The sequence below is a fragment of the Oncorhynchus masou genome, unplaced genomic scaffold, assembly GCF_036934945.1.
Source record: "Oncorhynchus masou masou isolate Uvic2021 unplaced genomic scaffold, UVic_Omas_1.1 unplaced_scaffold_739, whole genome shotgun sequence".
Classification (NCBI taxonomy): Eukaryota; Metazoa; Chordata; class Actinopteri; order Salmoniformes; family Salmonidae; genus Oncorhynchus; species Oncorhynchus masou.
The window spans coordinates 247464-385985 of record NW_027013845.1 but is presented as its reverse complement, the minus strand read 5'-3'; the positions used below and the strand labels follow the sequence as shown (position 1 = coordinate 385985).

The 138522-nt window shown below is 46.9% G+C and overlaps 1 protein-coding gene and 3 pseudogenes across 3 annotated transcripts; all 4 read left to right on the top strand.

Annotated features, from left to right (window-relative positions):
• The first annotated feature begins 626 nt into the window (after window positions 1-626).
• On the top strand, window positions 627-14195 carry LOC135537272 (E3 ubiquitin-protein ligase TRIM39-like). 3 transcript variants are annotated; one of them, XM_064963465.1, is made up of 10 exons: window positions 627-692; window positions 5207-5340; window positions 5543-5693; window positions 6111-6194; window positions 7102-7221; window positions 7438-7581; window positions 8214-8361; window positions 10175-10201; window positions 10762-10921; window positions 13438-14195. In XM_064963465.1, the coding sequence occupies exons 2-10, from the start codon at window positions 5210-5212 to the stop codon at window positions 13820-13822; spliced, it is 1350 nt and encodes a 449-aa protein (XP_064819537.1). In that variant the 5' UTR covers window positions 627-692; window positions 5207-5209; the 3' UTR covers window positions 13823-14195. The 3 variants fall into 3 exon arrangements, with proteins under 3 accessions (XP_064819537.1, XP_064819536.1, XP_064819538.1); XM_064963464.1 differs by having other exon boundaries at window positions 10759-10921; XM_064963466.1 differs by lacking the exon at window positions 10175-10201 and having other exon boundaries at window positions 10759-10921.
• Window positions 14196-16873: 2678 nt separating this feature from the next.
• Window positions 16874-20529, top strand: LOC135537273 (claudin-4-like; annotated as a pseudogene).
• Window positions 20530-25382: 4853 nt separating this feature from the next.
• Window positions 25383-77791, top strand: LOC135537275 (hepatocyte growth factor-regulated tyrosine kinase substrate-like; annotated as a pseudogene).
• A 9306-nt stretch (window positions 77792-87097) lies between these two features.
• Window positions 87098-99530, top strand: LOC135537274 (large ribosomal subunit protein bL12m-like; annotated as a pseudogene).
• The last annotated feature ends 38992 nt before the right edge of the window (window positions 99531-138522 follow it).

Here is a 138522-nt window from a genome sequence, read left to right as displayed (position 1 = left end):
CTAACACCCTGGACCAGAGCTACTGCAGGGCCCAGTGCTGCTGTTTGTCAGCTCAACACCCTGACCAGAGCTACTGCAGGGCCCAGTGCTGTTGTTTGTCAGAGCTCTAGGGCCCACACCACCCTGGACCAGAGCTACTGCAGGGCCCAGTGCTGCTGTTTGTCAGCTCTAACACCCTGGACCAGAGCTACTGCAGGGCCCAGTGCTGCTGTTTGTCAGCGCTAACACCCTGGACCAGAGCAACTGTAGGGCCCAGTGCTGCTGTTTGTCAGCTCTAACAGGGTGGAGCCTTACCTAACATTGCCCTTCTCCCCAAGTGTGCAACTTGTTTACTTCACTTTTACTTATTTTAAATGAATATAGGAAATATAGAAATACGTCCTCCAATCAGATTGGAGCCTACAGTCCGTGGCTCCACCAATCAAATGCTTTTAAGTTCGTGGGGAGTGGTGAAGTGCACACTTCAGGAGGAAGGAGAGATAATTGGGACGTAGCCAATGTCTAAGGTTACAGGCTCCTCCCAAAACAAACGCCTGATTGACTGACAACAGCTGAACACACCTGGATTAAACCCCACCCACACGCACCTTCTAGGAACTCTCACCTGTCACCTGGACTCTGGAATACAGGAAGAGACACAGACTGACTAGCGACCGAAGCTCTGAGCACCTGGCCAGGAATAAGTGGGACAGGTAGGTTTAACTTGTTAACATCGTACTGAACACAGGTTGTAAATATTGAACACAGCTTGGGAACAATACGTCTTATTCTAATCAATCCTCCTTGTCAGGACGTTGGCTCTCTGTTCAGAACAGTAGGTGGAACATCCATTTTCTTTTACAACATGGTTACGACTGAACAGGTCAGGGCGACACTCTTCTCAGTTCAGGAAGTCACAACTTTATAGGTACTACACTGTTTGTTTTTTACTGGTAAAAGAGAGGACATACAACAGCGCTTTGAGGTAAAAACAAAACAGTTGTGATTCTCGTGAGAATAACAGCTGGAAGAGGTCATGCAGGTGTTGAGTGTTGTGTTGATTCCTTCATTATGTAACAGAATACTCGGTGTTACCTGTTCTACTGCATACCAGGGAATGTTACGCTCTCTGTCTCTCAAACACACAGACAGACAGAAAGACAGAGACAGACACAGACAGAGCCAGAGAGACAGACACAGACAGACAGAGGCAGAGAGACAGAGAGACAGAGACAGACAGACAGACAGACAGACAGACAGACAGACAGACAGACAGACAGACAGACAGACAGAGAGACAGACAGAGAGACAGAAAGACAGAAAGACAGAGACAGAGACAGAGACAGAGACAGAGACAGACAGAGCCAGAGAGACAGAGACAGACAGACAGAGCCAGAGAGATAGAGACGGACAGACAGACAGACAGACAGACAGACAGACAGACAGACAGACAGACACAGACAGAGCCAGAGAGACAGACACAGACAGACAGAGGCAGAGAGACAGAGAGACAGAGACAGACAGAAAGACAGACAGACAGACAGACAGACAGACAGACAGAGCCAGACAGAGACAGAGACGGACAGACAGACAGAAAGACAGAGACAGACACACTTTTCTTTGAATGACACCTTCACTGCTTGATAAAGAAACATGTTTGACCATGGAGTTGATAACAATTCACTTCCTTTGATAATCTCCACGTCCTGTCTTTCATCCAATCAGATTGGATTAGCTGGAATGTGACTTTGCTCGCTGTGGTGATGTCAAGGACATGAGGTCATAGCTTTTATGTTGGGAGTCTGTTGGCTGCACCAAGTCTAAATGACTTCCTCTCCAATACTGCAAATGGCACCCTATTTCCTTGATAGTGCACTACTTTTGACCCAGGGCCCCATAGGGAATAGGGTGCCATTTAGGATGCAGACTATATTTTCTTTCAAATATTGTTTATTGAACACACACAAGAATGGTGTTTCGGTATAAAAGACAAGTGTACAATTCTTATCTAAACATAAGAGAGCAGACAGGAACAACAAGACCCAGAGTTCTGGGTACAAAACAAATATAACACGACATACAGAATAGGGTAAGAAAGAAAGATGGTAGATGCCCCCCCACTTACTCCCCCCTTTTATCCACTCCTTTATTCCCCCCACTTATTCCCCCCCACTTATTCCCCCCACTTATTCCCCCACGGACTCTCCCCTTTTATCCACCCACTTATTCCCCCCACTTATTCCCCCCACGTACTCCCCCTTTATCCCCCCTTTATTCCCCCCACTTATTCCCCCCCCACTTAAAACCCCCCACTTATTCCCACCCCACTTACTCCCCCTTTATCCACCCCTTTATCCCCCCCACTTATTCCCCCCCACTTATTCCCACCCACTTATTCCCCCCCACTTATTCCCCCATTTATTCCCCCCCCACTTATTCCCACCCACTTATTCCCCCCACTTATTCCCCCCATTTATTAGATTATATTAGGTAGATTAGGTAGATTCAAATATTACAATTGAGAGTGCGTTAATAAGTACAAATTCACAGCACCGACTGGTCCAAGTAGGAGAGGAAAGGCTGCCAGATTTGATCAAATGTTGATAATTTATTGTTCAGAATATATCTAATTCTTTCTAAGTGTACAGTGTTTGCCAATTGCTGAGCCATAATTTGGTAGAGGGCGCTTTCCTCCTTTTCCAAAAACAACAAGATTAGTTTTTTTGCAGAAATTAGAGATGAGTTGTTTTTGTGGGTTAATCCGTTTAGGGAATCACACTCCCAGGATTATCAGAATCGGGTCTGGATCTATTGAAGTCTCCAGAACTTCAGAGAGGATCCTAGATGCACACTATATTTAAGACAAAATACTATATGTTCCCTCTAGTCAGTGTTAACATCTTAACTTCAGTAGCCCTCCACTGTCCTTGGGTTTCAGAACCGATGAGTTTTATAAACCTCTGTCCTTCTTCAGCTTGTTATTTATCAGCAAAATGGGAAAGAGGTTATTGAATGAATCAGTCTTTGTTATTGTTATTGTTATTGTTATTGTTATTGTTATTATATTCCTTGCTGAGAGAAAACAGCCTTAGGAAAGTATTTTTCACTACAGCCTTATTCTAAAATGAATTAAATAAATAAAAATCCTCAGCAAGCTACACACAATACCCCATGGTGACAAAGCAAAAACAGTTTTTTAGATTTCTTGGGGGGGCAAATTTATAAAAATCTATGAACAGAAATACCTCATTTACTCAGACCCTGTTGCTATGAGACTCAAAATTGAGCTCAGGTGCATCCTGTTTCCATTGACCATCCTTGAGACGTTTCTACAACTTGATTGGAGTCCACCTGTGGTAAATTCAATTGATTGGTCATCATTAGGAAAGACACACACCTGTCTATATAAGGTCCCACAGTTGACAGTGCTTGTCAGAGCAAAAACCAAGCCATGAGGTCGAAGGAATTGTCTGTAGAGCCCCGAGACAGGATTGCGTTGAGGCACAGATCTGGTGAAGGGTACCAAAACATTCTTAGATGGAAGAAGTTTGGAACCACCAAGACTCTTCCTAGAGCTGACCGCCCGGCCAAACTGAGCAGTCGGGGAGAAGGGCATTGGTCAGGAGGTGACCAAGAACCCAATGGTCACTGACAGAGCTCTAGAATTAATCTGTGGAGATGGGAGAACCTTCCAGAAGGACAACCATCTCTGCAGCACTCCACAAATCAGGCCTTTTAAGTCCAGGTGGAAACCACTCCTCTGTAAAAGACACATGACAGCCTGCTTGGAGTTTGCAAAAAGGCACCTAAAGACTCTCAGACCATGAGAAACAAGATGCTCTGGTCTGATGAAACCAAGATTGATGTCTTTGGACTGAATACCTGGCACCATCCCTACGGTGAAGCATGGTGGTGACAGAATCCTGTTGTGGGGATGTTTTTCATCGGCAGGGACTGGGAGACTAGTCAGCATCGAGGCAAAGATGAACATAGCAAAGTACAGAGAGATCCTTGATGAAAACCTGCTTAATAGCTCTCAGGTCCTCAGACTGGGCGACGGTTCACCTTCCAACAAGACAATGACCCAAAGCACACAGCCAAGGGAATGCATGAATGGCTTCATGACAAATCTCTGAATGTCCTTGAGTGGCCCCGCCAGAGCCCGGACTTGAACCCGATCGAACATCTCCGGAGAGACCTGCAAATAGCTGTGCAGCAACGCTCCCCATCCGACCTGACAGAGCTTGGGAGGATCTGCAGAGCAGAATGGGAGAAACCCCCCAAAAAGCAGGTGTGCCAAGCTTGTAGTGTCATTACTAAGACTCAATGCTGTAATCACTGGGGTACCAATATAATACCAATATTTCCATTTTAAAAATTGTAATAAATTTGCAAAAATGTCTAAACCTGTTTTTGCTTTGCTTTTCATCATGGGGTATTTTGTGTGTGTGTGTGTAGATTGAGGGAGGGGGAGGGGGGGGGACAATTTAATACATTTTAGAATAAGGCTGTAATCTAACAAAATGTGGAAAAAGTCAAGGGGTCTGAATACTTTCTGAAGGCAGTGTAACCCAACTGACTAGTTGATTCAGTTTAACCTTGAAGCGAGTGAATACTGTGGCTTTTAACGCACGCTCTCCTTCCGTGGGGAGAAAATGAATGGGGGAAACCTTCAATAACTTGTTTTAAAAATAAAACTGTACCAGTGAACTCTGTCTGGCCAATCAAATGGAAGTATAACGTGACAAGAACATGAAGGTGTTCAAAGAGACCTGACATTTCATCTCTATATTGATATGTAATGGGGTGTAACTTTGGTTTTTAGAAGTGAGGGGACGGCAATGATAAAACTGTGGGGGGTGGGGCATGTTTATATTTTCCAAACAGTCTACGCGACCGCTCGGAGACGTCCTCATGGTCCTAAAGCCTTCCAGTGCCTTGTTTTTGTATCACATTACAATAGCAATGGGCGGAGATAAAGATGCAATTTCAGAATGTGGGGGGGGGGAACATGCCCCCAGTGAAAGTTGATTCCCTGTTAATGAGAGGCAGTACACTACAGGTATCTGTTACTACAAAGTGTTTCATGCTTAATCTCGTGATATATTGAACTTGGACCTTTTAGAAAAAGGGGAATTGGAAAGGGTGGAGAGATGGATTAGCGGGGCAGAGGGAAAAGAGGGGTACGGAAAGGATGAGTTGATTGACTTCTATGGTGTTCTTCCAGGGCATGGCATCTACCATCTCTACCATCAGCCTCGTCTCCGAGAGGCACTTCCTGTGCCCGCTGTGTAAGGACATCTTCAGCAGTCCCGTGACTACTCCGTGTGGCCACAGTTTCTGTCAGGCCTGCCTGTGTGGGTACGTCCCCTCTTTATCTTACGATTATAAAAAATGGAGGTCGGGGGTGTCTATCGTTTGTTGAACTTTATTGAAAGCATTGCAGAGGATCCATACATTGTTGTTCACTAGCTCTGAAGCTCAAATAGTGCATGAGTAAAACATGGACTGGAGTACTGAGCGTATCATCAGCATAATAAAACATGGACTGGGCTCATTACAGGTACTGGACCCGGCACCGTTCAGACTACTGTCCCCTCTGCAAGAGGTTGTTCCATTCCAGGCCAGACCTTAGTGTCAACCGCATCCTGGCTGACGTCTGTGACAACTACAGGAAGACACGGACTGAGAGCCCTGAGGAGAGCCACGACACGGTACTCTACTGACCTTAGTGCAACATATTGTGACATTAAGAGGTTCAAGAGGCTACGGTGTACCTGTAATAGATACCTTGGTGTCATGATACCTTGGTGTAATACTCTTGGTGTCATGATACCTTGGTGTAATCCTCTTGATGCTATGATACCTTGGTGTAATCCTCTCAATGTTATGATACCTTGGTGTAATCCTCTAGATGTTATGATACCTTGGTGTAATCCTCTTGATGCTATGATACCTTGATGTAATCATCTTGATGTCATGATACCTTGGTGTCATGATACCTTGATGTAATCATCTTGATGTTATGATACCTTGGTGTCATGATACCTTGGTGTAATCATCTTGATGTCATGATACCTTGGTGTAATCCTCTTGATGTTATGATACCTTGCTGTAATCCTCTTCTGCAGCCGCAGGTTGTAGACATTGACCAGATGATCCAGGAGCGACTGAAGAAAGTTGACAGACTCAGACACTCCCTGCAGCTCCTCAAAGTGAGTCCCGATCCCAAATGGGCCCCTAGCTCCTACACCAGGGCTCTCCAAGCCTGTTCCTGGAGAGCTACCTAACTCCAACTCCAGTTATAACTAACCTGATTCAGTTTATCAACCAGCTAATTATTAGAATCAGGTGCACTAGATTAGGGTTGTAGTGAAAACCTACAGGATGGTATCTCTCCAGGTACAGGGTTAGAGAGGTCCTACAGGATGGTATCTCTCCAGGTACAGGGTTAGAGAGGTCCTACAGGATGGTATCTCTCCTGGTACAGGGTTAGAGAGGTCCTACAGGATGGTATCTCTCCAGGCACAGGGTTAGAGAGGTCCTACAGGATGGTATCTCTCCAGGTACAGGGTTAGAGAGAACTACAGGATGGTATCTCTCCAGGTACAGGGTTAGAGAGAACTACAGGATGGTATCTCTCCAGGTACAGGGTTAGAGAGGTCCTACAGGATGGTATCTCTCCAGGCACAGGGTTAGAGAGGTCCTACAGGATGGTATCTCTCCAGGTACAGCGTTAGAGAGGTCCTACAGGATGGTAGATCTCCAGGTACAGGGTTAGAGAGGTCCTACAGGATGGTATCTCTCCAGGTACAGGGTTAGAGAGGCCCTACAGGATGCTATCTCCCCAGGTACAGGGTTAGAGGCCCTAATGGATGGTAGATCTCCAGGTACAGGGTTAGAGAGGCCCTACACCCTACGCCCTTATGTAGATCTAGATGGGTTAGACAAATCCACCACCCTTACCACAGACATGTTTTGTCCAATCACACCTTATCATCTTAAAGTGATGTGAGATACAGACATATATTTTATCCAATCAGAGCTGATGTCTGAGATATTGACCGTCTCTTGTCCAATTAGAACTCGTCTGAGATACAGACATGTCTTTTGTCCAATCAGAACTCGTGTGTGAGGGAAGTGCGTGAGAGCCAGAAGGTGTTCTCTGCCCTTGTCAGTTCCATGGAGAAGAGCCACAAGGCCGTGGTGGCAGCCATTGAGGAGAGACAGGGGGAGGAGGAGGTCTGTAATGTACAGTAATACTCTGATTTATTTATCAATTTATAAACTTAGATTAAAAATAATAACGGATTGGATTTATTTAGCTCCTTTCTCGTGAATGAGTTACACAAAGCGCTTTACATAGTAAGGGGAAAACTGACCTCATCCACCACCTATTGACAGAATACAATGTGATTGTCAATATACCAAATGTAACAATGTTTGTGTTTTTTTTAGAGGATTGTTGAGAAGCTGGTGAAGGAGCTGGAACAGGAGATTCTACAGCTGAGGAATGGAGACACTGACCTGGGGCCTTGTCATTCTCAGCAGAGCCATGATGAGCTCTGTGGTGGTGGTGGTGGTCAGAAGAGTGTTGCAGTGGTAAGCATGGGGTAGGGTGAAGTCGCCCCTAGACGCCAGTTTGGGACCAGTTTAGCATTTTATCCACTAATGGTTAAGGTTCAGATTGAGGGAAAGGTAGCTGATCCTAGATCTGTACTTTGGGGAAACTTCACCCCAGAGCGGTAATCATATACTTAAGCAATAAGGCCCGAGGGGGTGTGGCATATAATCAATATACCAGAGCCAAGGGCTGTTCTTATGCACGACGCAAAGCAGAGTACGGACTGGATACACACCTTAAAACTGGTTGCCAACGTCATTAGAACAGTAAAAATACATGTTCTTTCATACCCGTGGTATACCACGACATCCAGCCAATCAGCATTCAGGGCTCGAACCACCCAGTTTATAATGTCTGATATACCTCGGATGTCAGCCAATCAGAATTCAGGACCCAAACTACCTGGTTTATAATGTAGATTAGGACACAGTAGGTCTACATGTTGATCTTTGTTTCATCATGTTTTCATTTCCATTAACAAAAACAGAGTTTATTAATTATCATGGCTACAGAAGAAAAGGCTTGAACCCTTAAATTAGTCTCCCAACCACTTATATTTAATCTTAAAATATAACCGTGTTTGTTTGTTTGTCCTCTATGAACGTTGCAGAGCACCACTTCCACCACGGGCTACTTTGAGAGGAGGGACTGGTCCAAGGTTTCCATGGAGACAGACCCCTGTATGGGCGTGACCAGGAGAGCAGTGTCAGACCTGATGGACATGGTTAAAGGAGAGCTCTGTAGACTCTCTAAAGCTGGTTAGTATTTACACTACAGATACGATCATATCATACTGGATCCATCTCTTACAGTTCTACATCCACCCTCAACAATTTAGTAGACCACATGTTTTGTGTTGATTAGACATCTGTCAGCATCTGATAAATGATTGGATTATTCTACTGTATATCTTTAGGGTGAGTGAAATGTCAGATCTGTTAGTCTGAAGAAGGATTCTTATGGAGCTGTTATCTTTAGGGTGAGTGAAATGTCAGGTCTGTTAGTCTGGGAAGGATTCTTATGGAGCTGTTATCTTTAGGGTGAGTGAAATGTCAGGTCTGTTAGTCTGGGAAGGATTCTTATGGAGTTGTTATCTTTAGGGTGAGTGAAATGTCAGGTCTGTTAGTCTGGGAAGGATTCTTATGGAGCTGTTATCTTTAGGGTGAGTGAAATGTCAGGTCTGTTAGTCTGGGAAGGATTCTTATGGAGCTGTTATCTTTAGGGTGAGTGAAATGTCAGGTCTGTTAGTCTGGGAAGGATTCTTACTGGAACTGTTATCTTTAGGGTGAGTGAAATGTCAGATCTTTTAGTCTGGGAAGGATTCTTATGGAGCTGTTATCTTTAGGGTGAGTGAAATGTCAGGTCTGTTAGTCTGGGAAGGATTCTTACTGGAACTGTTATCTTTAGGGTGAGTGAAATGTCAGATCTGTTAGTCTGGGAAGGATTCTTATGGAGCTGTTATCTTTAGGGTGAGTGAAATGTCAGATCTTTTAGTCTGGGAAGGATTCTTATGGAGCTGTTATCTTTAGGGTGAGTGAAATGTCAGATCTGTTAGTCTGGGAAGGATTCTTATGGAGCTGTTATCTTTAGGGTGAGTGAAATGTCAGGTCTGTTAGTCTGGGAAGGATTCTTATGGAGCTGTTATCTTTAGGGTGAGTGAAATGTCAGATCTTTTAGTCTGGGAAGGATTCTTATGGAGCTGTTATCTTTAGGGTGAGTGAAATGTCAGATCTGTTAGTCTGGGAAGGATTCTTATGGAGCTGTTATCTTTAGGGTGAGTGAAATGTCAGATCTGTTAGTCTGGGAAGGATTCTTATGGAGCTGTTATCTTTAGGGTGAGTGAAATGTCAGATCTGTTAGTCTGGGAAGGATTCTTATGGAGCTGTTATCTTTAGGGTGAGTGAAATGTCAGATCTGTTAGTCTGGGAAGGATTCTTATGGAGCTGTTATCTTTAGGGTGAGTGAAATGTCAGATCTGTTAGTCTGGGAAGGATTCTTATGGAGCTGTTATCTTTAGGGTGAGTGAAATGTCAGATCTGTTAGTCTGGGAAGGATTCTTATGGAGCTGTTATCTTTAGGGTGAGTGAAATGTCAGATCTGTTAGTCTGGGAAGGATTCTTATGGAGCTGTTATCTTTAGGGTGAGTGAAATGTCAGGTCTGTTAGTCTGGGAAGGATTCTTATGGAGCTGTTATCTTTAGGGTGAGTGAAATGTCAGATCTGTTAGTCTGGGAAGGATTCTTATGGAGCTGTTATCTTTAGGGTGAGTGAAATGTCAGATCTGTTAGTCTGGGAAGGATTCTTATGGAGCTGTTATCTTTAGGGTGAGTGAAATGTCAGATCTGTTAGTCTGGGAAGGATTCTTATGGAGCTGTTATCTTTAGGGTGAGTGAAATGTCAGATCTGTTAGTCTGGGAAGGATTCTTATGGAGCTGTTATCTTTAGGGTGAGTGAAATGTCAGATCTGTTAGTCTGGGAAGGATTCTTATCGAACAGTTATCTTTAGGGTGAGTGAAATGTCAGATCTGTTAGTCTGAAGAAGGATTCTTACTGGAACTGTTATCTTTTGCAGAGCTGAAGAAAATACAGAAATACACAGGTATGTCTCCACCTGCCCAAAGAGTTAGATGCTCCATAATATCTATTTTTTTGTTGTTCTTAAAGGACCAGTGCAGTCAAAATTCAGTTTTTCTGTGTTTTATATCATATTGTACAACAGCTGATGAAACTAACACTGTAAAAGTGTGGAAAAGTGTTACTTCCTGATCGTTTTTGGTTGAAAATACAATCTTAATCAGCAGGTGTGCGTGGGCTGAAGTTTAGGCTTTCCATTGTGACATCACAATGTGGTAAATTGGTTAATAGACTAATAACAAAGAGAGTTCCAAACCTCTCTGCCAATAACGGCTCGTCTTCAGTTTTCCCCTCCCCCTCAGACCACTCCCAGACAATCCGAGCCAAAATCTTGCTTGAGAAATACTTTTCAAATTTTTGCCCATTTTAATGGAAATCTATTAGAGTAAGATACATAATTATTACTCAGAAAATAATTTGATATTGAATTAAGAATCGCGGCATTCAAAGTACTTGTTTTACCAAGGTGAGTTTTCTGTTGCCATGGCACTTATATGTTTCTCTCTCCTTCCTCTACCCTAGTAGACATCTCCCTGAGTCCCAAGACGGCCCACGCCTTCCTCTCGGTCTCAGACGACCGGAAACAGGTGCGACACACAGACAAACACCAGGAGGTCCCAGACAACCCCAAGAGGTTTGACCGCGTGGCCAACGTCCTGGGAAGAGAGTCCTTCAGCAGCGGCAGGTACTGTAATGTCCCTCTTTATACTGTTTGCCTGTATAATAGAATTCTATATCTACATATCTATATTATCATAAAGATCTATGATCATATATCTATGGTTCTTAGAACGGCTGATATGGTTTGTTTGTTGAACTTTACTGAAACTATTGTGGGGATTCAAACTTAAGTAGAAGTTAGGATTCACTCATGGCTCTTTACCTTAAATCAAATCAAATCAAATGTATTTATAAAGCCCTTCGTACATCAGCTGATATCTCAAAGTGCTGTACAGAAACCCAGCCTAAAACCCCAAACAGCAAGCAATGCAGGTGTAGAAGCACAGTGGCTAGGAAAAACTCCCTAGAAAGGCCAAAACCTAGGAAGAAACCTAGAGAGGAACCAGGCTATGTGGGGTGGCCAGTCCTCTTCTGGCTGTGCCGGGTGGAGATTATAACAGAACATGGCCAAGATGTTCAAATGTTCATAAATGACCAGCATGGTCGAATAATAATAAGGCAGAACAGTTGAAACTGGAGCAGCAGCACGGTCAGGTGGACTGGGGACAGCAAGTAGTCATCATGTCAGGTAGTCCTGGGGCATGGTCCTAGGGCTCAGGTCCTCCGAGATAGAGAAAGAAAGAGAGAAGGAGAGAATTAGAGAAGGCACACTTAGATTCACACAGGACACCGAATAGGACAGGAGAAGTACTCCAGATATAACAAACTGACCCCAGCCGCCCGACACATAAACTACTGCAGCATAAATACTGGAGGCTGAGACAGGAGGGGTCAGGAGACACTGTGGCCCCATCCGAGGACACCCCCGGACAGGGCCAAACAGGAAGAATATAACCCCACCCACTTTGCCAAAGCACAGCCCCCACACCACTAGAGGGATATCTTCAACCACCAACTTACCATCCTGAGACGAGGCTGAGTATAGCCCACAAAGATCTCCCCCATGGCACAACCCAAGGGGGGGCGCCAACCCAGACAGGATGACCACATCAGTGAATCAATCCACTCAGGTGACGCACCCCTTCCAGTAAGCCAGTGACTCAGCCCCTGTAATAGGGTTAGAGGCAGAGAATCCCAGTGGAAAGAGGGGAACCGGCCAGGCAGAGACAGCAAGGGCGGTTCGTTGCTCCAGAGCCTTTCCGTTCACCTTCCCACTCCTGGGCCAGACTACACTCAATCATATGACCCACTGAAGAGATGAGTCTTCAGTAAAGACTTAAAGGTTGAGACCGAGTTTGCGTCTCTGGCATGGGTAGGCAGACCGTTCCATGAAAATGGAGCTCTTTAGGAGAAAGCCCTGCCTCCAGCTGTTTGCTTAGAAATTCTAGGGACAATTAGGAGGCCTGCGTCTTGTGACCGTAGCGTACTTGTAGGTATGTACGGCAGGACCAAATCAGAGAGATAGGTAGGAGCAAGCCCATGTAATGCTTTGTAGGTTAGCAGTAAAACCTTGAAATCAGCCCTTGCTTTGACAGGAAGCCAGTGTAGGGAGGCTAGCACTGGAGTAATATGATGAAATTTTTTGGTTCTAGTCAGGATTCTAGCAGCCGTATTTAGCACTAACTGAAGTTTATTTAGTGCTTTATCCGGGTAGCCGGAAAGTAGAGCATTGCAGTAAACTAACCTAGAAGTGACAAAAGCATGGATTAATTTTTCTGCATCATTTTTGGACAGAAAGTTTCTGATTTTTGCAATGTTACGTAGATGGAAAAAAGCTGTCCTTGAAATGGTCTTGATATGTTCTTCAAAAGAGAGATCAGGGTCCAGCGTAATGCCGAGGTCCTTCGCAGTTTTATTTGAGACGGCTGTACAACCATTAAGATTAATTGTCAGATTCAACTACCTTAACTAGTGCTGTAGTAAAACATGGACTGGATTTCGATACTAAGTTCATCAGTTATAATGATGAAAACATGGACTGGACTAAAATACAAGGTTCATCAGTTAGAATGATGAAAATTTGGACTGGACTTCAATGCAAAGTTCATCAGTTGTAATGACGAAAAACATTGATTCCATTCCAGGTACTACTGGACTAATGTTGACTCCATTCCAGATACTAATGTTGACTCCATTCCAGGTACTAATGTTGACTCCATTCTAGGTACTAATGTTGACTCCATTCTAGGTACTAATGTTGACTCCATTCCAGGTACTAATGTTGACTCCATTCCAGGTACTAATGTTGACTCCATTCCAGGTACTAATGTTGACTCCATTCCAGGTACTAATGTTGACTCCATTCTAGGTACTAATGTTGACTCCATTCCAGGTACTAATGTTGACTCCATTCTAGGTACTAATGTTGACTCCATTCCAGGTACTAATGTTGACTCCATTCCAGGTACTAATGTTGACCCCATTCCAGGTACTAATGTTGACTCCATTCCAGGTACTAATGTTGACTCCATTCTAGGTACTAATGTTGACTCCATTCCAGGTACTAATGTTGACTCCATTCCAGGTACTAATGTTGACTCCATTCCAGGTACTAATGGACTAATGTTGACTCCATTCCAGGTACTACTGGGAGGTGGAGGTGGGAGAGAAGATAGAGTGGAACCTGGGCGTGGCCAGACAGTCCATCAACAGGAAAGGGAAGTTTACAGTCAGCCCAGCCAATGGCTTCTGGACACTGAGCCTAAAGAGCGGGGGTCAATACGTAGCTAACACCTCCCCCACTGTCACCCCCGTGGGCCTGGAGCAGAAGCCCAGGAAGGTGGGGGTGTTTCTGGACTACGTGGAGGGCCGAGTGTCCTTCTACTGCGCGGAGACCGGGGTTCACATCCACACGTTTACAGATGTCTTCACTGATAGACTACACCCACTCTTTAGTCCTGGGAGGCAACACGGGGGCAGGAATATCGCTCCTCTGACTATTAGTACTAGCTTCTGTAGCATCTGAGCCCCCTGACTTAACCCCCACGCCTGGAATAGTCATTTAATCATGTCATTATGTAGCCTAATGTAGAGGAAGGCTCACTCGGTCCTCTCTCACGTTTGTATTTTCAGTTGGAAAACCGTCTACTTTCCTAATATTGAGTTAATGCAGTGTTTGTGTTGTCAGGCAATGAGCTGGGTAATCAATAGTAATGCTATAATTTATTTTAATTGTAATTTATGCAGTATATATGAACCCTCAAATGTATATTTTTTTTACAAAGTGTTGACTTTTTTTTATTCTGTGCATCATTAAAACATCTGTAAATTATTCAGATACATTCTAGTTCTAGAATGACTGAGTCATTTCATAAACCGTGCCGCAGGCCCTAACTGTTTGTTTGATTACAAGGAACCTTGACCATTCATGTATCAACCTTGTCCAGTCATGCTACCTAGCTAACAGCTAGCTAACAGCTAGCTAACAGCTAGCTAACAGCGGGCTAATAGCGGGCTAACAGCTGGCTAACAGCTGGCTAACAGCTGGCTAACAGCTGGATAGATACTCCAGGTGATGTGCTTGAAAGGTAGGATCGATCATCTCTTTTTCTGGTTCTCCTGTGACTGTCTGGTGCCCCTAACTTCTTAAAGGTCCAATGCAGACATTTTTATTTAAATGTCAAATCATTTCTGGGTAACAATGAAGTGCCGAACTGTGATTGTTTTCAATTGAAATGGTCAAAGAGAAACAAAAAATTAGCTTCTAAATTTTTTTTCTCAAAAATAATTTTGCTAGGACTGTCTGGGAGTGGTCTGAGTAAGGGAGGGGGAAACTGAAAACTAGCTGTTATTGGCAGAGAGGTTTGGAACTCTCTTTCTTATTGGTCTACTACCAATTTATGAGCTGGTGATGTCACCAGGCAGGCCAAAACTCCATCCCACCAGAACAGGCTGTCATTTCAGGCGGTCTTTTTAAACAGCTCGTACACTACAAGGGCATTATCAGAAATTTCAGAAATTACACAGATTTATTCCAACCTCATAGTGTGGAAATATATATAAACACAGAAAGGTCTAGTTTTTAATTGAACTGGGCCTTTAAAGTTGTCAGCACGACACGTGCTCCCACCCACTGCAAGACTATCCACTACAAGACCATCTATCCACTACAAGACCATCTATCCACTACAAGACCATCTACGCACTACAAGACCATCTACGCACTACAAGACCATCTATCCACTACAAGACCATCTATCCACTACAAGACCATCTATCCACTACAAGACCATCTATCCACTACAAGACTATCTATCCACTACAAGACCAACTATCCACTACAAGACCATCTATCCACTACAAGACCAACTATCCACTACAAGACCATCTATCCACTACAAGACCATCTATCCACTACAAGACCATCTATCCACTACAAGACCAACTATCCACTACAAGACCATCTATCCACTACAAGACCAACTATCCACTACAAGACCATCTATCCACTACAATACCATCTATCCACTACAAGACCATCTATCCACTACAAGACCATCTACGCACTACAAGACCATCTATCCACTACAAGACCATCTATCCACTACAAGACCATCTATCCACTACAGGACTATCTATCCACTACAAGACCATCTATCCACGACAAGACTATCCACTCACTAAAAGACTATCCACTACAAGACCATCTATCCACTACAAGACCATCTATCCACTACAAGACCATCTATCCTCTACAAGACCATCTATCCTCTACAAGACCATCTATCCACTACAAGACCAACTATCCACTACAAGACCAACTATCCACTACAAGACCATCTATCCACTACAAGACCATCTATCCACTACAAGACCATCTATCCACTACAAGACCATCTATCCACTACAAGACCATCTACGCACTACAAGACCAACTATCCACTACAAGACCAGGGTGTTTACCTACGGAGCAGCAAGGTGAACTGCCTCTCCTTGCCTTCAGGCTCAAACCCTACACCCCAACCTCCCGAGTGGTGCAGCGGTCTAAGGCACTGCATCTCAGTGCTAGAGGCATCACTACAGACCCTGGTTTGATTCCAGGCTGTATCACAACCGGCCGCGATTGGGAGTCCCATAGGGTGGCGCACAATTGGCTCACCGTCGTCCGGGTTAGGGTTTGGTTAAATAAAAAAATAAAAAACCCTGAGTACTCCGTTCTAGTGTCTTGGTCCTCCCACCCCTGGGGGGGGGTCTTGTGGTGGAACGAGCTTCCTCATGAAGCTAGGACAGCAGAGTCCCTGTCCATCTTCTGAAAACGTGTGTACCTCTTCAAAGAGTATCTTAAATAAGACATGGTCTTGTGGTGGAACGAGCTTCATCATGAAGCTAGGACAGCAGAGTCCCTGTCCATCTTCTGAAAACGTGTGTACCTCTTCAAAGAGTATCTTAAATAAGACATCCCACTCTTATTTCCCCTCCAACTGAAATTATACTTGTCTGTTCCTACCAGCACTGACCTTGCTGATAACTACTTCAGTGAGTTAAAAAGGGACTTACTGTTACATGTGGTTGTCCCACCTTGCTATTTGAAGATGAATGCACTGACTGTAAGTCACTCTGGATAAGAGCGTCTGGTAAATTACTTAACTGTAAATCGTAAAAAAAAAAGAAGTTTTATTTCGATCCCTGTCTGTTCTCCCAGTACTTCCTGTTTCTTTCGTTGGTTAGTTGAATTCTCGTCGTTGGTTAACGGGTTGATGGTTGGTTACCACAGCTACAACGGTCCTTTCGTAGCTCCCAAAGGTCAAGTTAAAGGCGGGTCTTTAGGAGACAGGAGACATGTGAACAGGAGGTAGAATAAAGGGAGAGAACTGGACTAGAGCCCTCTGTGACCCGCCTCAGTCACCAACTTCAGTTGAACACATAACACATTAGAAACAGGGAGATGAAAAGAATGGAGCACATCAAAGAACAAGCGAGGCGAAAAGATGAAAAAGAAGACAGAATGGGTTGTTGGCTTGGATGGATGGAGGAATGAATGGATGATGGTGTGGGGGTGTCGGAGAGAGAGAACAGCAGTGGAGAACAGCATGCCATTGTACTTGAACACCAGGCACTGGGAGACACACACACACACAAACACAGCTACACATACTGTCACACACGCTTACACAGACACACTGACAGACACACAAGCGTATGCTTCTACCCACTGCCACACAGACTTGCGCTAGCTGGCATCTCAGAGGGCAGCCCTCTCTCCAGTCCTGTCCTGTCCTGGGTGTTGAAGCTATCTGGATGTTGAAGCTCTTCGCCCCTCTGCAGAAGCCAGCCTGACCTCTCAGGTCCTCGTTCGTACCTGTGGACTGAGCTGAACCTTCAAAGCCTCTGTCTCTGCCTCCCCCTGAACCAGCCAACCGGTTACCTACATCCACCTCTGACCTGTACAACCACAGCTCCACAGGACTGCTGAAGAACACGCTGCCTCTCCCACGACTGCTTGGAGGAGGAGAGGAGATCCATCACACTCCATCTGAGGTGACTAATGGACTCTAATGTATTGTTTGTGTATTGTAAATACTACGGTGTTAGTACAGTCAACAAAAACATTGTGGTATTGAAACATTCCACCTCATGGTTAAGAATGTGTATTCCGTAGCTTGTTGGACCTGTCTGTGTCCGGATCTCACTGTCTATAATACTAATGTGTTTATTCTCTTTTAGGATCTCACTGTCTATTACACTAATGTGTTTATTCTCTTTTAGGATCTCACTGTCTATTACACTAATGTGTTTATTCTCTTTTAGGATCTCACTGTCTATTACACTAATGTGTTTATTCTCTTTTAGGATCTCACTGTCTATTATACTAATGTGTTTATTCTCTTTTAGGATCTCACTGTCTATTATACTAATGTGTTAATTCTCTTTTAGGATCTCACTGTCTATTACACTAATGTGTTTATTCTCTTTTAGGATCTCACTGTCTATTACACTAATGTGTTTATTCTCTTTTAGGATCTCACTGTCTATTATACTAATGTGTTTCTTGTCTTTTATCATTAGTATGATACTGTAATTTATAAACTGAGTGGTTCAAGCCCTGAATGTTGATTGGCTGAGAGCCGTGGTATATCAGACCGTATACCACGGGCACGACAAATCATTTATTTTTACTGCTCTATTTACGTGGGTAACCAGTTTATAATAGCAATAATGCACCTCGGGGGTGTTTTGCATATGGTCAACATACCACGAGTAAGGGCTGTAATCCAGGCACTCTGCGTTGCGTCGTGCTTAAGAACAGCCCTTAGCTGTGGTATATTGGCCATATACCACACCCCCCCCCCCAGGCCTTATTGCTTAAGTATCCAATGCCTATTATTTTTAAAAACAATGTGGCATGAAACTAGTTAAAGTTAAAGGTCCATCCCTCTCAATATTTTAATCATCGTCTTATTTCATCACCCCGCTGGGCACAGACGTCAGTTCAATGTCAAGTTTGGATTTACATGTGGTTGAGTTGTCAACTAACCGTCAATTCAACTTGAAATGAACAACAAATGTCACCAAGTCATTGGATTTAGGTTCAAAGTTAGGTGGGAAAAAAATAGGACTTTTTGATCCGATAAGTTTTCCACGTTGATTCAACGTCATCACGTAGATTTGTTGTTGTTGTTGAAATGACGTGGAAACAACGGTGATTCAACCCATTTTTGCCCAGTGGGTTAACCGCTATCAATTTTGCCGATACAAGTAGTGATTGATCCATCTATTGTATCAGTCCAGCTGTCATTTCTCCCAGTGTAATTAAGACAGTCCAGAACAGAGCTAAACCGAGCTGGGTCCTCAGTCAACAGAGCCTGGGCCCACTGTACCAGTCCTGTATGAAAGCCCCGCTGTGTTCCGATCCTCCTCATGTTTTTCTGAGATGACCCAGTGTTCCGGCCAGGCAGGCGTAGCAGCTCGTAGCTCCAACACCCACAGCAGCACAGTCAATGGAAACCGTTCTCTCTCTGCTCCTTCGGGTCCACACTGGAATCCAGTCACTCTCAGCCCCCCCCCCCCCCCCTGCCTGTTTACAAATAGTTATGATAAACATTAGTTACAGTAGCTAAACACTGGGATTATTTGGACTTTTAAATGTTTATGAATGCTATGCTAATCTGTGTAGGATTCAATAGACTGGGTGAATGGTACTTATGACTGACAACACAGCTCTTAGCTCTCTCAGTAGATGCCTACTGGAGAACTTTTATTTGTAATTCTGTGAATCTTTTTAAGGAATTTATCTTATTTACACTTTGTTCTAGATATTTGTGTCAGTAGCTATCAAGAAAACACAATGATTCATGATATGATTTACTATTATTCTGGTGGTTTAGAAGTTCATTTGCATAAGTGCAGTTCAGAAATGTCCTCAACTGGATCATTATACCAACCACTGCTTTTGATTTCATCTGGTTGTTAGGACGTTTGGCCTCGTCTGTCCCCAGTTGGCCTCCACATCAACCAGAGAGAAGGAGAGGGGCAAGAAGAAGAAGAAGAAGAAGAGGAGGAAGACATCTGTTTTTCAAGATTTCGGGGGTGCATAGACTTTCCACAGCTTGGGACTATTTTAGTGACACAAAGAGAAAGGACTTTAACATCCCAGTAACAACCAACGTGGTACAAATACTTACGAAAATCCAGCCAAATACCGGTAGACATCGTCAACCGTCACCACAACCATTACTACTGCCACAACAACAACATCAGCCTGACACCTTTACCATGGCGACCACCGGCATGCAGCTCCTGGGCCTGATCTTGTCTCTGGTTGGCTGGGTGGGCGGCTTCCTGGTATGCTCTGTTCCGCTGTGGCGCGTCACCGCCTTCATCGGCAACAACATCGTGACGGCTCAGATCATCTGGGAGGGGCTGTGGATGACCTGCATCGTCCAATCAACGGGCCAGATCCAGTGCAAGGTGTACGACAGTCTCTTGGCCCTGCCCAGCGACATGCAGGCGGCCCGGGGCCTCACCGTGCTCTCCGTCCTCCTCTGTGGCCTGGCCCTGGCTCTAGGTGTGGTGGGGGTAAAGTGCACCAAGTGTATTGGTCAGAATAGTCTGAAGGCTCGTATTGCAAGGATCTCCGGCTTTCTGTTCGGCATCGCTGGGTTTCTCTACCTGGTTCCTATCTGCTGGACGGCCCACTCCATTATCAGGGACTTCTATGATCCCCACGTGGCCGCGCCGCACAAGAGAGAGCTAGGCCCCGCCCTATACCTGGGCTGGGGGCGTCGGCCTTGCTCCTGATTGGTGGGTCGCTGCTGTATGCGGGGTCGAGTCCTCCCGGCATCCCGGGTCTCCGACCTTCAGCAGCGACAGCAGCCCCGTAGAGGACCTGCTGCTCAGGTCAAAGGTTACGTCTGATCGGAATGCCACAAAACCCCATGATTCTGTGATTCCATGATTCCGAGATTCTATGATTCCATGATTCCGCCCTGACAACATGAAAACCCTCCTCTCTTAGTATTTATACTTTTTAATACTTTGGAATGTTAATGTTATTATTATTCGGTGGTGCTTTTTCTCATTCTTTCAAAAGAGGCAGTAGGAGGTTATGAAGGGAATTGTGAAATCATTTTGCTATTTCATGTGTCCCTGTTGTCCTCCGATAACCCTATTGTCTGTCAGTCTGTCTGTCTGTCAGTGTAAAACCCAATAAAATCAGCAGTCTTTCAATTCCTCTCTGGGAAACTCCTCTGTGTGAATTCATCTATTCTAGGATACAGTAGAGCCTATATTTGCTTCAAACCAAAGGATTAGGATGGTCACCAAGAGTAAATGTCTTGGCATTGTAGTGGGCCAACGGAACACGTTGTCATGTCGTCACCATTGTGACCTGTGAGTGGTGGTGCAGATTGGAACAGAACAATGGAACAATGGGGAACTGTGTATGTGTGTACGTCTGTGAGTGTGTGGTGTAGCGCGGATGGAGAGAGCACCAGCCAAGGGCCTTTTATTCCCAACCAGCTAGCACTCATCCTCCATCTCCCATCAGGTCATCACTGCAGACTGTACAGTTATCTCCATGTTTCAATGTCTCCAGTCCAGTCTCGATGTCAAAACCGGGCTCCTGTCCTCAGTTCTTAGGGGACACTGCCTGCGTCCCAAATACCACCCTATTCCCTATACAATTCCATGCTTTTGATGGAAGCATAGAGCTCTGGTTTAAAACTAGTGCACTACAATGAGCTCTGATCAAACAAAGTGCACTATATAGGGTTCAATTGAATTTAAGACTCAGACTCCAGTCCAGCAGAACCAGGCTCCTCACAAATGATTGGCTGACAATGACATCATCAGGTGATGATGTCATTGCATCGTTCCCATACACCGTAAGACAGGGTTCGTCAGCTAGGTTTTTGCCTCGGGGCCCAAAAGGTTTTCAGAGATAATAGTCGGCGGGCCGGAACACAATTAGCATATAATAGGAGCAAAGTTAATAGATCCATACAGTACAAATGGAACAACATTGTTTTTGAACACATGATTACTATGTAATACAATAACATAATCATTTTGAATTGATTAAACTCATAAAATCCCCAATGTCTTCTTATTGAGTTATTATTGTTGTGAATGTCTCTGTGTGTTGATTAGCAGGGGAAAAACATCTCTAGAATAGTCTACTGGAGGCTACGCTAGTTATATTTACATCAACATTCCTTATTCAGTTATTATTGTTGTGAATGTCTCTGTGTGTTGATTAGCAGGGGAAAAACAGCTCTAGAATAGTCTACTGGAGGCTACGCTAGTTATATTTACATCAACATTCCTTATTCAGTTATTATTGTTGTGAATGTCTCTGTGTGTTGATTAGCAGGGGAAAAACAGCTCTAGAATAGTCTACTGGAGGCTACGCTAGTTATATTTACATCAACATTCCTTATTCAGTTATTATTGTTGTGAATGTCTCTGTGTGTTGATTAGCAGGGGAAAAACAGCTCTAGAATAGTCTACTGGAGGCTACGCTAGTTATATTTACATCAACATTCCTTATTCAGTTATTATTGTTGTGAATGTCTCTGTGTGTTAATTAGCAGGGGAAAAACAGCTCTAGAATAGTCTACTGGAGGCTACGCTAGTTATATTTACATCAACATTCCTTATTCAGTTATTATTGTTGTGTGTCTCTGTGTGTTGATTAGCGGAGGAAAAACAGCTCTAGAATAGTCTACTGGAGGCTACGCTAGTTATATTTACATCAACATTCCTTATTCAGTTATTATTGTTGTGAATGTCTCTGTGTGTTGATTAGCAGGGGAAAAACAGCTCTAGAATAGTCTACTGGAGGCTACGCTAGTTATATTTACATCAACATTCCTTATTCAGTTATTATTGTTGTGAATGTCTCTGTGTGTTGATTAGCAGGGGAAAAACAGCTCTAGAATAGTCTACTGGAGGCTACGCTAGTTATATTTACATCAACATTCCTTATTCAGTTATTATTGTTGTGAATGTCTCTGTGTGTTGATTAGCAGGGGAAAACAGCTCTAGAATAGTCTACTGGAGGCTACGCTAGTTATATTTACATCAACATTCCTTATTCAGTTATTATTGTTGTGTGTCTCTGTGTGTTGATTAGCGGAGGAAAAACAGCTCTAGAATAGTCTACTGGAGGCTACGCTAGTTATATTTACATCAACATTCCTTATTCAGTTATTATTGTTGTGAATGTCTCTGTGTGTTGATTAGCAGGGGAAAAACAGCTCTAGAATAGTCTACTGGAGGCTACGCTAGTTATATTTACATCAACATTCCTTATTCAGTTATTATTGTTGTGAATGTCTCTGTGTGTTAATTAGCAGGGGAAAAACAGCTCTAGAATAGTCTACTGGAGGCTACGCTAGTTATATTTACATCAACATTCCTTATTCAGTTATTATTGTTGTGTGTCTCTGTGTGTTGATTAGTGGAGGAAAAACAGCTCTAGAATAGTCTACTGGAGGCTACGCTAGTTATATTTACATCAACATTCCTTATTCAGTTATTATTGTTGTGTGTCTCTGTGTGTTGATTAGCAGGGGAAAAACAGCTCTAGAATAGTCTACTGGAGGCTACGCTAGTTATATTTACATCAACATTCCTTATTCAGTTATTATTGTTGTGAATGTCTCTGTGTGTTGATTAGCAGGGGAAAAACAGCTCTAGAATAGTCTACTGGAGGCTACGCTAGTTATATTTACATCAACATTCCTTATTCAGTTATTATTGTTGTGAATGTCTCTGTGTGTTGATTAGCAGGGGAAAAACAGCTCTAGAATAGTCTACTGGAGGCTACGCTAGTTATATTTACATCAACATTCCTTATTCAGTTATTATTGTTGGGAATGTCTCTGTGTGTTGATTAGCAGGGGAAAAACAGCTCTAGAATAGTCTACTGGAGGCTACGCTAGTTATATTTACGTCAACATTCCTTCAGAACAATGACCTTCCATATACTGGAAGATCTGATGTCAAATCTCCACTGTTGATTGAGTACATCAGAAGAAATGACAAACATCTCTCCATTCCAACGGTAAGTGTGTGTGTGTTTTGTCAAAGCATGTTATGTGGGATGTGTTCAGCGCCAGTAATAACTATTGTATTCATGAGACATAGTTGACATCCTTCAGATTCTACAGTTGCAGCGCTGTTATAGCTACTTTAATTTGATAAGCCATTTCATAAGGTCTATCCATCTTATAAATATGACAACCCACATCACTAATAATGACTACCAATGTATCATATATAAATGCAGTTTTCATTAACTGTACAGTAGCAGATAAGGATCACAGAGCATGGCATGTAGCCTCTTAGTGTAGGTATATAAATAAATCAAGTCACATATTTTAAACACACACATTCTACTTTTAATTCAAGTAGATTTTCTGCACACAAAATGGTATCCATCTCATTAAATTAAACACGTTGTCATCTGCTATAAGCAGTTGTTTATACATCGTCTTGTTTCTTTGACTGGTGGGTGGTGAGGAAGCTCTTGGCAGCTTGTCTCTGTGTCCAGCTCTACCAGCTAACAGTAGAGACTAGTAGACAGTCTTCCTCTCTCTGTGTTCAGCCCTACCAGCTAACAGTAGAGACTAGTAGACAGTCTTCCTCTCTCTGTGTCCAGCCCTACCAGCTAACAGTAGAGACTAGTAGACAGTCTTCCTCTCTGTGTGTCCAGCCCTACCAGCTAACCTTAGAGACTAGTAGACAGTCTTCCTCTCTGTGTCCAGCCCTACCAGCTAACAGTAGAGACTAGTAGACAGTCTTCCTCTCTGTGTTCAGCCCTACCAGCTAACAGTAGAGACTAGTAGACAGTCTTCCTCTCTCTGTGTCCAGCCCTACCAGCTAACAGTAGAGACTAGTAGACAGTCTTCCTCTCTCTGTGTCCAGCCCTACCAGCTAACAGTAGAGACTAGTAGACAGTCTTCCTCTCTGTGTCCAGCCCTACCAGCTAACAGTAGAGACTAGTAGACAGTCTTCCTCTCTCTGTGTCCAGCCCTACCAGCTAACCTTAGAGACTAGTAGACAGTCTTCCTCTCTGTGTTCAGCCCTACCAGCTAACAGTAGAGACTAGTAGAGACAGAGACACAATGTCATTGTATGGAGCATCAGCAGCACAGCCAAAACAATGGCCTCCAGTGTTGTGAGTGCCAGGTAGTGACTCATACATAGAAATATAATCCACAGAAAAGGGCTTGGAACCTCTAACCCTGGAAATTTGACTTGTATATGGATGGGTACACTCACATTGGCTGTCAGTCCAACCATAATGCCATCATTGACTTGATTGGGGTGGGTCGTTCTATGCATTCTGCTTCTATGTACTCATCTATGACCTAAGTAGACCTATGTATACCAGTGTAGGGAGGAGGAGAGTGTGATGAAATACAGCAAGGCAGTTCCTCTTATTCCTCATATCAATGTGATGGAATGGATAGATGGCTGGATAGGGCCTGATCAACACTTGATGACGTAGGCCAATACCACAGGAGGCTGCTGACGGAAGGATGGCTCAGAACAATGGCCGTGACTGCACAGATGGAATGGCACCAACCACATGGAGACCATGTGTTCTATGTATGTGCTACCAGTCCACCCCAACTAAAGTGCCACCAACCTCCTGTGGCCTAGACACATAGAAGGTTGCAGCTCCACCACCCACCAACACTTAACCATCCCTCTCTTCTCTTGAACAATTTCATGTCGATTAAATTGGCTCACACATGTAGACTGTGAATTGGGCCTCCGATTTGTTCTCTCATTTAAATGTCTCCCTGTATTTCACTTTATCAAACTGAGTAGAATTGAGGCGAACCAACTGATCAGAAAAGCGCCATTTGTGAGGATTTATTGAGTACCCAGTAAGGCTTTCTTGTTGCACCGTCATAAAAATATTCCTCTGTTATGGAACCCATGTCCACTTGAATGAACTGTACACAACCAAGTCCCCCTGTACAATCCCCTCTTCAGACTGTAGGGGGCAACGTCACAATACCTTTTGGAATAGACGGACTTCACCACCGAACCACAGAGTTTCTAAACCCGAAACAGGAAGTAGGAAGTAGCAAATAACTTTACAGCTGGCTAGCGATCTATACAGTGGATGTGTTAAAATAATTTTGGGATTGACCAAAAAAAAAATAACGTTCTCGTCAGCTAGCCTGCGTCATTGGATCAGCCATGGGAAAGGGTGGTGGTACATTTGAGAGGCTTCTTGGTAAGATATGAGTATCTAAACATTTTACACCGGTGATTGTTTTTTTGCGTATTGTTTTGGCAGGCGTCTGGGGCTGTGACACAGCCCTGCTAACAAGCTAACATTAGCTAACGTTACCTAGCTAAACTTGGCATTGTCTGTGTTCAGTTCGACGATAGGCCGAGGCCTCTAATCGAGTATCGTCTTTTCTATCGAGTATTGCAGTGTAACTGCTTATCAATAACATGTCATTTAATCTACCAAACACTATGCTTACATGCCAGGCATTTTGTCTAGCCTAGGTTAGCTTGGCTAGCTAGCATGCTAGCAACGCGATCAGAGGATGTTGTGTGGGTGCGCTGCGCCCCGCTTTTCCCGACATAAAAAATACAAACATATTTGTTTAGTTGGATATCCCCGATCGTCAGACATAAATAATTGTTTTTATAATTTGCATAACTTTCATTATTTGCCATCCAGCTAGCTAGTTGTTCTAGATATATTAGCTCTATCCAGCTCACCCCACTGCGCCAGACAACGTCACCAGACATATGTTCTTATCAGTCTCATCGTAGACTAACTTCAACCCCAAAACAGTTTAGACAACTCGCTGACAACTGTATCATCAGTAGATTGCTTCAAGTGTTCTGATGTTATTGAGGTGTCTATTGTTGCATAATAAATTAAGGTCAACACATCATAAACTGGCCAACAGAAAAGGCCGAAGGATTGTGTCAATCATAATAACATACAGGCTCATTCCCGGTTACCGACGTTTCCTCTTAGTTTTGCAACAGCCGCAAGCTAGTTAGTTACTGTGTAGAAATGCATTCCATAACAACATACCTTGATCCACTCACTATTAATCACTAACTAGGCCTACCCCACCCCCATCAGTTACTGAATGGAGAAATCCTCTGTTTCATACTACAGTGATGGAACAATATGATCAGTTCCATTTGTATTGTCCCACACGCCTGGACTTGTTCATGTTGTAGTCTAAATTGTGATGTGGGAAAGGCTGCTTTCTGAGTCATTAATGATTTTGAATAGGTGCTAGTCACAATCAATTTCACCTGCTCACAAGCAAACACACAACTCCACCGTTTAGAGAAATAACCTTACACCTGAAAGCTTAGGCTTTGTCTTATCCACCCTGGTTAAAAGACCCTCACACTTCTCTTTTCTTACTAACACTGACTTAGCTGATTAGCTACTTTATTGAGGAAAAGTCTACTTGCTACGACTGTGATATGTGGTTGTCTCACCAAGCTATTTTAAGATTAATGCAGTGACTGTAAGTTGCTCTGGATAACGTTGTCTGCTGAATGACTAAAATGTTTATGATGATCTTGAATGAAAGACATGTGAGACACTGAACCCTATCCTCTGTCTGCAGATAAAGCAACCAGTCAGCTGCTGCTGGAGACAGACTGGGAGTCCATCCTGCAGATCTGTGATCTCATTCGTCAAGGAGACACACAGTGAGTAGTAGCGTGCCGAGTACACCACGGCCCTGATCAAATACTTAGAATCCTTCCTTCCTTCTGGTAATCACTAGCCTAATCTCTGTGATTGGATCATTGCAGTGGAGAGGTCCTTAAGTGTTTCTGTGACGAGGCCTAGGAAGGAAGGAAGGAAGGAAGGAACCATTTGAAAATAATTGGAACTAGCCCCATGTGTCTCCACATGATAGAAGTGTGTCTGGTCTGATCAGTGTTTCTGTGACGAGGCCTAGGAAGGAAGGAACCATTTGAAAATAATTGGAACTAGCCCCATGTCTCCACACAATAGAAGTGTGTCTGGTCTGATCAGTGTTTCTGTGACGAGGCCTAGGAAGGAAGGATGGAACCATTTGAAAATAATTGGAACTAGCCCCATGTCTCCACACGATAGAAGTGTGTCTGGTCTGATCAGTGTTTCTGTGACGAGGCCTAGGAAGGAAGGAACCATTTGAAAATAATTGGAACTAGCCCCATGTGTCTCCACACAATAGAAGTGTGTCTGGTCTGATCAGTGTTTCTGTGACGAGGCCTAGGAAGGAAGGAAGGAACCATTTGAAAATAATTGGAACTAGCCCCATGTCTCCACACAATAGAAGTGTTTCTGGTCTGATCAGTGTTTCTCTTCCTGCAGGGCGAAGTATGCCATCGGAGCCATTAAGAAGAAGCTGATGGATAAGAACCCGCATGTGGTCCTTTATGGTCTTGAGGTGGGTTAGGAGACCGACCAATGCTGCGTGGATCTACGCTGAACCACTCCCCACTTGTAATGAACCACTCCCCACTTGTAATGAACCACTCCCCACTTGTAATGACACAATCACAACCTTCTAGTGCTGCGTTACAGGATGGCTGATCAGTCATTCACATTGGGCCACATTCAGATGTTTTGAATAAGAAATGCATTCAGGGAATGATATCCAGATATATATATATATACACACGCCTGGATCACACCGACAGCGTTATTCCATGTTGATACACCAGAGGTACATTTACATCTAAGTCATTTAGCAGACGCTCTTATCCAGAGCGACTTACAAATTGGTGAATTCACCTTCTGACATCCAGTGGAACAGCCACTTTACAATAGTGCATCTAAATCATTTAAGGGGGGGGGGGGGTGGTGAGAAGGATTACTTATCCTATCCTAGGTATTCCTTGAAGAGGTGGGGTTTCAGGTGTCTCCGGAACGCTGCGTTTGCCTTGCAGCATTGCAGAGGCAGTGTGTTCTGTGTGGTGCACATGTTGGATTTATGGAAGGTAAGCATTAAACTGTATGTGTAGACGGCTTGACAGAAATGGTAGCAGAAGGTGAATGTTGAACTTTTGTTGCCCGCATATCCAGATGATGCTGCGTAACATTTTGCGTAATGACGCTGTCGGTGTAACCAAGGTGACAGGCTAGTTACATTGTGAAAGGTCTGACGTGAGGCGTAATCAGAAGAATTAGGCCTCTGTGTTGTGAAGTGTGATTGAGTGTTTCTTCCCCCTGTCAGGTGTTGGAGTCAGTAGTGAAGAACTGTGGTCAGACGGTCCATGATGAGGTGGCCTGTAAAACCACCATGGAGGAGCTGAAGGATCTACTGAAGGTGACCCTGTCTAGATTCACCCCTGTACCCCTCCTTCAGCCCCTGTACCCTCCTTCAGCCCCTCTACCCCTCCTTCAGCCCCTGTACCCCTCCTTCAGCCCCTCTACCCCTCCTTCAGCCCCTGTACCCCTCCTTCAGCCCCTCTACCCCTCCTTCACCCCCTGTACCCCTCCTTCAGCCCCTGTACCCCTCCTTCAGCCCCTGTACCCCTCCTTCAGCCCCCTCTACTCCTCCTTCAGCCCCTCTACCCCTCCTTCAGCCCCTCTACCCCTCCTTCAGCCCCTCTACCCCTCCTTCAGCCCCTGTACCCTCCTTCAGCCCCTGTACCCCTCCTTCAGCCCCTCTACCCCTCCCTTCACCCCCTGTACCCCTCCTTCAGCCCCTGTACCCCTCCTTCAGCCCCTGTACCCCTCCTTCAGCCCCTGTACCCCTCCTTCAGCCCCTGTACCCCTCCTTCAGCCCCTCTACCCCTCCTTCAGCCCCTCTACACCACCCCTTCAGCCCCTCTACCCCTCCTTCAGCCCCTCTACCCCCCTCCTTCAGCCCCTCTACCCCTCCTTCAGCCCCTCTACCCCTCCTTCAGCCCCTCTACCCCCTCCTTCAGCCCCTCTACCCCTCCTTCAGCCCCTCTACCCCTCCTTCAGCCCCTCTACCCCTCCTTCAGCCCCTGTACCCCTCCTTCAGCCCCTGTACCCCTCCTTCAGCCCCTCTACACCACCCCTTCAGCCCCTCTACACCCCTCCTTCAGCCCCTCTACCCCTCCTTCAGCCCCTCTACCCCTCCTTCAGCCCCTCTACACCTTCTTCAGCCCCTCTACACCACCCCTTCAGCCCCTGTACCCCTCCTTCAGCCCCTGTACCACTCCTTCAGCCCCTGTACCAATCCTTCAGCCCCTGTACCCCCTCCTTCAGCCCCTGTACCCCTCCTTCAGCCCCTGTACCCTCCTTCAGCCCCTGTACCCCCTCCTTCAGCCCCTGTACCCCCTCCTTCAGCCCCTGTACCCCCTCCTTCAGCCCCTGTACCCCCTCCTTCAGCCCCTGTACCCCTCCTTCAGCCCCTCTACCCCCTCCTTCAGCCCCTCTACCCCCTCCTTCAGCCCCTCTACCCCTCCTTCAGCCCCTCTACCCCTCCTTCAGCCCCTCTACCCCTCCTTCAGCCCCTCTACCCCCTCCTTCAGCCCCTCTACCCCCTCCTTCAGCCCCTCTACCCCCTCCTTCAGCCCCTCTACCCTCCTTCAGCCCCTCTACCCCTCCTTCAGCCCCTGTACCCCTCCTTCAGCCCCTGTACCCCTCCTTCAGCCCCTGTACCCCTCCTTCAGCCCCCTGTACCCCTCCTTCTGCCCCTCTACCCCTCCTTCAGCCTCTGTACCCCTCCTTCAGCCCCTGTACCCCTCCTTCAGCCCCTGTACCCCTCCTTCAGCCCCTCTACCCCTCCTTCAGCCCCTCTACCCCTCCTTCAGCCTCTCTACACCACCCCTTCAGCCCCTGTACCCCTCCTTCAGCCCCTGTACCCCTCCTTCAGCCCCTGTACCCCTCCTTCAGCCCCTGTACCCCTCCTTCTGCCCCTCTACCCTCCTTCAGCCTCTGTACCCCTCCTTCAGCCCCTGTACCCCTCCTTCAGCCCCTCTACCCCTCCTTCAGCCCCTCTACCCCTCCTTCAGCCCCTGTACCCCTCCTTCAGCCCCTCTACCCCTCCTTCAGCCTCTGTACCCCTCCTTCAGCCCCTCTACCCCCTCCTTCAGCCCCTCTACCCCTCCTTCAGCCTCTCTACACCACCCCTTCAGCCCCTCTACCCCTCCTTCAGCCCCTGTACCCCTCCTTCAGCCTCTGTACCCCTCCTTCAGCCCCTCTACCCCCTCCTTCAGCCCCTGTACCCCTCCTTCAGCCCCTGTACCCCTCCTTCAGCCCCTGTACCCCTCCTTCAGCCTCTGTACCCCTCCTTCAGCCTCTGTACCCCTCCTTCAGCCCCTGTACCCCTCCTTCAGCCCCTGTACCCTTCCTTCAGCCCCTGTACCCCCTTCTTCAGCCCCTCTACCCCTCCTTCAGCCCCTCTACCCCTCCTTCAGCCCCTCTACCCCTCCTTCTGCCCCTCTACCCCTCCTTCAGCCTCTCTACACCACCCCTTCAGCCCCTCTACCCCTCCTTCTGCCCCTCTACCCCTCCTTCAGCCCCTCTACCCCTCCTTCAGCCTCTCTACACCACCCCTTCAGCCCCTCTACCCCCTCCTTCAGCCCCTGTACCCCTCCTTCAGCCCCTGTACCCCTCCTTCTGCCCCTCTACCCCTCCTTCAGCCTCTGTACCCCTCCTTCAGCCCCTGTACCCCTCCTTCAGCCCCTCTACCCCTCCTTCTGCCCCTCTACCCCTCCTTCAGCCTCTCTACACCACCCCTTCAGCCCCTCTACCCCTCCTTCAGCCCCTCTACCCCTCCTTCAGCCCCTCTACCCCTCCTTCAGCCTCTCTACACCACCCCTTCAGCCCCTGTACCCCTCCTTCAGCCCCTGTACCCCTCCTTCAGCCCCTGTACCCCTCCTTCAGCCCCTGTACCCCTCCTTCAGCCTCTGTACCCCTCCTTCAGCCTCTGTACCCCTTCTTCAGCCCCTGTACCCCTCCTTCAGCCCCTGTACCCCTCCTTCAGCCCCTGTACCCCTCCTTCAGCCCCTCTACACCTTCCTTTCATCCCTGCCATGCGTCATCTTTCTTAGCATCATAGCAGAGAGATACTCTGAATGATCGGCTATGAAAAGCCAACTGACATTTCCTCCTGAGGTGCTGACTTGCTGCACCCTCGACAACTACTGTGATTATTATTATTTGACCATGCTGGTCATCTATGAACATTTGAACATCTTGGCCATGTTCTGTTATAATCTCTACCCAGCACAGCCAGAAGAGGACTGGCCACCCCTCATAGCCTGGTTCCTCTCTAGGTTTCTTCCTAGGTTTAGGCTTTTCTAGGGAGTTTTTCCTAGCCACCGTGCTTCTACGCCTGCATTGTTTGCTGTTTGGGGTTTTAGGCTGGGTTTCTGTACAGCACTTTGAGATATCAGCTGATGTACGAAGGGCTATATAAATAAATTTGATTTGATTTCACTTACATTATTTCCCAGGTGGGGCACAAAGGCTCACAGGTCAACATCAAGAGTCTCTTAAACCAAAAGTTTTAATTGAAACCAACTGAAGCCAAATAATTTAAAGCAGGTTACTCAGATGTTTCTCTCTCTCCCCCTCCCACTCTCCACTTGTCAGTTCTACTCCAGGGACGCTCCATTGAGACCTGGAGGACTCCATTCTGATGGGTCATTCCTTAAAACAAGTGATGGAGTCACGTCCTCACCCTTACCTCCACTCCTTGTTGTATAGGAGTGTTACTCTAGAGTGGACTGGTCTGCTGTGGTCTTCTACAGGTCTACATCCCATCAATCTCCTCCTTGTTGTATAGGAGTGTTACTCTAGAGTGGACTGGTCTGCTGTGGTCTTCTACAGGTCTACATCCCATCAATCTCCTCCTTGTTGTATAGGAGTGTTACTCTAGAGTGGACTGGTCTGCTGTGGTCTTCTACAGGTCTACATCCCATCAATCTCCTCCTTGTTGTATAGGAGTGTTACTCTAGAGTGGACTGGTCTGCTGTGGTCTTCTACAGGCCTACATCCCACCAATCTCCTCCTTGTTGTATAGGAGTGTTACTCTAGAGTGGACTGGTCTGCTGTGGTCTTCTACAGGTCTACATCCCATCAATCTCCTCCTTGTTGTATAGGAGTGTTACTCTAGAGTGGACTGGTCTGCTGTGGTCTTCTACAGGCCTACATCCCATCAATCTCCTCCTTGTTGTATAGGAGTGTTACTCTAGAGTGGACTGGTCTGCTGGTCTTCTACAGGCCTACATCCCATCAATCTCCTCCTTGTTGTATAGGAGTGTTACTCTAGAGTGGACTGGTCTGCTGGTCTTCTACAGGCCTACATCCCATCAATCTCCTCCTTGTTGTATAGGAGTGTTACTCTAGAGTGGACTGGTCTGTTCTGGTCTTCTACAGGCCTACATCCCATCAATCTCCTCCTTGTTGTATAGGAGTGTTACTCTAGAGTGGACTGGTCTGCTGGTCTTCTACAGGCCTACATCCCATCAATCTCCTCCTTGTTGTATAGGAGTGTTACTCTAGAGTGGACTGGTCTGCTGTGGTCTTCTACAGGCCTACATCCCATCAATCTCCTCCTTGTTGTATAGGAGTGTTACTCTAGAGTGGACTGGTCTGCTGGTCTTCTACAGGCCTACATCCCATCAATCTCCTCCTTGTTGTATAGGAGTGTTACTCTAGAGTGGACTGGTCTGCTGGTCTTCTACAGGTCTACATCCCATCAATCTCCTCCTTGTTGTATAGGAGTGTTACTCTAGAGTGGACTGGTCTGCTGTGGTCTTCTACAGGTCTACATCCCATCAATCTCCTCCTTGTTGTATAGGAGTGTTACTCTAGAGTGGACTGGTCTGCTGTGGTCTTCTACAGGTCTACATCCCATCAATCTCCTCCTTGTTGTATAGGAGTGTTACTCTAGAGTGGACTGGTCTGCTGGTCTTCTACAGGTCTACATCCCATCAATCTCCTCCTTGTTGTATAGGAGTGTTACTCTAGAGTGGACTGGTCTGCTGGTCTTCTACAGGTCTACATCCCATCAATCTCCTCCTTGTTGTATAGGAGTGTTACTCTAGAGTGGACTGGTCTGCTGGTCTTCTCCAGGCCTACATCCCATCAATCTCCTCCTTGTTGTATAGGAGTGTTACTCTAGAGTGGACTGGTCTGCTCTGGTCTTCTACAGGCCTACATCCCATCAATCTCCTCCTTGTTGTATAGGAGTGTTACTCTAGAGTGGACTGGTCTGCTGTGGTCTTCTACAGGCCTACATCCCATCAATCTCCTCCTTGTTGTATAGGAGTGTTACTATAGAGTGGACTGGTCTGCTGGTCTTCTACAGGCCTACATCCCATCAATCTCCTCCTTGTTGTATAGGAGTGTTACTCTAGAGTGGACTGGTCTGCTGTGGTCTTCTACAGGCCTACATCCCATCAATCTCCTCCTTGTTGTATAGGAGTGTTACTCTAGAGTGGACTGGTCTGCTCTGGTCTTCTACAGGCCTACATCCCATCAATCTCCTCCTTGTTGTATAGGAGTGTTACTCTAGAGTGGACTGGTCTGCTGGTCTTCTACAGGCCTACATCCCATCAATCTCCTCCTTGTTGTATAGGAGTGTTACTCTAGAGTGGACTGGTCTGCTCTGGTCTTCTACAGGCCTACATCCCATCAATCTCCTCCTTGTTGTATAGGAGTGTTACTCTAGAGTGGACTGGTCTGCTGGTCTTCTACAGGCCTACATCCCATCAATCTCCTCCTTGTTGTATAGGAGTGCTACTCTAGAGTGGACTGGTCTGCTGGTCTTCTACAGGCCTACATCCCATCAATCTCCTCCTTGTTGTATAGGAGTGTTACTCTAGAGTGGACTGGTCTGCTGGTCTTCTCCAGGCCTACATCCCATCAATCTCCTCCTTGTTGTATAGGAGTGTTACTCTAGAGTGGACTGGTCTGCTGGTCTTCTACAGGTCTACATCCCATCAATCTCCTCCTTGTTGTATAGGAGTGTTACTCTAGAGTGGACTGGTCTGCTGGTCTTCTACAGGTCTACATCCCATCAATCTCCTCCTTGTTGTATAGGAGTGTTACTCTAGAGTGGACTGGTCTGCTGTGGTCTTCTACAGGCCTACATCCCATCAATCTCCTCCTTGTTGTATAGGAGTGTTACTCTAGAGTGGACTGGTCTGCTGGTCTTCTACAGGCCTACATCCCATCAATCTCCTCCTTGTTGTATAGGAGTGTTACTCTAGAGTGGACTGGTCTGCTGTGGTCTTCTACAGGTCTACATCCCATCAATCTCCTCCTTGTTGTATAGGAGTGTTACTCTAGAGTGGACTGGTCTGCTGGTCTTCTACAGGCCTACATCCCATCAATCTCCTCCTTGTTGTATAGGAGTGTTACTCTAGAGTGGACTGGTCTGCTGGTCTTCTACAGGCCTACATCCCATCAATCTCCTCCTTGTTGTATAGGAGTGTTACTCTAGAGTGGACTGGTCTGCTGGTCTTCTACAGGTCTACATCCCACCAATCTCCTCCTTGTTGTATAGGAGTGTTACTCTAGAGTGGACTGGTCTGCTGTGGTCTTCTACAGGCCTACATCCATCAATCTCCTCCTTGTTGTATAGGAGTGTTACTCTAGAGTGGACTGGTCTGTTCTGGTCTTCTCCAGGCCTACATCCCATCAATCTCCTCCTTGTTGTATAGGAGTGTTACTCTAGAGTGGACTGGTCTGCTGGTCTTCTACAGGCCTACATCCCATCAATCTCCTCCTTGTTGTATAGGAGTGTTACTCTAGAGTGGACTGGTCTGCTGGTCTTCTACAGGCCTACATCCCATCAATCTCCTCCTTGTTGTATAGGAGTGTTACTCTAGAGTGGACTGGTCTGCTGGTCTTCTACAGGCCTACATCCCATCAATCTCCTCCTTGTTGTATAGGAGTGTTACTCTAGAGTGGACTGGTCTGCTGTGGTCTTCTACAGGCCTACATCCCATCAATCTCCTCCTTGTTGTATAGGAGTGTTACTCTAGAGTGGACTGGTCTGCTGGTCTTCTACAGGCCTACATCCCATCAATCTCCTCCTTGTTGTATAGGAGTGTTACTCTAGAGTGGACTGGTCTTCTCCAGGCCTACATCCCATCAATCTCTTCCTTGTTGTATAGGAGTGTTACTCTAGAGTGGACTGGTCTGCTGTGGTCTTCTACAGGCCTACATCCCATCAATCTCCTCCTTGTTGTATAGGAGTGTTACTCTAGAGTGGACTGGTCTGCTGTGGTCTTCTACAGGCCTACATCCCATCAATCTCCTCCTTGTTGTATAGGAGTGTTACTCTAGAGTGGACTGGTCTGCTGTGGTCTTCTACAGGCCTACATCCCATCAATCTCCTCCTTGTTGTATAGGAGTGTTACTCTAGAGTGGACTGGTCTGCTGTGGTCTTCTACAGGCCTACATCCCATCAATCTCCTCCTTGTTGTATAGGAGTGTTACTCTAGAGTGGACTGGTCTGCTGTGGTCTTCTACAGGTCTACATCCCATCAATCTCCTCCTTGTTGTATAGGAGTGTTACTCTAGAGTGGACTGGTCTGCTGTGGTCTTCTACAGGCCTACATCCCATCAATCTCCTCCTTGTTGTATAGGAGTGTTACTCTAGAGTGGACTGGTCTGCTGTGGTCTTCTACAGGTCTACATCCCATCAATCTCCTCCTTGTTGTATAGGAGTGTTACTCTAGAGTGGACTGGTCTGCTGGTCTTCTACAGGCCTACATCCCATCAATCTCCTCCTTGTTGTATAGGAGTGTTACTCTAGAGTGGACTGGTCTGCTGGTCTTCTACAGGCCTACATCCCATCAATCTCCTCCTTGTTGTATAGGAGTGTTACTCTAGAGTGGACTGGTCTGCTCTGGTCTTCTACAGGCCTACATCCCATCAATCTCCTCCTTGTTGTATAGGAGTGTTACTCTAGAGTGGACTGGTCTGCTGTGGTCTTCTACAGGTCTACATCCCATCAATCTCCTCCTTGTTGTATAGGAGTGTTACTCTAGAGTGGACTGGTCTGCTCTGGTCTTCTACAGGCCTACATCCCATCAATCTCCTCCTTGTTGTATAGGAGTGTTACTCTAGAGTGGACTGGTCTGCTGGTCTTCTACAGGCCTACATCCATCAATCTCCTCCTTGTTGTATAGGAGTGTTACTCTAGAGTGGACTGGGCTGCTGTGGTCTTCTACAGGCCTACATCCCATCAATCTCCTCCTTGTTGTATAGGAGTGTTACTCTAGAGTGGACTGGTCTGCTGGTCTTCTACAGGCCTACATCCCATCAATCTCCTCCTTGTTGTATAGGAGTGTTACTCTAGATTGGACTGGTCTGCTGGTCTTCTACAGGCCTACATCCCATCAATCTCCTCCTTGTTGTATAGGAGTGTTACTCTAGAGTGGACTGGTCTGCTGGTCTTCTACAGGCCTACATCCATCAATCTCCTCCTTGTTGTATAGGAGTGTTACTCTAGAGTGGACTGGTCTGCTGGTCTTCTACAGGCCTACATCCCATCAATCTCCTCCTTGTTGTATAGGAGTGTTACTCTAGAGTGGACTGGTCTGCTGGTCTTCTACAGGCCTACATCCATCAATCTCCTCCTTGTTGTATAGGAGTGTTACTCTAGAGTGGACTGGTCTGCTGGTCTTCTACAGGCCTACATCCCATCAATCTCCTCCTTGTTGTATAGGAGTGTTACTCTAGAGTGGACTGGTCTGCTGGTCTTCTACAGGCCTACATCCCATCAATCTCCTCCTTGTTGTATAGGAGTGTTACTCTAGAGTGGACTGGTCTGCTGGTCTTCTACAGGCCTACATCCATCAATCTCCTCCTTGTTGTATAGGAGTGTTAGTCTAGAGTGGACTGGTCTGCTGGTCTTCTACAGGCCTACATCCCAACAATCTCCTCCTTGGGTTACTTCCATTCAGACAGCTCTCATAGGGCCAGTTAATGTTTGTGGTGAGCCAAGAGGATGAAGGGACAGGAACAGTTGTGTTTGTGGTGAGCCAAGAGAATGAAGGGACAGGAACATTAATGTTTGTGGTGAGCCAAGAGGATGAAGGGACAGGAACAGTGATGTTTGTGGTGAGCCAAGAGGATGAAGGGACAGGAACAGTTGTGTTTGTGGTGAGCCAAGAGAATGAAGGGACAGGACCATTAATGTTTGTGGTGAGCCAAGAGGATGAAGGGACAGGAACAGTGATGTTTGTGGTGAGCCAAGAGGATGAAGGGACAGGACCATTAATGTTTGTGGTGAGCCAAGAGGATGAAGGGACAGGACCATTAATGTGTGTGGTGAGCCAAGAGGATGAAGGGACAGGAACAGTTGTGTTTGTGGTGAGCCAAGAGGATGAAGGGACAGGAACATTTGTGTTTGTGGTGAGCCAAGAGGATGAAGGGACAGGAATCAAACTATACATTAGAATAATAAATGTTAGCATTTCAATTTAGGTCAGAAAAGGAATGTCTTGGTGTTTATGTCGACTGTCAGTTTTACGAGATACAACTTATTGTGATCTCAGTGTAGAAACTGGGAGTGTCAGGCTGGAGCACTGAAGTACTGATCCAATCACGTGAGGGTTTCTTCTGGACGAGGGGGAAGTTCTCCTTAGACACTGATCTTGGGTCAGTTTTGTCCCCCCGCCTCACTAATGGTTAAGGTTTGCAGTGGGGGAGGGGAAACTGACCCTAGATCTGAACCTAGAGGAAACTTCAGCCCAGGGTGCTCCTTGTGGAAGGAATGCCCTCTCTATCTCCGTAGCTCTTGTGGTTGAGTTGGGTAAAGGAGGGAAGCTAAGACGAGGCTGTGACCCAGTCAGCTGACATGGGCTTGCCTCCCAAATTACACCCTGTTTCCTAGTGCGCTACTTTTGACCAGGGCCCGCATAGGACTCTGGTATAAAGTAGTGCACTATGTAGGGAATAGTGTGCGGTTTGGGACGTAACCATGGCGATCACAGCACACCAGAACGGCTGTAATAACACAGCGGACACCTCTCCCTCTGCTCTGATTTCTCCACCGTGTCTAGATAGCAGACGCATTCGTGGTCCCTCTACTCCTGAAATCGGCTTCATGTCCAGCTACAGTTTGTACTAGTTTTTACACACACAGTGTGATCTGTCTGGGGGATATGTCTAAGCCTGGTGCTGCTGACTCCAATCCTTATGACCTTTTCACCCTGCGTCTTAGCCTCATAATCACCCACTGGTGCTGTAGTGAACTGCAGACCTGGGTTCAAATAGGGTTCGAAGTCTTTCAAACATTTCTGGTGTTTTGCTTAAACCTGTCTGGAGTGCCAGAATCTGCAGGGTTTACCGTTTTCAGACTATTCTATTGGTTGCATTGCTCCAGGTGAGCGAAATCAAGCCTTGATCAAGTCTTTAAAATGATTTTCAAATAGTATTTGAACCCTGTATTCTGACAACCTGGGAGCTGGCCATTCAGTTTTCCACATAGAAATGTAGCCTAATGAGTGGAGTTGACACGATTCCTTACAAGACTGTCAATTGTATGTTCTACACAATGCATTTCTATCTGCAATGTTCAGAATAAGATAGACTGATTTCAGTTGTATTAATAAAATATCTATTTTTAACCATTATAGGCAAGTCAGTTAAGAACAAATTCTTATTTTCAATGATTGCCTAGAGGCAGCTCGGGGATTCGAACTCACAACCTTTTGGTTACTAGTCCAACGCTCTAACCAATAGGCTACGCTGCCGCCCCTATTCTACCTGACAGTTATATCCGTTCTACACAACGCATATCTATCTGATTGTGAATGGTATGTTACGAGTGCACCCTCTTGAACAGTTCATTTGGATACACTATACAGCATGACATTGCAGTCTTTTGATTGGCTCCCCACCCTTGTCAGGTGACCTTCTGTTGACTTCCTGACGGTGATGTCATAGCTTGGTCACACGCTGATTCGGGTCAGACCGACTGAGGGACTTCCCAGCACAAGTCTCTACTCTCTGTGAGAGAACACAGCAAGACAACACTCTGAACAACACTCTGAACATTTAGTCTCTGAAGTGACGTCTGGAATGGGATTATTTAGGGGGGAAAGGACTGAAGGAAACCTTTTAGTTGGAAGGATTTCTCTAGAGGCTTGTTGGTCTGGTAAAACAAGTCTCTACTCTCTGTGAGAGAACACAGCAAGACAACACTCTGAACAACACTCTGAACATTTAGTCTCTGAAGTGACGTCTGGAATGGGATTATTTAGGGGGGAAAGGACTGAAGGAAACCTTTTAGTTGGAAGGATTTCTCTAGAGGCTTGTTGGTCTGGTAAAACAAGTCTCTACTCTCTGTGAGAGAACACAGCAAGACAACACTCTGAACATTTAGTCTCTGAAGGGACGTCTGGAATGGGATTATTTAGGGGGGAAAGGACTGAAGGAAACCTTTTAGTTGGAAGGATTTCTCTAGAGGCTTGTTGGTCTGGTAAAACAAGTCTCTACCTAAGTTAGAACCTTGTTTCAGTCTAGGTGTATTCATATCATATTATTATTATTATAGTATAGCCTAGTATTATCTTCTATTCTGGAAGAAGGAAGTGTTGTGTTTGTCAGGGAACTGAGGTGCCCAGTTTTTTTGTTTTTTTTTGCACTTAATATAGAGTAGTGTTTTTAAATGCAGTTTATCTGTCTATAAAAGTTGTTCTTGTGAAGTTGTACACAACCACTCACTGAGTACTACAGTGTATCTGTGACTGTGACTCATTGAGTGGTGATGTACTACAGTGTATCTGTACTGTGACTAACTCAGTGAGTGGTGATGTACTACAGTGTATCTGTGACTCAGTGAGTGGTGATCTACTACAGTGTATCTGTGACTCAGTGAGTGGTGATCTACTACAGTGTATCTGTGACTGTGACTCAGTGAGTGGTGATGTACTACAGTGTATCTGTGACTCAGTGAGTGGTGATGTACTACAGTGTATCTGTGACTCAGTGAGTGGTGATGTACTACAGTGTATCTGTGACTCAGTGAGTGGTGATGTACTACAGTGTATCTGTGACTCAGTGAGTGGTGATGTACTACAGTGTATCTGTGACTCAGTGAGTGGTGATGTACTACAGTGTACCTGTACTGTGACTAACTCAGTGAGTGGTGATGTACTACAGTGTATCTGTGACTGTAACTCAGTGAGTGGTGATGTACTACAGTGTATCTGTGACTCAGTGAGTGGTGATGTACTACAGTGTATCTGTGACTCAGTGAGTGGTGATGTACTACAGTGTATCTATCTGTGACTGTAACTCAGTGAGTGGTGATGTACTACAGTGTATCTGTGACTGTGACTCAGTGAGTGGTGATGTACTACAGTGTATCTGTGACTGTAACTCAGTGAGTGGTGATGTACTACAGTGTATCTGTGACTCAGTGAGTGGTGATCTACTACAGTGTATCTGTACTGTGACTCAGTGAGTGGTGATGTACTACAGTGTATCTGTGACTCAGTGAGTGGTGATGTACTACAGTGTACCTGTACTGTGACTAACTCAGTGAGTGGTGATGTACTACAGTGTATCTGTGACTGTAACTCAGTGAGTGGTGATGTACTACAGTGTATCTGTACTGTGACTAACTCAGTGAGTGGTGATGTACTACAGTGTATCTGTACTGTGACAGTAACTCAGTGAGTGGTGATGTACTACAGTGTACCTCTACTGTGACTAACTCAGTGAGTGGTGATGTACTACAGTGTATCTGTACTGTGACTAACTCAGTGAGTGGTGATGTACTACAGTGTATCTGTACTGTGACAGTAACTCAGTGAGTGGTGATGTACTACAGTGTACCTCTACTGTGACTAACTCAGTGAGTGGTGATGTACTACAGTGTACCTGTACTGTGACTAACTCAGTGAGTGGTGATGTACTACAGTGTATCTATGACTGTAACTCAGTGAGTGGTGATGTACTACAGTGTATCTGTGACTCAGTGAGTGGTGATGTACTACAGTGTACCTCTACTGTGACTAACTCAGTGAGTGGTGATGTACTACAGTGTATCTGTACTGTGACTAACTCAGTGAGTGGTGATGTACTACAGTGTATCTGTACTGTGACAGTAACTCAGTGAGTGGTGATGTACTACAGTGTACCTCTACTGTGACTAACTCAGTGAGTGGTGATGTACTACAGTGTACCTGTACTGTGACTAACTCAGTGAGTGGTGATGTACTACAGTGTATCTGTGACTGTAACTCAGTGAGTGGTGATGTACTACAGTGTATCTGTGACTGTGACTCAGTGAGTGGTGATGTACTACAGTGTATCTGTGACTGTAACTCAGTGAGTGGTGATGTACTACAGTGTACCTCTACTGTGACTAACTCAGTGAGTGGTGATGTACTACAGTGTATCTGTACTGTGACAGTAACTCAGTGAGTGGTGATGTACTACAGTGTATCTGTACTGTGACTAACTCAGTGAGTGGTGATGTACTACAGTGTATCTGTGACTCAGTGAGTGGTGATGTACTACAGTGTATCTGTGACTGTGACTCAGTGAGTGGTGATGTACTACAGTGTACCTGTACTGTGACTAACTCAGTGAGTGGTGATGTATTGCCCCTTGAAACAGACGGAGCCCAACGTGAGGAATAAGATCCTTTACCTGATCCAGGCCTGGGCCCACGCCTTCCGCAACGAGCCCAAATACAAGGTGGTTCAGGACACGTACCAGATCATGAAGGTGGAGGGTAAGTCAGATCCCAGATCAGCCCCTAGCCCCCTGGACACTCCTGAAGACCTGAGAAGGTGGAGGGTAAGTCAGATCCCAGATCAGCCCCTAGCCCCCTGGACACTCCTGAAGACCTGAGAAGGTGGAGGGTAAGTCAGATCCCAGATCAGCCCCTAGCCCCCTGGACACTCCTGAAGACCTGAGAAGGTGGAGGGTAAGTCAGATCCCAGATCAGCCCCTAGCCCCCTAGACACTCCTGAAGACCTGAGAAGGTGGAGGGTAAGTCAGATCCCAGATCAGCCCCTAGCCCCCTAGACACTCCTGAAGACCTGAGAAGATTGGCTCGGTGGAGGAAACATGGTGGCAGCTGTCATCACTTCCTCTCAGGTGTCCTCAGGTTTTCCTTGGGGTCTGGAGGTCAGCTATGATCTGGGATTCAGACACAGTCACTAACACACAGTAAAACAGAATAGAGTAGTGTCACAGTAAATATTGATCTTGTATTAAAAAAAAAAGCTTTATCCTGTATTGTTGGACATCTTGTATCTCCTGTTGTTCCAGGTCACGTGTTTCCAGAGTTCAAGGAGAGTGACGCCATGTTCGCTGCAGAGAGAGTAAGAGTCTTCCTCTCACTGATGTTGTTCTGGTTCGATACTCCTTAGTACTGAATGTTCTCAGCTTCTTAGGAGGACCTCAAATGTCTCTCTCTCTCTCTCTCTGTGTGTCCAGGCTCCAGATTGGGTGGATGTGGAGGAGTGTCATCGCTGCCTCTAATGTCTCTCTCTCTCTGTGTGTCCAGGCTCCAGATTGGGTGGATGCTGAGGAGTGTCATCGATGCCGGGTTCAGTTTGGAGTGATGACTAGGAAGGTAAGGTAGCATGGCAGACTGGCAGAATGGCAGAGGACGGACTGGCGGGAGGGGAGGACGGACGGACTGGCGGGAGGGGAGGACGGACGGACTGGCGGGAGGGGAGGACGGACGGACTGGCGGGAGGGGAGGACGGACGGACTGGCGGGAGGGGAGGACGGACGGACTGGCGGGAGGGGAGGACGGACGGACTGGCGGGAGGGGAGGACGGACGGACTGGCGGGAGGGGAGGACGGACGGACTGGCGGGAGGGGAGGACGGACGGACTGGCGGGAGGGGGAGGACGGAGGGAGGGCGGGAGGGACGGACGGACGGGAGGACGGACGGACGGGAGGGAGGACGGACTGGAGGGAGGGAGGGAGGGAGGGAGGGGAGGGAGGACGGACGGGAGGGAGGACGAACTGGAGGGAGGGAGGGGAGGACGGACTGGAGGGAGGGAGGGAGGGGAGGACGGACTGGAGGGAGGGAGGGGAGGACGGACTGGAGGGAGGGAGGGGGAGGACGGACTGGCGGGATGAGGACGGACTGGCGGACAGACCAGCAGCAGTGGTTTGTGTGGAAATGTGTTCTTTCCTTCCTCCTCCAGTAACACATTGTGTAAGTAAAAAGGAGAGAATGATATGACTTTGTAGATGTTATGGTCTATTGACATTCTCTCCCTCCTGTTGCAGCACCACTGCAGGGCCTGTGGTCAGATCTGTCTGTCTGTCTGTCTGTCTGTCTGTCTGACATTCTCTCCCTCCTGTTGCAGCACCACTGCAGGGCCTGTGGTCAGATCTGTCTGTCTGCCTGCCTGTCTGTCTTCTGTCTGTCTGACATTCTCTCCCTCCTGTTGCAGCACCACTGCAGGGCCTGTGGTCCGATCTGTCTGCCTGCCTGTCTGTCTGTCTGTCTGTCTTCTCTGTCTGACATTCTCTCCCTCCTGTTGCAGCACCACTGCAGGGCCTGTGGTCCGATCTGTCTGCCTGCCTGCCTGTCTGTCTGTCTGTCTGTCTGTCTGTCTGACATTCTCTCCCTCCTGTTGCAGCACCACTGCAGGGCCTGTGGTCAGATCTGTCTGTCTGCCTGTCTGTCTGCCTGTCTGTCTGTCTGTCTGTCTGTCTGTCTGACATTCTCTCCCTCCTGTTGCAGCACCACTGCAGGGCCTGTGGTCAGATCTGTCTGTCTGCCTGCCTGTCTGTCTTCTGTCTGTCTGACATTCTCTCCCTCCTGTTGCAGCACCACTGCAGGGCCTGTGGTCCGATCTGTCTGCCTGCCTGTCTGTCTGTCTTCTCTGTCTGACATTCTCTCCCTCCTGTTGCAGCACCACTGCAGGGCCTGTGGTCCGATCTGTCTGCCTGCCTGTCTGTCTGTCTGTCTGTCTTCGGTCTGTCTGACATTCTCTCCCTCCTGTTGCAGCACCACTGCAGGGCCTGTGGTCAGATCTTCTGTGGGAAGTGTTCCTCCAAGTACTCCACCATCCCCAAGTTTGGCATCGAGAAGGAAGTGCGTGTGTGTGAGCCCTGCCACGAGCTGCTCAACAAGTGAGTTACCGGGAGTGAGGGGGAGAGTTACCGGGAGTGAGGGGGAGAGTTACCGGGAGTGAGGGGGAGAGTTACCGGGAGTGAGGGGGAGAGTTACCGAGAGTGAGGGGGAGAGTTACCGAGAGTGAGGGGGAGAGTTACCGAGAGTGAGGGGGAGAGTTACCGAGAGTGAGGGGGAGAGTTACCGAGAGTGAGTTGGTGAGTTACCGAGAGTGTTAGCGAGAGTGAGTTAGTTACTGGACTAGAGAGAGTGAGTTACCTGGCTAGAGAGAGAGAGAGTTAGTCAAAACCACCCTCAATTCCATTTCATAGAGCATTTCATCAGCCTGTGTATTTAAAATGTCCCGCCGACTTGTGATCTGTATGGATACTTGTGATCTGTATGGATACTTGTGATCTGTATGGATACGAGTGATCTGTATGGATACGAGTGATCTGTATGGATACGAGTGATCTGTATGGATACGAGTGATCTGTATGGATACGAGTGATCTGTATGGATACGAGTGATCTGTATGGATACGAGTGATCTGTATGGATACGAGTGATCTGTATGGATACGAGTGATCTGTATGGATACGAGTGATCTGTATGGATACGAGTGATCTGTATGGATACGAGTGATCTGTATGGATACGAGTGATCTGTATGGATACGAGTGATCTGTATGGATACCAGTGATCTGTATGGATACGAGTGATCTGTATGGATACCAGTGATCTGTATGGATACCAGTGATCTGTATGGATACCAGTGATCTGTATGGATACCAGTGATCTGTATGGATACCAGTGATCTGTATGGATACCAGTGATCTGTATGGATACCAGTGATCTGTATGGATACCAGTGATCTGTATGGATACCAGTGATCTGTATGGATACCAGTGATCTGTATGGATACCAGTGATCTGTATGGATACCAGTGATCTGTATGGATACCAGTGATCTGTATGGATACCAGTGATCTGTATGGATACCAGTGATCTGTATGGATACCAGTGATCTGTATGGATACCAGTGATCTGTATGGATACCTGTGATCTGTATGGATACCTGTGATCTGTATGGATACGAGTGATCTGTATGGATACGAGTGATCTGTATGGATACCAGTGATCTGTATGGATACCAGTGATCTGTATGGATACCAGTGATCTGTATGGGTACCAGTGATCTGTATGGATACCAGTGATCTGTATGGATACCAGTGATCTGTATGGATACCTGTGATCTGTATGGATACTAGTGATCTGTATGGATACTTGTGATCTTCTACTGTAAATACCATTCTGCTGCTCAGTTCCCAGTCGGTTTCCATCCATCCAGTTTATTGTCCATGTCCAACAACCTCTGACTCACCAAGTTGTGTGTCTGACCCCTGACCTCCCTTCTGACCCCTCTCCTCACCAGCCACCCTTCCCTCTCTCCCCCGCCTAGGAAAGCTGAAGGGGTAAACCGGTCGGGACAACCCGTCCGTGGCCCCAGGCCCGGCAGAGCTGCCCCCAGAGTACCTGACCAGCCCCCTGTCCCAGCAGTCTCAGGTAGTGGTCCAGGAAACAGTAAGTGAATGTATGGCCTGAGAGACGACCCCTGGTGGTGATAGCCAGGGTCAAGGTGTTTACGTCCCAAATGGCACCCCTATTCCCTACATAGTGCACTACTTTGGGCTGTGACCACCAGAGCTCTATGGTAGTGCACTACTTTGGGCTGTGACCACCAGAGCTCTATGGTAGTGCACTACTTTGGGCTGTGACCACCAGAGCTCTATGGTAGTGCACTACTTTGGGCTGTGACCACCAGAGCTCTATGGTAGTGCACTACTTTGGGCTGTGACCACCAGAGCTCTATGGTAGTGCACTACTTTGGGCTGTGACCACCAGAGCTCTATGGTAGTGCACTACTTTGGGCTGTGACCACCAGAGCTCTATGGTAGTGCACTACTTTGGGCTGTGACCACCAGAGCTCTATGGTAGTGCACTACTTTGGGCTGTGACCACCAGAGCTCTATGGTAGTGCACTACTTTGGGCTGTGACCACCAGAGCTCTATGGTAGTGCACTACTTTGGGCTGTGACCACCAGAGCTCTATGGTAGTGCACTACTTTGGGCTGTGACCACCAGAGCTCTATGGTAGTGCACTACTTTGGGCTGTGACCACCAGAGCTCTATGGTAGTGCACTACTTTGGGCTGTGACCACCAAAGCTCTATGGTAGTGCACTACATGGGGAGTAGGGTTTCATTTCAAGTGCAGACCCAGACAGTCTCATCCTCCCCCAATAGAGACGATGTATGGGGATCAGTTTAACATGCCATAAACTACAACGTGGGAGTTGGGGGGGGGTGTAGTTTGACGTGGTAAAATGATTCCCAATGATCACCAATCCCCCGTTCGAACACACAGAAAACACGTCTTTGTTATTAGATTCTTACCAGGCCCACCTGCTGTCTCCCGTTTGTCTCTCCCTGCCTCCTTGACCGCGGTGGGGTTCCAGGTTGTCTGTGGTTGCAGTGAGGCTGCTCCTCGATTCATGCCCCGTTGGTTGGAGAGCGAGGCGGCAGCAGTGCTCCCTCTGATGAGCAGATCTCACAACGTCTGTCGGACTGTTTCAAAGTTAACCATCAATCCTGGAACCGCAACGATATGATAAAAAAAATCAATATTCTGAGAAGTGAAGCTCAACTGCATTGAAGACCACCTGGAACGCAGCCATTGGCTCATTACCCAATGCACACCCTGCTTCCCCTCCCTGGTGTTTCTCCTCTAACCATCCCCTCCCTGGTGTTTCTCCTCTAACCTTCCCCTCCCTGGTGTTTCTCCTCTAACCTTCCCCTCCCTGGTGTTTCTCCTCTAACCTTCCCCTCCCTGGTGTTTCTCCTCTAACCTTCCCCTCCCTTGTGTTTCTCCTCTAACCTTCCCCTCCCTGGTGTTTCTCCTCTAACCTTCCCCTCCCTTGTGTTTCTCCTCTAACCTTCCCCTCCCTGGTGTTTCTCCTCTAACCTTCCCTCCCTGGTGTTTCTCCTCTAACCTTCCCCTCCCTGGTGTTTCTCCTCTAACCTTCCCCTCCCTGGTGTTTCTCCTTCCCCTCCCTGGTGTTTCTCCTTCCCCTCCCTGGTGTTTCTCCTTCCCCTCCCTGGTGTTTCTCCTTCCCTCCCTGGTGTTTCTCCTCTAACCTTCCCCTCCCTGGTGTTTCTCCTCTAACCTTCCCCTCCCTGGTGTTTCTCCTCTAACCTTCCCTCCCTGGTGTTTCTCCTCTAACCTTCCCCTCCCTGGTGTTTCTCCTTCCCCTCCCTGGTGTTTCTCCTTCCCCTCCCTGGTGTTTCTCCTTCCCCTCCCTGGTGTTTCTCCTCTAACCTTCCCCTCCCTGGTGTTTCTCCTCTAACCTTCCCCTCCCTGGTGTTTCTCCTCTAACCTTCCCCTCCCTGGTGTTTCTCCTCTAACCTTCCCCTCCTGGTGTTTCTCCTCTAACCTTCCCCTCCCTGGTGTTTCTCCTCTAACCTTCCCTCCCTGGTGTTTCTCCTCTAACCTTCCCCTCCCTGGTGTTTCTCCTTCCCCTCCCTGGTGTTTCTCCTTCCCCTCCCTGGTGTTTCTCCTCTAACCTTCCCCTCCCTGGTGTTTCTCCTCTAACCTTCCCCTCCCTGGTGTTTCTCCTCTAACCTTCCCCTCCCTGGTGTTTCTCCTCTAACCTTCCCCTCCCTGGTGTTTCTCCTCTAACCTTCCCTCCCTGGTGTTTCTCCTCTAACCTTCCCCTCCCTTGTGTTTCTCCTCTAACCTTCCCCTCCCTGGTGTTTCTCCTCTAACCTTCCCCTCCCTTGTGTTTCTCCTCTAACCTTCCCCTCCCTGGTGTTTCTCCTCTAACCTTCCCTCCCTGGTGTTTCTCCTCTAACCTTCCCCTCCCTGGTGTTTCTCCTCTAACCTTCCCCTCCCTGGTGTTTCTCCTTCCCCTCCCTGGTGTTTCTCCTTCCCCTCCCTGGTGTTTCTCCTTCCCCTCCCTGGTGTTTCTCCTTCCCCTCCCTGGTGTTTCTCCTCTAACCTTCCCCTCCCTGGTGTTTCTCCTCTAACCTTCCCCTCCCTGGTGTTTCTCCTCTAACCTTCCCCTCCCTGGTGTTTCTCCTCTAACCTTCCCCTCCCTGGTGTTTCTCCTTCCCCTCCCTGGTGTTTCTCCTTCCCCTCCCTGGTGTTTCTCCTTCCCCTCCCTGGTGTTTCTCCTCTAACCTTCCCCTCCCTGGTGTTTCTCCTCTAACCTTCCCCTCCCTGGTGTTTCTCCTCTAACCTTCCCCTCCCTGGTGTTTCTCCTCTAACCTTCCCCTCCTGGTGTTTCTCCTCTAACCTTCCCCTCCCTGGTGTTTCTCCTCTAACCTTCCCCTCCCTGGTGTTTCTCCTCTAACCTTCCCCTCCCTGGTGTTTCTCCTTCCCCTCCCTGGTGTTTCTCCTTCCCCTCCCTGGTGTTTCTCCTCTAACCTTCCCCTCCCTGGTGTTTCTCCTCTAACCTTCCCCTCCCTGGTGTTTCTCCTCTAACCTTCCCCTCCCTGGTGTTTCTCCTCTAACCTTCCCCTCCCTGGTGTTTCTCCTCTAACCTTCCCCTCCCTGGTCCTTTCTCCTCCCTGGCCCTTTCCCGTGTGGGCTTTCCTGGTCCTCCCTTGTCCTCTCTCCTCCCTGGCCCTCTCCCCTCCGGGCCTCCCTCCCCTGTGGGTTTCATCTCTCTTCCCTGTCTCACCAGGTGCCCCCAAACGGACGAGGCGGCCCTGCAGGAGGAGGAGGAGCTTCAGCTGGCCATCGCCCTATCACAGAGCGAGGCTGAGGAGAAGGAGAGGATGGTGGGTAGTGCTGTATATAAATCATGGGACTGTAGCTCCACAGTGGGAATGGAAAGACACTGATACATGTTGTGTGTCTACAGAGACAGAAGAACTCGTACGGGGTCTACCCCAAAGCTGACCCTGCCCCAGTCACCTCCTCAGCCCCGCCCGTCAACTCACTCTACTCCTCTCCTGTGGTAAGACTTCCTCTCATCCACTCCCTCCATCCTCTCTCTCTCTATAGATGTACTCTGTGTTCACACCATCCTCTCTCTCTATAGATGTACACTGTGTTCACACCATCCCCTCTCTCTCTATAGATGTACACTGTCTTCACACCATCCTCTCTCTCTATAGATGTACACTGTGTTCACACCATCCTCTCTCTCTCTATAGATGTACACTGTGTTCACACCATCCCCTCTCTCTCTATAGATGTACACTGTGTTCACACCATCCTCTCTCTCTATAGATGTACACTGTGTTCACACCATCCCCTCTCTCTCTATAGATGTACACTGTGTTCACACCATCCTCTCTCTCTATAGATGTACACTGTGTTCACACCATCCTCTCTCTCTCTATAGATGTACACTGTGTTCACACCATCCTCTCTCTCTCTATAGATGTACACTGTGTTCACACCATCCTCTCTCTCTCTCTATAGATGTACTCTGTGTTCACACCATCCTCTCTCTCTATAGATGTACACTGTGTTCACACCATCCTCTCTCTCTATAGATGTACTCTGTTCACACCATCCTCTCTCTCTATAGATGTACTCTGTTCACATCATCCTCTCTCTTTCTATAGATGTAGTCTGTGTTCACACCATCCTCTCTCTCTCTCTCTCTATAGATGTACTCTGTGTTCACACCATCCTCTCTCTATAGATGTACTCTGTTCACACCATCCTCTCTCTCTATAGATGTACACTGTGTTCACACCATCCTCTCTCTATAGATGTACTCTGTGTTCACACCATCCTCTCTCTCTCTCTATAGATGTACTCTGTGTTAACACCATCCTCTCTCTCTATAGATGTACTCTGTTCACACTATCCTCTCTCTATAGATGTACTCTGTGTTCACACCATCCTCTCTCTATAGATGTACTCTGTGTTCACACCATCCTCTCTCTCTCTACAGATGTACTGTGTTCACACCATCCTCTCACTCTATAGATATACTCTGTGATAACACCATCCTCTCTCTATAGATGTACTCTGTGTTCACACCATCCTCTCTCTATAGATGTTCTCTGTGTTCACACCATCCTCTCTCTATAGATGTACTCTGTGTTCACACCATCCTCTCTCTATAGATGTTCTCTGTGTTCACACCATCCTCTCTCTATAGATATACTGTGTTCACACCATCCTCTCTCTATAGATGTACTCTGTGTCACACCATCCTCTCTCTCTCTCTCTATAGATGTACTCTGTTCACACCATCCTCTCTCTCTATAGATGTACTCTGTGATAACACCATCCTCTCTCTCTCTATAGATGTACTCTGTGTTCACACAATCCTCTCTCTCTATAGATGTACTCTGTGTTCACACCATCCTCTCTCTCTATAGATGTACTCTGTGTTCACACCATCCTCTCTCTCTCTATAGATGTACTCTGTGTTCACACAATCCTCTCTCTCTATAGATGTACTCTGTGTTCACACCATCCTCTCTCTCTAAGGATGTACTCTGTGTTCACACCATCCTCTCTCTCTATAGATGTACTCTGTGTTCACACCATCCCCTCTCTCTCTATAGATGTACTCTGTTTTCTTCACTAAGTCGTGCCGCCCCACTCGACCTCTTGTGAAGCAGTACTTAGTAACTGGTACATTATGACGGCTCCATATTATACTGAACTGCTGCACATATTTTTTATCTAAATATTTCTTCAGACCCCTAAGTCATCTTTTACAATAACCACCTAGTTGGTCAAGAGGTGAATGAGACATGTACTCTGTATGTGTTGTTATGGTAACGTGTATATTCAAGTACCACTATGCACCTGTAATTACTATGCCGGGGGTCTATGCACCTATAATTACTATGCAGGGGGTCTATACACCTGTAATTACTGTGCAGGGGGTCTATACACCTGTAATTACTATGCAGGGGGTCTATACACCTGTAATTACTATGCAGGGGGTCTATACACCTGTAATTACTATGCAGGGGGCCCATGCACCTGTAATTACTATGCCGGGGGCCCATGCACCTGTAATTACTATGCATGGGGTCTATACACCTGTAATTACTATGCAGGGGGTCTATACACCTGTAATTACTATGCAGGGGGTCTATACACCTGTAATTACTATGCAGGGGGCCTATACACCTGTAATTACTATGCAGGGGGTCTATACACCTGTAATTACTATGCAGGGGTGTCTATACACCTGTAATTACTATGCAGGGGGTCTATGCACCTGTAATTACTATGCAGGGGGCCCATGCACCTGTAATTACTATGCCGGGGGCCCATGCACCTGTAATTACTATGCATGGGGTCTATACACCTGTAATTACTATGCAGGGGGTCTATACACCTGTAATTACTATGCAGGGGGTCTATACACCTGTAATTACTATGCAGGGGGTCTATACACCTGTAATTACTATGCAGGGGGTCTATGCACCTGTAATTACTATGCAGGGGGTCTATGCACCTGTAATTACTATGCAGGGGGCCCATTCACCTGTAATTACTATGCCGGGGGCCCATGCACCTGTAATTACTATGCAGGGGGTCCATACACCTGTAATTACTATGCAGGGGGTCTATACACCTGTAATTACTATGCAGGGGGTCTATACACCTGTAATTACTATGCAGGGGGCCCATGCACCTGTAATTACTATGCAGGGGGTCTATACACCTGTAATTACTATGCAGGGGGCCCATGCACCTGTAATTACTATGAAGGGGGTCTATACACCTGTAATTACTATGAAGGGGGTCTATACACCTGTAATTACTATGAAGGGGGTCTATACACCTTATTATTATATACATTATTATTATTATTATTATTATTATACACCTGTAATTACTATGCAGGGGGTCTATACACCTGTAATTACTATGCAGGGGGTCTATACACCTGTAATTACTGTGCAGGGGGTCCATGCACCTGTAATTACTGTGCAGGGGGTCCATGCACCTGTAATTACTATGCAGGGGGCCCATGCACCTGTAATTACTATGCAGGGGGCCCATGCACCTGTAATTACTATGCAGGGGGTCTATACACCTGTAATTACTATGCAGGGGGTCTATACACCTGTAATTACTATGCAGGGGTTCTATACACCTGTAATTACTATGAAGGGGGTCTATACACCTGTAATTACTATGCAGGGACTAAACCATGTATTGGCTCTGTTGTGATGTATAATGTGTGTGTTCTCCACAGAACTCCTCTGCTCCCTCAGCTGAAGATGTCGACCCTGAGGTAAGACGCATGTCAACTCTGACACTCTTGAGCTGTCTCTGTGCTGTCTACTGAGCTGTCTCTGAGCTGTCTCCTGAGCTGTCTCTGAGCTGTCTCTGAGCTGTCTCTGAGCTGTCTCTGAGCTGTCTCTGTGCTGTCTCTGAGCTGTCTCTGTGCTGTCTCTGAGCTGTCTCTGAGCTGTCTCTGAGCTGTCTCTGAGCTGTCTCTGTGCTGTCTCTGTGCTGTCTCTGAGCTGTCTACTGAGCTGTCTACTGAGCTGTCTACTGAGCTGTCTCTGAGCTGTCTCTGAGCTGTCTACTGAGCTGTCTCTGTGCTGTCTACGTGCTGTCTCTGAGCTGTCTACTGTGCTGTCTCTGAGCTGTCTACTCAGCTGTCTACTGAGCTGTCTACTGAGCTGTCTCTGAGCTGTCTCCTGAGCTGTCTCTGAGCTGTCTCTGAGCTGTCTCTGAGCTGTCTCTGAGCTGTCTCTGAGCTGTCTACTGAGCTGTCTCTGAGCTGTCTCTGTGCTGTCTCTGTGCTGTCTACTGAGCTGTCTACTGAGCTGTCTACTGAGCTGTCTACTGAGCTGTCTACTGAGCTGTCTACTGAGCTGTCTCTGAGCTGTCTCCTGAGCTGTCTCTGAGCTGTCTCTGAGCTGTCTCTGAGCTGTCTCTGTGCTGTCTCTGAGCTGTCTCTGAGCTGTCTCTGTGCTGTCTGAGCTGTCTCTGAGCTGTCTCTGAGCTGTCTCTGAGCTGTCTACTGAGCTGTCTACTGAGCTGTCTACTGAGCTGTCTCTGAGCTGTCTCTGAGCTGTCTCTGTGCTGTCTCTGTGCTGTCTCTGTGCTGTCTCTGTGCTGTCTCTGAGCTGTCTCTGAGCTGTCTCTGAGCTGTCTCTGAGCTGTCTACTGAGCTGTCTACTGAGCTGTCTCTGAGCTGTCTCTGAGCTGTCTCTGTGCTGTCTCTGTGCTGTCTCTGTGCTGTCTCTGTGCTGTCTCTGTGCTGTCTCTGAGCTGTCTCTGTGCTGTCTCTGAGCTGTCTCTGAGCTGTCTACTGAGCTGTCTCTGAGCTGTCTCTGAGCTGTCTACTGAGCTGTCTCTGAGCTGTCTCTGAGCTGTCTACTGAGCTGTCTACTGAGCTGTCTCTGTGCTGTTTACTGAGCTGTCTCTGTGCTGTCTACTGAGCTGTCTACTGAGCTGTCTCTGTGCTGTCTACTGAGCTGTCTCTTGAGCTGTCTCTGTGCTGTCTACTGTGCTGTCTACTGTGCTGTCTCTGAGCTGTCTCTGAGCTGTCTCTGAGCTGTCTCTGAGCTGTCTCTGAGCTGTCTCTGTGCTGTCTCTGAGCTGTCTACTGAGCTGTCTACTGAGCTGTCTACTGAGCTGTCTACTGAGCTGTCTCTGTGCTGTCTACTGAGCTGTCTCTGAGCTGTCTACTGAGCTGTCTACTGAGCTGTCTACTGAGCTGTCTCTGAGCTGTCTACTGAGCTGTCTCTGAGCTGTCTCTGAGCTGTCTACTGAGCTGTCTACTGAGCTGTCTACTGAGCTGTCTCTGTGCTGTCTACTGTGCTGTCTCTGTGCTGTCTACTGAGCTGTCTCTGTGCTGTCTATTGAGCTGTCTATTGAGCTGTCTACTGAGCTGTCTACTGAGCTGTCTACTGAGCTGTCTACTGAGCTGTCTACTGAGCTGTCTCTGAGCTGTCTCTGTGCTGTCTACTGTGCTGTCTCTGAGCTGTCTACTGTGCTGTCTCTGAGCTGTCTACTGTGCTGTCTACTGTGCTGTCTCTGAGCTGTCTACTGTGCTGTCTACTGTGCTGTCTACTGTGCTGTCTCTGAGCTGTCTCTGAGCTGTCTCTGTGCTGTCTCTGAGCTGTCTCTGAGCTGTCTCTGAGCTGTCTCTGTGCTGTCTCTGTGCTGTCTCTGAGCTGTCTCTGTGCTGTCTACTGAGCTGTCTACTGAGCTGTCTACTGAGCTGTCTACTGAGCTGTCTCTGTGCTGTCTACTGTGCTGTCTCTGTGCTGTCTACTGAGCTGTCTCTGTGCTGTCTACTGAGCTGTCTCTGTGCTGTCTACTGAGCTGTCTACTGAGCTGTCTACTGAGCTGTCTACTGAGCTGTCTACTGAGCTGTCTACTGAGCTGTCTCTGAGCTGTCTCTGTGCTGTCTACTGTGCTGTCTCTGAGCTGTCTACTGTGCTGTCTCTGAGCTGTCTACTGTGCTGTCTACTGTGCTGTCTCTGAGCTGTCTCTGAGCTGTCTCTGAGCTGTCTCTGAGCTGTCTCTGTGCTGTCTCTGAGCTGTCTCTGAGCTGTCTCTGTGCTGTCTCTGAGCTGTCTCTGTGCTGTCTCTGTGCTGTCTCTGTGCTGTCTCTGTGCTGTCTCTGTGCTGTCTCTGAGCTGTCTCTGAGCTGTCTCTGAGCTGTCTCTGTGCTGTCTCTGTGCTGTCTACTGTGCTGTCTCTGAGCTGTCTACTGTGCTGTCTCTGAGCTGTCTACTGTGCTGTCTCTGAGCTGTCTCTGTGCTGTCTCTGTGCTGTCTCTGTGCTGTCTCTGTGCTGTCTCTGTGCTGTCTCTGAGCTGTCTCTGAGCTGTCTCTGTGCTGTCTCTGAGCTGTCTCTGAGCTGTCTCTGTGCTGTTTACTGAGCTGTCTCTGTGCTGTCTACTGAGCTGTCTACTGAGCTGTCTCTGTGCTGTCTCTGTGCTGTCTCTGTGCTGTCTCTGAGCTGTCTACTGAGCTGTCTACTGTGCTGTCTACTGTGCTGTCTCTGAGCTGTCTCTGAGCTGTCTCTGAGCTGTCTCTGAGCTGTCTCTGAGCTGTCTCTGAGCTGTCTCTGTGCTGTATCTGAGCTGTCTCTGAGCTGTCTACTGAGCTGTCTCTGAGCTGTCTCTGTGCTGTCTACTGAGCTGTCTACTGAGCTGTCTACTGAGCTGTCTCTGAGCTGTCTACTGAGCTGTCTACTGAGCTGTCTACTGAGCTGTCTCTGAGCTGTCTACTGAGCTGTCTACTGAGCTGTCTACTGAGCTGTCTCTGAGCTGTCTCTGAGCTGTCTACTGAGCTGTCTACTGAGCTGTCTCTGTGCTGTCTACTGTGCTGTCTACTGTGCTGTCTCTGTGCTGTCTACTGAGCTGTCTCTGTGCTGTCTCTGTGCTGTCTACTGAGCTGTCTACTGAGCTGTCTACTGAGCTGTCTACTGAGCTGTCTCTTGAGCTGTCTCTGAGCTGTCTCTGAGCTGTCTCTGTGCTGTCTCTGAGCTGTCTCTGAGCTGTCTCTGAGCTGTCTCTGAGCTGTCTCTGAGCTGTCTCTGTGCTGTCTAATGAGCTGTCTACTGAGCTGTCTACTGAGCTGTCTCTTGAGCTGTCTCTGAGCTGTCTCTGAGCTGTCTCTGAGCTGTCTCTGTGCTGTCTACTGAGCTGTCTACTGAGCTGTCTACTGAGCTGTCTACTGAGCTGTCTACTGAGCTGTCTACTGAGCTGTCTACTGAGCTGTCTACTGAGCTGTCTACTGAGCTGTCTACTGAGCTGTCTCTGAGCTGTCTCTGTGCTGTCTACTGAGCTGTCTACTGAGCTGTCTCTGTGCTGTCTCTGTGCTGTCTCTGTGCTGTCTCTGAGCTGTCTCTGTGCTGTCTACTGAGCTGTCTCTGAGCTGTCTACTGAGCTGTCTCTGAGCTGTCTACTGAGCTGTCTACTGAGCTGTCTACTGAGCTGTCTACTGAGCTGTCTCTGAGCTGTCTCTGAGCTGTCTACTGAGCTGTCTCTGAGCTGTCTACTGAGCTGTCTCTGAGCTGTCTACTGAGCTGTCTTCTGAGCTGTCTCTGAGCTGTCTCTGAGCTGTCTCTGAGCTGTCTCTGAGCTGTCTCTGAGCTGTCTCTGAGCTGTCTACTGAGCTGTCTCTGTGCTGTTTACTGAGCTCAGACAGCACTGTAGTGTAAATTAACTATATACTGGGGTGAGTTTCCCAGAAACATAAAGGTGATTACAAGATCACTGGTTGTCCATTGCCCACCTATGGATGTATGATCTTACTGCTAAAGATGATCTTTATGTGTTTGGGAAACTGGTCCCAGGTCAGTATGTCTAGTCATGTTTTGGTTGAGAGGACATTCCTGAACTATAATGGTTTTCTCTCCAGCTGGCTCGCTACCTGAACAGAACGTACTGGGAGAAGAAACAGGAAGAGGCACGTAAGAGTCCCACCCCGTCTGCCCCTGCCCCCGTACCATTGGCTACTGAGCCCCTGCCAATCAGCCAGCCCCAGCCAGTGGAAACTGTCGCACCACTCCCAGCACAAGTCGTCATGGCCCCGCCTCCAGTCAGCATAGTGGAGGTTAGTTGTACACTGCTGTGTTATGAGAGATGGAAGACAAACGGAGTTTCTTATTTGTTCAGGTGAAAATTCATGCATAGCAGCAGAGATTGAAGTAGATTTAGATTAGAAATGACTACATGTTCTTTGTCATTAGCTGTTTGTTCCTGCTGATTGACTTTCCCTCCTCTTCCCCCCATCCTCCCTTTCTCCTCTCCTCTTCCTCCCTTTCTCCTCTTCCTCCCCGTCCTCCCTTTCTCCTCTCCCCGTCCTCCTCTTCCTCCCTTTCTCCTCTTCCTCCCCGTCCTCCCTTTCTCCTCTCCTCTTCCTCCCTTTCTCCTCTCCTCTTCCTCCCTTTCTCCTCTTCCTCCCCTGTCCTCCCTTTCTCCTCTCCCCGTCCTCCTCTTCCTCCCTTTCTCCTCTCCTCTTCCTCCCTTTCTCCTCTTCCTCCCCTGTCCTCCCTTTCTCCTCTCCCCGTCCTCCCCGTCCTCCCTTTCTCCTCTCCTCTTCCTCCCTTTCTCCTCTTCCTCCCCATCCTCCCTTTCTCCTCTCCCCGTCCTCCTCTTCCTCCCTTTCTCCTCTCCTCTTCCTCCCTTTCTCCTCTCCTCTTCCTCCCTTTCTCCTCTCCTCTTCCTCCCTTTCTCCTCTCCTCTTCCTCCCTTTCTCCTCTCCTCTTCCTCCCTTTCTCCTCTTCCTCCCCTGTCCTCCCTTTCTCCTCTCCCCGTCCTCCTCTTCCTCCCTTTCTCCTCCTCCACCCCGTCCCCCTTTCTCCTCTCCTCTTCCCCCGTCCTCCCTTTCTCCTCTCCTCTTCCTCCCCCGTCCTCCCTTTCTCCTCTCCTCTTCCTCCCCCGTCCTCCCTTTCTCCCCTCTTCCTCTCCTCTTCCTCTCCCTTTCTCCTCTCCTCTTCCTCTCCCTTTCTCCTCTCCCCCGTCCTCCCTTTCTCCTCTCCCCCGTCCTCCCTTTCTCCCTCTCCCCCGTCCTCCCTTTCTCCTCTCCCCGTCCTCCCTTTCTCCTCTCCCCCGTCCTCCCTTTCTCCTCTCCCCGTCCTCCCTTTCTCCTCTCCCCCGTCCTCCCTTTCTCCTCTCCCCCGTCCTCCCTTTCTCCTCTCCCCCATTCTCCCTTTCTCCTCTTCCTCCCCGTCCCTCCCTTTCTCATCTCCTCACCCCCGTCCTCCCTTTCCCCTCTCCTCTTCCTCCCCCGTCCTCCCTTTCTCCTCTCCTCTTCCTCCCCGTCCTCCCTTTCTCCTCTCCTTTTCCTCCCCCCGTCCTCCCTTTCTCCTCTCCCTCTTCCTCCCCCGTCCTCCCTTTCTCCTCTCCCCCGTCCTCCCTTTCTCCTCTCCCCCCGTCCTCCCTTTCTCCTCTCCCCCGTCCTCCCTTTCTCCTCTCCCCCGTCCTCCCTTTCTCCTCTCCCCCCGTCCTCCCTTTCTCCTCTCCCCCGTCCTCCCTTTCTCCTCTCCCCCCGTCCTCCCTTTCTCCTCTCCCCCGTCCTCCCTTTCTCCTCTCCCCCGTTCTCCCTTTCTCCTCTTCCTCCCCCGTCCTCCCTTTCTCCTCTCCTCTTCCTCCCCCGTCCTCCCTTTCTCCTCTCCTCTTCCTCCTCCGTCCTCCCTTTCTCCCTCTCCTCTTCCTCCCCCCGTCCTCTCTTTCTCCTCTCCTTTTCCTCCCCCGTCCTCCCTTTCTCATCTCCTCACCCCTGTCCTCCCTTTCTCCTCTCCCCCGTCCTCCTTTCTCCTCTCCCCCGTCCTCCCTTTCTCCTCTCCCCCGTTCTCCCTTTCTCCTCTTCCTCCCCGTCCTCCCTTTCTCATCTCCTCACCCCCGTCCTCCCTTTTCTCCTCTCCTTTTCCTCCCCCGTCCTCCCTTTCTCCTCTCCTCTTCCTCCTCCGTCCTCCCTTTCTCCTCTCCTCTTCCTCCTCCGTCCTCCCTTTCTCCTCTCCTCTTCCTCCCCCGTCCTCCCTTTCTCCTCTCCTTTTCCTCCCCGTCCTCCCTTTCTCCTCTCCCCCCGTCCTCCCCTTTCTCCTCTCCCCCGTCCCTCCCTTTCTCCTCTCCTCTTCCTCCCCCGTCCTCCCTTTCTCCTCTCCTCTTCCTCCCCCGTCCTCCCTTTCTCCTCTCCTTTTCCTCCCCCGTCCTCCCTTTCTCCTCTCCCCCGTCCTCCCTTTCTCCTCTCCTTTTCCTCCCCGTCCTCCCTTTCTCCTCTCCTTTTCCTCCCCCGTCCTCCCTTTCTCCTCTCCCCGTCCTCCCTTTCTCCTCTCCCCGTCCTCCCTTTCTCCTCTCCCCTGTCCTCCCTTTCTCCTCTCCCCCGTCCTCCCTTTCTCCTCTCCCCCGTCCTCCCTTTCTCCTCTCCCCCGTCCTCCCTTTCTCCTCTCCTTTTCCTCCCCCGTCCTCCCTTTCTCATCTCCTCACCCCCGTCCTCCCTTTCTCCTTTCCCCCGTCCTCCCTTTCTCCTCTCCCCCGTCCTCCCTTTCTCCTCTCCCCCGTTCTCCCTTTCTCCTCTTCCTCCCCGTCCTCCCTTTCTCATCTCCTCACCCCCGTCCTCCCTTTCTCCTCTCCTTTTCCTCCCCCGTCCTCCCTTTCTCCTCTCCTCTTCCTCCTCCGTCCTCCCTTTCTCCTCTCCTCTTCCTCCTCCGTCCTCCCTTTCTCCTCTCCTCTTCCCTCCCCCGTCCTCCCTTTCTCCTCTCCTTTTCCTCCCCCGTCCTCCCTTTCTCCTCTCCCCCGTCCTCCCTTTCTCCTCTCCCCCGTCCTCCCTTTCTCCTCTCCCCCGTCCTCCCTTTCTCCTCTCCTCTTCCTCCCCCGTCCCTCCCTTTCTCCTCTCCTTTTCCTCCCCCGTCCTCCCTTTCTCCTCTCCCCCGTCCTCCCTTTCTCCTCTCCCCCGTCCTCCCTTTCTCCTCTCCTTTTCCTCCCCCGTCCTCCCTTTCTCCTCTCCTTTTCCTCCCCCGTCCTCCCTTTCTCCTCTCCCCCGTCCTCCCTTTCTCCTCTCCCCCCGTCCTCCCTTTCTCCTCTCCCCGTCCTCCCTTTCTCCTCTCCTTTTCCTCCCCCCGTCCTCCCTTTCTCCTCTCCCCCTGTCCTCCCTTTCTCCTCTCCCCTGTCCTCCCTTTCTCCCCTCCCCCCCGTCCCCTCCTTTCTCCCCTCCCCCGTCCTCCCTTTCTCCTCTCCCCCGTCCTCCCTTTCTCCTCTCCCCCGTCCTCCCTTTCTCCTCTCCCCCGTCCTCCCTTTCTCCTCTCCCCCGTCCTCCCTTTCTCTCCTCTTCCCCGTCCTTCCTTTCTCCTCTTCCCCGTCCTTCCTTTCTCCTCTCCCCCGTCCTCCCTTTCTCCCCTCCCCGTCCTCCCTTTCTCCCCTCCCCCCGTCCTCCCTTTCTCCCCTCCCCGTCCTCCCTTTCTCCCCTCCCCCGTCCTCCCTTTCTCCTCTCCCCCGTCCTCCCTTTCTCCCCTCCCCGTCCTCCCTTTCTCCCCTCCCCCGTCCTCCCTTTCTCCTCTCCCCCGTCCTCCCTTTCTCCCCTCCCCCCGTCCTCCCTTTCTCCTCTCCCCCGTCCTCCCTTTCTCCTCTCCCCCGTCCTCCCTTTCTCCTCTCCCCGTCCTCCCTTTCTCCTCTCCCCGTCCTCCCTTTCTCCTCTCCCCGTCCTCCCTTTCTCCTCTTCCCCGTCCTTCCTTTCTCCTCTTCCCGTCCTTCCTTTCTCCTCTCCCCCGTCCTCCCTTTCTCCTCTCCCCCGTCCTCCCTTTCTCCTCTTCCCCGTCCTTCCTTTCTCCTCTTCCCCGTCCTCCTTTCTCCTCTCCCCCCGTCCTCCCTTTCTCCTCTCCTCTTCCTCCCCCGTCCTCCCTTTCTCCCCTCCCCCGTCCTCCCTTTCTCCTCTTCCCCACCCCCAGCAGCAGTATCAGAACGGTGAGTCGGAGGAGAACCACGATGCGTTCCTGAAGGCTCTGCAGAACGCGGTCACCACCTTCCTGAACCGTATGAAGAGTAACCACATGCGTGGTCGCAGCATCACCAACGACAGCGCCGTGCTCTCCCTCTTCCAGTCCATCAACACCATGCACCCCCAGCTACTGGACATCCTCAATCAGCTGGACGAGAAGAGACGTGAGTTAGGGGGAGATTTGGTTCTGAGTGTGTGTGGGGGGTGGTTCTGAGTGTGTGTGTGTGGGGGGTGGTTCTGAGTGTGTGTGTGGGGGGATGGTTCTGAGTGTGTGTGGGGGATGGTTCTGAGTGTGTGTGTGTGTGTGTGTGTGGGGGGGGTGGTTCTGAGTGTGTAGGGGATGGTTCTGGGTTCTGAGTGTGTGTGTGGGGGTGGTTCTGAGTGTGTGTGTGTGGGGGGTGGTTCTGAGTGTGTGTGTGGGGGGGGTGGTTCTGAGTGTGTGTGTGTGGGGAGGGGGTTCTGAGTGTGTGTGTGTGTGGGGGGGGTTCTGAGTGTGTGTGTGTGTGTGTGGGGGGTTCTGAGTGTGTGTGTGTGTGTGTGTGGGGGGGGTGGTTCTGAGTGTGTGTGTGTGGGGGTGGTTCTGAGTGTGGGTGTGTGTGTGGGGGGGGGTGGTTCTGAGTGTGTGTGTGTGTGGGGGGGTTCTGAGTGCGTGTGTGGGGGGGTTCTGAGTGTGTGTGTGTGTGTGTGTGGGGGGGTGGTTCTGAGTGTGTGTGTGGGGGGTGGTTCTGAGTGTGTGTGTGTGTGTGGGGGGGGGGGTGGTTCTGTGTGTGTGTGACTTTGGTTCAGTGATTGTTTATGTAAGCCGGGATTCAATCTGATGGCGCTTTGTGTGCAATGTCTGTTTTAAAAACTAGGTTCACATGTTTGTGGAGACCACATTCACTGTCAACAACATGTCTCAATCAGGAATTTCCTAGAAATGGCATGTTGTCCACAGCTGTGATTGGATTCAATCCCGGCCTCACTCTTGCTCAAACCGTGAGCATGTCTGTCTGCTTGTTGGTTTACCATGTTTATTGTCTTGGTCCTGTACAGTTTAACCACTTACTAAACATCTCCATGTCTGTCTGCTTGTTGGTTTACCATGTTTATTGTCTTGGTCCTAGACAGTTTAACCACTAACTAAACATCTCCATGTCTGTCTGCTTGTTGGTTTACCATGTTTGTTGTCTTGGTCCTGTACAGTTTAACCACTAACTAAACATCTCCATGTCTGTCTGCTTGTTAGTTTACCATGTTTATTGTCTTGGTCCTAGACAGTTTAACCACTAACTAAACATCTCCATGTCTGTCTGCCAGTGTACTACGAGGGTCTGCAGGACAAGCTGGCCCAGGTGCGTGATGCGAGAGCCGCCCTGAACGCCCTACGAGACGAGCACAGAGAGAAGCTGCGTCGTGCTGCCGAGGAGGCAGAGAGACAGAGACAGATCCAGCTGGCCCAGAAACTAGAGATCATGAGACAGAAGAAACAGGTGACAGAACTGGGGAACAACGGGGCTGGGAGTCTGTTTAGGAGGGGTGCTATGTTATAGATAATAACAGGTGACAGACTGGGGAACAACGGGGCTGGGAGTCTGTTTAGGAGAGGTGCTATGTTATAGATAATAACAGGGCTGAGTCTGTTTAGGAGGGGTGCTATGTTATAGATAACAACAGGGCTGAGTCTGTTTAGGAGAGGTGCTATGTTATAGATAACAACAGGGCTGAGTCTGTTTAGGAGAGGTGCTATGTTATAGATAACAACAGGGCTGGGAGTCTGTTTAGGAGGGGTGCTATGTTATAGATAACAACAGGGCTGAGTCTGTTTAGGAGGGGTGCTATGTTATAGATAACAACAGGGCTGAGTCTGTTTAGGAGAGGTGCTATGTTATAGATAATAACAGGGCTGAGTCTGTTTAGGAGGGGTGCTATGTTATAGATAACAACAGGGCTGAGTCTGTTTAGGAGAGGTGCTATGTTATAGATAACAACAGGGCTGAGTCTGTTTAGGAGGGGTGCTATGTTATAGATAACAACAGGGCTGAGTCTGTTTAGGAGAGGTGCTATGTTATAGATAACAACAGGGCTGAGTCTGTTTAGGAGGGGTGCTATGTTATAGATAACAACAGGGCTGGGAGTCTGTTTAGGAGAGGTGCTATGTTATAGATAACAACAGGGCTGAGTCTGTTTAGGAGAGGTGCTATGTTATAGATAATAACAGGGCTGAGTCTGTTTAGGAGAGGTGCTATGTTATAGATAATAACAGGGCTGAGTCTGTTTAGGAGGGGTGCTATGTTATAGATAACAACAGGGCTGAGTCTGTTTAGGAGAGGTGCTATGTTATAGATAACAACAGGGCTGAGTCTGTTTAGGAGGGGTGCTATGTTATAGATAACAACAGGGCTGGGAGTCTGTTTAGGAGAGGTGCTATGTTATAGATAATAACAGGGCTGAGTCTGTTTAGGAGAGGTGCTATGTTATAGATAATAACAGGGCTGAGTCTGTTTAGGAGAGGTGCTATGTTATAGATAATAACAGGGCTGAGTCTGTTTAGGAGGGGTGCTATGTTATAGATAACAACAGGGCTGAGTCTGTTTAGGAGAGGTGCTATGTTATAGATAACAACAGGGCTGAGTCTGTTTAGGAGGGGTGCTATGTTATAGATAACAGGGCTGAGTCTGTTTAGGAGGGGTGCTATGTTATCGATAACAACAGGGCTGGGAGTCTGTTTAGGAGAGGTGCTATGTTATAGATAACAACAGGGCTGAGTCTGTTTAGGAGAGGTGCTATGTTATAGATAATAACAGGGCTGAGTCTGTTTAGGAGAGGTGCTATGTTATAGATAATAACAGGGCTGGGAGTCTGTTTAGGAGGGGTGCTATGTTATAGATAACAACAGGGCTCAGTCTGTTTAGGAGAGGTGCTATGTTATAGATAACAACAGGGCTGAGTCTGTTTAGGAGGGGTGCTATGTTATAGATAACAACAGGGCTGGGAGTCTGTTTAGGAGAGGTGCTATGTTATAGATAATAACAGGGCTGAGTCTGTTTAGGAGGGGTGCTATGTTATAGATAACAACAGGGCTGGGAGTCTGTTTAGGAGAGGTGCTATGTTATAGATAACAGGGCTGAGTCTGTTTAGGAGGGGTGCTATGTTATAGATAATAACAGGGCTGAGTCTGTTTAGGAGAGGTGCTATGTTATAGATAACAACAGGGCTGAGTCTGTTTAGGAGGGGTGCTATGTTATAGATAACAACAGGGCTGGGAGTCTGTTTAGGAGAGGTGCTATGTTATAGATAACAACAGGGCTGAGTCTGTTTAGGAGGGGTGCTATGTTATAGATAATAACAGGGCTGAGTCTGTTTAGGAGAGGTGCTATGTTATAGATAACAACAGGGCTGGGAGTCTGTTTAGGAGAGGTGCTATGTTATAGATAATAACAGGGCTGAGTCTGTTTAGGAGGGGTGCTATGTTATAGATAACAACAGGGCTGGGAGTCTGTTTAGGAGGGTGCTATGTTATAGATAACAACAGGGCTGGGAGTCTGTTTAGGAGGGTGCTATGTTATAGATAACAACAGGGCTTGGAGTCTGTTTAGGAGAGGTGCTATGTTATAGATAACAACAGGGCTGGGAGTCTGTTTAGGAGGGGTGCTATGTTATAGATAACAACAGGGCTGAGTCTGTTTAGGAGAGGTGCTATGTTATAGATAATAACAGGGCTGGGAGTCTGTTTAGGAGGGGTGCTATGTTATAGATAACAACAGGGCTGAGTCTGTTTAGGAGAGGTGCTATGTTATAGATAACAACAGGGCTGAGTCTGTTTAGGAGAGGTGCTATGTTATAGATAACAACAGGGCTGAGTCTGTTTAGGAGAGGTGCTATGTTATAGATAACAACAGGGCTGAGTCTGTTTAGGAGAGGTGCTATGTTATAGATAACAGGTGACAGACTGGGGAACATCAGGGCTGGGAGTCTGTTTAGGAGAGGTGCTATGTTATAGATAACAACAGGGCTGAGTCTGTTTAGGAGGGGTGCTATGTTATAGATAACAACAGGGCTGGGAGTCTGTTTAGGAGAGGTGCTATGTTATAGATAACAACAGGGCTGAGTCTGTTTAGGAGGGGTGCTATGTTATAGATAACAACAGGGCTGAGTCTGTTTAGGAGGGGTGCTATGTTATAGATAACAACAGGTGACAGACTGGGGAACAACAGGGCTGAGTCTGTTTAGGAGAGGTGCTATGTTATAGATAACAACAGGGCTGAGTCTGTTTAGGAGAGGTGCTATGTTATAGATAACAACAGGGCTGGGAGTCTGTTTAGGAGGGGTGCTATGTTATAGATAACAACAGGGCTGAGTCTGTTTAGGAGAGGTGCTATGTTATAGATAATAACAGGGCTGAGTCTGTTTAGGAGAGGTGCTATGTTATAGATAATAACAGGGCTGGGAGTCTGTTTAGGAGGGGTGCTATGTTATAGATAACAACAGGGCTGAGTCTGTTTAGGAGAGGTGCTATGTTATAGATAATAACAGGGCTGGGAGTCTGTTTAGGAGAGGTGCTATGTTATAGATAACAACAGGGCTGAGTCTGTTTAGGAGAGGTGCTATGTTATAGATAACAACAGGGCTGAGTCTGTTTAGGAGAGGTGCTATGTTATAGATAATAACAGGGCTGGGAGTCTGTTAAGTAGAGGTGCTATGTTATAGATAATAACAGGGCTGAGTCTGTTTAGGAGAGGTGCTATGTTATAGATAATAACAGGGCTGAGTCTGTTTAGATAATAACAGGGCTGAGAGGTGCTATGTTATAGATAATAACAGGGCTGAGTCTGTTTAGGAGAGGTGCTATGTTATAGATAACAACAGGGCTGGGAGTCTGTTTAGGAGAGGTGCTATGTTATAGATAACAACAGGGCTGAGTCTGTTTAGGAGAGGTGCTATGTTATAGATAACAACAGGGCTGAGTCTGTTTAGGAGAGGTGCTATGTTATAGATAATAACAGGGCTGAGTCTGTTTAGGAGAGGTGCTATGTTATAGATAACAACAGGGCTGAGTCTGTTTAGGAGAGGTGCTATGTTATAGATAACAACAGGGCTGAGTCTGTTTAGTCTGTTTAGGAGGGGTGCTATGTTATAGATAATAACAGGGCTGAGTCTGTTTAGGAGAGGTGCTATGTTATAGATAACAACAGGGCTGAGTCTGTTTAGGAGAGGTGCTATGTTATAGATAATAACAGGGCTGGGAGTCTGTTTAGGAGAGGTGCTATGTTATAGATAACAGGGCTGAGTCTGTTTAGGAGAGGTGCTATGTTATAGATAACAGGTGACAGACTGGGGAACAACAGGGCTGGGAGTCTGTTTAGGAGAGGTGCTATGTTATAGATAACAACAGGGCTGAGTCTGTTTAGGAGGGGTGCTATGTTATAGATAACAGGTGACAGACTGGGGAACAACAGGGCTGAGTCTGTTCAGATATATTGTGTAGACCAGATAAGCTGTAGTGTTTAAAGACCCAGGGGTTGTTATGCAGTAGGGGGTTAGTCACATGATGTTGTTTATGGTGTCTGATGGGGTGTCTGATGGGGTGATTGTGTTTCAGGAGTACCTAGAGATTCAGCGTCAGCCTGTTAGGTGGTATGTGGTGTCTGATGTGGTGACTGTTTCAGGAGTACCTAGAGATGCAGCGTCAGCCTGTTAGGTGGTATGTGGTGTCTGATGTGGTGTCTGATGTGGTGACTGTTTCAGGAGTACCTAGAGATGCAGCGTCAGCCTGTTAGGTGGTATGTGGTGTCTGATGTGGTGTCTGATGGGGTGATTGTGTTTCAGGAGTACCTAGAGATGCAGCGTCAGCTGGCCATCCAGCGGCTCCAGGAGCAGGAGAAGGAGAGACAGATGAGGCTGGAGCAACAGAAACACACCATCCAGATGAGAGCCCAGATGCCTGCCTTCCCCATGCCCTACGCACAGGTAGACACTATACTAAACCCTGCCCACAGGTAGACACTATACTATACCATGCCCACAGGTAGACACTATACTATACCCTGCCCACAGGTAGACACTACACTATACCCTGCCCACAGGTAGACACTATACCCTGCCCACAGGTAGACACTACACTATACCCTGCCCACAGGTAGACACTATACTATACCATGCCCACAGGTAGACACTACACTATACCCTGCCCACAGGTAGACACTATACTATACCATGCCCACAGGTAGACACTATACTATACCATGCCCACAGGTAGACACTATACTATACCATGCCCACAGGTAGACACTATACTATACCCTACCCACAGGTAGACACTATACTATACCATGCCCACAGGTAGACACTATACTATACCCTGCCCACAGGTAGACACTATACTATACCCTGCCCACAGGTAGACACTATACTATACCATGCCCACAGATAGACACTATACTATACCATGCCTACAGGTAGACACTACACTATACCCTGCCCACAGGTAGACACTATACTATACCCTGCCCACAGGTAGACACTACACTATACCCTGCCCACAGGTAGACACTATACTATACCCTACCCACAGGTAGACACTACACTATACCCTACCCACAGGTAGACGCTATACTATACCCTGCCCACAGGTATGCACTATACCATGCCCACAGGTAGACACTACACTATACCCTGCCCACAGGTAGACACTACACTATACCCTGCCCACAGGTAGACACTATACTATACCATGCCCACAGGTAGACACTACACCCTACCCACAGGTAGACACTATACTATACCATGCCCACAGGTAGACACTATACTATACCCTGCCCACAGGTAGACACTACACCCTACCCACAGGTAGACACTATACTATACCATGCCCACAGGTAGACACTATACTATACCATGCCCACAGGTAGACACTACACCCTATCCACAGGTAGACACTATACTATACCATGCCCACAGGTAGACACTATACCCTGCCCACAGGTAGACACTATACTATACCATGCCCACAGGTAGACACTATACTATACCCTGCCCACAGGTAGACACTACACCCTACCCACAGGTAGACACTATACTATACCATGCCCACAGGTAGACACTACACTATACCCTACCCACAGGTAGACACTATACTATACCATGCCCACAGGTAGACACTATACCCTGCCCACAGGTAGACACTACACTATACCCTGCCCACAGGTAGACACTATACTATACCATGCCCACAGGTAGACACTATACCCTGCCCACAGGTAGACACTACACTATACCCTGCCCACAGGTAGACACTATACTATACCATGCCCACAGGTAGACACTATACTATACCCTGCCCACAGGTAGACACTACACTATACCCTGCCCACAGGTAGACACTATACCCTGCCCACAGGTAGACACTATACTCTACCATGCCCACAGGTAGACACTACACTCTACCCTGCCCACAGGTAGACACTACACTATACCATGCCCACAGGTAGACACTATACCATGCCCACAGGTAGACACTATACCCTGCCCACAGGTATACACTATACCCTGCCCACAGGTAGACACTATACTATACCCTGCCCACAGGTAGACACTATACTATACCATGCCCACAGGTAGACACTATACTATACCCTGCCCACAGGTAGACACTATACCCTGCCCACAGGTATACACTATACCCTGCCCACAGGTAGACACTATACTATACCCTGCCCACAGGTAGACACTATACTATACCATGCCCACAGGTAGACAATATACTATACCCTGCCCACAGGTAGACACTATACCCTGCCCACAGGTAGACACTATACTATACCATGCCCACAGGTAGACACTATACTATACCATGCCCACAGGTAGACACTATACTATACCTTGCCCACAGGTAGACACTATACCCTGCCCACAGGTAGACACTATACTATACCCTGCCCACAGGTAGACACTATACCATGCCCACAGGTAGACACTATACTATACCATGCCCACAGGTAGACAATATACTATACCCTGCCCACAGGTAGACACTATACCCTGCCCACAGGTAGACACTATACTATACCCTGCCCACAGGTAGACACTATACTATACCATGCCCACAGGTAGACACTATACTATACCATGCCCACAGGTAGACACTATACTATACCTTGCCCACAGGTAGACACTATACCTTGCCCACAGGTAGACACTATACCTTGCCCACAGGTAGACACTATACCTTGCCCACAGGTAGACACTACACTATACCCTACCCACAGGTAGACACTATACTATACCCTGCCCACAGGTAGACACTACACTATACCCTGCCCACAGGTTAGAGGCCTTCTCTCTGGCCGGCACACAGGGGAGTTAGTCTTCAAGCAGATCCTTGCGGCAGGTGCGTCACGATACTGTTAGTCTATAGAGGTTCTGTGTAAACGGTTGCTGCAGGAGTTTCACCTGGCGTTTCCCTTAGTGGCTGTTCTTTTTGTCCAGCTCTTGTGTAAATTCCTCTCCTTTTCACCCTAGATGCAGTCTTTGCCCCCCAACGTGGCAGGAGGGGTGGTGTACGGGCAGCCGGGGGGACCCCCCAGTTACCCAGGCACCTTTAGCCCCTCAGGGTCAGTGGAGGGTCGCCCATGCACAACGTCTACATGAACCAGCCTGGACCAGGACAGTACCAGGCCATGCCTCCAGGTTAGTACAGACCCCAATGAGTCAAATGTTTGTCTAGTTGAATAGCATGGTAGTTTGTCTAGGAATGTCTAGTTGAATAGCATGGTAGTTAGTCTGGGGACCAGCATGTCTAGTTGAATAGCATGGTAGTTAGTCTAGGGATGTCTAGTTGAATAGCATGGTAGTTAGTCTAGGGACCAGTATGTCTTGTTGAATAGCATGGTAGTTAGTCTGGGGGCCAGGATGTCTAGTTGAATAGCATGGTAGTTAGTCTAGGGATGTCTTGTTGAATAGCATGGTAGTTAGTCTAGGGACCATCATGTCTAGTTGAATAGCATGGTAGTTAGTCTGGGGATGTCTAGTTGAATAGCATGGTAGTTAGTCTGGGGACCAGCATGTCTAGTTGAATAGCATGGTAGTTAGTCTGGGGACCAGCATGTCTAGTTGAATAGCATGGTAGTTAGTCTAGGGACCAGTATGTCTAGTTGAATAGCATGGTAGTTAGTCTAGGGACCAGTATGTCTTGTTGAATAGCATGGTAGTTAGTCTAGGGACCAGCATGTCTAGTTGAATAGCATGGTAGTTAGTCTAGGGACCAGCATGGTAGTTAGTCTGGGGACCAGCATGTCTAGTTGAATAGCATGGTAGTTAGTCTAGGGACCAGCATGTCTAGTTGAATAGCATGGTAGTTAGTCTGGGGACCAGCATGTCTAGTTGAATAGCATGGTAGTTAGTCTAGGGACCAGCATGTCTAGTTGAATAGCATGGTAGTTAGTCTAGGGACCAGTATGTCTAGTTGAATAGCATGGTAGTTAGCCTAGGGATGTCTAGTTGAATAGCATGGTAGTTAGTCTAGGGACCAGCATGTCTAGTTGAATAGCATGGTAGTTAGTCTGGGGACCAGCATGTCTAGTTGAATAGCATGGTAGTTAGTCTAGGGATGTCTAGTTGAATAGCATGGTAGTTAGTCTGGGGATGTCTAGTTGAATAGCATGGTAGTTAGCCTAGGGATGTCTAGTTGAATAGCATGGTAGTTAGTCTGGGGACCAGGATGTCTAGTTGAATAGCATGGTAGTTAGTCTAGGGACCAGCATGTCTAGTTGAATAGCATGGTAGTTAGCCTAGGGATGTCTAGTTGAATAGCATGGTAGTTAGTCTGGGGATGTCTAGTTGAATAGCATGGTAGTTAGCCTAGGGATGTCTAGTTGAATAGCATGGTAGTTAGTCTGGGGACCAGGATGTCTAGTTGAATAGCATGGTAGTTAGTCTGGGGATGTCTTGTTGAATAGCATGGTAGTTAGTCTGGGGACCAGCATGTCTAGTTGAATAGCATGGTAGTTCGTCTGGGGACCAGCATGTCTAGTTGAATAGCATGGTAGTTAGTCTGGGGGCCAGCATGTCTAGTTGAATAGCATGGTAGTTAGTCTAGGGGCCAGCATGTCTAGTTGAATAGCATGGTAGTTAGTCTAGGGGCCAGCATGTCTAGTTGAATAGCATGGTAGTTAGTCTAGGGGCCAGCATGTCTAGTTGAATAGCATGGTAGTTAGCCTGGGGACCAGTATGTCTAGTTGAATAGCATGGTAGTTAGTCTGGGGATGTCTAGTTGAATAGCATGGTAGTTAGCCTGGGGACCAGTATGTCTAGTTGAATAGCATGGTAGTTAGCCTGGGGACCAGTATGTCTAGTTGAATAGCATGGTAGTTAGCCTGGGGACCAGTATGTCTAGTTGAATAGCATGGTAGTTAGTCTGGGGATGTCTTGTTGAATAGCATGGTAGTTAGTCTGGGGACCAGCATGTCTAGTTGAATAGCATGGTAGTTAGTCTAGGGGCCAGCATGTCTAGTTGAATAGCATGGTAGTTAGCCTGGGGACCAGTATGTCTAGTTGAATAGCATGGTAGTTAGTCTGGGGATGTCTTGTTGAATAGCATGGTAGTTAGTCTGGGGACCAGTATGTCTAGTTGAATAGCATGGTAGTTAGCCTGGGGACCAGTATGTCTAGTTGAATAGCATGGTAGTTAGCCTGGGGACCAGTATGTCTAGTTGAATAGCATGGTAGTTAGCCTGGGGACCAGTATGTCTAGTTGAATAGCATGGTAGTTAGTCTGGGGACCAGCATGTCTAGTTGAATAGCATGGTAGTTAGTCTAGGGACCAGTATGTCTAGTTGAATAGCATGGTAGTTAGTCTAGGGACCAGCATGTCTAGTTGAATAGCATGGTAGTTAGTCTAGGGACCAGCATGTCTAGTTGAATAGCATGGTAGTTAGTCTAGGGACCAGTATGTCTAGTTGAATAGCATGGTAGTTAGTCTAGGGACCAGCATGTCTAGTTGAATAGCATGGTAGTTAGTCTGGGGACCAGTATGTCTAGTTGAATAGCATGGTAGTTAGCCTAGGGATGTCTAGTTGAATAGCATGGTAGTTAGTCTAGGGGCCAGCATGTCTAGTTGAATAGCATGGTAGTTAGCCTAGGGATGTCTAGTTGAATAGCATGGTAGTTAGTCTAGGGGCCAGCATGTCTAGTTGAATAGCATGGTAGTTAGTCTAGGGATGTCTAGTTGAATAGCATGGTAGTTAGTCTGGGGACCAGTATGTCTAGTTGAATAGCATGGTAGTTAGCCTGGGGACCAGTATGTCTAGTTGAATAGCATGGTAGTTAGTCTGGGGATGTCTTGTTGAATAGCATGGTAGTTAGTCTAGGGACCAGCATGTCTAGTTGAATAGCATGGTAGTTAGTCTAGGGACCAGTATGTCTAGTTGAATAGCATGGTAGTTAGTCTAGGGACCAGCATGTCTAGTTGAATAGCATGGTAGTTAGTCTAGGGACCAGCATGTCTAGTTGAATAGCATGGTAGTTAGTCTAGGGACCAGTATGTCTAGTTGAATAGCATGGTAGTTAGTCTAGGGACCAGCATGTCTAGTTGAATAGCATGGTAGTTAGTCTGGGGACCAGTATGTCTAGTTGAATAGCATGGTAGTTAGCCTAGGGATGTCTAGTTGAATAGCATGGTAGTTAGTCTAGGGGCCAGCATGTCTAGTTGAATAGCATGGTAGTTAGCCTAGGGATGTCTAGTTGAATAGCATGGTAGTTAGTCTAGGGGCCAGCATGTCTAGTTGAATAGCATGGTAGTTAGTCTAGGGATGTCTAGTTGAATAGCATGGTAGTTAGTCTGGGGACCAGGATGTCTAGTTGAATAGCATGGTAGTTAGTCTAGGGACCAGCATGTCTAGTTGAATAGCATGGTAGTTCGTCTAGGGACCAGCATGTCTAGTTTAATAGCATGGTAGTTAGCCTAGGGATGTCTAGTTGAATAGCATGGTAGTTAGTCTAGGGGCCAGGATGTCTAGTTGAATAGCATGGTAGTTAGTCTAGGGATGTCTAGTTGAATAGCATGGTAGTTAGTCTGGGGACCAGGATGTCTAGTTGAATAGCATGGTAGTTAGTCTGGGGACCAGCATGTCTAGTTGAATAGCATGGTAGTTAGTCTGGGGATGTCTTGTTGAATAGCATGGTAGTTAGCCTGGGGATTTCTAGTTGAATAGCATGGTAGTTAGTCTGGGGGCCAGCATGTCTAGTTGAATAGCATGGTAGTTAGTCTGGGGGCCAGCGTGGTAGTTAGTCTGGGGGCCAGCATGGTAGTTAGTCTAGGGGCCAGCATGGTAGTTAGTCTAGGGGCCAGCATGGTAGTTAGTCTAGGGGCCAACATGGTAGTTAGTCTAGGGACCAGCATGTCTAGTTGAATAGCATGGTAGTTAGTCTAGGGGCCAGCATGGTAGTTAGTCTGGGGGCCAGCATGGTAGTTAGTCTAGGGGCCAGCATGGTAGTTTCTGTATGGACCTGGCTTTGTGCTCAGGGGCAACGTCATGCTGAAACAGGAAAGGGCCTTCCTCAAACTGTTGCCACCATTATTCCTCCTTCACTGAACTTCCTCCTTCGTGACCGTTGGCACTATCCATTGGGCCTGTTATCATTCTCCTGGCATCCTCCAAACCCATTGAGCATGGTGATCTTAGTCTTGTGTGCGGCTGCTCGGCCATGGAAACCCATTTCAAGTTCTGGTGCTGACGTTGCTTCCAGAGGCAGTTGTGAACTTGGTAGTGAGTCTTGCAATCGAGGATAGATGATTTTTACATGCTTCAGCACTCAGCTTTCCTGTTCTGTGAGCTTGAGCTCCTAGGTGTTTCCACTTCACAATAACAGCACTTACAGTTGACCGGGGAAACTCGAGCAGGAAAGGTGGCATCCTATGACGGTGTCACGTTGAAAGTCACTTCTTCAGTAAGGCCATTCTACTGCCAATGTTTGTCTATGGAGATTGCATGGCTGTGTGCTTGATTTTATACACCTGTCAGCAGTGGGTGTGGCTGAAATAGCTGAATCCACTAATTTGAAGGGGTGTCCACATACTTCTGTATATATTGTGTACATTGACCTTCTGTAACGTGATGCTCCTGTGTTTGCCTCCCTGCTCCAGACCCCAACATGTACATGTACCAACCTGCAGGAACCAATGGGCAGCCTGCACCCCCTGGCCAGGCCCCGCCCACTACTAGCCCCGCCTACTCTAACTACCAGCCCACACCCACACAGGGATACCAGGTGAGAACAGAGGGGGGAATGTCATGCCTGTTACAATACTATTGGTGTTGAAATGGAAACGTGCTCGTGGACTTCGTCATGCTGAGTTTGTCGTCAAGGTAACTAGGTTTCCTCCTTAATGTGAACCACATGATGTAATGCCTGATGTCAAGTCCCAATGAGAGGCTCAGCAATACACTGTCAGATCAAATCAAATGCTGTTTGTCACATGAGCCCTTAACCAATCGGTGTAGAGACCTTACAGTGAAATGCTTATTTAAAGCCCTTAACCAACAGGTGTAGAGACCTTACAGTGAAATGCGTATTTAAAGCCCTCAACCAACAGGTGTAGAGACCTTACAGTGAAATGCTTATTTAAAGCCCTTAATTATTTTCTTAAAACTCCTGGAGTCCTTTTAAAATGGGCTTCAGGTTTCATGTCCCTCTTTCATTTTGTGTCCCGGTCCTCACTGACTTTCCAAAGCTCCTCCTCCTCATCATAATGTGATGATGTTTATAAAGGGAGTCAAAGGTCAATGTGGCTCCTCCTCTTCCTCATCATAATGTGATGATGTTTATAAAGGGAGTCAAAGGTCAATGTGGCTCCTCCTCCTCCTCATCATAATGTGATGTTTATAAAGGGAGTCAAAGGTCAACGTGGCTCCTCCTCCTCCTCATCATAATGTGATGTTTATAAAGGGAGTCAAAGGTCAACGTGGCTCCTCCTCCTCCTCATCATAATGTGATGATGTTTATAAAGGGAGTCAAAGCTCAACGTGGCTCCTCCTCATTTAGCATCATAATGTGATGATGTTTATAAAGGGAGTCAAGCGGCTCATGACTAGTGGTTATAATCTATTATAACCACATCATAATACATTCTACCTGTAGGCTTTAAATCATCTGTTAGCGACGTCCGTAATGTTAATGTTTTCTTGTCATCGGTCTCAGCAGAACGTGGTGTCCCAGGCCCAGTCTCTGCCCCCCATGTCCCAGCCTCCTCCCACTAACGGTATGTCCTACGTGGCGTACCCTCCACCCTACGCCATGCAGAGTATGATGGCAGCCCTACCTGGGCAGGACCCCAACATGCCCCCACAACAACCCTACATGCAGGGCCCAGGACAACAGCCCATGTACCAACAGGTAGGAGTTCTTGGTTTCTCTCTTCCCCCCTCTCTTCCTCTCTCTCTCCTTCCGCTCTTCCTCTCTCTCCCTCCACTCTTCCTCTCTCTCTTCTTCCTCTCTCTTCCTCTCTCTCCCTCCTCTCTTCCTCTCTCTTCCTCCGCTCTTCCTCTCTCTTCCTCCGCTCTTCCACTCTCTCTCCGCTCTTCCTCTCTCCCTCTGCTCTATCCCTCTCTTCCTCTCTTTCTCCCTCCTCTCTCGCCCTCTCTTTCTCCCTCCTCTCTCTCGCCCTCTCTTTCTCCCTCCTCTCTCTCGCCCTCTTCCCTTCCTCTCTCTCGCCCTCTTCCCTTCCTCTCTCTCTCACTCTCACTCTCTCTATATATATATAATCTCTCACACTACTTCTGTCTTTCTCTGTGTAGATGGCTCCCCCTGGTGGCCCCCCACAGCAGGTTCAGCAACAGCAGCCTCCGCAGGTCCATCCAGGCAGCGAGGCACAGCTCATCTCCTTCGACTGATCCATCCACCTGGCTAGCTCAGCTTAACATTACCACCTGCTGCTGGCAGGGTTCAACACACTACTACACCCTCTCTCTCCTCTTCTGTCTTCACCTCTCTCCTCTTCTGTCCTCTCTCCTCTTCTGTCCTCTCTCCTCTTCTGTCGTCTCTCCTCTTCTGTCCTCTCTCCTCTTCTGTCCTCTCTCCTCTTCTGTCCTCACCTCTCTTCTGTCCTCTCTTCTCTTCTGTCCTCACCTCTCTTCTCCTCTTCTGTCCTCCTCTCTCTCTCTGCTGGGCTTGTGGCCTGGATTCCCCAACAAACACACATGTTTCTCACATTGTTTCTGTTTCTGTTACGGCAATGTTGTGAAATATTATAGTTCTGTAACAGACATGTTACCTCTCCTCCTAGCCATCCTCTCTCCCCCAGCTGACATGGAGGATGAGAGGAGTGAGGAGGGGGTTAGGTAGTGTTACTATGTACCATACGTACCCCAGGGTTGTATTCACTAGGAACCTAGACGGGGAGGGACTACCTGAACTTATAAGAAACACTTCCCCTTTTAATGTGTTTTGCTACAGTGTTCTGTCCTAATCTCACCTCTCTGGCTCTCTCTGTTTCTCTCTCTCTCTCTCGCTCTCTCTCTCTCTCTCTCTCTCTGATAATGTATGTAGTCTTTCTCTTCTGAAACTAATATCTGAAGCTCATCTAGTCAGTGGTATAATAAAGGAACAAATCAAATACGAATGGAATCTAAGACAAGACCATAGCCGTCCTTTCTCATATTTGAATAAGCTAGTTGCATGTTAAAGTCGTTATTTCCATGAACATGTCAGGTGTTACAGCAGTAACTGTTCTGGGGTCATATTGTGGTGATTGGACATGTTTCATACTGCCTGATTGGTTGACAGGGGCTGTGAGAGTGACTGGAGAGATGAGTGAAGGAAAGATGTAGGACGGAGCACAGAAAGCACCTCTAACAGGTTCCAGGGTTCTAGTGAGAGTGTCAGAGACACACAGAGCTCATTTTAAAGTATAGATGGGTCGTCTTATGTTGCTACGGCTTGGTGGTGTTTTTCACTAAAGCTTTTTGAGTTGATGATTGAGAACTTGGGAGAAAGAAAGTACCTTTTTTATTAGGTTTTACACTTCTGACATCGTCTCACCAATCAGACTGGCTGAGGGGAAGCAGTATGGGACTACAATAGAACACTTACATCCAGTGTGGAACTACAATTCCCAATATTCACAGCTCCAGAGACCGATTACCACCATCACTCTCTCAAGGTGTCCCGTGTCGCAACTGTTGACATAATGGGTCTCTCCCAACAACTCCATTAACCACAATGCCTTGCATCACACTCCAGGAGGAACTAGTGTGAATATAACTTAAGATTACACATGTAGTTCCATTGCCAAATATTAACTAGCAGTTATCCAGAGGGTTGCAGTCGGGTCTATATGGCTGTTTACAAAGGCAGTCCCATTCTGATCTTTTGACCAATTAGTGGCAAAAGATCTGACCTGATTGGTCAAAAGATCAATTAGTGTCAAAACCCCCAGAATGGGTCTGCCTGTATAAACACAGCCTATGAGCGAGTAGAGAGACCCTCTGACTGGGTGTGTCCTAAATAGCACTCTTTTTTCCAGTATAGTGCACTACTTTTGATAAAAGCCCTATAGGTGTGTATCTGTGGGTGCTGAGGTGTAGACAGGGCTGAGGTGGAGTTATCTGTAGAGGGGGACTCTACATTAGATGGGCATCCATTTTGTTTCTGGTGCTAGTTTCAGTAAAGTTCGGTTTAATCACAAAGCCATTTCCTCAATTCCTCGTTTCCTTTCCTTGGTTCTTCTCTAGGAGAGAGAGAGAGGACGTAGGGGAGGGAATCAGGTAAATACCTTTTGAGATCCACCCTTTCAGAGTGTCTTTTAGAACCCTGTGGGCCGGGAGCGGAGAGGTGGTGGTTGTCAGTTCTTCAGGGTATGTGCATGTGATGTAACATCCACCCAATCAGTGACTTCTTATGGAACCCCCTTTGACGCCGTCTTTGAACTTATTTACTTCACCATTAATGATCTTCTTTCTGTCTGACTTCTTTAAAGTCATTTTAAGATTATATTTAATAAATATCTTGTTCTTCTCTTGTCCACCTGCTTTAGTGTGTTTTCTGTCATATTATCTTTGGAATCTGAAGTAGGCGGAGTGCCAGTCTGTTGTCATGCCAACTCCTTGTCACTCATTGCCATGCAGTTGGCAGGTGCACAAATAGATCTGGGACCAGACTCGATGCATTGTCATTTAGGAGCAGAAAATGAAAGGGTACACATTTTTTTTGCATTAAACATACTTTATTTACATAAATACATGTTTAAAATATGGGTCATTAGGATGTCTGTTCAGATGCAGAAGAAGCCCTGTTTCCATGTCAACGTTTCCTGAAGACCAGGCATTTATTATACTGTTCCATCTCTATCTGGGAAAACAAATGAAGGCTTGGTCCTAAACATCCTTATAGAAGGACTGAGCTGGCAGCAGATATACCTTCTATGTTACATATTCTGAAGGCTTGGTCCTAGACATCCTTGTAGAAGGACTGACTAAACAGCAGATATACCTTCTATGTTACATATTCTGAAGGCTTGGTCCTAGACATCCTTATAGAAGGACTAACTAAACAGCAGATATACCTTCTATGTTACATATTCTGAAGGCTTGGTCCTAAACATCCTTATAGAAGGACTGAGCTGGAAGCAGATATACCTTCTATGTTACATATTCTGAAGGCTTGGTCCTAGACATCCTTATAGAAGGACTGACTAAACAGCAGATATACCTTCTATGTTACATATTCTGAAGGCTTGGTCCTAAACATCCTTATAGAAGGACTGACTAAACAGCAGATATACCTTCTATGTTACATATTCTGAAGGCTTGGTCCTAGACATCCTTATAGAAGGACTGACTAAACAGCAGATATACCTTGTATGTTACATATTCTGAAGGCTTGGTCCTAAACATCCTTATAGAAGGACTGAGCTGGAAGCAGATATACCTTCTATGTTACATATTCTGAAGGCTTGGTCCTAAACATCCTTATAGAAGGACTGAGCTGGTAGCAGATATACCTTCTATGTTACATATTCTGAAGGCTTGGTCCTAGACATCCTTATAGAAGGACTGACTAAACAGCAGATATACCTTCTATGTTACATATTCTGAAGGCTTGGTCCTAAACATCCTTATAGAAGGACTGACTAAACAGCAGATATACCTTCTATGTTACATATTCTGAAGGCTTGGTCCTAGACATCCTTATAGAAGGACTGACTAAACAGCAGATATACCTTGTATGTTACATATTCTGAAGGCCTGGTCCTAAACATCCTCATAGGACTGAGCTAACAGCAGACACCCATGTCACATGTTCTGTGTGTACAGTATAGTCCATCCTTATAGAAGGACTGAGCTAGTAGCAGACACCCATGTTACATGTTCTGTGTGTACAGTATAGTCCATCCTTAAAGATCCATTAGTTTATACATACACACCAGCAGACTGGTTAAAGAGGCTCACCATCCTCTCCATGCGTATCCCGTTCCCAAACGCCAGCTGTCTCAGAACGTTGATGTCTGGTAGACCCCACCCTGGGTTCCTGCAGGGGAACAGAGCTGCCTTAGAACGTCGATGTCTGGTAGACCCCACCCTGGGTTCCTGTAGGGGAACAGAATGTCGATGTCTGGTAGACCCCACCCTGGGTTCCTGTAGGGGAACAGAGCTGTCTCAGAACGTCGATGTCTGGTAGACAGAGAGAGGCAGAGGTCACGATCAGATGAGCTCCTGCATTTTTCAGCATTTTCTTTAAAAAAGATAGATAAACTTGGATTTTTTGTCAGGAACACATACTGGATTCTACCCTTTACAACATAACCCCCACTTCAAATCAAAACTTAAAACCTACAACCTGATTTTGGACAGAATTACGGAATCACCTGGAAGGTTCACAACTACCAAGATTTATTTCTCTATACAGCAAATTCTCTGGAAAACAACAGAAACCTGAAAACACCATCCAAAATGGAACTGAGTGAGTAATGCTTAGTCTGAAACTATATTTTATCTCCAAAAGCCAAGAAGGAAAATAAACATTACTTTACAAGGATTGAATTCTAACATAATTCTGCCAAGCTTGATACAGCTTCAAATAGCACTGACATGTCAAGTGAGAGGTGTCAAAGCCCATTAGCCCAACAATGGCAGGAGAGTCACACAGTCTACCCCAACCAAATGGAGAGGCCTTAGAAGCTCCCTCCCGCTGTTCAGAGGTAATTAAAATACAGTACCCTTTGCATGTAAAGAATGATAAGGCAAGAAAAGATTACAAAATGAAGCTCCTTATGGAAAATCAAGAGACACTTTTTGCTGACTATTACAAAAATGGGAACATCAGCAACCTTATCTTCCACACAAACCATCCCCTGGCATGGCACAGTGCTATATTAGCACACTACCCCTTTGTTAAGAGAGGGGGGGTTAACGAGGGGTGGAAACTCAGAATACTTGATAACGAGGACTCTGAGTCAAGTAATATAAATATCTATAAGTCCGGAACAGTAATGGTACAGAGTAACCCCAAACAGTTTCAGCTGGACTTTTACCTAATCAAAGAATTAGCCCAGCAGGAGAAGCTCTCCCTTGATAAAGATACCCCCACACCGAGCGGGTCAGACCAGACCTCTTCATTATGTAACCCCACAGACGAGCAACCCCCAGCGGAGAGTCAACCTCCCAGCACAGATTACCACTCCCTCATTGAAATGAAGGACAAATTCACCCAGCTGGAGATAAGGCAGGTGGAGCTGGAACAGCAGGTGATTACACTTCAGTCAGCACAGACCCAGACAACAGTCCAGCACAACAACAGCCTCTTAACCAGACCCGGAGAGCTGGAGGTAGACAGAGACATATCTGCACTTTGGACAGTGGTGAGACAAATACAACAGGAGAAAGAGGAGCAGAACAGAGCACTAGAGGAGAGTATCAGACTGCTGGTGGAGGAGAGGTTGAGGGGGATGGAGGAGAGGGTGAGGGGGATGGAGGAGAGGTTCAGGGGGACGGCGTGTGACAGTACAACCCACTAGGGAGGTGGCCACCCCCACAGAGAAGCCAGCAGAACAGCCCACCTCAGCACCCAACAAAAGTCTCGACACCACAGCAGAACAGTCCACACCAGACCCTGACCATAGAGTCGACATCACAGCAGAACAGACAAATGAAGAACCCCCAGCGGCTCTCACCCCCTCTGAGCACCCCCCCTGTCAGCCACCCTGATAGCCCTTCTGACAACCCCCCCACACCCACTGAGGACAAACACAAGACACAGATTGTACTACTTATGGACTCAAATGGGAAATATATAGAAGAAAAAAAACTTTTTCCCAAACACAGTGTGTCTAAACTCTGGTGTCCAAACACCCAGAGCGCCCTAGACCTTCTGTCTGAGGCCAAACTAGGCTCACCCAGCCACATAATAATACACACATGCACAAATGACCTGAGAGCACAGCAGGAAAGAGTGGCCACGGCACTGAAGGGAGTGATTGAAAAGGCTTCTTCTACTTTCCCCAACGCACAAGTGGTTATCTCCACCCTGCTACCACGAAAAGACTTCCACCCTGCCACAATACAGCGGGTAAACGCAAGTATTTCCCGTGACTGTGCCTCAAAACCAAACGTTTTCCTGGCCCACCACTCCACCCTGGACTTGAACAGCCCCTATGACCAGGTCCACCTCTACAAGGCAGCAGTGCCCACCTTTGCCCGAACTCTAAAGGACATCGCTCTCAAACGTATCCCAACACTTCACACAGGAGCAACAGATCAATAGACACCCCACCCAGACCAACGAGACACCCTCCCAGACCTGCAGGACCCCCCCTGGACCTACACATAGAGGACCCACGCCAAGAGGAATTACATCCAGACCACCGCACACCCAGACACATCCACACCCCAACCAATCAACACCCCCCCACGTAAACCATGCCCACACCCCATTTAGGCCCCCTCAGATCAGACCTATGCCACTCCTGCCCACTCCATGCACCCCACCCCCGCAAAGAGGGCCTCAACATGGAAGCCACACATACGCCCAGGTAGTGAGCGGGCAAACAATCCCAACCCCCACTCTCACACTCGCCCAAGCCAATGGCATGTACCAGATGCTCAGCAGGCTCTGCTCACACTTACTGGCCTGAGGCCAAACCACAACCAACAACATTGGACACTCTATGGAACAAAAAGCATTCACTATATCATCCTGGAATATTCAAGGCCTGAGGTCATCTGCCTTTGGCCTGAAGAGCAGAAACCCGGACTTCACCAAAGAAAGCGGTAATACAGACATTGTCATCCTGCAAGAAACCTGGTATAGAGGAGACAGACCCACTGGTTGCCCTCTAGGTTACAGAGAGCTGGTAGTCCCATCCACCAAACTACCAGGTGTGAAACAGGGAAGGGACTCAAGGGGTATGCTAATTTGGTATAGAGCAGACCTAACTCACTCCATTAAATTAATCAAAACAGGAACATTCTACATTTGGCTAGAAATTCAAAAGGAAATTATCCTAACAGAGAAAAATGTCCTCCTGTGTGCTACCTATATCCCCCCACTAGAATCCCCATATTTTAATGAAGACAGCTTCTCCATCCTGGAGGGGGAAATCAATCATTTCCAGGCCCAGGGACATGTACTAGTCTCTGGCGACCTAAATGCCAGAACCGGACAAGAACCTGACACCCTCAGCACACAGGGGACAAACACCTGCCTGGAGGTGACAGCATTCCCTCCCCCGTATGCCCCCCTAGGCACAACTATGACAACATAACCAACAACAGCGGAGTCAATCACCACCTTCCGGAGACACCTGAAACCCCACCTCTTCAAGGAATACCTAGGATAGGATAAAGTAATCCTTCTCACCCACCCCCCTTAAATGATTTAGATGCACTATTGTAAAGTGGCTGTTCCACTGGATGTCAGAAGGTGAATTCACCAATTTGTAAGTCGCTCTGGATAAAAGCGTCTGCTAAATGACGTAAATGTAAATGTAAAAACGGGTCACAACTCCTGCAGCTCTGTCGCACGCTGGGTATGTACATATTCAATGGTAGGCTTCGAGGGGACTCCTATGGTAGGTACACCTATAGCTCATCTCTTGGCAGTAGTACTGTAGACTACTTTATCACTGACCTCAACCCAGAGTCTCTCAGAGCGTTCACAGTCAGCCCACTGACACACCTATCAGACCACAGCAAAATCACAGTCTACTTAAACAGAGCAATACTCAATCATGAGGCATCAAAGCCAAAGGAACTGAGTAACATTAAGAAATGCTATAGATGGAAGGAATGCAGTTTGGAAACCTACCAAAAAACAATTAGGCAACAACAAATTCAATCCCCTTTAGACAATTTCCTGGGTAAAACGTTCCACTGTAATAGTGAAGGTGTAAACTTGGCAGTAGAAAATCTTAACAGCATATTTGACCTCTCAGCTTCCCTATCAAATCTAAAAATCTCAAATAGAAAACCGAAGAAAATTAACAACAATGACAAATGGTTTGATGAAGAATGCAAAAATCTAAGAAAGAAATTGAGAAACCTGTCCAACCAAAAACATAGAGACCCGGAAAACCTGAGTCTACGCCTTCACTATGGTGAATCACTAAAACAATACAGAAATACACTACGGAAAAAGAAGGAACAGCATGTCAGAAATCAGCTCAATGTAATTGAAGAATCCATAGACTAACCACTTCTGGGAAAATTGGAAAACACTAAACAAACAACAACACGAAGAATTATCTATCCAAAATGGAGATGTATGGGTAAACCACTTCTCCAATCTTTTGGCTCTATAACAAAGAATAAAGAGCAAAACATATACATGATCAAATACAGATCTTAGAATCAACTATTAAAGACTACCAGAACCCACTGGATTCTCCAATTACATTGAATGAGTTACAGGGCAAAATAAAAAACCTCCAACCCAAAAAGGCCCGTGGTGTTGATGGTATCCTCAATGAAATGATCAAATATACAGACAACAAATTCCAATTGGCTATACTAAAACTCTTTAACATCATCCTCAGCTCTGGCATCTTCCCCAATATCTGGAACCAAGGACTGATCACCACAATCCACAAAAATGGAGACAAATTTGACCCCAATAACTACCGTGGAATATGCGTCAACAGTAACCTTGGGAAAATCCTCTGCATTATCATTACCAGCAGACTCGTACACTTCCTCAATGAAAACAATGTACTGAGCAAATGTCAAATTGGCTTTTTACCAAATTACCGTACAACAGACCATGTATTCACCCTGCACACCCTAATTGACAACCAAACAAACCAAAACAAAGGCAAAGTCTTCTCATGCTTTGTTGATTTCAAAAAAGCCTTTGACTCAATTTGGCATGAGGGTCTGCTATACAAACTGATGGAAAGTGGTGTTGGGGGTAAAACATACGACATCATAATATCCATGTACACAAACAACAAGTGTGCGGTTAAAATTGGCAAAAAACACACAAATTTCTTCACACAGGGTCGTGGGGTTAGACAGGGGTGCAGCTTAAGCCCCACCCTCTTCAACATATATATCAACGAACTGGCGCGGGCACTAGAAAAGTCTGCAGCACCCGGCCTCACCCTACTAGAATCCGAAGTCAAATGTCTGCTGTTTGCTGATGATCTGGTGCTTCTGTCACCAACCAAGGAGGGCCTACAGCAGCACCTAGAACTTATGCACAGATTCTGTCAGACCTGGGCCCTGACAGTAAATCTCAGTAAGACCAAAATCATGGTGTTCCAAAAAAGGTCCAGTCACCAGGACCACAAATACAAATTCCATCTAGACACTGTTGCCCAAGAGCACACAAAAAACTATACATACCTTGGCCTAAACATCAGCGCCACAGGTAACTTCCACAAAGCTGTGAACTATCTGAGAGACAAGGCAAGAAGGACATCCTATGCCATCAAAAGGAACATAAATTTCAACATACCAATTAGGATTTGGCTAAAAATACTTGAATCAGTCATAGAGCCCATTGCCCTTTATGGTTGTGAGGTCTGGGGTCCGCTCACCAACCAAGACTTCACAAAATGGGACAAACACTAAATTGAGACTCTGCACGCAGAATTCTGCAAAAATATCCTCCGTGTGCAACGTAGAACACCAAATAATGCATGCAGAGCAGAATTAGGCCGATACCCACTAATTATCAAAATCCAGAAAAGAGCTGTTTAATTCTATAACCACCTTAAAGGAAGCGATTCCCAAACCTTCCACAACAAAGCCATCACCTACAGAGAGATGAACCTGGAGAAGAGTCCCCTAAGCAAGATTTGTGACCTGTTGCCACGAGAAAAGGGCAACCAGTGAAGAACACACACCATTGTAAATACAACCCATATCTATGCTTATTTATTTTATCTTGTTTCCTTTACCATTTGTACATTGTTAAAACACTGTATATATATATATATATATATATATATATATATAATATGACATTTGTAATGTCTTTATTGTTTTGAAACTTCTGTATGTGTGATGTCTACTGTTAATTTTTATTGTTTATTTCACTTTATATATTATCTACCTTACTTGCTTTGGCAATGTTAACACATGTTTCCCATGACAATAAAGCCCTTGAATTGAAAACAAAATTAGAGAGAGAGAGGAGAGAGAAGAGAGAGAGATGAGAGAGAGAGAAAAAAAGAAGAAAGATAACACCTATGGCCTATGACTTCTTATGGCTGGGGGCAGTATTGAGTAACTTGGATGAATAAGGTGCCCAGAGTAAACTGCCTGCTCCTCAGTCCCAGGTACTAATATATGCATATTGGATAGAAAACACTCTGAAGTTTCTAAAACTCTCTGAATTATGTCTGTGAGTATAATATAACTCATATGGCAGGCAAAAACCTGAGAAAAGTGAAGTGAGAAATCTGAGGTTGGTTGATTTTCAACTCATTCCCTATTGAAGATACAGTGGGATATTGGTCATGCGTCACTTCCTAAGGCTTCCACTAGATGTCAGCTGTCTTTGGGAACTTGTTTGAGGCTTCTACTGTAAAGGAGGGGCTCATAAGGGCTCTTTGAGTCAGTGGTCTGGCCATGAGAGGTAGCTCGCACTCCATTTCTTTTCGACAGACAAAGGAATTATCCGGTTGGAACATTATTGAAGATTTATGTTAAAAACATCCTAAAGATTGAGTCTATACATCGTTTGACATGTTTCTACGGACTGTAACGGACTGTCTGCTCCTAGTGAACGTGCTTCGTGACTTTGGATTTGTTTACAAAATGCTCTAACAAAAGTAGCTATTTGGACATAAATGATGGACGATATCGAACAAATCAAACATTTACTATGGAACTGGGATTCTTGGGAGTGCATTCTGATGAAGATCATCAAAGGTAAGTGAATATTTATAATTTTATTCTGTTGACTGCACAATATGGCGGATATCTTTTTGGCTTGTTGGGTCTCTGAGCGCTGTACTCCGAATATTGCATGGTTTGCTTTTTCCGTTAAGCTTTTTTGAAATCTGACACAGCGGTTGTATTAAGGAGAAGTGTATCTAAAGTTCCATGTGTAACACTTGTATTTTCATCAACATTTATAATGAGTATTTCTGTAAATTGATGTGGCTCTTTGCAAAATCACTGAATGTTTTGGAACTACTGAACATTTATTTACCTTTATTTAACTGGGCAAGTCAATTCTTATTTTAAATGAAGGCCTAGGAACAGTGGGTTAACTGCCTGTTCAGGGGCAGAGTGACAGATTTGTACCTTGTCAGCTCGGGGGTTTGAACTTGCAACCTTCCAGTTAAGAGTCCAACACTCTAACCACTAGGCTACCCTGCAGCCAAATGTGTCCTTCTGCCACAACCTGAGGGGCAGCCAGTGAAAAGTGCAATGTAATGTCGATAATATTTCCCATCTTGTTTTGTTTTGTCTTTCATACCATGTCATGTGTCTTCTCAGTCATGTTGACACTGGTCTACTACCAGGTCATAAGTCTCCTCAGTAATGTTGATACTGGTCTACTACTATTGCTTTAATGTATTGTTATTCTGATTAATATTGTTGTTGTTAATGGTAATCCCATGTCCACTACTACTATTATTATTGCTGTTGGTCCCACCATTTATTTATATATAATTATATATTTTATATATGTATAAATATATATATAAAATATAGATTTATATTTTTCAATATGTATACTTTGACAATGTAAGTAATAATGAACTTGCCATATCAATAAAGTCAATTGAATTGAGAGAGAGAGAGACGTACACACTGAGATTGACAAAAGCTACTTTGTTAATAAAGTTATTTAAGTCGAACTACAACTCGTTTGTGGTGCAATGCATTGTGGGTAGGTCAGTAACAGAGAGTGGAGGACGCCATGTGCTATTGAGGGAGAAGGACCAGGACTGACAGGCAACGCTGCGACTCTGTGAATTGGAAATATCTGGAGGAGATCCGGGGGCACAAATAATAAACATGTACTGCACAAGACACTGCATTCGGACCGCGCTGCGAGTCGCCGCAAAGACTCGTCGGTAAGCGGGTGTCATAACCGGGGATCGTAGCTGCTTGTGTAAATTCTAGAACAGTGGGACACAGGAGCTAGATGGTTTGCTAACGCTAAACGCGTCAAGGGCAGAGAATTGCTAGCTAATTTGCCATGCATTCACCATTTATGTGCCCCAAATAGTCGGAATCACGTAGAACTATTAACATAATAACCCTGGGCTCATTCATTTGCTTTGTGAAGAACGGATTTTATGATCAGCCGGCTAGCTAGCCAACCGCAATGCCATCTAATTCCTCGTTAGCTAGCTAGTGAGGAACACTCTTGCAGCCAAATGGATTAATCCGTCACGGGGAATGTGTTGTAAAACCAGCTAACTAACTTGTAATCTAGAGCGAGTAGGCTCTGCAGTAAATAACGTTAGCCAGTTCCATGGACCAAATGCACCCTGCTCCTTCCTTATGAGACGTGCCAGTCAAGGTCATGTGTTTCTTGTACGGCATTTGTGTTTAACTTTGACAAATGGTTGTCATATCCTGTACCTTGCTAGAGCTTCCCTCCCGGTTCTGATTGGTGATTTGTATAGATTTTCACCATTGTATAATGCTCCTGTCGACCTTACCGTGGCAGTTGTACAACTGATTCAGGGGGGTTGGGTTAAATGCGGATGACACATTTTGGTTGAATGTATTCAGTTGTGTAACTGACTAAGTATTCCCTTTCCCAACTGAACCAGGTGGAAAATTAGGATGAGAAATAGCAGCTAACTAGCTACTGTGATATTACTAGCTGGTGGATTTGAAGAATCTTTGAGAGATCTGTGACAACATTGAATCACTCATTCCCTTAGGCCTAGAGGGTTTTACAGATGGGACTCAAAAGGCCCCTAAAGTCACATCCAGGAGCCTAAATCTAATTCATTAGTGCATAGTTGTAAATTAATTTGCACCAAAACTGTCCATTTAAACCAATAGAAACCAAACTATTTTAGGTGGACGGGATGCACGCTCTACAGAGGAAACACTGGATTGAATGTAGAGGTCGACCGATTATGATTTTTCATTGGAGGACCAAAGGAAGCCGATACCGATTTAATCGGCTAATAGTGACAATTACAACAACATTGAATGAACACTTTTTTTAAATGTTAACTTAATTACATAAATAAAATCAATTTAGTCTCAAATCAATTATGAAACATGTTCAATTTGGTTTAAATAATGCAAAAACAAAGTGTTGGAGAAGAAAGTCAAAGTGCAATATGTGCTATGTAAAAAGCTAATGTTTAAGTTCTTTGCTCAGAACATGAGAACATATGAAAGCTGGTGGTTCCTTTTAACTTGAGTCTTCAATATTCCCAGGTAAGACGTTTTGGGTTGTAGTTATTATAGGAATTATAGGACTATTTCTCTCTATACCATTTGTATTTCATATACCTTTGACTATTGGATGTTCTAATAGGTACTTTAGTATTGCCAGCCTAATCTCGGGAGTCGATAGGCTTGAAGTCATAAACAGCTCAATGCTTGAAGCACAGCGAAGAGTTGCTGGCAAACGCAGGAAAGTGCTGTTTGAATGAATGTTTACGAGCCAGCTGTTGCCTACCACCGCTCAGTCAGACTGCTGTATCAAATATCAAATCATAGACTTAATTATAATATAACACACAGAAATATGAGCCTTAGGTCATTAATTTGGTCAAATCCGGAAACTCCTTTAGAAGACAAAGTTTATTCTTTCAGTGAAATACGGAACCGTTCTGGCACCGGGTGGCATCCTTAAGTGTAAATGTTGCTGTTACATTGTACAACCTTCAATGTAATAATTATCTAAAATTCTGGCAAACTTTGTTAGGAAGAAATGGTCTTCACACAGTTCGCAACGAGCCAGGCGGCCCAAACTGCTGCATATACCCTGAACGCAAGAGAAGTGACAATTTCCTGAGTTAAAAAAAAAATCATGTTAGGAGGCAATATTAACTAAATATGCAGCTTTAAAAATATGTACTTGTCTATTGGTTTTAAGAAAGACATTGATATTTATGGTTAGGTACACATTGGTGCAACGACAGTGCTTTTTTCGCGAATGCGCTTGTTAAATCACCCGTTTGGCGAAGTAGGATGTGATTCGATGAAATCATTAACAGGCACCGCATCGATTATATGCAACGCAGGATAAGCTATATAAACGAGTAATATCATCAACCGTGTGTAGTTAACTATTGATTATGTTAAGATAGATGCTAGCTAGCGATGCCAGCTAGCAACTTACCTTGCATCTCAGTGCAAGAGGCGTCACTGCAGTACCTAGTTCGAATCCAGGCTGCATCACATCCGGCCGTGATTGGGAGTCCCATAGGGCGGCGACACAATTGGCCCAGCGTCGTCCGGGTTTGTGAATACGAATGTGTTCTTAACTGACCTGCCTAGTTAAATAAAGGTTCAATAAAACAATACATTAACTGTGTGATTTTGTTTCCCCAGGCAGGAGCTCCAGACACCAACGTCATGTGCCCTCCGAACACTCGGGACCAGCCCAGCCAGCCTTTCTGCTGTCATCGCCGTCCCCCCCTCTGGATGGAGCCCCCAAACAGTACCCCCCCCCAAAATCACCCAGCTGGTACACGACATCACCAGCCTCACCTTGTTAGAGGTGTCAGACCTCAATGAGCTCCTCAAGGTATGGAACTGGAACATGTAGATTAACATAAGGAGACGTGGGCATCCTTGAGTCATTTAGCAGACGCTCGTATCCAGTGCCACACAGTCAGTGTCATAAATTATAGCACATTGTCCTATATACATAGTTCTAGTATCTACCTCTATACCATGGTATCTATATATACACTGCTCAAAAAAATAAAGGGAACAATTAAACAACACAATGTAACTCCAAGTCAATCACACTTCTGTGAAATCAAACTGTCAACTTAGGAAGCAACACTGATTGACAATAAATTTCACATGCTGTTGTGCAAATGGAATAGACAACAGGTGGAAATTATAGGCAATTAGCAAGACACCCCCAATAAAGGAGTGGTTCTGCAGGTGGTGACGACAGACCACTTCTCAGTTCCTATGCTTCCTGGCTGATGTTTTGGTCACTTTTGAATGCTGGCGGTGCTTTCGCTCTAGTGGTAGCATGAGACGGAGTCTACGACCCACACAAGTGGCCCAGGTAGTGCAGCTCATCCAGGATGGCACATCAATGCGAGCTGTGGCAAGAAGGTTTGCTGTGTCTGTCAGCGTAGTGTCCAGAGCATGGAGGCGCTGCCAGGAGACAGGCCAGTACATCAGGAGACGTGGAGGAGGCCGTAGGAGGGCAACAACCCAGCAGCAGGACCGCTACCTCCGCATTTGTGCAAGGAGGAGCACTGCCAGAGCCCTGCAAAATGACCTCCAGCAGGCCACAAATGTGCATGTGTCTGCTCAAACGGTCAGAAACAGACTCCATGAGGGTGGTATGAGGGCCTGACGTCCACAGGTGGGGGTTGTGCTTACAGCCCAACACCGTGCAGGACGTTTGGCATTTGCCAGAGAACACCAAGTTTGGCAAATTCGCCACTGGCGCCCTGTGCTCTTCACAGATGAAAGCAGGTTCACACTGAGCACATGTGACAGTCTGGAGACGCCGTGGAGAACGTTCTGCTGCCTGCAACATCCTCCAGCATGACCGGTTTGGTGGTGGGACAGTCATTGTGTGGGGTGGGGTGGCATTTCTTTGGGGGCCCGCACAGCCCTCCATGTGCTCGCCAGAGGTAGCCTGACTGCCATTAGGTACCAAGATGAGATCCTCAGACCCCTTGTGAGACCATATGCTGGTGCGGTTGGCCCTGGGTTCCTCTTAATGCAAGACAAGGCTAGACCTCATGTGGCTGGAGTGTGTCAGCAATTCCTGCAAGAGGAAGGCATTGATGCTATGGACTGGCCCGCCCGTTCCCCAGACCTGAATCCAATTGAGCACATCTGGGGCATCATGTCTCGCTCCATCCACCAACGCCACGTTGCACCACAGACTGTCCAGGAGTTGGCGGATGCTTTAGTCCAGGTCTGGGTGGAGATCCCTCAGGAGACCATCCGCCACCTCATCAGGAGCATGCCCAGGCATTGTAGGGAGGTCATACAGGCACGTGGAGGCCACACACACTACTGAGCCTCATTTTGACTTGTTTTAAGGACATTACATCAAAGTTGGATCAGCCTGTAGTGTGGTTTTCCACTTTAATTTTGAGTGTGACTCCAAATCCAGACCTCCATGGGTTGATTTAAATTTGATTTCCATTGATCATTTTTGTGATTTTGTTGTCAGCACATTCAACTATGTAAAGAAAAAGTATTTAATAAGAATATTTCATTCATTCAGATCAAGGATGTTATTTTAGTGTTCCCTTTATTATTTTGAGCAGTGTGTGTATTATTCCACAGAGTTAATGTATTTTTATTGTTTAACCTTTGTTTAACTAGGCAGGTCAGTTAAGAACACATTGTTATTTACAGTGATGGCCTAGGAACGGTGGGTTAACTGCCTTGTTCAGGGGCAGAATAGCAGATTTTTACCTTGTCAGCTCGGGGATTCAAACATGCAACATTTTGGTTACAGGTCAAACACAGGAACCACTAGGCTACTCTGCCGCCCCTACACTCTAACCACTAGGCTACCTGCCACCCCTACACTCTAACCACTAGGCTACCTGCCACCCCTACACTCTAACCACTAGGCTACCTGCCGCCCCTACACTAACCACTAGACTACCTGCCGCCCCTACACTCTAACCACTAGGCTACCTGCCGCCCCTACACTCTAACCACTAGTCTACCTGCCGCCCCTACACTCTAACCACTAGGCTACCTGCCGCCCCTACACTCTAACCACTAGACTACCTGCCGCCCCTACACTCTAACCACTAGGCTACCTGCCGCCCCTACACTCTAACCGCTAGTCTACCTGCCGCCCCTACACTCTAACCGCTAGGCTACCCTGCCGCCCTACACTCTAACCGCTAGGCTACCCTGCCGCCCCTACACTCTAACCGCTAGACTACCTGCCGCCCCTACACTCTAACCAACTAGGCTACCTGCCGCCCCTACACTCTAACCACTAGGCTACCTGCCGCCCCTACACTCTAACCAACTAGGCTACCTGCCGCCCTTACACTCTAACCACTAGGCTACCTGCCCGCCCCTACACTCTAACCACTAGTCTACCTGCCGCCCCTACACTCTAACCAACTAGGCTACCTGCCGCCCCTACACTCTAACCACTAGGCTACCTGCCGCCCCTACACTCTAACCGCGACTACCTGCTGCTTATATTAACTGGTCCCCCATGTGTAAAGCCATGTTATCATTACTCATTGTGTATTTATGACTTGTTTTACTTTATTATTTCGACTGTCTTTCTCTCTGTATTGCTGGGAAGGTCTAAGTCAGCATGTCACTGTTGGTCTACACCTGTTGTTAACGAGGCATGTGATGAGTAACATTTTGATCGGCTCAAAGACTTCTCCAATAAAGTATGTTTTAATTTTTTTTGTCCCAGAAAACCCTAAATATCCAGGATGTTGGGATGATGCCAATGGGAGCCATGACTGCAGCAGCAACACCTGCAGCTCTGGTAAGACAGGGATTGTTTCAGTGTGTTTCTGTGTTTTATTCAATACGTTTTATCAAGCTTCTTTACCGACGCCCCGTGGTTACCCCTCCCTTACACGACGCCCCGTGGTTACCCCGCCCTTACACGACGCCCCGTGGTTACCCCGCCCTTACACGACGCCCCGTGGTTACCCCGCCCTTACACGACGCCCCGTGGTTACCCCGCCCTTACACGACGCCCCGTGGTTACCCCGCCCTTACACGACGCCCCGTGGTTACCCCGCCCTTGCACGACGCCCCGTGGTTACCCCGCCCTTACACGACGCCCCGTGGTTACCCCGCCCTTGCACGACGCCCGTGGTTACCCCGCCCTTTGCACGACGCCCGTGGTTACCCCGCCCTTGCACGACGCCCCGTGGTTACCCCGCCCTTGCACGACGCCCCGTGGTTACCCCGCCCTTGCACGACGCCCCGTGGTTACCCCGCCCTTGCACGACGCCCGTGGTTACCCCGCCTTGCACGACGCCCGTGGTTACCCCGCCCTTGCACGACGCCCCGTGGTTACCCCGCCCTTGCACGACGCCCCGTGGTTACCCCGCCCTTGCACGACGCCCCGTGGTTACCCCGCCCTTGCACGACGCCCCGTGGTTACCCCGCCCTTGCACGACGCCCCGTGGTTACCCCGCCCATGCACGACGCCCCGTGGTTACCCCGCCTTGCATGACGCCCGTGGTTACCCCGCCCTTGCACGACGCCCCGTGGTTACCCCGCCCTTGCACGACGCCCCGTGGTTACCCCGCCCTTGCACGACGCCCCGTGGTTACCCCGCCCTTGCACGACGCCCCGTGGTTACCCCTCACCCCACATGACTTGATCTAGGAGGTGCCCCTGCAGAGCTCATTGGCCTTCTATTTATAAAGGCTATAACCTTGTTTAGTTTCAATGCCCAATGCAAGCTTCTTTACTGCAATGCAATCGTTGTGCTTGACTGTACACATAAACATGTCATGTAGTGTCCTCAGGGCGTAGATGGTGCATGTTTTCACCTGGCATTGTGTTCATTCTGCTCCTACAGGCAGTGGAAGAGGACGTGGCACCAGTCAAGAAAGAGAAGACTCACTTCACAGTAAAACTGACAGAACTGAAGGCAGCGGAGAAAGTGAAACTCATAAAGGAAGTGAAGAACTGCATCCAAGGCTTGAACCTGGTGCAGGTCAGATGGTCTGTTTGTCTCTGTGTGATGTCACAGCCAGACAAGGATTCTTCAGTTCTTTCCTGTCTTTCTAATCATTTGTCCATTCCATCTCTGACCACACATGTTCCAGTGTCCACGCTTAAAGGAGTCAAATCAATCTGAGACCTAGGATAGCTCTGGGTTGGAGGCCTTTCACTCTGTGGTCCTGCTCTCTGTATGTATATAGTAGGTTAAGAAGTTGGGGGCCTTTCACTCTGTGGTCCTGCTCTCTGTATGTATATAGTAGGTTAAGAAGTTGGGGGCCTTTCACTCTGTGGTACTGCTCTCTGTATGTATATAGTAGGTTAAGAAGTTGGAGGCCTTTCACTCTGTGGTACTGCTCTCTATGTATATAGTAGGTTAAGAAGTTGGAGGCCTTTCACTCTGGTACTGCTCTCTGTATGTATATAGTAGGTTAAGAAGTTGGAGGCCTTTCACTGTGGTACTGCTCTCTATGTATATAGTAGGTTAAGAAGTTGGAGGCCTTTCTCTGTGGTACTGCTCTCTGTATGTATATAGTAGTTTAAGAAGTTGGTGGCCTTCTCTGTTCTCTCTCTATGTATATAGTAGGTTAAGAAGTTGGTGGACTTCTCTGTTCTCTCTCTATGTATATAGTAGTTTAAGAAGTTGGAGGCCTTTCTCTGTGGTCCTGCTCTCTATGTATATAGTAGGTTAAGAAGTTGGAGGCCTTTCACTCTGTGGTACTGCTCTCTATGTATATAGTAGGTTAAGAAGTTGGAGGCCTTTCACTCTGGTACTGCTCTCTATGTATATAGTAGGTTAAGAAGTTGGAGGCCTTTCACTCTGTGGTACTGCTCTCTATGTATATAGTAGGTTAAGAAGTTGGAGACCTTTCACTCTGTGGTACTGCTCTCTATGTATATAGTAGGTTAAGAAGTTGGAGGCCTTTCACTCTGTGGTACTGCTCTCTATGTATATAGTAGGTTAAGAAGTTGGGGGCCTTTCACTCTGTGGTCCTGCTCTCTATGTATATAGTAGTTTAAGAAGTTGGGGGCCTTTCACTCTGTGGTACTGCTCTCTATGTATATAGTAGGTTAAGAAGTTGGAGACCTTTCACTCTGTGGTACTGCTCTCTATGTATATAGTAGGTTAAGAAGTTGGAGGCCTTTCACTCTGTGGTCCTGCTCTCTATGTATATAGTAGGTTAAGAAGTTGGTGGCCTTCTCTGTTCTCTCTCTATGTATATAGTAGGTTAAGAAGTTGGAGGCCTTTCTCTGTGGTCCTGCTCTCTATGTATATAGTAGGTTAAGAAGTTGGAGGCCTTTCACTCTGTGGTACTGCTCTCTATGTATATAGTAGGTTAAGAAGTTGGAGACCTTTCACTCTGTGGTACTGCTCTCTATGTATATAGTAGGTTAAGAAGTTGGAGGCCTTTCACTCTGTGGTCCTGCTCTCTATGTATATAGTAGGTTAAGAAGTTGGAGGCCTTTCACTCTGTGGTACTGATCTCTATGTATATAGTAGGTTAAGAAGTTGGAGGCCTTTCACTCTGTGGTTCTGCTCTCTGTATGTATATAGTAGGTTAAGAAGTTGGAGGCCTTTCACTCTGTGGTACTGCTCTCTGTATGTATATAGTAGGTTAAGAAGTTGGAGACCTTTCACTCTGTGGTACTGCTCTCTGTATGTATATAGTAGGTTAAGAAGTTGGAGACCTTTCACTCTGTGGTACTGCTCTCTGTATGTATATAGTAGGTTCAGAAGTTGGAGACCTTTCACTCTGTGGTACTGCTCTCTATGTATATAGTAGGTTAAGAAGTTGGAGACCTTTCACTCTGTGGTACTGCTCTCTGTATGTATATAGTAGGTTCAGAAGTTGGAGACCTTTCACTCTGTGGTACTGCTCTCTGTATGTATATAGTAGGTTAAGAAGTTGGAGGCCTTTCACTCTGTGGTACTGCTCTCTGTATGTATATAGTAGGTTCAGAAGTTGGAGGCCTTTCACTCTGGTACTGCTCTCTATGTATATAGTAGGTTAAGAAGTTGGAGGCCTTTCACTCTGTGGTACTGCTCTCTCTATGTATATAGTAGGTTAAGAAGTTGGAGGCCTTTCACTCTGGTACTGCTCTCTATGTATATAGTAGGTTAAGAAGTTGGAGGCCTTTCACTCTGTGGTACTGCTCTCTATGTATATAGTAGGTTAAGAAGTTGGAGGCCTTTCACTCTGTGGTCCTGCTCTCTGTATGTATATAGTAGGTTAAGAAGTTGGAGACCTTTCACTCTGTGGTACTGCTCTCTGTATGTATATAGTAGGTTAAGAAGTTGGAGGCCTTTCACTCTGTGGTACTGCTCTCTCTATGTATATAGTAGGTTAAGAAGTTGGAGACCTTTCACTCTGTGGTACTGCTCTCTGTATGTATATAGTAGGTTAAGAAGTTGGAGGCCTTTCACTCTGTGGTACTGCTCTCTCTATGTATATAGTAGGTTAAGAAGTTGGAGACCTTTCACTCTGTGGTACTGCTCTCTGTATGTATATAGTAGGTTAAGAAGTTGGAGGCCTTTCACACTGTGGTTCTGCTCTCTGTATGTATATAGTAGGTTAAGAAGTTGGAGGCCTTTCACTCTGTGGTACTGCTCTCTCTATGTATATAGTAGGTTAAGAAGTTGGAGGCCTTTCACTCTGTGGTACTGCTCTCTCTATGTATATAGTAGGTTAAGAAGTTGGAGACCTTTCACTCTGTGGTACTGCTCTCTGTATGTATATAGTAGGTTAAGAAGTTGGAGACCTGCAGGTCAGATGGTCTGTTTGTCTCTGTGTGATGTCACAGCCAGACAAGGATTCTTCAGTTCTTTCCTGTCTTTCTAATCATTTGTCCATTCCATCTCTGACCACACATGTTCCAGTGTCCACGCTTAAAGGAGTCAAATCAATCTGAGACCTAGGATAGCTCTGGGTTGGAGGCCTTTCACTCTGTGGTCCTGCTCTCTGTATGTATATAGTAGGTTCAGAAGTTGGAGGCCTTTCACTCTGGTACTGCTCTCTGTATGTATATAGTAGGTTAAGAAGTTGGAGGCCTTTCACTCTGGTACTGCTCTCTATGTATATAGTAGGTTAAGAAGTTGGAGGCCTTTCACTCTGTGGTACTGCTCTCTATGTATATAGTAGGTTCAGAAGTTGGAGGCCTTTCACTCTGGTACTGCTCTCTATGTATATAGTAGGTTAAGAAGTTGGAGGCCTTTCACTCTGTGGTACTGCTCTCTGTATGTATATAGTAGGTTCAGAAGTTGGAGGCCTTTCACTCTGGTACTGCTCTCTATGTATATAGTAGGTTAAGAAGTTGGAGGCCTTTCACTCTGTGGTACTGCTCTCTATGTATATAGTAGGTTAAGAAGTTGGAGGCCTTTCACTCTGTGGTACTGATCTCTATGTATATAGTAGGTTAAGAAGTTGGAGGCCTTTCACTCTGTGGTACTGCTCTCTGTATGTATATAGTAGGTTAAGAAGTTGGAGGCCTTTCACTCTGTGGTACTGCTCTCTGTATGTATATAGTAGGTTAAGAAGTTGGTTGCTTTGTGTTATTGTTACTGTAGATCACTGATCTCCTCTGTCCTCTACCAGGCTAAGAAGTTGGTTGAGTCCCTCCCCCAGGAGATCAGAGCCAATGTGTCCAAAGAGGAGGCGGAGAAGCTGAAGACGGTCCTGGAGACAGCAGGGGGCACTGTGGTGCTGGAGTAGACCGTCTCTCCTCTCTCCATCCCTCCACCCGACTGACCCCATCCACCGTCTGGCTGCTGTTACTCCTGTCTATCTTTCTGTTGTATACAGCAGGAAAAGAACAAAGGAACCAATGCCTTGGAAAAGGAAACTAAAATCTATCCTTTTTGACAACGTTGCTGTACTAGCTACCAACTGGACGGTGTGGGGCGGGAGAAACTAACTCAGACTGGACGACTCAGGCTCAGAGCCTGAACGCACCCGCCCACCGCCCGGCCGCTCGTCAGTTCCCTCGCCCGTTTGTCTTGTTTGTTCGTCTGTGTGGCTGGCTCTGTCCCGATTCTCCACCCTTCTCCCGAAGTGTGCACTTCTCTTGGGTTCTTTCTCGAATTTGGTTTAACAATGGTGGAAACTCAAAACTCCCTCAAGCCAATGTTAACATCAGCCCCATGTTTAAAAGTCCACAACTGGGAATATGAGGGTACAGGAGAAGGGTGGATAATGGGTACTTTTGCCCATCTATCAGTCTGGTACTTTTGCCCATTGGTCTGCATTCAAGCTGGACTTGGCCTCATGTCTGTATTTGTCTGGGGGTGAGTTTCCCTGGAAGCCTCGTCGTTAACGTGGCATGTTATTTCCCCTGACAACCCAGCCTCCACGGTGACACCATTGAAATATCTACGTTTGACTGTCTGTATTCTCCAGAGGAGGCTGGTGGGAGGAGCTATAGGAGGACAGGCTCATCGTCATGGCTGGAATGGAATTATGGAACGGCGTCGAACAGGCGGTTTCCATTGGATTCCATTAATTCCATGTCAGCCATTACAATAAGCCTGTCCTCCTATAGCTCCTCCCACCAGCCTCCGCGGGTATTTTATGTGCGTCAATGAACCAAATTCGTCAAATGGACATTTGGCTGGTTGTTCTATGAGTGGTGTGAGTGGGTCATCAAGAGGACTGAGGTACCACGTTGGCAACCAAGCTTTTTTTTAGAACCCCTCCCCCTGACTGGTAACAGACTCGTGTTATCTAGAACCGGGAGAACGGAGCTGTGTCTTCATTACGGGTTGGAACCCGGAACAGAACTGAAAAGCCGGAAAATAATGTAGTAGCAGAAACTGAACCTGCAACGAAAGTGATCCATGCTGTTCCGGAACAGAACCATTATTTTAAAAGCATGGGAACCGGTTAATAACGTTCTTTTACATTCCAGGCCTTGTTTCTACTCTCACAAAAAAACGCAAACAAAGTGCCAAGGCAAAGCCCTCACTCTGTCACTCAGAAACATATTCCAGGATCTGCCTGCAAGCTGAAACTCTGTACCAGTGTGTGTGCATGTTTAGGCCCCCCCCACCCCTCCGGCTCTATCCGCACTGATTGGTGAAGTCATTTAATTAGCTAAATGTGAAGGGGGGGGGGCAGGTTGATTTTAAAGGTTATAAAAGGAATAGGAAGGAACGCTATAAACCGGTACTTTTGTTTGGTTTGAACCGGTTCAGAACGTCATTTTTCCGGTCGGAACAGTGGAACGTAACAGTTAAATTTGTATTTTCCTGTTCGGAACGATTGGAAAAAATAATTTTGGTTCCAACCCCTGGTCTTTATACTGTATGGCTGATATAGGATCAATGATGAAGTGATTAAAAAAAATAAAACAAGTTACATTTCTTTGGTTGGTTGAATATAATCTTACATTGGATCACATTTGACAGATTGTGCTGTAAAGACTGTGAACGATTATTAAATAGTACCTATGTGAAATGTATTCATAATGATGGGATTACATATTTATTTTTATGTAAAGCTTTGTTTGGTGTTCGACATCTATATTTTGAATTCATTAGAATTTGAAACAAAGTGCATTGTAATATGTAAGAGCCACTAGGGGGCAAAAGAGAGCTTTGCTGATTCGCCCAGACCAGGGCAACTGGCCTGATTCTGTAGGCCCATGGATCAATCCCTCCTCCCAAAAGGTAAGTCCTATGGGATCTCAACTTACTGTTGAGTTATAATAGTAGAATACACCAAGGTGCAATTTAGAAACGTGGTTTTACATCAGCAGCTTTTCTCTTTATGTCGGCCACTGACAGTCACTCAATCAGCCATGTCAACTAAACATTTAGATTGGTAAATTAGTCTATAGAGGCCAGCAAGCAATCATGGTCAAAACATGGGGTTTAGTGGTTAGTGTTGGACTAGTAACCGAAAGGTTGCAAGTTCAAATCCCAGAGCTGACAAGGTACAAATCTGTCGTTCTGCCCCTGAACAAGGCAGTTAACACACTGTTTCTAGGCCGTCATTGAAAATAAGAATTTGTTCTTAACTGACTTGCCTAGTTAAATAAAGATAAAATAAAAAATGACCAACTGGGGATGGCAAACATTTCTCTCCACCCTATGGCAAAATGTGTAGAACTGCAGGAAATTAGCTTTTAAAACGGCACATTTTTCTCTCCAGCTTGGGCTGTTGTGTTGACCATATTACCGCCACACCAGCAGTCACAAGACCAACGTGACTCTATGTGAGTCACAGTAATCTCCTCTTGTGCACTCTGGACATGCCTTGGTAGAACCCAAAACATGGTCCTTGTCGATGTTGTTTTAACGCCTTAATACAGCATTGCTTTCTAAGGTGATGATTCATTAAAAACACCCATAAGCATGTTAGAGCTTGTAGATATGCCTATATAACCCCCACACACGAGAACTAAAGTAATGATGTATACAATACAATCGCCTACTGCACTGCATAATTACTAAAGGCAGAACAACATTACAAAACATTTATGTAAGATGTCTTTGCTACATCATTGGTCGGGCCTTTACAAAGGCTGGTGATGGTATTATGATGCTGTTGGATGGACTGGTTACCTTATGCTACACTCCAGACTGTCTCCATGAGTCTGGGAGAGAACATATAGGTGATGCTGTTGGATGGACTGGTTACCTTATGCTACACTCCAGACTGTCTCCATGAGTCTGGGAGAGAACATATAGGTGATGCTGTTGGATGGACTGGTTACCTTATGCTACACTCCAGACTGTCTCCATGAGTCTGGGAGAGAACATATAGGTGATGCTGTTGGATGGACTGGTTACCTTATGCTACGATCCAGACTGTCTCCATGAGTCTGGGAGAGAACATATAGGTGATGCTGTTGATTCATTGATTGTGCAGGGTGGCTTACAGAGTTAGCCTACAATTATTGTGAATTTCTATTTGATTTTATAATAGCCTAGTTATAGGGTATATAATAGCCTAGTTATAGGGTATATAATAGCCTAGTTATAGGGTATATAATAGCCTAGTTATAGGGTATATAATAGCCTAGTTATAGGGTATATAATAGCCTAGTTATAGGGTATATAATAGCCTAGTTATAGGGTATATAATAGCCTAGTTATAGGGTATATAATAGCCTAGTTATAGGGTATATAATAGCCTAGTTATAGGGTATATAATAGCCTAGTTATAGGGTATATAATAGCCTAGTTATAGGGTATATAATAGCCTAGTTATAGGGTATATAATAGCATAGTTATAGGGTATATAATAGCATAGTTATAGGGTATATAATAGCCTAGTTATAGGGTATATAATAGCATAGTTATAGGGTATATAATAGCATAGTTATAGAGTATATAATAGCATAGTTATAGGGTATATAATAGCATAGTTATAGGGTATTTTATTATATCTTCATAATTAATAGGCTGACATCACCTTTTAACTATAGAATATCTCACCGCCGTGTGTTTCCATCTCCTCTCCTTCATTGCTTTTTTCAGCTCGCAGAGAGAGGGGTTGTCAACAGTTTAATTAATTATGTTTTGTGAAAACATTTTTACTTATCGATGTTCCTGAACAGATTCCACTTGGTTTTCCTAATGAAGCACTGGGTAGTTTCAGGAACAACGTTAGAGAACCCGTGGAGGTTGATGGTTGATGCGTGGAGTGACCTAACCGGAGGAGCGAACCAGGCACCGTTGAAAAGGAACCGGCGGGAAACGGCCTCCCATGTACCTCTTCCAGTGTATACAGATGATATCTATTTCCCCCTGTTCCTGCCCATTTCACAATGGGCCATTCTAAATCCACTCATAAATCAACTCGTTTCAAATATTAGCAAAAGCAAGATTAAATTGAGAATAGTCTGATGGGTGAAAATATGATCACTTGATTAGAGAAGAGGGTGTGTAGCCTGATGCAAGGAACTGAGTGGAAGACCTTCTCAGATCGTCAGTATCCTGTAGTCGCATCGCGGAACTGAGTGCAAGACCTTCTCAGATCGTCAGTATCCTGTAGTCGCATCGCGGAACTGAGTGCAAGACCTTCTCAGATCGTCAGTATCCTGTAGTCGCATCGCGAACTGAGTGCAAGACCTTCTCAGATCGTCAGTATCCTGTAGTCGCATCGCGGAACTGAGTGCAAGACCTTCTCAAATCGTCAGTATCCTGTAGTCGCATCACGGAACTGAGTGCAAGACCTTCTCAAATCGTCAGTATCCTGTAGTCGCATCACGGAACTGAGTGCAAGACCTTCTCAAATCGTCAGTATCCTGTAGTCGCATCACGGAACTGAGTGCAAGACCTTCTCAAATCGTCAGTATCCTGTAGTCGCATCGCGGAACTGAGTGCAAGACCTTCTCAAATCGTCAGTATCCTGTAGTCGCATCACGGAACTGAGTGCAAGACCTTCTCAAATCGTCAGTATCCTGTAGTCGCATCACGGAACTGAGTGCAAGACCTTCTCAAATCGTCAGTATCCTGTAGTCGCATCGCGGAACTGAGTGCAAGACCTTCTCAGATCGTCAGTATCCTGTAGTCGCATCGCGAACTGAGTGCAAGACCTTCTCAGATCATCAGTATCCTGTAGTCGCATCGCGAACTGAGTGCAAGACCTTCTCAGATCGTCAGTATCCTGTAGTCGCATCGCGGAACTGAGTGCAAGACCTTCTCAGATCGTCAGTATCCTGTAGTCGCATCGCGGAACTGAGTGCAAGACCTTCTCAGATCGTCAGTATCCTGTAGTCGCATCGCGGAACTGAGTGCAAGACCTTCTCAGATCGTCAGTATCCTGTAGTCGCATCGCGGAACTGAGTGCAAGACCTTCTCAAATCGTCAGTATCCTGTAGTCGCATCACGGAACTGAGTGCAAGACCTTCTCAAATCGTCAGTATCCTGTAGTCGCATCACGGAACTGAGTGCAAGACCTTCTCAAATCGTCAGTATCCTGTAGTCGCATCACGGAACTGAGTGCAAGACCTTCTCAAATCGTCAGTATCCTGTAGTCGCATCGCGGAACTGAGTGCAAGACCTTCTCAAATCGTCAGTATCCTGTAGTCGCATCGCGGAACTGAGTGCAAGACCTTCTCAAATCGTCAGTATCCTGTAGTCGCATCACGGAACTGAGTGCAAGACCTTCTCAAATCGTCAGTATCCTGTAGTCGCATCGCGGAACTGAGTGCAAGACCTTCTCAAATCGTCAGTATCCTGTAGTCGCATCGCGGAACTGAGTGCAAGACCTTCTCAAATCGTCAGTATCCTGTAGTCGCATCACGGAACTGAGTGCAAGACCTTCTCAAATCGTCAGTATCCTGTAGTCGCATCACGGAACTGAGTGCAAGACCTTCTCAAATCGTCAGTATCCTGTAGTCGCATCGCGGAACTGAGTGCAAGACCTTCTCAAATCGTCAGTATCCTGTAGTCGCATCACGGAACTGAGTGCAAGACCTTCTCAAATCGTCAGTATCCTGTAGTCGCATCACGGAACTGAGTGCAAGACCTTCTCAAATCGTCAGTATCCTGTAGTCGCATCGCGAACTGAGTGCAAGACCTTCTCAGATCGTCAGTATCCTGTAGTCGCATCGCGGAACTGAGTGCAAGACCTTCTCAGATCGTCAGTATCCTGTAGTCGCATCGCGGAACTGAGTGCAAGACCTTCTCAGATCGTCAGTATCCTGTAGTCGCATCGCGAACTGAGTGCAAGACCTTCTCAAATCGTCAGTATCCTGTAGTCGCATCACGGAACTGAGTGCAAGACCTTCTCAAATCGTCAGTATCCTGTAGTCGCATCGCGGAACTGAGTTCAAGACCTTCTCAGATCGTCAGTATCCTGTAGTCGCATCGCGAACTGAGTGCAAGACCTTCTCAGATCGTCAGTATCCTGTAGTCGCATCGCGGAACTGAGTGCAAGACCTTCTCAGATCGTCAGTATCCTGTAGTCGCATCGCGGAACTGAGTGCAAGACCTTCTCAGATCGTCAGTATCCTGTAGTCGCATCGCGGAACTGAGTGCAAGACCTTCTCAGATCGTCAGTATCCTGTAGTCGCATCGCGGAACTGAGTGCAAGACCTTCTCAGATCGTCAGTATCCTGTAGTCGCATCGCGGAACTGAGTGCAAGACCTTCTCAGATCGTCAGTATCCTGTAGTCGCATCGCGGAACTGGAGTGCAAGACCTTCTCAGATCGTCAGTATCCTGTAGTCGCATCGCGGAACTGAGTGCAAGACCTTCTCAAATCGTCAGTATCCTGTAGTCGCATCATGCAGCCCGTTTGTGTTGATTTCTAACACATTCTAAGGTTTGCATCATTCACCACTAAAGTTGCCAAATAACTCAATCTAATGTATAGAACATAGCCACTTCATATATGCACCTCCTCTGGAATGTAAAAAATATTCAGTAATATTCTTTTTAATATAAAATCGTATAATATAAAATGAAGTGGGCCATATAAGTCTATCCTGTCAGATAAATGAACAGGCCTACATTTTCTTCATGTGTTTCTTTAGACCAGACCCCCCAGGCTAGGAGGAGGGGGGGTGTCACTGCTCTTCATGCAGTGACAGTCAGTGGAGGGAGAGAAGGAGTGGGTGTCAGACAGTCAGTGGAGGGAGAGAAGGAGTGGGTGTCAGAGTCAGTGGAGGGAGAGAAGGAGTGGGTGTCAGACAGTCAGTGGAGGGAGAGAAGGAGTGGGTGTCAGACAGTCAGTGGAGGGTGAGGAGGAGTGGGTGTCAGTCAGTGGAGGGAGAGAAGGAGTGGCTGTCAGACAGTCAGTGGAGGGAGAGAAGGAGTGGGTGTCAGACAGTCAGTGGAGGGAGAGAAGGAGTGGGTGTCAGACAGTCAGTGGAGGGAGAGAAGGAGTGGGTGTCAGACAGTCAGTGGAGGGAGAGAAGGAGTGGGTGTCAGACAGCCAGTGGAGGGAGAAAAGGAGTGGGTGTCAGACAGTCAGTGGAGGGTGAGGAGGAGTGGGTGTCAGACAGTCAGTGGAGGGAGAGAAGGAGTGGGTGTCAGACAGTCAGTGGAGGGAGAGAAGGAGTGGGTGTCAGACAGTCAGTGGAGGGTGAGGAGGAGTGGGTGTCAGACAGTCAGTGGAGGGTGAGGAGGAGTGGGTGTCAGACAGTCAGTGGAGGGAGAGAAGGAGTGGGTGTCAGACAGTCAGTGGAGGGAGAGAAGGAGTGGGTGTCAGACAGTGGAGGGAGAGAAGGAGTGGGTGTCAGACAGCCAGTGGAGGGAGAGAAGGAGTGGGTGTCAGACAGTCAGTGGACTGTCTGACAGTGGAGGGAGAGAAGGAGTGGGTGTCAGACAGTCAGTGGAGGGAGAGAAGGAGTGGGTGTCAGACAGTCAGTGGAGGGAGAGAAGGAGTGGGTGTCAGACAGTCAGTGGAGGGAGAGAAGGAGTGGGTGTCTCCTTACTATTTCTTGCACCACGTGTTTCTGTGTATCTTCTCTGTTACCCCACATACCACTGACAGCTTATGAAAACCACGCTGTCTTAACCAGATGGGCTCCAGGCCCAGTTCAACACGGGTCCATGACATGTTGTTGCACTTGTGTTATATCTCAACACAATATAATCATAGCTGTGTAATAACTTGAGAAGTGACGTTGTTGTTGTTGTTTGTGAAAACCTTTGTCCGTTTGACCTCTGTCAAGCCGGGTTCTGAATGTTTTTCTAAACCCTCGACATCTTTGGGTCCACTGTCTGCCAGTCTGACCGGAAACCAAAATTGGTTCCTCGGTTTTAGGTTCTATTGAAGCCCTCTTACAGGTCAGAGCCCAGTACCGTAGGTCATCTACAGCTATGTAGAGGGCAGCTGTATTCCACAACACTACAGGAGCAGGGAGGGGTCTTGGCTACTATTTTTACATCAGTCACGTAGGCCACACTTCCACTCAGGGTGGAACCAGCTGCGTCCAGTCTTGGCACGAGATGGTAGAGCAAAGTAGAATTCTCTCCCACCCTCAAGACACATGGGTAATGTTTGACCAGCAGACGGATCCTCCTGCACAGTAAAGAACATTCTGATCTAGTGTCTATTCTAACAAGTATTTGTACAGAGGAATATTTATTACAGAGTAGTTGAGAAAACCTGCAGAGACTCGTATAACCTTGTCTCCTGAGTTGGATCAGAAGTGGTCAGTGGCCATCATGAGACACAACACGTTCAGTGACATGCACTTGTTTTCCATGCTGGGAAGATTGGCACAAAACAAAAGCCTATTTTCCCTGGTTATTCTGGCAGTGTTGGCTGGGCCCATGCTGTGTGTCAAAGTTGTGGAAAGACTACGTGCCTACGTTGAATCATGTTTCCAGTGCGCGCTAGTTTCTAAAAAGAGCACACCCACTTGAACACCAGCTGACAAGGCAAATTAGACTGCTATTACACAGGCAGCCCAATTCTGATCGTTTGACAATTATTTGCATATCTGATACATATCTGATATATCTGGTCTTTACCTTAATGTGTAAACAGCAACAAAAACACATGGAATCTCATCTTTTGACTTGGATTTATACCTGCGTTTACACAAGCAGACCAAATTCTGACATTTTTTCCCACTAAGTGGTCTTTTGACCAATCAGATAAGCTCTGAAAAAGATCTGATGTGATTGGTCAAAAGACCAATTAGTCGGCTTCCCGAGTGGTGCAGCGGTCTGTTGAGGCATCACTACAGCCTGGGATTCAATCCCAGACTGTGTCATTACTGGCTGTGACCGGGAGTCCTATAGGCCGGCGCACAATTGGCCCAGCATCGTCCGGGTTGGGGGAGAGTTTGGCCCAGCGTCGTCCGGGTTAGGGGAGAGTTTGGCCCAGCGTCGTCCGGGTTAGGGGAGAGTTTGGCCCAGCGTCGTCCGGGTTAGGGGAGAGCTTGGCCCAGCGTCGTCCGGGTTAGGGGAGAGCTTGGCCCAGCGTCGTCCGGGTTAGGGGAGAGCTTGGCCCAGCGTCGTCCGGGTTAGGGAGAGTTTGGCCCAGCGTCGTCCGGGTTAGGGGAGAGCTTGGCCCAGCGTCGTCCGGGTTAGGGGAGAGCTTGGCCCAGCGTCGTCCGGGTTAGGGGAGAGTTTGGCCCAGCGTCGTCCGGGTTAGGGGAGGGTTTGGCCCAGCGTCGTCCGGGTTAGGGGAGAGTTTGGCCCAGCGTCGTCCGGGTTAGGGGAGAGTTTGGCCCAGCGTCGTCCGGGTTAGGGAGGGTTTGGCCCAGCGTCGTCCGGGTTAGGGGGAGAGTTTGGCCCAGCGCCGTCCGGGTTAGGGAGGGTTTGGCCCAGCGTCGTCCGGGTTAGGGGAGGGTTTGGCCCAGCGTCGTCCGGGTTAGGGAGGGTTTGGCCCAGCGTCGTCCGGGTTAGGGAGGGTTTGGCCCAGCGTCGTCCGGGTTAGGGGAGGGTTTGGCCCAGCGTCGTCCGGGTTAGGGGAGAGTTTGGCTCAGCGTCGTCCGGGTTAGGGGAGAGTTTGGCCCAGCGTCGTCCGGGTTAGGGGAGAGTTTGACCCAGCGTCGTCCGGGTTAGGGGAGAGTTTGGCCCAGTGTCGTCCGGGTTAGGGGAGAGTTTGGCCCAGCGTCGTCCGGGTTAGGGGAGAGTTTGGCCCAGTGTCGTCCGGGTTAGGGGAGAGTTTGGCCAGGGGGGCTTTACTTGGCTTGTCGTGCTCGAGCGACTCCTTGTGGCGGGCCGGGCGTCTGCAGGCTGACTTCGATCGTCAGTTGTACATGTTTCCTCCAACGCATTGGTGCAGCTGGCTTCCAGGTTAAGCAAGTGGGTGTTAAGAAGCGCAGTTTGGCAGGTCTCTCAAGTGGCGCAGCGGTCTAAGGCACTGCATCTCAGTGCTAGAGGCGTCACTACGGACACCCTGGTTCAAAACCCAGGCTGTATCACAACCGGCCGTGATTGGGAATCCCATAGGGCAGCGCACAATTGGCACTGCGTCGTCCGGGTTTGCCTGGTGTAGGCCATCATTGTAAATAAGAATTTGTTCTTAACTGTCTAGTATAAATAAAGATTACACATGTTTTGGAGGATGGATAACTTGGCCTTCTCTCATCGAGTCCGTTGGGGAGTTGCAGCGATGAGACAAGATCTTCACGGAATTGGGGAGAAAAATTGGGTACTTTTTTTGTTTTGACTAATTAGTGGGAAAAAAATATTCAGAATTGAGCTGCCTGTTTGAACATAGCCTAAGTCGATCTCAACCCTGATACAAACCCTATCCTCTATATGTGATCTCTGTCTGGATGCTCAGATCAGATTCTTTTGATCTGTTTTTATTTCACGACCTGCCATTATCATGACAACCACCCAGACATTTGGCGACTTGAAATGAGCATGGCGTCTGTTTGTTACGTCAGAGGCTAGGTCAGTGAAAATGCGCACATCTGATATGGGTCAGATGTACAACGGAGTGTGGACAGTCAGTAAAAAAAGATCAGATATAGAAAGCAAATCTGATGTTTGGTTCTTAGAGGAGTAGGTGTGTAACTAGGGAGGCTTTTGAATGACTACTACAACACAGCTGTTGCGAAACGAGATACCGGGCGGATTCGATTATGCTGAACCGCGGGGCACCGGTCTATGGCAGTAATCTGCACAGCACGGTCATGTCCACCACGCAGCATTTTGCATCATCTACATACATGCATCCCTTTTCCATTAAATATATATTCTAATTTTCGAAACGCAGATGAAGCGTTTTTTCAAAAGCAATCACTTTTACAATGTGCAAATACAGAATCGCACTCTTAACTCCACGTGCTAAATACGTCACTTTTTGTTTTGAGCCGATTTAGTCGTGGGCTTTGAACAGGGCAACTGGCTCAGCCCGGTTCTAAAAGGAATGCAATCAACTTTCTCCCGGTGGAAAACACGCTTACCCGGGCCAGATTAATCGAATCGCCTCATTGGTCGAGATGTATGTTCGTTCCATAATAGGTCCATACAAGTTTAAAAGACTTTGGTGCAGCCGGCTAACACTAAACTCGTGAGTTGCGTCAACCAGGCTAGCAGTATTCATATGTAATATAGGCGACGTTTTGCCATGCGTTTTGTATGAAATGCCGCGGAAAGAACGGCGCAAGAACCGGGAAACATTTTCCACCAATCGCCAGTTTTGGACATTATCTGACACAGGCCAATAAATCTCTAGCCCGGGAGTTGAAATAAGGTAGTGTGGGTCCAAGCAGGTGTCACTGGATAGGCTAACACAAGACGGCCCAGACAAGGTGTCTCTGGTTTGATTAAACAACAGGACACTTGGAAACATGTCGGAGAAACGCCGGTCGCGATGGTATTTCGGTGGACTTTCCTCAAGTGCTGCCGCCAGTATTACACACCCCTTAGATCTGATCAAGGTAAGATATGTAGAGGAGATCTGATCAAGGCAAGATATTGTAATGTAACATGCAATGAGTGATTCTGTCCCGAAGCCCAGCGCGCAATTGACTTTGCCACTAAAGTATGCTTGATTTGCGGAGTCAATATCTGCATTTATAGAGCCCCACAGTGGAGGCGTCATAATACCCATCAAAAATAGTTTTTCCACCATGAATTTTCCCCATGGGGGATTTTAGAATCACTTAAAAATAAGTGATGTGTTTCGTGTCGGTTTACCCTGGCGTAAAGTTACGATAACCATGTAAATCTCTCTCTCGGACAAGGTGACAATATATTCGCAATATATTTGTCAATATATTCACCTCTATTTACTCTCTGATTTGAACATGCTAATTAGCATCAAAGTAGACTTCATGCAAGACTACTAATCCCTACAAGTTTCTGCATGTCTTCTCTAGCTGACACATTTTCTAACAGGTTTTGTATCAATTTAAAACTTGCACAAGACAGTTCACATAATTGTCCATTTACAGAAATGCAGCCAATGTATTCATTGCAACATTTTGCTAACATTAGACAGTTAATCCAGAGATTCTTACCTTTGTCTCGATTCGTCAGTCTGGTCCAGATCATCATGGTATTTGTAGTTCTTTAAGGTAGCATATTCATTTTTTGGGGTGGGTAAATACAGGTGAATGATATGATTATTCATTGACAGTTTTTGATCAAGCTGCGTTTGAATGCCAGAGCATGTAAGTGGACCAACAAGAGCTATCCGTTTTACTAATTTGACTTCAGATTCTGACGCTTATCCACGTTTCTCCAAACATCACAAATCAAAGTGTTTTTTGACAGCCTGGGTTGCTCCTCCTGCTCAGCATCCATTCTTTATTCATTCTAAATGGTTCATTTAAGGGTTACGTTTTTGGATAGGGTTAAAACATAATATATATACACTAAAATAACACATCCTAGATCTGAATTAATTAAATATTCTTATTAAATCCTTTTTTCTTTACATAGTTGAATGTGTTGACAACAAAATCACACACAAATTATCAATGGAATTCAAATTTATCAACCCATGGAGGTCTGGATTTGGAGTCACACTCAAAATTAAAGTGGAAAACCACACTACAGGCTGATCCAACTTTGATGTAATGTCCTTAAAACGAGTCAAAATGAGGCTCAGTAGTGTGTGTGGCCTCCACGTGCCTGTATGACCTCCCTACAATGCCTGGGCATGCTCCTGATGAGGTGGCGGATGGTCTCCTGAGGGATCTCCTCCCAGGCCTGGACTAAAGCATCCGCCAACTCCTGGACAGTTTTTATTTTTTTATTTTACCTTTATTTAACCAGGCAAGTCAGTTAAGAACACATTCTTATTTTCAATGACAGCCTAGGAACAGTGGGTTAACTGCCTGTTCAGGGGCAGAACGACAGATTTGTACCTTGTCAGCTCGGGGGTTTGAACTCGCGGTTACTAGTCCAACGCTCTAACCACTAGGCTACCCTGACAGTCTGTGGTGCAACGTGGCGCGCCCCCCCAAAGAAATGCCACCCCACACCATGACTGACCCATCACCAAACCGGTTATGCTGGAGGATGTTGCAGGCAGCAGAACGTTCTCCACGGCGTCTCCAGACTCTGTCACGTCTGTCACATCTGCTCAGTGTCAACCTGCTTTCATCTGTGAAGAGCACAGGGCGCCAGTGGCGAATTTGCCAATATTGGTGTTCTCTGGCAAATGCCAAATGTCCTGCACGGTGTTAGGCTGTAAGCACAACCTCCACCTGTGGACGTCGGGCCCTCACACCACCCTCATGGAGTCTGTTTCTGACCGTTTGAGCAGACACATGTACATTTGTGGCCTGCTGGAGGTCGTTTTGCAGGGCTCTGGCAGTGCTCCTCCTGCTCCTCCTTGCACAAAGGCGGAGGTAGCGGTCCTGCTGCTGGGTTGTTGCCCTCCTACGGCCTCCTCCACATCTCCTGATGTACTGGCCTGGTAGCGCCTAAATGCTCTGGACACTACGCTGACAGACAGCAAACCTTCTTGCCACAGCTCGCATTGATGTGCCATCCTGGATGAGCTGCACTACCTGAGCCACTTGTGTGGGTTGTAGACTCTGTCTCATGCTACCAATAGAGTGAAAGTACCGCCAGCATTCAAAAGTGACCAAAACATCAGCCAGGAAGCATAGGAACTGAGAAGTGGTCTGTGGTCACCACCTGCAGAACCACTCCTTTATTGGGGGTGTCTTGCTAAATGCCTATAATTTCCACCTGTTGTCTATTCCATTTGCACAAGAGCATGTGAAATGTATTGTCAATCAGTGTTGCTTCCTAAGTGGACAGTTTGATTTCACAGAAGTGTGTTTGACTTGGAGTTACATTGTGTTCCCTTTATTTTTTTGAGCAGTGTATTTAAATGTGTTTTCCACTGGGATTGAACACACAACCTCCTATGCTGAGCACTAGGAACAACCCCAGATGTCGAAAGCACATCGTCAGTAAACATCAACATCTGAAGTAAAATGTGTAAAATCGTGAGATTTTGTAAGTGAGCCAACATGCCCTGGCATCCAAAAGCAGCCCTGCTTTAGGCTATCAAATACCTGGCTATCACATACCTGGCTATCACATACCTGGCTATCACATACCTGGCTATCACATACCTGGCTATCACATACCTGGCTATCACATACCTGGCTATCACATACCTGGCTATCAAATAACCATATCAATGGATGGAATCAGTAAATGAATGGCTGCAACAACGGTCTGACGAGCACAACTGACAACTGGCACTGCATAACAAATGAGGCCTAATTAGACAAAATAACAATATGTCATTAGAACAAAATAGTAAGTGGTTCAATTGACTCAGTATCTCATTTAAATGACTTAGTAGCAGGTTTGAACGACCTAGTAAAATAAATAAATATAATAACTAAGTCGTTCGGACTATATACCACGTCGTTCGGACTATATGCCAAGTCGTTCGGACTATATGCCAAGTCGTTCGGACTAGATGCCAAGTCGTTCGGACTATATGCCAAGTCGTTCGGACTATATGCCAAGTCGTTCGGACTATATGCCAAGTCGTTCGGACTATATGCCAAGTCGTTCGGACTATATGCCAAGTCGTTCGGACTATATGCCAAGTCGTTCGGACTATATGCCAAGTCGTTCGGACTATATGCCAAGTCGTTCGGACTAGATGCCAAGTCGTTCGGACTATATGCCAAGTCGTTCGGACTATTCTAAGGCTCTACGTTTCTTTTCTTCTTCCTTGGCCTTCAGGACTTCCGCAAATAACAAATGGGCTGAATTGTACCAATGGTATGACGTTTCTATGAATTAGGCCTAATAGTTCACTTCATCGGCTCTCCTACTAGCCCAATATTTAATACTAGTGAATTCTACAGTTCACTTTACTGGTTGTAATATTTGTGTTGAGTCTTCTTGATGGTTCCTTATCTCGGTCGTGGAGAAAGTGGGAGTTGTGAGTCTGACAACATCACGTCCACCAGTTGTCATGTAAACATTTAGACCTTGGTCTTTGACTGTTGTTGTTCTGTGTGAACTTTGACTTCCAGTTGATGCATTATCAACATCACACCGAATGTAGCTATTTATTCATTTAAAAACAGTAATACTAAAACGTTATATTGACATTGACTCCTCTCTACTGTGTCTCTTCCTGGTTTCTGATATCTGTTCTCCTCCAGGTGCACCTCCAGACACAGCACGAGGTGAGGATGAGGATGATGGGAATGACCATGAGTGTGGTGCAGAGAGAAGGTGTTCTGGCTCTCTACAGCGGCCTCAGCGCCTCCCTCTGCAGACAGGTGGGTAGATATGCACACCGCCATCGCCTCCAAGAGCGTTATGTTAAATACACTTCTTGTCATATTCTGTATGTTCTAATGTCTCTATGATCAATAGTCAGTGTCACTAGCATCGAATAGGCCCCGTGATATGCAACTTTTCAGGGAAGTCAGGAACCAATATACACAGTCAGTTAGGAAAGCAAAGGCTAGCTTTTTCAAACACAAATTTGCATCCTGTAGCTGTAACTCCAAAAAGTTTTGGGACACTGGAAAGTCCATGGAGAATAAGAGCACCTCCTCCCAGCTGCCCACTGCACTGAGGCTAGGAAACACTGTCACCACCGATAAATCCACGATAATCGAGAATTTCAATAAGCATTTCTCTATGTCTGGCTGTGCTTCCCTCCTGGCTACCCCAACCCCGGCCAACAGCTCCACACACCCCGTAGCTACTTGCCCAAGCCTCCCCAGCTTCTCCTTCACCCAAATCCAAATAGCAGATGTTCTGAAAGAGCTGCAAAACCTGGACCTGTACAAATCTAGACAATCTGGACCCTCTCTTTCTAAAATTATCCACCGCCATTGTTACAACCCCTATTACCAGTCTGTTCAACCTCTCTTTCGTATCACCCGAGATCTCTAAAGATTGGAAAGCTGTCGCGGTCATCCCCCCCTTCAAAGGGGGTGACACTAGACCCAAACTGTTACAGACCTATATCGATCCTGCCCTGCCTTTTTAAAAGTCTTCAAAAGCCAAGTTAACAGATCACTGACCATTTCAAATCCCCACCGTACCTTCTCCGCTGTGCAATCTGGTTTCCGAGCCGGTCACGGGTGCACCTCAGCCACGCTCAACGTACTAAATGATATCATAACCTCCATTGATAAAAGACAGTACTGTGCAGCCATCTTCATCGACCTGGCCAAAGCTTTCGAATCTGTCAATCACCGTATTATTATCGGTAGACTCAACAGCCTTGGTTTCTCAAATGACTGCCTCGCCTGGTTCACCAACTACTTCTCAGATAGAGTTCAGTGTGTCAAATCGGAGGGCCTGTTGTCCGGACCTCTGGCAGTCTCTATGGGGGTGCCACAGGGTTCAATTCTCGGGCCGACTCTTTTCTCTGTAGATATCAACGATGTCGCTCTTGCTGTGGGTGATTCCTTGATCCACTTCTATGCAGGCGACACCATTCTGAATACATCTGGCCCTTCTTTGTACACTGTGTTAACAAACCTCCAAACGAGCTTCAATGCCATACAGCACTCCTTCCATGGCCTCCAACTGCTCTTAAACGCTAGTAAAACTAAATGCATGCTTTCCAACCGATCGCTGCCCGCACCCGCCTGCCCGACTAGCATTACTACTCTGGACGGTTCTGACTTAGAATATGTGGACAACTACAAATACCTAGGTGTCTGGCTAGACTGTAAACTCTCCTTCCAGACTCATATTAACCATCTCCAATTCAAAATTAAATCTAGAATCGGCTTCGTAACAAAGCCTCCTTCACTCATGCTGCCAAACATACCCTCGTAAAACTGACTATACTACCGATCCTTGACTTCGGCGATGTCATTTACAAATTAGACTCCAACACTCTACATACAATTTTCTGAGTAGTCTATCACAGTGCCATCCGTTTGGTCACCAAAGCCCCATATATTACCAACCACTGCGACCTGTATGCTCTCGTCGGCTGGCCCTCGCTACATATTCGTCGCCAGACCCACTGGCTCCAGGTCATCTATAAGTCTTTGCTAGGTAAGGCTCTGCCTTATCTCGGCTCACTGGTTACCATAACAACACCCACCCGTAGCACGCGCTCCAGCAGGTATATCTCACTGGTCACCATAGCAACACCCACCCGTTGCACGCGCTCCAGCAGGTATATATCACTGGTCATCCCCAAAGCCAACACTTACTTTGGCCGCCTTTCCTTTCAGTTCTCTGCTGCCAATGACTGGAACGAATTGCAAAAATACTTGAAGTTGGAGACTTCTATCTCCCTCACTAACTTTAAGCATCAGCTGTCAGAGCAGCTTACTGATCGCTGCAGCTGTACATAGCCCATCTGTAAATAGCCCATCCAACTACCTACCTCATCCCCATATGGGTTTCATTTACTTTTTATGCTCTTTTGCACACCAGTATTTCTACTTCAACATCATCATCTGCACATCTATCACTCCAGTGTGAATTTGCTAAATTGTATTTACTTCCTGCGGCCTATTTATTGCCTTACCTCCTTATGCCATTTGCACACCCTTTATATCGACTTTTTCTATTGTGTTATTGACTGTATGTTTTGTTCATTCCATGTGTAACTCTGTGTTGTTGTTTGTGTCAAACTGCTTTGCTTTATCTTGGCCAGGTCGCAGTTCTAAATGGGAACTTGTTCTGAACTAGCCTACCTGGTTAAATAAAGGTGGAATAAAAAAATATTATCTCCCTCCCCCCCAGATGACGTATTCTCTGTCCCGCTTCGCCATCTATGAGACAGTGAGTGATCAGATGAAGGACAGGACCCATGGTCCCATGCCCTTCTACCAGAAGGTCCTTCTGGGGTTGGTTGGAGGTACACACACTGTCTTAACATTGTGGTTAAAACACAGTGTGATCTGTTGTTCCTAAACTCAGCTGGCTCTAATGACAACATGATTAGTTCTGTAATGCTCTGTCATACACCTTCCACACTACCGAACTGGGCCAAGATTACACATCCACTATAGTTGCTGGAACCGTGCTGGGTGGAACGTATCACAGGAGGCTGCTGAGGGGAGGACGACTCATAATAAAGTCTGGAACGGAGTGAATGGAATGGTATAGAACACCTGGAAAACGGTTTAATATCATTTCACTAATTCCGCTCCAGCCATTACAGCGAGCCTGTCCTCCCCACTGTACAGGTCACCACAATACTGTGTATAAGTCTCTCACTGAATCAGCAGACCTAGGCCCTGTCACACTGAACGAGCCAAGACCTAGTGGTACTGAATCAGCAGACCTAGGCCCTGTCACACTGAAGGAGCCAAGACCTAGTGGTACTGAATCAGCAGACCTAGGCCCTGTCACACTGAACGAGCCAAGACATCCGACAATCGTTTACCGCTGAAGAATTTGCCCACGACGTGAATTTCTTTTTGGTATGAAACGGCTGCAATCGTATAGTCTGTGGTGGGGTTTATGACATTGACTGACCTGAATCAGGAGTGTCACAGCGAAGACTGGAGACAAAGGCCTTAACACCCAGTCGCTCTCTAGGAGGAGAGCTGGTCTCTTTAATTCCACCTGCCATACAGACCGGTAAACTTCTGGTCTCTCTCCTCTTTAGGGTCTGGTTCCAGCAGGGATCCGTCTCATCCCTCACACGGTCCTCACGTTCATCTTCCTGGAGCAGCTCAGAACCTGCTGCGGCATCAGGATCGTCACCTGAGAGGGGTCAGGGGTCACCACCTGATCACCTATTGGGTAGTCTGAAATGTGACCTCTGTGTCAGGACTGCCAGGCCACGCCCATTCCCTTTGTTCCCTGTTCTGTTCTATGTGAGCAGGAAACTTTAATCCACCTGCAACCTCCCCCATCCTAAACCCCACCTTCTGGATACAGACTAGTGACTGACTGAATGGGGGGTTCTGGATACAGACTAGTGACTGACTGAAGGGGGGTTCTGGATACAGACTAGTGACTGACTGAATGGGGGGTTCTGGATACAGACTAGTGACTGACTGAAGGGGGGGTTCTGGATACAGACTAGTGACTGACTGAATGAGGGGGTTCTGGATACAGACTAGTGACTGACTGAAGGGGGGGGTTCTGGATACAGACTAGTGACTGACTGAATGGGGGGGGTTCTGGATACAGACTAGTGACTGACTGAATGGGGGGGGGTCTGGATACAGACTAGTGACTGACTGAAGGGGGGTTCTGGATACAGACTAGTGACTGACTGAAGGAGGGGGTTCTGGATACAGACTAGTGACTGATTGAAGGGGGGGGGGGTTCTGGATACAGACTAGTGACTGACTGAAGGGGGGGGTTCTGGATACAGACTAGTGACTGACTGAAGGGGGGTTCTAGATACAGACTAGTGACTGACTGAAGGGGGGTTCTGGATACAGCCTAGTGACTGACTGAAGGGGGGTTCTGGATACAGACTAGTGACTGACTGAAGGGGGGTTCTGGATACAGACTAGTTACTGACTGAAGGGGGGTTTGGATACAGACTAGTGACTGACTGAATGGGGGGTTTGGATACAGCCTAGTTACTGACTGAAGGGGGGTTGGATACAGCCTAGTTACTGACTGAAGGGGGGTTCTGGATACAGCCTAGTGACTGACTGAATGGGGGTTTGGATACAGCCTAGTTACTGACTGAAGGGGGGTTGGATACAGCCTAGTTACTGACTGAAGGGGGGTTCTGGATACAGCCTAGTTACTGACTGAAGGGGGGTTGGATACAGCTAGTTACTGACTGAAGGGGGGTTCTGGATACAGCCTAGTTACTGACTGAAGGGGGGTTCTGGATACAGCCTAGTTACTGACTGAAGGAGGACGAGGGGGTTTGGATACAGCCTAGTTACTGACTGAAGGGGGTTGGATACAGCCTAGTTACTGACTGAAGGGGGGTTGGATACAGCCTAGTTACTGACTGAAGGGGGGTTGGATACAGCCTAGTGACTGACTGAAGGGGGGGATTGGATACAGCCTAGTTACTGACTGAAGGGGGTTGGATACAGCCTAGTTACTGACTGAAGGGGGTTGGATACAGCCTAGTTACTGACTGAAGGGGGGTTGGATACAGCCTAGTTACTGACTGAAGGGGGGGGAGGAGGGGGTTGGATACAGCCTAGTTACTGACTGAAGGGGGTTGGATACAGCCTAGTTACTGACTGAAGGGGGGTTGGATACAGCCTAGTTACTGACTGAAGGGGGGTTGGATACAGCCTAGTTACTGACTGAAGGGGGTTGGATACAGCCTAGTTACTGACTGAAGGGGGGTTGGATACAGCCTAGTTACTGACTGAAGGGGGGTTCTGGATACAGCCTAGTTACTGACTGAAGGGGGGTTCTGGATACAGCCTAGTTACTGACTGAAGGGGGGTTGGATACAGCCTAGTTACTGACTGAAGGGGGGTTGGATACAGCCTAGTTACTGACTGAAGGGGGGGGGTTCTGGATACAGCCTAGTTACTGACTGAAGGGGGGGTTGGATACAGCCTAGTTACTGATTTGAAGGGGGGGTTCTGGATACAGACTAGTTACTGATTGAAGGGGGGGTTCTGGATATAGTGGAATACAGTTGACCAGAGCCCAGTGCACTATAGAGGGAATAGACTGCTATTTGGGATACCAATTTAAGTAATCCATCTGAACTGGAACAGCCTCTGTAGAATGAACTTTGACCCACATGTCTTTAGTTATGGTAATGGCTGCTAGAGGGCGCTGTTACACTGTGGTTATGATGTAGACCTACTCTGCAGACGACCACGGTCGCTGTACCAGGTCTTAACGTGTATAAGTGGGTTGGTTGTATGCGAGCGTGCCACTTATGTGGAGTTTATTGTTATTCACGCCACTGCTGAAGGTCCAGATGTTTTTTTGTATTGTAGATGACATATTTTACATTGATGATGGCTACTTCCTGTTTCATTGACTGTCAAAACGACAACGGCACGGAACAATGTTTCATTGGGCTAATGAATGGACTGATGAATAAACGATTACCTGTATACTAATCAATACCAATATGTCCATAAATATGCTTGTTACAGAGATGATTTAATGTCTGCCTCCTTCCTGCCTGCCTCTGTTCTATATGGTAATAGCTTTCCCTCTCGTACTCAGTGACTGTATAAGTCTCCCACAAGGTTAGGTGTCTGGCTGCGTTTTAATGTTCTCTGTTTTACATTACCCACTGATGGCATTTCATAGTTCTCCAACCCTTTCAAACACTGGCATCTCTGGACTGGATCAACACTTCAGTGACGGACAGCTTGCAACACCTAGTTACCTGGATAGTCAAGTCCCTGTATTTCTCTTGTTGTTCTAATACATGTAGAGAGCTTCAGAGATGAGTTTCATACTTGATGTTGAATGTTCTAGTTCCTTTTCTGCCAACATTCTCAGCTGTAAGACAGTGTTCTAATCCGTGTGTGTGTGTGTGTGTGTGTGTGTGTGGGGGGGGGGGGTCGTCTGGATATGGTTTTGCATGAGTGTGCACTATATAGAGTTCTGCTGTCAGATGGTGTTGATAATTTGCCATCCCACATATTTAACCTGCAGCTCTGCCTCGGTCTAGCTGGCTCTGGGCTTCTTGCCGTACAGGACTATACAAGGCTGACTGAACGTCAAACTTCTGGCCTGGTGCTTCTGCCGTACAGGACTATACAAGGCTTACTGAACGTCAAATGTCTGGCTTGGTGCTTCTGCAATGCAGGACTATATGGGGCTAGAAGACTACACGCTACGGGGCTAGAAGACTACACGCTACAGGGCTAGAAGACTACACGCTACGGGGCTAGAAGACTACACGCTACGGGGCTAGAAGACTACACGCTACGGGGCTAGAAGACTACACGCTTCGGGGGCTAGAAGACTACACGCTACGGGGGCTAGAAGACTACACGCTACGGGGGCTAGAAGACTACACACTATGGGGGCTAGAAGACTACACACTACGGGGGCTAAGATAATGTCCAACAGTCAAGTCTCTGGAGTGCATGTTGACTCAACACTGAGATGGTGTTAAGGGAGGGTTAGCCTGCCTTGCTCATTACTGTGCATTCCGTTCACATTAGCATGGTCTGTTCGGTGGTGTAACAGGGTCGACATGAACCAACGCTCTGTTCGGTGATGTAGCAGGGTCGACATGAACCAACGCTCTGTTCGGTGATGTAGCAGGGTCGACATGAACCAACGCTCTGTTCGGTGATGTAACAGGGTCGACATGAACCAACGCTCTGTTCGGTGGTGTAACAGGCGTCACTGTGCAGTATAGCTTCCTTCTCGGTCCCTTTGCAGGGCTCTGACTAGGAATCCTCTGCCTCGCAAGCATACGGGACCACGTGATGAACGTGACACAGTATACAGTCAGTCTGCTTTCTCACAGTATTGTAGCTGGCAGTGGCACCGGTCTATCGTTCTGTCATCTGCAGTCCAGCCTACCGAGTCAATGCCCGGGGAAAACGGATTACCCTCCCTAGGTTAAGGTTACGGGTTTGGTTAGGGTTACGAGTTTGGTTAGGGTTAAGGTTACGGGTTTGGTTAGGGTTAAGGTTACGGGTTTGGTTAGGGTTAAGGTTACGGGTTTGGTTAGGGTTAAGGTTACGGGTTTGGTTAGGGTTAAGGTTACGGGTTTGGTTAGGGTTACGGGTTTGGTTAGGGTTAAGGTTACGGGTTTGGTTAGGGTTAAGGTTACGGGTTTGGTTAGGGTTACGAGTTTGGTTAGGGTTAAGGTTACGGGTTTGGTTAGGGTTTGGTTAGGGTTAAGGTTACGGGTTTGGTTAGGGTTAAGGTTTATGGGTTTGGTTAGGGTTAAGGAAAGGGTCAGATCTTGGCCAGTTGGGTTGTCATTGGGATGCAGGCTAGAGAAGTCCTCCTAGTGTCTCTAGAGGCCCAGTTAGATGAGATTGTGTCTGGGATTAAATCAATGTTAGACAGTGGAGGGGTTCCATAGTTCCAGTTCTCTCAGAAATCCATTGAATTCCCAGCAGCATAGAGGGAGTTATCAGTTGATTTAGAAACTTTCAGTCCCGTGGCGTGACCTGTTCAGGTCTGGATGAGGACTCATACAGTGCACACAAGACATTTTCAATATCAACTGTCATCTCCCTCCACCCAGGACGTACAACCATGTTGAATTGTACCGGGGGTAAAAAACAAAAAACATGTTGTTCAAATCAAACACTTCTGAAAGAGCTTTCTGGAAAGTAACAATTGGATCCTGGTCTGATTAAATCCATCTGCTGTTTGTCCTTGGAGCCTGGCCACTGAGACAGTTGATTCATGGCCTGATTAAATCCATCTGCTGTTTCTCCTGGGAACCTGGCCACTGAGACAGTTGATTCCTGGCCTGATTAAATCCATCTGCTGCTTCTCCTTGGAGCCTGGCCACTGAGACAGTTGATTCCTGGCCTGATTAAATCCATATGCTGCTTCTCCTTGGAGCCTGGCCACTGAGACAGTTGATTCCTGGCCTGATTAAATCCATCTGCTGTTTCTCCTGGGAACCTGGCCACTGAGACAGTTGATTCCTGGCCTGATTAAATCCATCTGCTGTTTCTCCTGGGAGCCTGGCCACTGAGACAGTTGATTCCTGGACTGAATGCCTTCTCCTCCACCTCTGAGCCTGGCCACTGTGGCAGGGCTTACATCTGTGGCTTGTGTTTTTACGGGAATGGGGGCTTGATATAGAAACCCGCAGTAGCCCCACGGTGTGACTTAGATCTGAGGGGAGAAAATCTGACTGAGCATGTTAGCAGATACACGTAGACTTCCAGTCAGTCACTGTGCTAACGCTGGTTAGCATTGGCTCACGAAACTACCTCTAACTTTCTTCATACTGGACACAAAGACATAGGAATGGTATTCACACCTTCATCTGACTCAGGGGAAGTAGATAACGTGCCTCATTGGCACAATTCACAAGTATCCTTTTTATAATTGGTCAAAAGATCAGAATTGGGCTGACTGTTTAAACACAACCGCTGCCGTGTCAATGAAATATACTTCTGAAATCAGCGATCCACAATTCATTGTGTCCCAGAGTTGATATTCATTCATTCCCCAAATCCCAGTCCCAGTGAAGCAGGTTCATATTTGTGGTTTGTATTTTATCAAGCACTCTATGGCAGATAAAATACACGAGAATGTCCAAAGTTGAATTTGGATACAAAATACCACAGAGGTCAACTCACTACTTTTTCTCTCTCTCTTGCGTCTCTTTTTTTTCTCTCAATACGGACCTGGACATGGAAATATGGCTGGAGAATGAGAGAACCTCTATCTCTCTATGTTCGTGGTGTGTGGTCTGGTCTGGTCTTCACAATTCAGAGATAATACATGGGAGGGTAATCACGTTAATATTAACCCCAGACTGGAGGGTAATCACGTTAATATTAACCCCAGACTGGAGGGTAATCACATTAATATTAACCCCAGACTGGAGGGTAATCACATTAATATTAACCCCAGACTGGAGGGTAATCACATTAATATTAACCCCAGACTGGAGGGTAATCACGTTAATATTAACCCCAGACTGGAGGGTAATCACGTTAATATTAACCCCAGACTGGAGGGTAATCACATTAATATTAACCCCAGACTGGAGGGTAATCACATTAATATTAACCCCAGACTGGAGGGTAATCACATTAATATAAACCCCAGACTGGAGGATAATCACATTAATATTAACCCCAGACTGGAGGGTAATCACGTTAATATTAACCCCAGACTGGAGGGTAATCACATATCACATTAATATTAACCCCAGACTGGAGGGTAATCACATTAATATTAACCCCAGACTGGAGGGTAATCACATTAATATTAACCCCAGACTGGAGGGTAATCACATTAATTTTAACCCCAGACTGGAGGGTAATCACGTTAATATTAACCCCAGACTGGAGGGTAATCACATTAATATTAACCCCAGACTGGAGGGTAATCACATTAATATTAACCCCAGACTGGAGGGTAATCACATTAATATTAACCCCAGACTGGAGGGTAATCACATTAATATTAACCCCAGACTGGAGGGTAATCACATTAATATTAACCCCAGACTGGAGGGTAATCACATTAATATTAACCCCAGACTGGAGGGTAATCACATTAATATTAAACCCAGACTGGAGGGTAATCACATTAATATTAACCCCAGACTGGAGGGTAATCACGTTAATATTAACCCCAGACTGGAGGGTAATCACATTAATATTAACCCCAGACTGGAGGGTAATCACATTAATATTAACCCCAGACTGGAGGGTAATCACATTAATATTAACCCCAGACTGGAGGGTAATCACATTAATATTAACCCCAGACTGGAGGGTAATCACATTAATATTAACCCCAGACTGGAGGGTAATCACATTAATATTAACCCCAGACTGGAGGGTAATCACATTAATATTAACCCCAGACTGGAGGGTAATCACATTAATATTAACCCCAGACTGGAGGGTAATCACATTAATATTAACCCCAGACTGGAGGGTAATCACATTAATATTAACCCCAGACTGGAGGGTAATCACATTAATATTAACCCCAGACTGGAGGGTAATCAAAAGTTTGCATCCATGAAGAAGTGAATACAACAATCTAATAACATTGATAATAAATATGTGTAACCTACTCGGCAAGAAGATTTTAGCTGTGTAACATTCAGGTGCTAATGGCCACTGCTCTTTTGAACAAGCAGTTATCTAATCAGAATGCTGAGAGACATATCAAATATAACCTTAGGTTAGGTAGAAATAGGTCATTGTGTGTGTCTTCTCAATAGGTCATTGATGATCAATATCTTCCCAAGAAGTAATTGTGTCTTCTTGTGTTGTTGATGTGAGAAGAACACTGAAACATCTTTCACCTTCCATTTATACTCGTTCCTCCTCTCCACATCCCTTTTTAAACACACAGCCTCTCTTCCCCCAGTCTATCTCACTATTGAGTGGGTCATTCTAGGTCTACAGAGTCTCTGATCCTTCTTGATGGAAGAAGAGTGGTCTCCTAGGTCAATCCCTGTTGCACGGAATGCTGGGTATAAATATGTGTGCCTTCAACGATGCACTCAACAACTCCCCTAAAGGCCATTGTGTGTCTTGTCTTCCTAGATTGTTATTGATGTGAGAGAAACCCAGATTTGAAAAATGACTTCCTTACTCAGCCAGGCCCATGACGTGATCTTCCTGACCTGGTTGGCGCCCCCTTGGGTTTGTGCCGTGGGGGAGATCTTTGTGGGCTACACTCGGCCTTGCCTCAGGATGGTAAGTTGGTGGTTGAAGATATCACTCTAGTGGTGTGGGAGCTGTGCTTTAGCAAAGTGGGTGGGGTTATATCCTAGGTGGGGTTATATTTATGCTGCAATATTTTATGTGTTGGGGGGCTATGGTCAGTCTGTTTTATCTGGAGTATTTCTCCTGTCTTATCCGGTGTCGTGTGAATTTAAGTATGCTCTCTCCAATTCTCTCTTTTTGTCTTTCTTTCTTTCTCTCTCTCTCGGAGGAGGACCTGAGCCCTAGGACCATGCCTCAGGACTACCTGGCCTGATGACTCCTTGCTGTCCCCAGTCCACCTGGTTGTGCTGCTGCTCCAGCTTCACCTGTTCTGCCTGCGGCTATAAAACCCTGACCTGTTCACCGGACGTGCTACCTGTCACAGACCTGCTGTTTTCAGGTCTTCTCTCTAGAGACAGCAGGACTGGTAGAGATACTCTGAATGATCGGCTATGAAAAGATAACTGACATTTACTCCTGAGGTGCTGACCTGTTGCACCCTCTACAACCACTGTGATTATTATTATTTGACCATGCTGGTCATCTACGGACATTTGAACATCTTGGCCATGTTATGTTATAATCTCCACCCGGCACAGCCAGAAGAGGACTGGCCACCCTCATAGCCTGGTTCCTCTCTAGGTTTCTTCCTAGGTTCCGGCCAGGAGTATTTCTTAGCCACCCTGCTTCTACACCTGCATTGCTTGCTGTTTGGGGTTTTAGGCTGGGTGTCTGTACAGCACTTTGAGACATCAGCTGATGTAAGAAGGGCTTTATAAATAAATGTGATTGATTGGTTGATCACTGGCCAGGGAGCATATAGGCCCTCCGGACTGTCCATCAATTACACTCTGTTCTGGGCGGTCTTCTCACCTTGTCCCACCCCTTGACTGATCGTTTTGTGTCGGCTTCAAGCTTTGAAACATCGCAAGTGGAACACACTCTGAAATGTTTCCTGTCCTTAGCTCAGGTTTCTACCTGAGAAGAGAAACAATAAAACCTTGTAATTTAGTGAACAGTCTTAAGCTTTGAATAGAAGTAGCCCCAGACACTCTGAAAACAGAACACAAGTTGATCTAATAGCTAGTTCTTCTACTTCCTTCTCCATCTCTCTCAAAGTGCCTATTCATTAACGGGTAAATAATGCATCTCCATGACGCCGAGTTTTATTGCGCTACGGTAGAATAGGTCTTCCCTAAAAGACCCTTCGAGCATTAAAAAAAGCCTTTTCATGGTTCCATAGTTTTATGGTTCCGTTTTATTACGCTTCAAGCCAAACTCCTTGGCAGTTGAAGTTGTTTATTTTTGTTCACTTCAAACTCAGAAGTTGAAAAAGTTCCTTGAGGCTCAATGCTCTCTGTAATCACAGAAAGTACAAACGACGGAATACCCTGAAAAGTCCACCAACGACATAGCCAATCCAAACAGTTGTCTGTGATTGTGATTGTTAGCCAGACATCCTCTACAGCCCTGGTCCTGGAGGGCCGCAGGTACTTCATCTTTTCAGAGGTGGAAAGTACTTACAGTTCATTCGGAAGGTATTCAGACCCCTTCACTTTTTCAACACGTTATTACGTTACAGCCTTTTTCTACACACAAATACCCCATAATGACAAAGCAAAAACTGGTTTTTAGAAATTTTGGCAAAGTTATTACAAATAAAACAAATGGAAATATCACATTTACATGAGTATTCAGACCCTTTACTCAGTACTTTGTTGAAGCACCTTTGGCAGGGATTAAAGCCTCGAGTCTTCTTGGGTATGACGCTACAAGTTTGGCACACCTGTATTTGAAGAGTTTCTCCCATTCTTCTCTGCAGATCCTCTCAAGCTCTTTAAATACCTTAAAAGTACTACTTCAGTAGTTAAATACCTTAAAGTATTACTTCAGTAGTTTTTGTTGGTATCTGTTCCGTTCTGCCCTGCTCTGTTCTGTTCTTCTCTGTTCTGCTCTGCTCTGTTCTTCTCTGTTCTGTTCTGTTCTGCTCTGTTCTGTTCTGCTCTGTTCTGTTATGTTCTTCTCTGTTCTTCTCTGTTCTGTTCTGCTCTGCTCTGCTCTGCTCTGTTCTGTTCTTCTCTGTTCTGTTCTATTCTGTTCTTCTCTGTTCTGTTCTCCTCTGCTCTGTTCTGTTATTCTCTGTTCTGTTCTGCTCTGTTCTGTTCTTCTCTGTTCTGTTCTGTTCTGCTCTGTTCTTCTCTGTTCTGCTCTGTTCTGTTCTTCTCTGTTCTGTTCTTCTCTGTTCTGCTCTGTTCTGTTCTATTCTGCTCTGCTCTGTTCTTCTCTGTTCTGTTCTGTTCTTATCTGTTCTGTACTGGTCTGCTCTGTTCTTCTCTGTTCTGCTCTGTTCTGTTCTGCTCTGTTCTGTTCTTCTCTATTCTGTTCTGCTCTGTTCTGTTCTGCTCTGTTATGTTCTGTTCTGTACTGTTCTGTTCTTCTCTGTTCTGTTCTGTTCTTCTCTGTTCTGTTCTGCTCTGTTCTGTTCTGTTCTGCTCTGCTCTGTTCTGCTCTCTGTTCTGTTCTGTTCTTCTCTGTTCTTCTCTGCTCTGCTCTGTTCTGTTCTGTTCTTCTCTGCTCTGTTCTGTTCTGCTCTGTTCTTCTCTGGTCTGTTCTTCTCTGTTCTGTTCTGTTCTGTTCTTCTCTGCTCTGTTCTTCTCTGTTCTGTTCTGCTCTGCTCTGTTCTTCTCTGTTCTGCTCTGTTCTGCTCTTCTCTGTTCTGTTCTGCTCTGTTCTTCCATGTTCTGTTTTGCTCTGTTCTGCTCTGTTCTGTTCTTTTCTCTTCTCTGTTCTGTTCTGTTCTGCTCTGCTCTATTATGTTCTGTTCTGTTCTTCTCTGTTCTGTTCTGCTCTGCTCTGTTCTTCTCTGTTCTGTTCTCCTCTGCTCTGTTCTTCTCTGTTCTGTTCTGCTCTGTGTTGTTCTTCTCTGTTCTGCCCTGCTCTGTTCTGCTCTTCTCTGTTCTGTTCTCCTCTGCTCTGTTCTTCCATGTTCTGTTCTGTTTTGTTTTGCTCTGTTCTTCTCTCTTCTCTGTTCTGCTCTGTTCTGTTATGTTCTGTTATGTTCTGTTCTGCTCTGCTCTGTTCTTCTCTGTTCTGTTCTGCTCTGTTCTGTTCTTCTCTGTTCTGTTCTGCTCTGCTCTGCTATGTTCTGTTCTGTTCTTCTCTGTTCTGTTCTGCTCTGTTCTGTTCTTCTCTGCTCTGTTCTGTTCTGCTCTGTTCTGCTCTGTTCTGTTCTGCTCTGTTCTGTTCTGTTCTTCTCTGTTCTGCTCTGTTATGTTCTTCTCTGTTCTGTTCTGCTCTGCTCTGTTCTGTTCTTCTCTGTTCTGTTCTGTTCTTCTCTGTTCTGTTCTGCTCTGCTCTGCTCTGCTATGTTCTGTTCTTCTCTGTTCTGTTCTGCTCTGTTCTGTTCTTCTCTGCTCTGTTCTGTTCTGCTCTGCTCTGCTCTGCTATGTTCTGTTCTGTTCTTCTCTGTTCTGTTCTGCTCTGTTCTGTTCTTCTCTGCTCTGTTCTGTTCTGCTCTGCTCTGTTCTGCTCTGTTCTGTTCTGCTCTGTTCTGTTCTGTTCTGCTCTGTTCTGTTCTGCTCTGTTCTGTTCTGCTCTGTTCTGTTCTTCTCTGTTCTGTTCTTCTCTGTTCTGTTCTGTTCTGCTCTGTTCTGTTCTTCTCTGCTCTGTTCTGTTCTTCTCTGCTCTGTTCTGTTTTGCTCTGCTCTGCTCTGCTCTTCTCTGTTCTGTTCTGTTCTGCTCTGTTCTGTTCTTCTCAGTTCTGCTCTGTTATGTTCTTCTCTGTTCTGTTCTGTTCTGTTCTGCTCTGCTCTGCTCTGCTCTGTTCTGTTCTTCTCTGTTCTGTTCTGCTCTGTTCTTCTCTGCTCTGTTCTGCTCTGCTCTGTTCTGTTCTGTTCTTCTCTGCTCTGTTCTTCTCTGTTCTGCTCTGTTCTTCCATGTTCTGTTCTGTTCTGTTCTTCTCTCTTCTCTGTTCTGTTCTGCTCTGCTCTGTTCTGTTCTGTTCTGTTCTTCTCTGTTCTGTTCTGCTCTGTTCTTCTCTGCTCTGCTCTGCTCTGCTCTGCTCTGTTCTGTTCTGTTCTGTTCTTCTCTGTTCTGTTCTGCTCTGTTCTTCTCTGCTCTGTTCTGCTCTGCTCTACTCTGCTCTGTTCTGCTCTGCTCTGTTCTGTTCTGCTCTGTTCTGTTCTGTTCTGCTCTGCTCTGTTCTGTTCTGCTCTGTTCTGTTCTTCTCTGTTCTGTTCTTCTCTGTTCTGTTCTGTTCTGCTCTGTTCTGTTCTTCTCTGCTCTGTTCTGTTCTTCTCTGCTCTGTTCTGTTTTGCTCTGCTCTGCTCTTCTCTGTTCTGTTCTGTTCTGCTCTGTTCTGTTCTTCTCAGTTCTGCTCTGTTATGTTCTTCTCTGTTCTGTTCTGTTCTGCTCTGCTCTGTTCTGTTCTTCTCTGTTCTGTTCTGCTCTGTTCTTCTCTGCTCTGTTCTGCTCTGCTCTGTTCTGTTCTGTTCTTCTCTGCTCTGTTCTTCTCTGTTCTGCTCTGTTCTTCCATGTTCTGTTCTGTTCTGTTCTTCTCTCTTCTCTGTTCTGTTCTGCTCTGCTCTGCTCTGTTCTGTTCTGTTCTGTTCTTCTCTGTTCTGTTCTGCTCTGTTCTTCTCTGCTCTGCTCTGCTCTGCTCTGTTCTGTTCTGTTCTGTTCTTCTCTGTTCTGCTCTGTTCTTCTCTGCTCTGTTCTGCTCTGCTCTACTCTGCTCTGTTCTGCTCTGCTCTGCTCTGTTCTGTTCTGTTCTGCTCTTTTCTTCTCTCTTCTGTTCTGCTCTGTTCTTCTCTGTTCTGTTGTCATCCCCTTCAGTTGTATCTGTAGGTTCTGATAGTTTCTCCTAATGTTATCCTCCAAACAGAAAACATCAGTGTCTGCTGATATAAGTGTTCCTGTGGTCGAGCAGAGAAAGAGACCAAAAGTAGCCATACTTCTCACGCATTCAATTAAATACAACTAACCACCTACCGTGTTGTAATCTCTACAGCATCTCTCAGTGGCTCTCTCTCTCTCCCACTCTGTCTGTCTTTTTGTCTCTCTCTGCTGCATAGTGGGTGGCGGTAGAGGTGATCTCTCCTTGGCAGAACATCAGAGTTCTGGTGAGTGATGGTTCTCTCTCATATCATGGAAAACCTTGTGGGATGGAGGATATAAGCCAGGATGCTTTCTTTCTCTGAGTGGGGAGAGCGACGCTCTCTCACACGCACGCATGCACGCGCACACACACACACACACACACACACACACACACACACACACACACACACACACACACACACACACACACACACACACACACACACACACACACACACACACACACACACACACACACACACACACACACACACACACCTACCCTTCCACGTCCTTCCTGCCCACCAGCCTGCACAATGAGCCACCACTATACTGATCACTGACAACGTGAAAAGAGCATTCATGTCTGATCACTGAGGACAATGTGAAGTCATAGACTTCCATGTAGTCAGGACTTTGACCTTCATAGACTTCCATGTAGTCAGGCCTTTGACCTTCATAGACTTCCATGTAGTCAGGCCTTTGACCTTCATAGACCATGTTCCATGTAGTCAGGCCTTTGACCTTCATAGACCATGTTCCATGTAGTCAGGCCTTTGACCTTCATAGACCATGTTCCATGTAGTCAGGCCTTTGACCTTCATAGACTTCCATGTAGTCAGGCCTTTGACCTTCATAGACCATGTTCCATGTAGTCAGGCCTTTGACCTTCATAGACCACGTTCCATGTAGTCAGGCCTTTGACCTTCATAGACCACGTTCCATGTAGTCAGGCCTTTGACCTTTATAGACCACGTTCCATGTAGTCAGGCCTTTGACCTTCATAGACCACGTACCATGTAGTCAGGCCTTTGACCTTTATAGACCACGTTCCATGTAGTCAGGCCTTTGACCTTCATAGACCACGTTCCATGTAGTCAGGCCTTTGACCTTCATAGACCACGTTCCATGTAGTCAGGCCTTTGACCTTCATAGACCACGTTCCATGTAGTCAGGCCTTTGACCTTCATAGACCACATTCCATGGACAGTAGTAATGGAGTTGCACCCTAATAACCAGACAGGGTAGGAACCATAGTGTTGATCATTGTTTCCCATGTCAGAATGGATGAAAACATCCCTTATACTGATGCAGATGAGTGCTTTTGTATCATGTAGGTCCTGTGTAGAGTTTTTGCGGTGTTGCTGTGCCATTGTGCATCTTTGAGGGAAACAATTTTTGTACCAAGGTATGTTTTGAATTTGACTAAATATATGTTACACTAATGCAGATTGAAAGTGCTCAGCTCCACTAACCCTATTGTCCTGCTTAACCTTCTGTCCTCCTGCTCTTTTTCCTGCCTATCTGCCCCTCCTCCTCCTGCTCCTGTCCTCCTCCTGCTCCTGTCCTCCTCCTGCTCCTGTCCTCCTGTCCTGCTCCTCCTTCTGTCCTCCTGTCCTGCTCCTGTCCTCCTGTCCTGCTCCTCCTCCTGTCCTCCTGTCCTCCTCCTGTCCTCCTGCTCCTCCTCCTGTCCCCCTGGCCTGCTCCTCTTCCTGTCTTCCTGCTCCTCCTCCTGTCCCCCTGGCCTGCTCCTCTTCCTGTCCTCCTGCTCCTCCTCCTGTCCTCCTGGCCTGCTCCTCCTCCTGTCCTACTCCTCCTCCTCTCCTCCTGCTCCTCATTCTGTCCTCCTCCTCCTGTCCCCCTGGCCTGCTCCTCCTCCTGTCCTGCTCCTCCTCCTGTCCTCCTGTCCTCCTCCTGTCCTCCTGGCCTGCTCCTCCTCCTGTCCTCCTGCTCCTCCTCCTGTCCCCCTGGACTGCTCCTCTTCCTGTCCTCCTGCTCCTCCTCCTGTCCCCCTGGCCTGTTCCTCCTCCTGTCCTCCTGCTCCTCCTCCTGTCCTCCTGGCCTGCTACTCTACCTGTCCCCCTGCTCCTCCTCCTGTCCTCTTGGCCTGCTCCTCCTCCTGTCCTCCTGGCCTGCTCCTGTCCTCCTGGCCTGCTACTCTACCTGTCCTCCTGCTCCTCCTCCTGTCCTCCTGGCCTGCTCCTCCCCTCCTGCCCTGCTCCTCCTCCTGTCCTCCTGCTTCTGTCCTTCTGTCTGGCTCCTCCTGCCCTGCTCCTCCTCCTGTCCTCCTCCCCTGCTCCTCCTCCTGTGTTGTGCCCACTTTGAAGTTAGTAGTTATCCCATATTTCCACTAATGTCTGAGTCAACCTGACTCTACATCAGACCTCATATTTCCACTAATGTCTGAGTCAATCTACCTCATATTTCCACTAATGTCTGAGTCAGTCTACCTCATATTTCCACTATTGTCTGAGTCAATCTACCTCATATTTCCACTATTGTCTGAGTCAATCTACCTCATATTTCCACTATTGTCTGAGTCAGTCTACCTCATATTTCCACTATTGTCTGAGTCAATCTACCTCATATTTCCACTATTGTCTGAGTCAACCTGACACCACATCAGACCTCATATTTCCACTAATGTCTGAGTCAGTGAACTGTGGGGCTGGATGGTCAGAGATAATGAAGCAGACAGGGTTGTGTCCAGTCACACTGTGAACTGTGGGGCTGGATGGTCAGAGGTTGAAGGCTAGAGCTGTTGGTTATTTTAGCCTTTTCTCTGCATTGTTTGGAAGGGCCCGTAAGCCAGCATTTCACTGTTTGTCAAAACCTGTTGTTTATGAAGCATGTGCCAAATATAATTAGATTTTTCCATTTGACAGGGCCCTTTTTGGGGGATGCGGACAGAGTTGAAGATTTGATCTCTCTCTGTCTCTGTCATCCCTCTCGCATCCCTCTCGCATCCCTCTCTCATCCCTCTCTCTCATCCTTCTCTCATCCCTCTCTCACCCCTCTCATCCCTCTCTCATCCCTCTCTCACCCCTCTAATCCCTCTCTCATCCCTCTCTCATCACTCTCTCATCCCTCTCTCTCACCCCTCTAATCCCTCTCTCATCCCTCTCTCTCACCCCTCTCATCCCTCTCTCTCATCCCTCTCTCATCCCTCTAATCCCTCTCTCATCCCTCTCTCTCACCCCTCTCATCCCTCTCTCATCCCTCTCTCTCATCCCTCTCTCTCTCCCCCTCTAATCCCTCTCTCATCCCTCTCTCTCATCCCTCTCTCATCCCTCTCTCTCACCCCTCTAATCCCTCTCATCCCTCTCTCTCACCCCTCTCATCCCTCTCTCTCATCCCTCTCTCTCATCCCTCTCTCTCACCCCTCTAATCCCTCTCTCATCCCTCTCTCTCATCCCTCCCTCATCCCTCTCTCTCATCCCTCTCTCATCTCTCTCTCACCCCTCTTTCTCATTCCTCTTTCTCATCCCTCTCTCTCATCCCTCTCTCATCACTCTCTCTCATCCCCCTCTCTCATCCCTCTCTCTCATCCCTCTCTCTCATCCCTCTCTCATCCCTCTCTCTCATCCCTCTCTCATCCCTCTCTCATCCCTCTATCTCATCCCTCTCTCTCATCCCTCTCTCATCCCTCTCTCATCCCTCTCTCATCCCTCTCTCTCATCCCTCTCTCATCCCTCTCTCTCATCTCTCTCTCATCCCTCTCTCCCATCCCTCTCTCATTTCTCTCTCATCCCTCTCTCATCCCTCTCTCATCCCTCTCTCATCCCTCTCTCATCCCTCTCTCTCATATCCCTCTCTCATCCCTCTCTCTCATCCCCCTCTAATCTCTCTCTCATCCCTCTCTCATTTCTCTCTCATCCCTCTCTCATCCCTCTCTCATCCCTCTCTCTCATCCCTCTCTCATCCCTCTGTTACTCCAACTCTTCAGGATGTCACTGGATGTTCTCATCTGTACTGCTCCATTACAAGGTGATTGTGGTTTTGGTGATCCGTGAGACAGATGCCAACTAATTTGCTCTTCATTCTACGCTATTTAATGTTGATATTTCTGACGAGTTCAGGTCATAATTTTGACGTGTGATCTGCACTGACGTTGTATCAGTTGTTGGTTATTTGGCTGTTTTGAAATTCGACAATGGGCTCTCGCAATTCTGGAAATGGAAATGTGTGTCGTGTGGTTGTTGGAAAAACAACAAGAACAAGAACCTCCTGAGCAAATTAATTAATACATAAAGTAGACGTGTGATGTTCCAGAATGTTCCAGAATGTTCCAGAATGTTCCAGAATGTTCCAGAATGTTCCAGGTCCCATTTCCGCTGGACGACAAAGTCAGTCAGTCAGTGGTGACATTAGTCAGCCAGCTCCAATTTCAGCCCATTTGAACATTTTAATAGTTTCAACAGCATAATAACCACTGAGTCTGACAGGACTGGCGCTGATCATCTAGGCATCAGTGATATCACTGGGCTGCGTCCCAAATAGCCCTCTATTTCCTTTACAGTGCACGAAGACACATTTCAGTTGAATGCATTCAGTTGTACAACTGACTAGGTGTCCCCCCCTTCCCTTTACTATTGATCAAAACCCCTCTGGGAGTCCAGAGCCATTTGGACCGCAGCCTCAGAGAGACAGGGATCCATTAGTAGACAGACCAGGGTAATTGGACGTTACACAGCAGGATACAGTGAAGCACTAAACAGTCAATATCGGTGACGTGAGGGTGACAACAATACCTGAAAAAAAATGACTTAAAAATATATATTTATATTTAACCAGGCAAGTCAGTTAAGAACAAATTCTTATTTTACAATAGTGGGTTAACTGCCTTGTTCAGGGGCAGAACAACAGATTTTTACCTTGTCAGCTCTGGGATTCGATCCAGCAACCTTTCAGCAACTGGCCCAACGCTTTAACCACTAGGCTACCTGCCGCCCCTCTAACCGCTAGGCTATCTGCCGCCCCTCTAACCGCTAGGCTACCTGCCGCCCCTCTAACCGCTAGGCTACCTGCCGCCCCTCTAGCCACTAGGCTACCTGCTCTAACCACTAGGCTACCTGCCGCCCCTCTAGCCACTAGGCTACCTGCCGCCCCTCTAAACCACTAGGCTACCTGCCGCCCCTCTAAACCACTAGGCTACCTGCCGCCCCTCTAAACCACTAGGCTACCTGCCGCCCCTCTAAACCACTAGGCTACCTGCCGCCCCTCTAAACCACTAGGCTACCTGCCGCCCCTCTAAACCACTAGGCTACCTGCCGCCCCTCTAAACCACTAGGCTACCTGCCGCCCCTCTAAACCACTAGGCTACCTGCCGCCCCTCTAACCACTAGGCTACCTGCCGCCCCTCTAACCACTAGGCTACCTGCCGCCCCTCTAACCACTAGGCTACCTGCCGCCCCTCTAAACCACTAGGCTACCTGCCGCCCCTCTAAACCACTAGGCTACCTGCCGCCCCTCTAGACCACTAGGCTACCTGCCGCCCCTCTAAACCACTAGGCTACCTGCCGCCCCTCTAAACCACTAGGCTACCTGCCGCCCCTCTAAACCACTAGGCTACCTGCCGCCCCTCTAAACCACTAGGCTACCTCCCGCCCCTCTAAACCACTAGGCTACCTGCCACCTTCCGGTTACTAGTCCAACGCTCTAACCACTAGGCTACCTGCCGCCCCTCTAACCACTAGGCTACCTGCCGCCCCTCTAAACCACTAGGCTACCTGCCGCCCCTCTAAACCACTAGGCTACCTGCCGCCCCTCTAAACCACTAGGCTACCTGCCGCCCCTCTAGACCACTAGGCTGCCTACCGCCCCTCTAGACCACTAGGCTACCTGCCGCCCCTCTAAACCACTAGGCTACCTGCCGCCCCTCTAAACCACTAGGCTACCTGCCGCCCCTCTAATCCACTAGGCTACCTGCCGCCCCTCTAAACCACTAGGCTACCTGCCGCCCCTCTAAACCACTAGGCTACCTCCCGCCCCTCTAAACCACTAGGCTACCTGCCACCTTCCGGTTACTAGTCCAACGCTCTAACCACTAGGCTAACCTGCCGCCCCCCTGCTTGTAATTATACTTCAGTATTCCATAGTAACATCTGACAAAAAATATCTAAAGACACTGAAGCAGAAAATTAATATTTGTGTCATTCTCAAAACCTTTGGCTACGACTGTCGTGTTAAAACGGAGTTTTAGTTGATGATAGTTTGTTCATGCACATCTGCCGTCTCCTAGATGAGGTGCTCTGTGCATCGGGTTTATTTCAGACTGCAGGCGATACCCTCCTCTACTCCTCTTTCACGTATGGCTGCCCCCTTTATCACCCCAGAGAGAACATTGTACCAGCTACAGCACTTCAACACTGATTCATAATGCAGTCCTTTGGCAGCTCTGAAAATGTCCTGCGTTCAACCTTTTCAGCAGATAATCCCAGCACCCCGTACCCCGCAGGGAGGCCTTTTGCCTTCTGGTAGGCCGTCATTGTAAATAATAATTTGTTCTTAACTGACTTGCCTAGTTAAATAAAAGTGAAATAAAAAATAAATATAATTGGATTACGAGCCTATAGACAGTCAGTGGGCATTTAGCCCTTTAACAGTGGAGTAAGTATAGGTCACTTCTCAAATGGCGCCCTATTCCCTATGTAGGGCACTACTTTAGACCAGGACCCAATGGCGACTTATTCCCTATGTGGTGCACTACTTTTGACCGGACCCTGAGCAAAAGTAGTGCACTACATAGAGAATAGGGCACCATTGGGTCCTGGTATAAAGTAGTGCACTACATAGGGAATAGGGCGCCATTTGGTGCATAGCCTTTGTCCTTGAAAACGTGTGTACTTTACAGTAAATGGCTCGTATCTGATCACCTCGGTTAAAAGGACATTCGATACGCAATTGGTCATAACAATTCATCTCACAAATTTCTGGAAAAATGGGCGACATCCAAAATGGCACCATATTCCCTATATAGTGCCCTACTTTAGACCAGAGCCCTATTCCCTATATAGGGCCCTACTTTAGACCAGAGCCCTATTCCCTATATAGTGCCCTACTTTAGACCAGAGCCCTATTCCCTATATAGTGCCCTACTTTAGACCAGAGCCCGATTCCCTATATAGTGCCCTACTTTAGACCAGAGCCCTATTCCCTATATAGTGCCCTACTTTAGACCAGAGCCCTATTCCCTATATAGTGCCCTACTTTAGACCAGAGCCCTATTCCCTATATAGTGCCCTACTGTAGACCAGAGCCCTATTCCCTATATAGTGCACTACTGTTGACCAGAGCCCTATTCCCTATATAGTGCCCTACTGTAGACCAGAGCCCTATTCCCTATATAGTGCCCTACTGTAGACCAGAGCCCTATTCCCTATATAGTGCCCTACTTTAGACCAGAGCCCTATTCCCTATATAGGGCCCTACTTTAGACCAGGGCTCTATTCCCTATATAGTGCACTACTTTAGACCAGGGCTCAAAGGTTTAATTGAAATCCCCTTTTAAGTGTTAAAAATGTGAAATTTGATCTTGATTTAATGCCTACTGTTCCAATACATTTCATGCTGTTATCACAGATTGCATGCTGCTTTTCAAATACATTTTATGCTGTTTCACAGATTTCATGCTGCTATTTCATGGCTGTTTTTCTATGGCTCCTGCAGAGAACTAGCTGTTCTTAAGGGTCGTGTCCCAAATTGCACCCAATTTCCTCTTTAGTTCACTACTTTTAACCAGGGTCCATAAGGAATAGAGTTCCATTTGTGACACAGCCTTCCTTAGCTGTGAGGACTCTGGCCTCCTCTCCTCACTCCCTCTCTCTGTTCTGTGGTAGATGTGGTGAAACTGGTGTTCTGCTCCAACAGGAAGCCGTCCCTTCACCACTGACCTACAGATGCTAAAATACTCTCATTGCCTTGCTGGTTCACGTCTATGAAAGAAAAGGTTTGATTAAACCTAATATTTTTTTTTATTGAACACAAGAATGGTGTATACAAGGTACCTTGTAGAAAAGTCAAGTATGCAATTCTGATATAAACATAAAAGAGCAGACAGAGTAAAGGAATAAATAATACAAAATAAGATCTACAGAACAAGGAAAGGTAAGCAGGAATAAGTTATATATCTATACCCAGCCCTCCATCAGATGAAATTGTTTTTTTTTAAGATAATAAGTGTTATTGTTGAAAGTGTTATGGAATTGGTTAGGTCGTTTAGACAGCACACTGCAGCTCACTGCCACTTCCACAATCCATCCCCCAGGGGGCAGTAGCGACCTTGTCCAGATGCTGAGCCTAGTTGATAAGGAGACAGGTGCTGCCAATGAGGTGATCATCAGTGAGCGTCCCAGCTGGCAGAGCCGTGAGGTTGTTGGTTTTATTTCCGTGTCCCTGAGGCCTTTCGTTTGGATTGTGGAGGTCTGTCTGTCTCCTTGTTGTATATATTTGTTCCTGGCACCATCTGAACATAGTTATCTGCTTGGGCTCACCACCCAAAAGGGGTCAAGATGGAGCCCTAAGGTGAGGTAGCTGTCTCCTGGGTACATACATTCAACACCGAGGCTCATACTCTGACTTCTCACGTTGTGCATCTTAAATCAGGTTACAGACCAGTTAACTAGGCCTAAGAAGCCCCTCTTGACATAACACGAGCAGCATTAGGCATTTAGGCTATTGGTTTCCTAACAAAAGCACATACAGATGTTGGATCTTAATTTGATCACCCTTTTTGTTGCAGAGAAATGCCGATGAGCTACGTGATTTACATCAATTCACCGAAACAAAACCACACTAACACAGTATTGCACTTTTATAGGTGGCCTGCTTTTGGCCAGCTGCAGGTAATAGTCTAACCACCGATCAACATTATGGACTGAAGTTTCAAATCCTGTGGCAGCAGGATTCTTTTTTTGCTTTGACAACATAGGTCAAATTAAGATCCTACATCTGTAGCAAAATACCTTCCCTTCACCACAGACCTACACAGATGCTAAAATACTTTCAATCCCACACTGGTTCACATCTATGGAAGTACAAACAACCTCAAGGGATTTTCCTGTTAAGTAAACAGTTAAATATACTGCTTTTAAAGATAATCTTTTTAAAACAAGGTGAATGAAATAAGGTTAAAGTTTTTAGTTAATCCTAGTTTAACCCAAGTTGAGGTGTTATTGTTGAAAGGATATACAGTGCCCTCCTGATTATTGTCACCCTCAGCTTAATGTGACAATCAAAATATCATATGAATCTAACCTTTAATTGAGTTATCTTTAAAAAAAGGTAATCAAGAAATAATTATTTTATTGTAAAACATTCATGTCACAATTATTGGCACCCCTTTAGTGCATTCTGCACCCTCCTATCACCTAGATAACAGCTCTGAGTCGTCTCCTATAATGTTTGATGAGGGGGGTGGAATATGCGTCAACAGT

Bases quoted from the DNA above. Each gene is read 5' to 3' on its own strand.
- LOC135537272 (XM_064963464.1), top strand. From the start codon at position 5,210: ATGGCATCTACCATCTCTACCATCAGCCTCGTCTCCGAGAGGCACTTC. The intron at 8,362-10,174 runs GTTAGTATTTAC...TATCTTTTGCAG, and splicing joins CTGTAGACTCTCTAAAGCTG to AGCTGAAGAAAATACAGAAA. The intron at 10,922-13,437 runs GTACTGTAATGT...ACTCCATTCCAG, and splicing joins GAGTCCTTCAGCAGCGGCAG to GTACTACTGGGAGGTGGAGG.